Below are 136,519 nucleotides of genomic sequence, written 5' to 3' on the forward strand. Positions count from 1 at the left end.
CCACCTCTGAGAACAAAATCTGGATCATATATTTATAGGTAGACAGCTGATCTAGCAAAATGTGAGCAGAAAACCTGGGGTTCCCTGTCACTGTGAGTTTAATGACACAAGAAGTAAAATTGTGTCAAAACATTCAAATGCCACATTTCTCTCTCTCTCTCTCTCTCTCTCTCTCTCTCTCTCTCTCTCTCTCTCACTCACTTTCTAGCAAGCATCAGTTGTCATAATCCCAGTATTCTGAAAAATGTATAATTTTTCTTTATTCTCTCTCTTTTTCTGTATGTTACCGTCCTCTGAATGGTCTTCACCTGCTGCTCGTTCCTTACTCTCTCTCCCCCCATTTCTGGAAAAAAGGTAAGAGACAGAACTACTTTTCTCTCTCTCTCTCTCAGCTGGACTATGAGCAAAGAGATGAAAAGAAGACAAAACAGGAACAACTGACAAACACACACACACACACACACACACACACTAATACATTAGTCAGTGTGCTCCTGTATAACAAATGCATTCAGTTAATAAACACTAGCTCTTGTGCATCAAGTCATAGAGGTGACAATGTGGACATTTTTCGGTTATTCACATTATAGATTTGATTTTATATTTAAGAGGGTTTGTTAGGTGATTAGTATTCAGTACGTAATCTGATGCTAGCACTTGCTATTTATAATGATTTATTAAGGCATATAAAGTAAATTCTGTGTATTACTTGTTCCAGGTGTTGATTTTTTTCATTGATAATATTAATAAAGTAATATTATAGATGTACACATTGTGTTTAGAGAGGTTGTAGACCTCTGTTCCTGTTTCTAGCAATTTCAATAAGGCTGCTCTGCCCTCTTGTGGCACAAAAAAGGCACAATTTTATTTGGTAGCTTCAATACCTGTACAGTAATTTTTTTAATTATTAATTAATTTATTTCTTTATTATTAGTTTATTATTGGTTATTTTATTTTTTTGTCTTGGTAAAGCTAACAGTATATTGAAGATTTCTTTACATTGTTCAAACTGTAAATCATTGTTATCAGTGCTTATCCTGTAAGTTGGTGCTGTTGAGGTGATACTGTCTTTTTGTGATTTAATGAAGGATAGGTCTTAATTCATTGACTTAATTTATGAGAAAAAGAGCTGTGATCTGAGACCAAGGATGTTTAAAACATATGTCCGTGTTTCCTGAAATGTGCTATTTCCTTCTGACCAAACCTAACTGAATTAAATTAGGTGAATCAATTGAAGTATTTTCGTACAGCAGGTGGATAATGTTGACATATTTTTGCTGTTTTGGATTACCTAAGGGGGGGGGGGGGGGTGATGAGGTCACGCCCCTCGCTGCCGTTGTATGCTTAGCTGAACCCATGTGTGCTTATAGGTCCTTTACACTTTTATTTGCTACACATGGGAAAACATGAGAATTTCTTTTTTAATTCATCCAAGAACCTACATTTACGTTTCAGCATAGGTGCTCGAGCTGAGGGTGGGTACATGAGCATTGCCTGACGTAAACAAGGAGTACTGACGTGCAGACTGACCAATTAAATGTTTACAGAGGTTATATCGACCAATAACGGTTGCTCTACAGTCAGGCCGTCCAATCAGAAGATTTTAGGCTACTTCACCACGCCCACCTTCTCACTCAAGCGAACCAATCGGAGTAGGGGAGGGCGGGACTAGTTTGTGAACGAAACACTTCTCGAAATTCTATGTAAGCTCTAGAAAAACAAAATCCCGGACGTTTGTGAAATTCCGCCCGGACATTTTTTTAAGTCTAAACAAGAGGACATGTCCGGGTAAAAGAGGACGTCTCGTCACCCTACCTAAGGTGGAAACGTCTCCAAATTCGGGACTCCATCGTAGAAAGTGCTACAAAACCAAACAACTCGGGTTACAAATAGTTTCTGTGGTGATTCAAAATGCGAATAAAATCTTACAAGTTCAACTTCAGCCATGTACCAACAACCTTAACGAACGCAGACCTTCTGAACAAAACACAGAAAAGAGCGTTTCCCCACAATCGTAGACGTCCCCTTTAATATAAATGCCAAATAGGGCTGAGTCCACAGCTAAATGTGAATTGAATTATCACAAGTGCCCAACAGAGGGCGGTCTGGGCCATAAAATATATTTCAATTCTCCTCACCAGTGATGCTGACACTTTCTAACTCAGTCTCACTGATCAAATGGCTTCACTGTCATATCTTGAGTGATGAACTGCACATGAACATAACTAGAATTAATGAATTGTTTTTGTCAAATCACCAGAATCCTTCATCTTCCATCATAACTGTATAACCTGTGATGAACATAATTGCTTTCTGTTTAAAAGGCCAGTTTAGAGCCATAAATCATTGCTCTTCACTGTGAATAGGGTGTTGCTTCAAGTATGACATTACTATGGATCAAACTAAAGGATTGCATCACCATTAAACTACTGGGAAAAAAGAGATCCTCCTTTCGTTAGCCATAATAATGTTTTCCGGCTGCTGAATATTAAAGGCAGGTTTTCCTAAAATGAAAAAGGCAAGTACGTGAAAGGACATGGTAGGGGCTTCCAATAAATGTGTCAGTGATTAGAAGCATTAATATATGAAAAATGTTTCCAGTAAATTCACCAATGTGTTGAAGTACAGAGTTCATGATACTCTTGCAGTGATTAAAGGCAAAGTTTAGATGTTATGCATCGAGCATTGTTACAAAGAATGAGAATAATTTAGAAACTTTGGAAACTCAAAATTTTGGGAGTGATTTAGACACACGTCTAATCTCAAGCCAACAATTTGCACTCTGTCGTATTTGTCATTGCTCTGAAGGCATTAATGAGAAAGTTATGAGTTTGTTGCTCCTTCAGCTTCAGGACAAAGACTGATGACTTTCAACCAGTGAAATAAAGTATCAGCAATGAGGAGATGTTGCCATGGAAACAAGTATCTGTTAGTACAGTAGTGAAGACGGATGGCATCAATTTAGAGCAAGTTTGCTGCTTATAAAAACTGCCTCCACATTTTTTCATAAAGCTGCTGGGTTCTGCACAAGCCAAGAGCAAGACTGAAGATATTATCTTATCACTGCAATGTGGTGGCAGACTCTTCAGGCCATATGTCCATATGTTTCATAAGCTCTTTATAGAGACAGGGTGAATAAACAGGCATTTAGTTTTCTCTTCCAATTAAGTTTTGTTTGTTTTCTGTCCTTTATATTGGGATTGATACCTTTTGTCTGTGCCTCAATTTCACACAAAGTGCTGTAAGAACGTGAGCACACACAATCTTTATATAATCCCCAAACAAATTCTGATCTGGAGCAGTTGCATATGAGCTTACTTTCACTATGTCTGTGTCAAGCATCAGCTAGAGAGATATAAAGCCCTAACAGTCATTGGACAGTGGAGCAGTGGAAGTGTGTTCTCTGGGCTGTTGGAGCTCCATCCAATACCTTTGGGAGGAGTTTGGGTGGAGCTTGTGATCCAAAACTAATTATCCAGCATCAGCACCTTACCTTACTGATGTTCTTGTCGCTGAATGCCATCCAGTTCTCACAGAAATGTGCCAACATTTGATGTAAAGAATTCTCAGAAGATTACAGCACCAAAGAGGAACAGATTCTTGATTAATACATTTATTTCAGAAGAAGTGCTAGATGTTTAATGCTAAATAATGCAGTTGTTTTATCGCTAACTAGTCTCACAATTTAGCAATTTTGACACATCTAAAGATAAAGATAAAATGAATGGGACTGGAACTGCTCTGCCATTTTGACATTAATTGAATTAACTCATTAATTTCAACATGTTTTATGTGAATGAAAATGAGCAAGAGCAATATATTCGTAGAAATACAGCTGGAACTTGCTTGTAAAATTTCTTATATTTGCAGAAAAACAACAAAAAATATTATTATAAAATTCATATTATTTGAAATTTATATAATTATTAGAAATTGAGTAATAATGTAAAAGGCCTGGTTATGGCCTGATGTCTGTGGGGGGGAGTGGGTCTGTCACAGAATGTATTCAGTAATTGTCTGAGAAATGAGAGAGAGATAGAGAGAGAGAGAGAGAGTGTGTGTGTGTGTGTGTGTGTGTGTGTGTGTGTATGCACTTACGTGGGTGTGATGCTGAAATGCTGGGTATAGATAGCTCAGTGATCTGATGAGTCACTCATTATGTGGATTTGTCTAATAAGGTCTTTTCTCACCCACACTGATGCACCAGAATGAAGAGAGTTGAAGGCAATGTGTGGAGGAAAAAACACCTTGAAATGAAATACAAGATTCAGCCCTTTATTCTCTTTAGTTTAAAGTGAGGAGATTTAATGATTCAAGGCAGTTTATAGAAAAAAGACAAAGAAATCATTTTGAAGCAGTATATTTTATAGAAGAAAACTAAAAACAGTTAAACGCAACTCTGTAACATTAAAGTTGTTCTAGGCTTTGCTGGTCAGGCTCTATGAAGCGCTTTGATTTGACATTGAATAATTATTAATACATTAATTTATTTATTCATTGTCTGTAACTGCTTATCCAATTCAGGGTTGTCGTGGGTCTGGACCCTGAATCATTGGGCACAAGGCAGAAACACCCCCCTGGTGGGGGCGCCTGTCCTTCACAGGGCCACACACATACACACTCACACCTATGGACACATTTGAGTCGCCAATCCACCTACCAACGTGTGTTTTTGGACTGGGACCCACGCAGACACTGGGAGAACACACCAAACTCCTCACAGACAGTCACCTGGAGCGGGATTTGACCCCCAGGTCTCTGGAGCTGTGTAACTGCCAAATATGGTTTTCCAAAAGTAGCTCAGTGTTAACACCATTATGACTGGCTGAAAAATGTGCTGCTAGCTCTGTAATTTTGGGTGATTTTGGGTGTCACAAGCCCTTCTTGCCCTGGACACCAGTGGTCCTCATTCCCAGATCACTGAAGGGTTCAGCTGGCAATAACTGAGCTCACTTGCACCTCAACAAGCCCCTTTTAAAGCTTCTTCCTTTCTGCACTCTGTATGGTATTGTTAGTGATGTAGTTCCAGACTCTTCTGTTGACCATTTGACACTGGTTTCTTGAGGTTTTTTGTGGTTATTCTTCTTTCCTTCTTCTGATTTTAGGATGAATGCTTTTTGACCGTTGACCCTTTTTCTGACCTATTGACTAAGATATGTTTGTGAAGCTCAGGCCTGTTTCTTCATGCTAGGTTATAGACAGTCATATTGGGTATCATCATTACTCCATAAATCAATAACATTACACAGGCTGTCTTTACCTTAGCGTGATTACTTTTCCTCTGAAGCCATTTCACCTCTTTATCTCTTTTAACGTGATATATGAAAGCTGGGACATGAGATTTCTTTATGCTACATGTAATCAGTGTAGGATTAATCACGTCACTCCACATGGGTTAAAGTTTCCCAGATGGCAGACAAATTTAGGCATAATCTGCTCCACTTTTGGTACTTCTGGCGCAGTTTTGGCACCGGCAAGCGTTGTGTGATCTGGACGTGAGCCGACTCTCATGAGCCCGGCTTGACTTGGGTTATGGCACATGTTGTGTGGGCCAAATGTCGTGAGCTGGACTTGACTGGGGTTATTGCACGTGTTGTGTGGGCTAGATGTTGGCCAATGTCACTTTGATTCACAGCACAACTGACATGTGGCCCGTATGAGGTGGACCTGAGTTGATTCAGTCAGGCGTATGTTTTCACAAGCACTATTCAAAATGGTTCTGGATGCAGCACTGCCTTTGAGGCAGAAAGAAAGTAATTGGTTACTAGCTAACCTGCGGGGATTAATGTGAATGATTAAAACGGATTGGTCTGAGATTTTAAAATACCCAGTACAGCTCTGCCTAGGCAGTGCCATCATAAAAGTGCAAAACAGGTCATAAAAAACTGCAGATGTGGACCACATTTGGGACAAACATTCATTGCTATCTGTGTCAATTGTAATCATATGCGACTTCATTAGCGTCTTGCTGTGGGTTACAAAAAATACATCAATACATTGATTTTTTACCATCGTGGGCTGTTTCTACTGTAACTTATAAATTCAGACTAGCTATATAATAAGGTCTCAAAATTTATCACATTTCTGCTTTAACAACTTTTATCTGCTTTTCTTTTTCATTCTTCTGTAACTCCTCCTGACTCACAGCAGGTGAGAGAGAGGGTGTGGGTGAGGAACTGGCAGAAATGTGTTGAGTTGTTTAGACTGTTTTTTGTTTAATTTCTGATCTTACTTTCAGGTTCAAACACTCACACACACACACACACACACACACACACACACACACTCTCCAGGGCTTCTCCTGAGTCACAGCAGGAGACAGTGAAGCATGTATCTGCTTCCTTTACAATGCTCACACTGATTTTACTCCCTCACAATGTCAGCTAATATAATACTGTCTTTTATTTCATTATTCACTGCGGCACACTTCAGTGTAAATGCATCAACTTTGTTATCAAATTTGCTTCACGGCTTTTTGTCTATAAAATATTCAAGTAGAGCCTTTGTGTACTCTATCTATCTATCTATCTATCTATCTATCTATCTGTCTATCTGTCTGTCTGTCTGTCTGTCTGTCTGTCTGTCTGACAAATGTTTGTAGACATCTGCTCAAAATACTTTCTTTCAAAGAAAAGTATTAAAGGGTACTCGTGAACTTTGCCTTTAATGAGGAGTTTGTTTTCCCTTGAGGGAGTAAGCTGATGTTTTAGGAAAGTTTTACACTGGGTATTGGAAAAGAACAATGGGAGTTTGATGCTAATCACTTATATAAACTGTAGATAGCTTCGTACAAGGTGGATTCCTCTCTTGTGCCAAGTTATTGCAGCTAGACTTGTGACACACCACAACCTTGAGCAGGAAAATATGGTCATAGAAAATGGATGGATATTGATATTGAATGATTTTTCTCATGCTCTGTCTTTCATGCACACTCTTTCTCTCTCTCTCTCTCTCTCTCTCTCTCTCTCTCTCTCTCTCTCTCTCTCTCTCTCTCTCTCTGATCTGTTAGTTTCTTTGCCATGGGCAGACAGCAGGAACACTTGAGGAGTCTGAGGCTAATTTTAAATTTCAATGTGTGTGATGCTCATAAGGGAATTACTAGAGTCTGTGTGTGTGTTCATGGGTGTGTGTATGTGTTTGTATGTGTGTGTGTATGTGTATTTGTGTGTGTGTGTGTGTGTGTGTGCACTGCCTAAAATACTAAAATGATATGAACTTCAGCTCCAGAGCTTTGTTCATCTAATTCTCCTTGACTTTGTTTTTCACGTTGTTTGTGTGTGAGTATGTGTTTTGTGTGTGATGTCCCCTGGGTGTGTGTGTCCGGCTGTTGTCCTGTATCTTACGTTTGAGCTTCTTTTGAACTGTGACTGGAGCTTCATAAGTATTCACAGCACAGAGACGCTCCACAGCAGTGTTATTACATACACATTCACAAGATATATGTGTAAACAACAACACTGTTCTCCAACCAACATGCCTTTTGATTTTAAATTAGTTTTCTGTTGTTTATATAATGTACTATGAATATGGTAACTATAAAAAAAATCTTGGAAAATTTTACTGCCACTGGAGATTAGATCATATTCTTCTTATTCATCTTATTCAACCACTTGTAAGAATCACATCTTCTGCTTTTTTTCATTGAACGTCCTGTTTACACTGTGTGCCATAGAAATAAATGCTTGTTCAGAATTAAGAATGAAAATGTAACCCAGACTTACAACATTAGTGAGATCAGTTACTGATGTTTGATGACTACTTATGCACTCCAACTGCATCCCACTTCTACATCCCAAAGTGTTGGATGGAGCTCCAATCCAGAGAACAGAGGGCTTTATAATCTTCTAATCCAAAAATGGCTTGGTGCATGGTGACCTTTGCAGCTGCTTGAGAGCATCTTATTCTATTAATCAGTGTTTTTATTTAGATTATTCAAAGTGTGTGTGTGTGTGTGTGTGTGTGTGTGTGTGTTTGTGTTTGTGTGTGTATGTGTGAGCGCAATGTTCAACCATTTCTCTTATCTCATGCCATAGTAACAGCACTCCACTCCACCATTTCCCACCTGGAACTGCAGGGGCTCTATGCCTGGCTACTCTTCATGGATTTTAGCTCTGTATTCAATACCATACTTCTGGAAAAACTGACTCTGAAATTAATGGACATTGGACATCTGCTACTGGATTAGAGGCTTCTTATCAAATCGTGTTCAGAGAGTTAGATTTGGCCCACAACTCTCCACAGCCTCAGCCTTAACACCGGCTCTCCACAAGGCTGTGTGTTGAGCCCACTGCTCTACACCCTGTACACGTATGATTGTGTCAGTAGCCACCCAGACAATGTCATAATCAAGTTTGCGGATGACACCACCATGGTTGGGCTTATCTCTGATGGAGTTGAAACGGCAAACAAGGGGGAGGTTAAAAGGTTGTTGAGTTGGTGTGCAGACAACAACTTTGCTCTTAACACCTCCAAGACCAAATAACTGACTGTAGATTTCAGGAGGTCGAAGTTGGATCTGCAACAAATCTATATTAATGGGGAGTGTGTAAAGTGGGTACTCAGCTTTAAGTTCCTGGGAGTGCATATGGATGTAGACCTCCAGTGGAGCTCTAACAACTCTGCTGTGGTGAAGAATGTTCAGCAGTGTCTACACTTCCTGAGGATCCTCAGGAAGCTCAACCTGAATAAGGAATGGCTGACTATCTTTGGCCATTGCTCTGTGGAGCGTGTACTGACTTATTGCATCTCTGTGTGGTTTTCAGCAGCACTGCAGCACACAAAAAAGGCCATACAGAGGGTCATCAACACCGCCCAGAAAATCATTGGTCACCCTCTCCCTTCCCTGGAGGAACTTTATACTAGCCCCTGTCTCTGGAGGGCACATGAGAGACAGCACACACCCAGGACACCTGCTTCCCTCTGGCAGACGTTACAAATTAAAATAAGGACAAACAGACTGAGAGACAGTTTTTACAGCAGGGCCATAGCTCTGTTAAATACAAACATGTAACACTCTGATGTGTATATAGTCTGTATCTTCTCTTTTTCCCTGCTTATTTATTTAGATTTATTATTTATATTTGTGTACAGAGAGTATTTTAATTCCGATGTGCAAGTGTACAAGTACAATGTGCAATAACAATAAAGCATTAATTCTGTCACATCTTGGCACTTTCTTGTTTGTTTTCCCCTTCCATGTGGCTCTGTCTGTTTGTTGTTATTCCTATCTCCGCCCTCGTTCCACACTAGCTCCACCTTGTTTCCGCTTCCTCGTCATTTTCCCTCATTATCTGTGTCAGGTGTCTCTTGTTTGTTCACATATATAAGTTCCGGTGTTGTCACTTCCCGTGATCGGTCATTTGTGTTGTGTTTGTGTTGTTGTTTTGCTCTGTTCTAGTCAAGTCGCGTCGTTTCCTTCTGTTTCCTTCCTTCTCCCTGTAAAGCCGTGCCGTAGTCATTCATACTCATTTGTGTTTGTGTTGTGTTATTGTAGTCTGCGTTTCTCTAGCTTGTTTCTCGTTTCTCGTTCCTCGTTCGGTCTCTTGCTTGTCTCTTGCTCTATTCCTATGTTTCTAAGTAGTGTTATTTCGTGTTTCTCGTCAAGTTCGTTTGTTGTGTTATCTATATATTAAACTATCTGTGTTGTAGCGAGTGTGTCCGCCTCCGTAATTCCACTTTTCACGTCCCCGTGACACATTCGTTCATTCATTCATTCATTCATTCATTCATTACATACGCAGGTGTTCAGCTGTTCAAACCCAGTTTGTGTAATCTCCATAGAAAAGCATTGGCCAATAGATTGGGGTGCTCTGGAACAGCTGCACATATTTCTAAAGTCACCATGCCCAAGACGGTTGGAACCGCGTTCTTGACACAACATACAAACAGAGGAGGTCCTTCGTATCAGAAGATTGAAGAATTGGCTTATTATGGAATTCATTATTATCACATCCTTGTCCCTGAGTATATTCTCGAGAGAACAGATTGTCCCAGACAACAGCATAAGTGCTGGATATATGAGAAAAGAGGCTTCTGAGAGTATTTTAAAACTAATCACTGCTCTCTAACATGCTGGGGTGATTTTGTTATAGAGAGAGCTGTTATGACACTTGATTTACAGCTTACAGCTTATTTTCCAGACCATTGATGGTTTCAGGGCTGTAATGTGCTGGTCATTTACCTACTAAATGACACAGCAGCCTCTTGATATTTTCTCTTTATGGCAAAATTACAGCAATATAAGTGGTTTGAATGTAGCTATTATATGTCACTTGATTATGTGAGTGTGCATGTGTGTGTGTGTGGGTGTGTTCTCCAGGATGATTAAAACAAATGAACCATTTCTGTTTTTGTGTGCTCTCCAGAAGAAAAAAGCCTAGTGCACCAGAGTCTATTGGTGTGGGGCTTTGTGCACCTTTAGCCCATGCTTGATCCCATGAGTTCTGAGCTTAGACTTTTGTACAACTCCAGAGGGTCCCATTTCACTTCATTCATTCATTCATTCATTATCTGTAAGCGCTTATCCAGTTCAGGGTTGCGGTGAGTCCAGAGCCTACCTGGAATCATTGGGCGCAAGGCGGGAATACACACTGGAGGGGGCGCAAGTCCTTCACAGGGCAACACAGACACACACACATTCACTGACACACTCACACCTATGGACACTTTTGATTCGCCAATCCACCTACCAACGTGTGTTTTTGGACTGTGGGAGGAAACCGGAGCACCCACGCGGACACGGAGAATATACCAACTCCTCACAGACAGTCACCCGGAGCGGGAATCCAACACACAACCTCCAGGCCCCTGCAGCGTGTGTGACTGCGACACTACCTGCTGCGCCAACGTGCCGCCCTCCATTTCACTTCACATTTTCCATAAAGATTAAACAAACGGTTTGAGCACAACTGAACCTCTTTGTCTATAGTGAATAAACTTTAAAAGAGTTAAAAATCACTCAGGTGTGCAACGGTGGCACATCAGGTAGTGTCGTGGGTTTGAACCCTGCTCTGTGTAACTCTTTGTGATGAGTTTGTATTCTCCATCTTGCGTGGGTTTCCTCTGGGTGCTCCAGTTTCCTCATATAGTCCATAAACACATATTGGTAGGTGGACTGGCTACTCAGAAAAGTGTCTTTAGGAGTATGTGTGTGAATGTGTGAGTATGTGTTGCCCTGCACCCCATCCAGGGTTTGTTCCTGCCTTGCGGCCAGCGATTCCAGGCCGGCCACACAGGGACCCTGAACTGTTTGAGCGGTTACAGACAATAAATGAATGAAATCACTGAATACAAAAAAAGTCTCCAAAAGCTTTTAAACATGTATAGGATATATTCAATTTGAACCTAGTGTGGATATGTTCTTGTGACCATAGATTATATAGTGCAAAAAAAAAAAAAAGAAAAAAGAATTGGCAACAATAACAAGTTATGCCATACAATATCTGAATCATTTAAACAGTCATTTATTAATTCAGTTCCTTTGTGTGTTTCTGGTTCTGTAGCATTTGCCTGAACTAAAGGGTTTTTAAGGGTACACAATTATACAGATTTATATAAAACTACAAAAGTCTATCAATCAAATAGTAAAACAATGCACAACGTATTATTAACAACATATTTACTATTTATTAGCAAGAATATTTACTCAATTGGTAAATTATTGATCATATAAGGGATTGACTGATTCTGGTTTTTGGGAGACATGTTTTGGAATGGCTTCAGAGTGCATAGCTGCACATAATGCATAGCTTATGTGGACAAAGCTACAGTAAGGTGGATGTAGAATGTGTTTTGCAGATGAAATGTAGCCACATATAGCACAATCACACAAATACACACATTTACACACACATATACACTGTATATACACCAAACCTCTCATATATTCTCTACAATGAAATTCATACATGTGCATGAGTTGTTGATGGTGCTGATATGGTATGCACGGTATGGAAATGCATTGTCTCTGAAGCACACTCTGTGCACAGCTGCAGTGAGGGTGAACTCTAACCCTAAGTAGTAGATTTATTCTTTCCTTATGTTTTTGCAGAATTTGGAAAAAAGATTTGAAGTAAATTCCATAACAAATATCATATGTAATATTAAATCTATATGCATGATTGCAAAGTGAATGTGCTTTGTATATGTAGCTTTGCTAGTACAGACCACGCTCAGAAGTCTTTGGGGAGGAGTTCAGTTTGGCTTATGGTTGCGTATGAAGCCGTGCCCCCAGTTTAATAGATCAATACAAGAAAAGGGTGGAGACAGGGTGGAGGTAAGTTGTAACAGGCTCTGGACTCCTTGGACTGCAATTGCTGTGAGGATTTGATGGCATTAAATCATGATTACACTAGTGATGTTAGGTATTGTTCTGCAATGTACTAGATAAAGGAAAGTACAAGAAAAGTGTTGCATTATAGACTTTTCTGAAGCAGCTGCCCATGAACCTAAAGTGGGGAGCCATGGCCATGACTCTGGATCAAAGACACAATCATCACATTGGATGACTGGTGTGATTTATACCCCTGTAGGCCACATTTAGTGATGAGTACTGTGACCATAAGCTCATGTGGAGTTCAAGAGTGTTTTTTATGTTGGTGATAACTTTTCAAATGAGATTATACAAACTGAATGATAGTGTTTGGTACAGAAATTGTACTTTTTTGGGAAAGCGATGTTTTCACATTCAAAGTGGTGCAAACTGAATGTTTTAATGTGTTATTTAATGTGTTAATCTTCCTCCATGTCCTAGTTGCTTTGTGGATCAATTACAGCACCATGTTGTCAGTTCTAATGACGAACTCTTATCTGCTTTTGACAACCCCCCTCTCTTTCCCTCTCTCTACAGAGGGTACAGTGCCCTGTGTTTCTTTTTAATCTCACTACTCTGTCACCAGCTTTTTAAAATGCAAATGCTCACACTCAGGCAGTTGGTGTAATGTGGCTCTGTTCCAAAAGACGCTTGTTAGACCTTGAAGATTTGGACATGTGAAAGTATGCCCCTGCTCAGAAGAGCAGTTTGTTGTGTGCTTTTTATTATTAGGTTTAATAAGTGTTGGTTTTAAGCAACAAAAGTCATGTACTATTGCACAACAAGATATTTACACTGCTGCTTTGTCAAATTGATTCATATTATTCTGTTTGGTCTGACATACAGTGTAAAACGCTAATAATTACTTAAAACAAATACAGAGTGAAGTGTATATACAGTTCACAACCTTAAGCATTTGAGCGATTTAGTTTTTTCTACCTCGGGATTTTCTTTTTGAGTTTCGTACATAAGTTTACAATTGATATTAACATTTTAGTATCTCTGAAATTAAAAGAGAACTCAGAACTCAGGCACACATTTATTAGAACAGCAACGCACAGCATGCTGGGATTGCACTGCCGCTGCTCCCCAGCCAATCAGCTTGAAGGGCTATTGTGGCCTGCAGCCAGTCATTGTGCACAGCTGCTGCATCTCACACACACACACACCCTGTGTCCAGATGGTCCCCCAGAGTCCCAGCATACTGACCTACTCTAGCCTCATACACACCTAATCAAACATACAAGTCCACATGTTTGTTTTCATGTACTGTTGGGCAAGTACACTTTATCCAATAGCCTAACCCTACACATTACCGTTAACCTACTACTAACTTTAAACTATACTTAAAATGTCTAGACCATGCCTTAACCTAACTTTTACATGTCTACACTTTAAAATACAAAGGTTGAGACTTTCAAGTTCTAAGCATTGCCCACCCACTCCCACCCCCTTATTTGTGGATCACAATTTCGATCCCCAGTGAAGGCAAAACCATTGGAGCTAGCACAGGCGTTTCTTAGCTGATGTGACAGATCTGGACTGCTTGCATTCGCTTCTGACATATTAAGCTGTTTAGTGGCATTGAGTGAGCGGCCGTTCAAAAAAAATGTGTTGGCCTCACCTCTTTCAGAGGAAGCACATGTTGCCCCCACCCTCCTGAGGCTGGTAACACTGTGTGTGATTGACTGAAATAAAAATAAAAAATATTGCAAAACTGCGTATGTTTTAATGTTCTGGTTGGGTTCAGGCTTCGTATCTTTTCTTAATTCAAGCACTGTATGTACATTGTATGTTCAAATGTATCCAGGCATCCTTTCTAATGAGTAAAACGAGCTATATTTGCACCCATTGCTGACACACAGTTTGAATAATGCCAGTATAAAAAAGCATTGATTAATGGAAGTACAGAAGTACTTCATAATGATATAAACGCAACACACACATACACACACACACACACACACACCTGTACAAAAATTGTTGACAGTTGTTTTGTGTGTTAATGAGAGGCGTGTTTTAATACAACAGATGCTTATGTCCTGTCTTGCAGGAGTGTGTGTGTGTGTGTGTATATGTGTTTGTGTATTAAGGCTTTTTTCAGGTTGTTCTCAGACCCCATCTGCCGTGTTTCTTTCTCCTGGCACAAATTTAAGAAAAAGAAAGTGTGAGGATTTAACAGTCTAGCACATTTTATTCCCCTTTTTTTATCTTCTTTACAGTCTTTTTTTTCTCACATTATTATGAGACTTCATAATTTCTTCTTGTCTTCTTGCATGTCTAATGGTGCAATACTTTTCCCATTAAAGTCTGGTTCCATACACACAGCACAGAGCTAATTGGAGCAACAGGAAACTTATTTGCTATTTTAAGCAGCTCTCTGAAACACAATCTCATTTAAGCAACAAAAGTTAATGTGCACTGGGGAAAACACTGACTCTGAACATATTCTGTAGGAAAAAAGGACCTTTAGGAAGAATTGGTTCCACAAAAAAAAAAAAGTAGACTTATCATTGAATTAAATTCTTGAATAATTAAGGCTCCACCCATGAAAATATTCTTCCTTAGCTACTGTAACTAGGTTGGACAAGCTTTAAAAATGCTGCAGCAAATTAAAGAACACACCTTTTTGTCAGGTAGGTGGCACGGTGGTGCAGCAGGTAGTGTCGCAGTCACACAGCTCCAGGGACCTGGAGGTTGTGGGTTCTATTCCCGCTCTGGGTGACTGTCAGTGTGGAGTTGGTGTGTTCTCCCCGTGTCCGCGTGGGTTTCCTCCGGGTGCTCCGGTTTCCTCCCACAGCCCAAAAACACAAGTGGATTGGTGACTCAAAAAAGTGAGTGTGAGTGAATCTGTTTGTCTGTGTTGCCCTGTGAAGGACTGGCGCCCCCTCCAGGGTGTATTCCTGCCTTGTGCCCAGTGATTCCAGGTAGGCTCTGGACCCACCACGACCCTGAACTGGATAAGTGTTTACAGATAAGGAATGAACTTTTTGTCAGAAGGACTGGCGCCCCCTCCAGGGTGTTTTCCTGCCTTGTGCCCAGTGATTCCAGGTAGGCTCTGGACCCACCACGACCCTGAACTGGATAAGTGCTTACAGATAAGGAATGAACTTTTTGTCAGAGAAAAATTTACATTTAAAGTGTGTTGCTTGTTTTGTTTGACCAGCTCTAGAGTTCCTTAGGAATGACAAATTGCTGGTCTTTCCTTTGAGGAGCAAAGCTTGAGGCACACTGATTTAGAGCAGAGCATAAGAAACGACCGATCACAGAGACATTTTTTTTATTCAATAACGTCTACCAAATGGACTCTGGGTACCTTGTTCTGGGCAGATTTGATTACCTATTCCAGCAGTGAGTGTTTGTATCCTGAGAAAAGCTGTGCAGTGTAGTGGAGGGAAATGGAAAAAGAGAAGCAGCCAGATAAAACTGAAAACAGCTCTTCTTTATTAAACAGAGGAACATCTTGATCAGGGCTTTTTCCCATTTTATTAACAACCCCAGAGCCATAGAGGAAGAACAAAGTCAGCAATGACATCACCAGTCTTCAAAACAATAAGCCACACATAACAGTGTCTAAAACCAACCTTTAACCCTTACATGTTGCAGATATAAGAAAATGTGTGAAAAGAAAGATTTTAAACTTTTCCTCTACATCACATCTGTATCTAATTAGATTGTCTAGATTGTTTTAAATTATTATTTCAATTGCATTCCTTGGTTTTGTAAATACTATTGTTTGGCTTTCTTTATAATTTTGACATATATTTGGTGTGTGTGTGTGTGTGTGTGTGTGTGTGCTCCTTCCAAATAGATTACAAAAATGATATAGATCAACATTGGTAGCTGTCTTTTAATTGTGTAGATTAAAATAATAAATGTTCTGTAATATGTGCACGTCTTTACACGCTTTTTAATACTACATTAGAAAACAGGCTCATATTTTGATGGTGGGCCGCTGTCACATGTCCTTCGTTTATATCTGACACAGAACACTTCAAATCATCAGCCTGTACTTAAGCAGGTGACGAGGGCAAACAGAAAACACGCGTGATTGGTCAGTCTGGGGAAGGGGGGCGGAGAAAAGAGAGAGAGAGAGAGAGAGAGAGAGAGAGAGAACATTTATGTATGTTAAAGAAAATGTGGAGCTTATGTTGTAACAGTGACAGAGGGCGCATGTGCGTGAGAAGGGAAATTGAAATAGAAACAGTAAAATAATAGAAAGGGGAGAGAGCTTGAGAGGAGTGTGATAGAAGGGGGGAGAGAGTCAAATACACGAACTGTATTTGTGTGTGTGTGAGGGAGAGAGAGAGAGAGAGAGAGAGAGAGAGTTTGACAAGGAGAGAAGAGAGAGGGAGAAAGATAGAGCTGGTCTGCCAGCATCGGGTGCGCGTGCAGTTCGGTGAACATTATCATGGCGCGCACATGCTGCCACCAGTCTTTCATAGCAACGTGGAATAAACGCAGATGAAAACAACAAGAAGAAGCTTTTCGGTCTTTGAATATCGTCGCTCGATTTCTCCGTTCTTCTTCTTCTCTCTCTCTCTCTCTCTCTCTCTCTCTCTCTCTCTCTCTCTCTGAGTCGGGAGCAGTGCACAAACAGGATTTAATCTCCCGTCTCCTGCAACCTAAAAAGGCCCGGTATTTTTTGTATGCTTTTATTGTTGTGCGTAAAGCACGAGCACTTTTCTTGGAGGAGAAAGCATGATTTTTGCCGACATGAGCACCGGGGGCAGCTCCCCGAAAATGCACCCGCCCAACGGCACGCGCTTTTACACCTTCCAGGCGAGTGATGCTTCATTTGTATGTCGTGGTTTCAGACTTTGGATTTGGGGGTGTACTGCTGCTTAATATCTGCATGAAGTGTGGGACAGTGAACTAGTGACTGTAATATTATGTATGTATCTCAGATACTGATGATGATGATGATGCTATATCTGAATCTGTGATTGATTATTTTCTGCAATGAGTGTGTGTCATTGATGTGTAACTGGAACTTTGCTTTGCATTAATAAGTCTGCATTGCCTGAGCAGGTACTGTCATTTCAGCAGTAGTCATACTGAGTTTTCCCCCCACAAGCCACACATTTTACCCACGTTGTTTTGTGCTTTGGCAAATCATAGTGCAGGAATTTGATCTCTCTGCTCCAGTCACAGTACAGAAAGATGATTGCCACTAACCAATCACAGCCAGGTGCAAAAGGCTTGTTACTACTGGCCAGTTATCCAATCGCAGCCAGCAATAGAAAGTGTGTTGCTATCAACCAATCCAAGGGCAAAGTCTTGTTAATTCTAGCCAATCACAAAGCAAGATGTAGGCTATTGATTGCCTATAACAGGGCAGGATGCAGTTTACTGATAACCAGTCAAAACCTGGGGCAGAATCCTTGCTACTACTCTCTGACTCAAGTGCAGAAACCTTATTCTAGTCAGTCACAGAGCAGAAGAGTGGAATATTACCCACCAATCTCAGTACAGGAGACTGGATATAGCCAGTCCCAGTGTAGGAGTCGAGATACTGTTAACCCGTCCTAGTGCAGGAGAGGGAACACATTGCTAACCAATACCAGAAAAGGAGGCAGAATGTTACTAATCAGTCCCAGAGCAGGAGACACACCATTACTGTCAAATTAGTTAGTTATTACTACACAACTAAAAATACCTGATCAATATATTGATCTTTATTGATCAGCTAAATGGTTGGACAAAATACTAACATTTATATCCTAGCACTTACAGATTGTTGTATATTATGAAAGCAGTATATTATATGGTGAATCATTAGTAAATCACATATTTTTATGAAAGATCTGATCACAATGCTCAAAGAATTAAGTAAAGAAAGTTCTGTGATAGATTAAAGGCTTCATTTACATATGGCAACCTTCGGGCAATGCTGGTGTCTTAGTAATTATTAACAAGCAATCTACTGGCCTGATCAGATTTGATTGATTTGTTGGATCAGAATGGTTAGATCTGGGTCTGTACTTTATGGAACAAAGGGTAAAAATATATTGTTCAGAACATGTTTACATTAGAGCTACCTGTACCACCTTCATCTAGTGAAGCCCAAATCATCTAAGGCCAACAAAAGCTCTTCGATTATTAATTTAGCCGCACACAGTAGATCTATTGATTTGATCTAAACTGCTCTGTCCCCTAGACGCATGCAGGGGAATGAATCCGGTGCCATTGGATATTGATCTGTATCTCAGAAGACCTGGAAAACTAAGACATTTTAATCGGTAGAAAATAAAGCTGCAGTTGAGCTGCTCCAACCAATGTACCTTTTCCAGTTAATTCTGGGATCGTGCTGCCTTAGGACTGGTGCTGCACTAGTTTTAGACCTGATTTGCCAGATTCCGCCACCTGGATGGGCAGGTGTACTGGCTGATGATTTTGGACTGGACTGTTGTTTTTTTTGGATCAGTTTGTATCAACAGAGTAAATTAAAATTGAATTACGCCTTATGAATGAGTGATGAAGTCTTACCGATTATTTATCGTTCATGATGTGACGTTTACCGGATAAAAACTGTTAATCAGGATTTTGGTTCCCTTTGTTGCATTTACAGTCTCTTCTCTAATGGAAAGGCAGTATGTGCAGGAGAGAGGTTTTGAGGATCTGATGATATTGAACCACATAATTTAAATAATGTTTATGTGATGTACATTAGTGATGTTCCTGATCATAAATGTATTGTATTGAGCTTCATTGCTCCATAGAACACAGGTTCGTTGCTTCACAACCCAGTGTTTGGGGATTTTATACCCCTCTAACCCACATGTGGCATTGAGTATGGTGACCTTAAGCTCATGTGAAGTTTTTCCAGAACGCCATTTTTTCTGTGGGAATTGTTTAAAAAATAATAATAAAAATTCATTTCTATACATAGTGGGTCAGATAGGAATTTGAAAAGCAAAATGGAACTGTATGTGTTTATATAAACTTGTGTGTGTGTGTGTGTAAAAGCCGATATGCCTATTTCAGCATGTGACATGAATGAGAAAGTGACACGAATGGACAGTCACCCAAAATCCTGCTCTTCATTCCGAACAGTGAACAAAATCTATTTCACACGTTCCAGTCACATCCAAAACAATCTTAAAACGATCTGAGCCCACAGTGACTCAGCTGAATAAACCCAAACACTCTCATACCTCCACTGTTTCTTCTCTCTGCTCTTTTTCAGAAGGCTTTAATACAAATCAGCATGTTGTCATTGTCAGAATGAAAAACTGAATTACATGGAATAGGATCTTTGTATATTAGTGGATTCCATATCCTTTTAGGCAGGTGATTTCTACCTAAAGAGCTACCAGTTTGCTTATCAGGCAGCTTGTCTCAGTTTTCCTTGTTTTTCTAAATGTATTTGATCAGCCAAAGACATGTTTGGTGTTGGACATTTGTTGTCTGTAAGCAGTTTTAAGGCAGGCTGTGGAAGTATGCTTTAACCTTGTTTATTGATGTAGTTTTCGCTCAGCTTTGATGATATCCCACTAATAATGGTCTATGGTAAATCTAAAAGAATATGCTGTATGTCACCTGCAGATTTTAGTTTAAGCTGAAGGTGAAGGTGAGTTGAGAAGGTGTGTGTGTTTGCCTGTGTTTAGGCAGTGAGGCTATTGCTGTTCTGTACCCTTAGCATTCCTCCATGTTTGGGCAATCAGTCCCACAGTCAATATTAGAGCTGGCGTAGCACAAGCTGTGCTTACCCCTTGCCAGCAGCAAGCAAATGAAAAAAAAACACACAACATTTTTTATTGTATACTGTATATGTATAAAAAATTGTGGACATTCCTTATAATCAGTGATAATGCTCAACATTTATGGGTGGACATGTTGTGTATAGTCTCCTTTAGAAAAGAATACAACAAAGTGGGATGCTTTGAAGCAGCTTGACATGAGCCAAATGTACCAACATTCCAAGGGGTATAAAGGTTTACACCTGTGCTCTCTTGAGTGATGAATATTCCAATATTATGTGAAGCCTTCTCAGAAGAATAGAGGCTGATACTGCCACTGTCATAAATTCCAGTCTTACAAAATATTTGGGAGTCAGTTGCAGGTTTATTCAAGAGACAAAAACCAAGTTGAAGAGGAGTCAAAAAACCATGAAGACCATCCGAGAAAAAACAACCATAATCCTAAGGGTAAACCGAGGAAATCCAAAGGAATAAACCAAGTCCAAAGCCAAAAAACCAGAAAAAGCTTATACAAAGACTAATGCTCAGAATTGCCAATATAGTTGAAACAATACTTCGCGACCTGTGGAACAAAACAGTGAGCTTAAATGTTCTACCACTGATTTGGCTAATTAGAGATACGTGAGGAATCTAAGCTAGAACTCAGGTGAGTGTGACCTCTGGTTGTTTGGAGGAGAAACTGCTTGGGCTGATGTGACAGCCACAAAGAGGAAAGATATTCCTGCTTAATTTAAAGTATAAACATGGCATAGGTGTCTACTATATTTTGCCACATAATGTATGAAAGAACTTTAAAAGAACTGTTATATTTAGTGATTGATCACAGATCTACAGTGGCCAAGGAGATTATTATGGAACCTTTGTCTAGGTCTGTTCTAATGAAACACATTAAGATGACTGCCTGAAAGAAACAATCAGTTTTTGATATGTCAGATAAAGGACTAGGGCATATGGTTACAATTACTACAGATGTTTACTGATACTTTGGACACTTTTCTCATTCCATGGATTGAAAATAGGATTGGTGATGAAGTCTTTTTAAAGGATGATAATGCATCTTGCCACAGAGCAGAATGAGTGTTAACGCTTTTCTTAAGAAAAGGGATATCAATTCAGTAACTTGACAATTGAACAGTCTGCATCTCAGTCCAATTAAACATTTCTGTTGGAAATTGGTTCATGACACATCTCAATCCAAAGCTGATTTTTCACTGCTATTTGAGAAATAGCTTCCAGTCAAATTGAAACTGCTCAACGTAGTTTTTAACTAGTGAAGGCCATGTCTAAAAGGGGACATAATGGTAACACTGGTCTTACTGAGACACCTGGAAAACACGCTGATTAAAATACCACAAGGTTAAAACAACATAGCATCGTTTTCCCCCTGTCTAAAGAGTCGTGTTCAGAAAGGCCAGTTTGTTTCTTTTCCTTTAAATGAGAATGAGCCACAGCTGACTTCGGCATGAGCGCACAGCAGTGAGGAGAGAGGACCAGCTCTGTTTTGCCATTTTCACTTGATTATCTGCTTCTCATCTTCTTTCTTTTTCTTGTTTTCACTATATTTTTGTTTTCACTAAATTTTATTGCTTTTAGTGTTAATGCCTTAGTGCATGCAATTAATCTGGAAAATTTAATGCATTATAATTTTTTAACGAACATGAATTTTGCCAAATTTGGACAACATTTCCTCCCAATATTCACTCATTTTTACAGAGCCCAGTACCATTCTACACATTTGTTTAATCTCCCTTCCAAAAAAACTAGGAAATACTAGCATTTTGACCTGTGATTAATCATGATTAATTACAGAATGTTGTTGTGGTTAACACTTTTCTATTTTTGAATTGATTGACACCACTAATATTTATTTGTTTTTCAGAAAAACAGGTTGTTAAGCTATTAAACACAAATAATTTTGAGTCACAGATGTAATTTATTTGTTTTCTATGAAGAAAAGACATGGTTGAACATCTTCCACAATTTTTTCTAGGTGTTGTAATATTCCAAAATTCTTTCTGGGTCTGTTCTAATGATTTCTTGGATTTCTCTCTGTAACTCTGCACTACAGGCAGTAGGACCATTTATTTTTAAAAAATTACAAATGTATTTAGTACTTTTACAAAGGGAGGGAAACATCCCACATTGCTAAAATAGCCCAAAACCTCTAGTTTAACCTGAAAAAAACAAGTTGCAGTGATAGTCTAAACACCAAATACATATGCTCCAAAAACAGCATATATTATCTTTTTCTTATAATATTTATTCTCCACACACCCCATTCCTTCAGTGTTCAATCCTGTGGTTTAATTTGTGCACTAGGATAGGGTTACAAGCTTATGCAAACCTGCAACCAAACACACACACACACACAGACAGTCATCTCATCACTTTGTAGCAACATAATACACCACTGTTTGAACTATCTGTTCTCTGAAGAGTTCTTCCAGTGTGTGTGTGTGTGGGTGTGTGTGTTTGAGAGAGAGAGAGAGATGGAGAGAGAGATGGGGAGAGAGAGAGAGAGAGAAAGAGTGGGGGGTATATAATGCTGTACAATATGAACAAAGGCCAAAAAAGCCCTGTCACTTACCCGCCTCCACATAGACATCACAACGACAGTTGTATTATGTTCATTAGGCAAATTAGGCAACAATAAAAAGAGATAATGTCCATTACTCATTACAGGGAGTGTTCCCATCAAATTATTCTTTTATAATCGTGTAGCTTATTTCATCACTGAGGCATTTTTACCCACTGTGGGCTGAAGTACCTGCCACGTTTCCATCGGAAATGGTAGAAATATGGTTAATTTAAAGTAAACCAGTACTTGTGATGCAACAGTGAAGAATTATTCATAGATTAATTTCATAGATTCATAAGAAACAGTATAATAAAGCAATAAGCCATGAGAAGCTGTGCGTTATTGCGATTTTATCATGGGGAAGGTTGGTTTGAGCACAACACGAAGTGGAGGCTAACTAGCATTAGCTTAACCGAGCACTGTACTGTCACCTGATTTCACTCTGTTCTTGAATAACTGAATAAAACAGTGACAGTGACAATGTAAACTCTGGTAGCTAAGCAGTCTAACATGAAAGTTAGAAACCAAATGAAACACCCACTTAATGATTAGAACTGCTATTTATATTAATCTGGAATTTAATTAATCAGGACACACAATTCATCCGCTGTTAACCCACACAATATATCAAAGTTTTCCATTAAAAGGGAATTCAGATGTTGTGAGGTGGTCATATAGTGTGTGTATAGTGTATTTTACAATGGCTTTTAACATGGCTCAACCAATCAGATTTTAGGACCGGAACTATTATGATTTTACCTCTTTACAAAATGTTTTATTATCATCACATTTGGTGACGAGGTGAAATGGGACACTGGAGCAGCTGTGCAGGACTAACGTCTCCATGCTCTGTGTTTGGCACTTTTAGGATAAGTTCAAATTGGGTTTGTAACCTAAAAATAATCATTCATTGGAACCTGACCTCACTAAGTTTATGTGGCTTAATGCAATAAAATCCTCACAGGAATGTGTGGTTTTCCAGTTGTTAATTCTATAAAGTTTTCTCAGAATATTACAGACTGTTACTGCGCTGAAACAATATTAGACTAAATTACTTTAGCACTGTAGCTGAAAACAGTAGTGACCATATCTTAGCCTTCATTTTGTCATTGTTTAAAGATGTGCATATTTTCAGGAAAGATGGATACTTTTGATGTTGCTATGGTTTTTTGTGTTTTTAAAGGGCATCTTTTCCATTGCCTTTTAAAAAGCAAGTTTAATGCTGATTAGCGCTAGTTCAGCACAGAAAACACCCTGATTCAGACACACACACACTACTCAGTTCACACATTCACACTGGAGGGTTTCAGTCTTTGTGCGTGTATGTGTGTGTGGGTGATGATGATGATGATGATTTAGCCACTGACAGTCTGCCCAGTGATAGACTGCATTATTTAACAGAGAGAGAGAGAAAGAGAGAGAGAGAGAGAGAACAATACAAAGAGACAAACAGATAGTGGTATGGTCAGGTTTGAAAATGCAGTCAGTGGGGACCATTTCGTTATTTTTCTGCTCCTTTCATGATTTTTTGAGATTTCTGAGGTTTATTACAGTTACAATGACAAAGTTATTACCCTGGACATCACACATGCTTTTTTGATGATTTTTGCTGCTCAGGCATTTCGTCATTTCGATTGATCAGTGATTGGACCAACACTTAGAGCAGGAGTTCCCAACTCCCAATGGTCCTGGAGGACCACTGTCCAGCATTGTTTAGTGAATTTTCTGCTCACACACATACACACCTGATTCAGCTCATCTGTTTTAGCTTGTTTAGTGGGTTTGTTTTAGAAGGGTGTGTGTTTGTGGCCACAACCCCTTGGGACTGGATTTGTCCACCACTGACTTATTGTTACACCAGTCAATGATGTATTTACTACCATTATTAACACTGTTTTTTTATTAGTTTAGTTTAGAATGTTCACCCTTTTGGAGTGATTTAAGGGAACATTGGGCTGGAAATTAGCAGTGTTTTTTTGTTAATAAGATGTTTAGATTTTGAGATGAGAAAGAGAGAGAGAGTGCAAGGAGAGAGTATGTGAACTGCTTTTTAGCATGGGCTCTCATGCTGTACAGAGTCACACGCAAACACACATACACACTTGTGGACTAATTCTTCACATAAACTATAGTTCAGCTGAAATAAAATATTAAACAAGCTTTCCTCCTACCCAAAATATAGTTGATCAGCCTCAACATGTTTTGTGTCTGAAGTTCATTATTTATACACTGGTGCTATAAGTTAATTGCAGCTAAATGCAATGAAGGGACGCTTATAGTAGGGAACTTTTTTGCTGTCTTCATTTTGATGATGGAGTGAACACTGAATAATTCTGAGATGAGCAGGAGTGGTGTTTGTGACTCATTTGTGAACGTTGAAATTGTCCAAAATCTTCACCTTACTTATATTTAACTGTAACTGCCATCAAACCCTCACAGAAATTTTCAAATATCTAGTCTACTGCCTTAAAAAAGTAACAACTCCCTATTAATACCCTTGTATTGTAAAAAACAAAAAATGTCAGCCAAGCAGGTGTCTACATGTCAGGGGAAAATTACAGCTGTAGTATGTGGCAGTATGACAAGAATACTCGTATTCTGTTCTTATTCTTTAGCCCTGATTTTAACAGTAACCTATACCACCAAAATATGTGATCATTTCCGTTATTCATATGATTTTCATACAGTCCCATTCCTAAAGTTCTCCTCTTAAAATATAAAATCAAACTCAGTCTGCTCAGTGCAACACTGTCCAACATGTTTGGCCTATTTTCTGTGTGCACATGTAATGTGTGTGATGTTTAGGTGCATGTGTGTGTGTTTTTAATCAGGCTTCATGCATTAAACTCTTGGTGGGGCAGATGGCGACGAGTTTTGACCCACTTTGATGGATTCTACTCCGATTAAAGGGATGAGAGAGATTTCCAAAGCAAGGGAAACCTCTGTGTGTGTGCATGTGTGTGTGTGTGTGCGGCGGTTTATGTCAGCACTACGATGCTAAAGTTGTGTACAAAGTCTACCTGTATTTCATACTTTCTTTTGCTGAGGTGTAAAAATAACAGTCTGTTTTGGTGTTGACCGTAGAAACTAATTTAATAGCATTATATCATCTAATTTACTGTCCATGTCCACCAAGAACTATAAAAGTATAAAATATTTTACTATGGAATACTGATGACTAAATACATTTTAATTATTTTGGTCAGCTTGGCCATTTTTTCTGTATTTCAGTCTGCTGTATCCATACTGTGTACCAGTGTATTAACAGTATTGTTGGGGCGCTGCATTGATTTTAAAAATGTTGTGATTATGCATAAATCCAAATAATCTGGTGTGTTTATAAATATTCTTTTTTGTGTTTAAGAAAGATGCCATTATGTAGGTGCTCTGTACTGTATTAGAGAGTGTATCCGTATGTACAATAAGCAGATGAATCTCCAGAGAAGCACAAAAGCAAAGATGCATGACATTCATCATGAGAAGGTGGAGAGAGAAACTCTGACAGTGAGAGTAGTGCTGCACGATGTATCGATGGCTGATATATTATTTGCAGAGACTTTTTTAGTTATTGTTATCGGTCTGATATTGGAATTTTAGCCGATATTACCATTGATAACCCAGCACACTTTTTGACTCCTTTAAATACACAGCAACGTGTGCCGGTCATTTTTCACAGATTCAGCAGAGAACCGTCTCTGAGATTAAGTTTCTGTGTGGTGAAAATGAATTTAAAAGATCAGCGATGCTCGGTACATGCGCACAGATATCGGTGTAAACAAACACGCACAGCAGGTTAAACGACAGAAAGATACTCTCAACCGCCACAGTGCAGGAACCTTTCATATATGAAGCACATGAAAATAGTAATTCAGCGTCTGAATTTATTACTGAAATACAATTATAAACTAGTACAAACACTCGCTCAAACACTCTCTCTCCCTCATTCTATGCCACTTATGTTGCTCTCTCCCTCTCCCGCCAAAACAAACCCAGTGCTGCACTAATTAACGCCCCTCTAGAAACCATTAATGCGGAACCTGCAGTAAATGTTTGGTAAAAGTACAAATGAACTACAACTAATACATTTAAAAGATATAATTAAAAAGTACAGAATTGTACAAATACTGAAGAAAAGGCTTGTCCTATGACAACCCACAACAAAAAAATAATTTGTTTTGCTTTAATACAATGTGAATTGCTTTAATTACAAAAACATAAAATTATTGGTTATTAATATGCAGAGAGAAAACATAAGGATTCCATTTGCTGAAGGGTGTGGTTCTCTCTCTCTCTCTCTCTCTCTCTCTCTCTCTCTCTCTCTCTCTCTCTCTCTTTCATATCACATGTTATTACCCTTCCATGGCTCTTTGCTTTAATCCTTCCTGTCCTTGGTTGGACGTCATTTCATTTTCACAAACAGAACAAACACATTTTCTTGCCCTGTTTCAGCCATGTGACACAGTAAAGATTCACATTTAAAAGGCGAACAGTATGAAGTACATGCCACAGTTCATGGCCTGTAACAGTCTTTATAGGACAAAGCTCAGACAAAATATTTAGCCTAAAGTGTTTGTTTGACAAACAGACAAACAGAACTGATGTTCTTTAGTTTTAAACTAGAGTCTTTGTCATATTACACGTAAAAAAAAACATTGAAACTTTTTGCCTTTAACTTTTTGACTTAAATTTAATTTTAATAATAAATCAAAAGAACAATATTCTGTTTAATGTACTGTTAGCTTATTATAGATTTGTTTAAAAATTACACAATTGTAAAACATGGACAATGTTGTCTGTCATTATTGTCTAATGCTAAAATTAAAGATCCACCATCACACTATACATGAAAATTTAATTACTTCCACTGGTTTGATGTCTCCTGCCTGTTATTTTTTATTATTTTTTTATGTTTTATCACAGATATTTTGGTGCACTTGGCCATTTGTGCCTCAGCACTCCTCTCCCCAAGGTATTTGTCCAGTGTGTGAATTATGCAGACGCAGTAAAACTCTGCTTTGATCCATCTCCCCATTTTACAAGATGTCCATCGGAGAGTAGCAGCTCATAAAGTGCTGCGAACCAGCTGCTTTTATTTCGCTGTTAAATCAGTGCTCTGTCAGAGTGAGGCCTGTACACATGCCATGAGAGAGAATTTTGTTTGTCAGCACTCAGCAGCCTCTAAGGGGTTAATACCAGGTCAGCAAAGGTTTCATTACCAACAGTTCAGCTCTACTTCTGCCCAGGCCCCTTCCATGCCTCTTACATGTATTAAAGCTCTGGTGCTCCGAGTCCGCCAAGTGAGGTAGCAATAAGCTCAAAAAAGCGTTTTTACTGCATTGTGACATGGAAAATTGCACATATCCAAACGTTTGCTGTCACATATAATAAATGAGTTCTGCTTCTTTAAGGGGCACTTACTTTGGACACAGGCTTTCAATTCTGGTTTTCTTGCCCCCTCGATCTGAGTCTTTTAATATTGAGTATCTGCCAATGCAGAGTCCCGATCTGATACTTACATTTTCCTAGAGAGTACTGCGACACATTGCACACTTAAAGTACATTATAGTTATTAAAATCAGCTCAATGTATATACTTGACAATGAATATCTCGCATTAAGAAATTGCCTGCATCCAAGCTGCTTTTTTTTTAATATATCAAAGTAATAAATGGTGTCCTCACAAATAGCACAAATGAAATTATCTAATTTTATTTTTATGTATAAATAATTACTTTGATTCTAAATGTCAGCTTTATTATCATCACAGATACAGCACCCTCCAAAATTATTGGCACCCCTAGTTAAAATGTTAAAAGCCTTGAAAAAATGTTTATTTTTTATTGCAAAAGCATAATCTCACTCTGAAAAAATATATAGAAAAAAGCAACCTACAACTCATGTGAAAAAAACAAAAAACAAAAGAAAAATCCTGACTAAGAAAAATTTTTATTTCCCATAAATTACCTGTTCCACAATTATTGGCACCCTTAACAATTTATTGGAAAAAATGTATTTTAACCATTTATGTCATTTCTACTGTAGTGTATAAAGTGAATAAAAGTATCTAGGAACCTTTAATTAGTAATTCATCACTTCCTTTTTCCTTTGGGTATAAATATGGCATCAGAAAGCTCATAAGCGTAAATGGGTGGAGTTTGCCAAGCAGTACTGGGATTTTAACTGGGACCGAGGATGTGTACGCAGAAAAACACCTCATGCCCACTGTTAAGTATGGGGACGGATCTGTGATGCTGTGGGCCTGTTTCCCCTCCAAAGGACCTGGGAAACTTGTAAGGATATGTGGGATCATGAACTCTGAAATATCAAGAAATTTTGAATCAGAATCTGGTGGCCTCCGCCCGAAAGCTGAAGATGGGTCATCATTGGGTCTTTCAGCAAGATAATGATCCTAAACATGTGGCCAAATCTACTCAAAAATGGTTCACAAGGCACAAAATCAAGCTCCTCTCATGGCCATCTCCATCCCCAAACCTCAACCCAATAGGAAACCTGTGGGGAGAGCTGAAGAGGAGAGTGCATAGGAGAAGACCCAGGACTCTGGATGATTTAGAGAGGTTGTGCAAAGAGAAATGGTCGAAGATCCCTCTTTCTGTATTCTCCCATCTTGTGAAGAGTTATAGGAGAAGATTAAGTGTTGTCTTGTTGGCAAAAGGAGGTTGTACAAAGTACTAACACCAGAGGTGCCAGTAATTGTGGCACACATGATTTCATTTAAAAGATTTATTTCTTACTGTTTGATTTTTTTTAACCAGGGGTGCCAATAATTATGGAGGGTGTTGTATCTGCCCCACCTCTGGCTGTAGGAGCGCAGCGTGTCTCAATCAAATGATTGTCTTGACAGTCTCACTTCAAAAATACGGGATAAAACTGTGGCATATGGGTCCAAAACCCAACACGGCATTTAGTGTCCAAATACAGGACAGTTGGTGACTCTACTCATGTCCCCTCATGCTCCAGCTCTGAATCCAACTTGCAGGAATGTGCATTTGTGTGGAACAGCCCACCTAGAGGAAACAGAGGATCGGACTTAAGATTAAGCCCAATTAAGCCGATACAGATCATTAAGCGTCTTTGGGTTACTGAAAAGCGCTTTAAAAATTCCATTTATTATTATTATTAAAATAATGCCGTGATCAGCCTCGAAATCGATCTTTGAGATTGGATCAGGATATCCCTAGTCTATTGTAAAGCTTTTCCAGAAACATAAGGGCAAAGTGGGATCAAATTTCCTACTAATTTAAGACTAGTAGGGGATTAGTAGGGGTCAACAATCTTGTAGTCATACTGTATGGTGTGTTACATGCAGTTTTAACCACAACAATGTTTGGACTTATCTAATTATTTTCCATTTTCCAATAACCAAATTTTCCAATTTAAAATAAATAATAATCAAATAAATAATTTTTAAAAAGATGTCTGAAATATGTAATATCAATAATATTAGTATAATATTTTTATTGGGCGGCACGGTGGTGCAGCATGTAGTGTCGCAGTCACACAGCTCCTGGGACCTGGAGGTTGTAGGTTTAAGTGCCTCTCCAGGTGACTGTGAGGAGTTTGGTGTTCTCCCTGTGTCCCTGGGTTTCCTCTGCGTGCTCCGGTTCACTCCCACGTTCCAAAAACATACTTTGGTAGGTGGATTGGCGACTCAAAAGTGTCCATAGGTGTGAGTCTGTGTCACCCTGTGAAGGACTGGCGCCCCCTTCAGGGTGTTTTCCAGCCTTGCGCCCAGTGATTCTGGGTAGGCTCCAGACCCACCTCGACCCTGAACTAGATAAACGGTTACAGACCGTGAATGAATAATATTGTTATTAAACTCCAGCAGTACTGATGTGTCTGATCCATTTGTACCAATGCAGCACACATGAACACACCACTATCAAGGCATTCTTGGCTTGGTGGCACACAAAGTAGCCACAAAGCAATGCTGATGGACTAATGTCTGTAATTGTAGAACAGCAAAGTGCTCCTTTAGGATCAATGGGGATGAGAACATTCACAGTAAATGTAGAAACAAGGAGGCGGTCAAAATGTTATGGCTGAATCTGAGATAAAAATTTGCTGCTGTCTCACCATTTTGCTGAAGGCGATCTCATCTAATATTGAGCCTAAATGACTTCTGCTCTGTATTAATTGATTATATTGCACATAGTGAAACATGAACTTCATTATGTTGAATTTGTACCCTTCAGCTGTTCTTGTGTAAAAGGTCTAGTGATAGACATATCCGTGTGTGATGGGAATGCAAATGGAAGTGTCTGGAAAAGCTCACAGTTAATAGAATCACTTCAGGATGACCTGACATTCAGCCAAACGACTCTGCACAAATCAATAAAAGTCTGGCTCTCAAGCTGCTTTAAATGCCTCTGCTGCCCTCGGACCATTTCTGATCCTAATGTTACATCAGCTGAACGGAGTGGAGCTCGAAAATACTCATCAAGCAATGACTTGCAATAGGAATGCATTGTTTTAATGGTTTTGTGTAATGTACAGCTGCAAGTGATAATTATTTCTATAAAGAATACCACATTTTTTTGTTGATAATTTAATTAATCTGTCTTTGGTAATTCCTTTTAGGGAAAATACTACATCCAATGATTTCTAGTTTAATTTTCCAGTGTAAAATAGTCATATCATCTCTAACACATCCAGTACTGTTTAAAGTGTCCAGTGGTTAATTCAAGTAAAACAACAGAAGCTGTATTGCTTTATACACCTTACAACCCTTGAACACACTACATGTTGATACATTTTGTAGGATTTTCCTTTTTCATTTTTGTCAAAGTTGTTTATTAGCAAGGGCGGCACGGTGGCGCAGCTGGTAGTGTCGCAGTCACAAAGCTCCAGGGACCTGGAGGTTGTGGGTTCGATTCCCGCTCCGGGTGACTGTCTGTGAGAAGTTGGTGTGTTCTCCCCGTGTCCGCGTAGGTTTCCTCCGGGTGCTCCGGTTTCCTCCCACAGTCCAAAAACACACGCTGCAGGTGGATTGGCGACTCAAAAGTGTGTGAGTGAATGTGTGTGTTGCCCTGTGAAGGACTGGCGCCTGATGATTCCAGGTAGGCTCTGGACCCCCCGCGACCCTAAATTGGATAAGCGGTTATGGATGGATGGATGTTTATTAGCACTATACTGTAGATTGTGTTGCAGCCACAAACATCTACAAATTAAATTTTATTTAGCAGCTATTGTAGCCTTTGGGGAAAATTAAGGAATTCTGTAAATTAGAATGTAACCTTATGCACTGTGTCTAAATACAGCACTAGAAAACAGCAGTTATGCAAATATAATAAGATAATGAGCAGCCTTGCTCTAATGGTTAGAGGACTGGGCTTGGTACCGGAAGGTTGCCGGTTTGATTCCCTGGACTGGCAGGAACATCCATGGCTGAAGTGCCCTTGAGCAAATTATTGAACCCCCAAATGGTCCACGGGTGCCCAGCAATATCTACAAATAAAATTTACATTTATTTTAACTTAAATTCTGTGTGTGTTCACAGCCCTTTGTGCACTAGTGTGTGTGTGTGTGTGTGTGTGTGTGTGTGTGTGTGTGTGTGTTCGCTGCCACAGATGGGGTAAATGCGGAAGGCGCATTTCGCTGTATGTTGTACAATGACAGATAATTGCACATTATTATTACATTATTATAAATACATAGACCAGCATTACGCCTTTGAAAATGTATAATATATGTGGAAGATGTCAAAAGAGAATTTGACCAGTGCTGCTCAGCACTAGTTGCTGATGCTTTAGGGCACTGGGGATGCTAAATCTGGGCCCTCTGCAGCCAGAAGCAATTAACATGGAGAAAGATTGGATTAACACTCTTTAGAGAGTTAATCTCTTCTTTACATATACTTCATGGCATTCCTGTTTCACCCTTGTATTTTACGACAAAGTTGAAATTATCACTCGAATGGAACTGGAATCCATGGTTCCGTCTCATCTCTAGGGATATGGCTATCTTGTCTGTGCAGCTCTGAGCACGTCAGATTCACAAATATGTTTGCGTATATATATATATATATATATATATATATATATATATATATATATATATATATATATATATATATATATATATATATCAATTAATATAGAGCAGAAGTCATTTGATCGCCTTCAGCTAAATTTATTCTCTCACTGATACTTGGAAAAGTGAGAGCACAATGTGTCATATATGAGACTCATAGCAAAAGATTAAAGCAGATATAGTTAATTACATATATTTGTAATAAATTAATATCCATGAAAAAAACAAACAATATAATTGTGAGAAAATGTTCTACATGTGTATAACTCTCTTTTCATACATTCACATATTGATTTCTAAATGTGCACACTTTGCCCATGGCTTCAAGTTTTCTGATATGAGTGCGTAAATGTGTTTTGCACTACACTGAACGATCACTGGATTAGGAACACCTAACATATATATAACTTATTTATCCATTTAATCAGTTCCACTGACAGTTCCACATACAGAAGCACTCTGTAGTTGTAAAATTACAGACTGTAGTCCAACTGTTTCTCTGCATACTCTGCATTACTTATCCCCATTTGGCCCTGTTCTTCAAAGGCCGAGGCCCTCACAGGACTACCACAGAGCCGGTATGATTTGGGTACCGCACTTTTCTCAGTGCTGCAGTGACAGGGTGGTGGTTTATTAGTGTGTGTTGCACTGGTACGAGTGGACCAGACACAGCAGTGCTGTTCGAGTTTGACCCAGGGTGGCAAGCAGCCATCCCACGCACCCAAGGAGCAGTCAGAGGGTAGATACTTTGCTCAAGGAGACCTCAGCCATGGATTGAGGGAGGAGGACAGCACTGTTTTGTCACACTCATGATGGTTGTGTGGATTGAAAAAGCTACCTTCCAGTCCTAAACCCGCTTAACATTTTGTATCATTTGACATACGATGTTAAATGCTGCATTTTAGCTAGTCTACATCATAATACAGATTGAGCTATTTTTATATTGTGCAAGATTGGTTATAGAAAAATTAGTTTTTGTTGTTATTTAAAAAAAAAAAAAAATATATATATATATATATATATATATATATATATATATATATATATATATATATATATATATATAGTAAATGATTAAATAATGTTAGCTCTCTGTCTCTGGATACCAGACCAGTTTGCTAGTTAACTATGGGTAGCTTGGCTATTATCACTAGGTGACAATCTGTCTTAGCGGCATGTTCACACTTTAATGCACCCCACACTTCTTTCAGCAAGTGAGCTCCCGATGCACATGTCTAAAGTGGATACAAAGGTACAGACAGAAGAGGGAATGACACTGAGAGCTGGAATTATAAACATCACAAAGAGGGTTCCTCTGTGCAAGTGTGAAATGGCGTTCTAGTTTTTCCCTGCTGGGGCTTGGTTTGACACCAATCTCTGTGTAAAGACAGAGTGGAACTGGCAGTGTCTGTCCTGACTGGCAGCAGTCATGATATCCTGGATCATTTTGAATCTTGGTGGAGAGAGAACATGCTTTAGAGATTGAGGCTGGAATTGTAGAATTGGAATTGAACTGTAGAATATAACATAGTTCTGCCAAGTCCAAGTTTGAATTTGGCACGAAAATGCTTTCTATTTTCTGATTTCCAAACATTATGTTTGTACATTCATTGTATAGCAAGTAGCAATAAAATTGTATCTAGGCTGCTGTTCACAGTAAAAGCAGACTTTAAATAATTTATTCTAATTGACAAAATCTGTGACTCACAAGGAATCCAAAACTATGTCTATTTTTTATTTCTACTGGAGCAAACATGTTAATACCTTATAATGTGTAATGTGTTTACCTATTATAACCTAAAATGGTTGTATAGTCAGGTTTAATAGCATACTGTAACATCTGTTCATAAGGAGATTGTAAAAGTTACATTGCATTGTAAAAAGGTTCTGCTCTACAGTGTTCTTATGGACAGATTATATTATAATGTTATGGAACCTGAATATATGAGGCCTTATACTCTTCGCATATAGTGTTATACACATTATTATAAAATGATTAAAACTATTATACAAGCTGTTACTGGGGTCTATAAGATAATGTTTCCCTGTAACACATTATGAAGTTTATGAACACAGAATTAATAAAATGTGATACATTTTTCCCCTTTTGTGAGAAGTGCACACAACCATAAAGACCAAACTTCAGTGTGAAGGTGATATTGTAATGAGTGCGGACAGCAGTGCAAACGTGATGGGACAAATCCATTAGCTGCTCTGTTGAGCTTAGGTAAAGCTTGTGTACTAATTACACTTCTCACTGGTTAACATGGTTGAACAGGAATCGAGATGAGGGCAAGCGGACTGCAGCCAATTATTTATGCCAGATTACTTAGCTACTTTTTTGCTCACAGAGGCCTTCGGTTCTTCGGTTCACAAATTTGAATCAGAATTTTCTGTACTCGCTAATCAGAGCTCAGCCATCATGGTTATAGACATGGTTAATAGTCTAAAAATATGTAATGTATGAATAGCTAGGATGTGGTATTCATTCATATGGGGCCATTCTCACCCTATCTAAACAGTCCAGATCTAAAGTGCTTCAGTGCTGTCACAGCTCCAGGGTTCTGTGACAAGTTTGGTGTGTTCACTTCTGTCAATGTGCTGCTCTTGATATTGATCAAAAATTATGAAATTTGTTACTGTAAAATAAGTCGTAAGGGATTTGTATTGACACAAACATGAGGTTATCTATATCAAAAAGCACTATGAAGAGTGCTACTATGAGCACAGCACAGTACAGTTTTATTCATCATATTGTAATCAGGTCTTTAATGTTAGGAAATTTTGTATGTAAACCAGGAATTTTACATTTAAACTCATTCCAAGTTTTATTAAACATGATTCAAAATATCATTTCATACACAAAAAGTATTCTCCCAGTAGTCTTTCATCAAAATATGTGAAATATTTTGCTGCATATAAAATGATTTTTTTGGAGTGGATGTGAGGTAAATAACTTGAATAAAGATGTTTCATGTATCCTTGTGAACACTGGCAGTGCAGTGTTATTGAACACAGTTTAAGATTTGTTTCAGTTCAGTGCAATTTCTTTCATCAGATTATATTTAGAGGCATTATCATATTCCCATTGTATTTTGTCTGTCTACTGAAACTTCAAGTTATCATGCTATGCTAGCCTTGCTCACTGCTGTCTCCCCAGTGAGTTTTTCCCACCTAGGTCTGTCCTACAAGTTTCCGTTTTCCTAGTTTTTTTGTATTCTTCATCCCCAGAGATGGCTTCTTTCTGTCTTGAGATTTGTGGCTCTGACCTAGAAATAATATTTGTAATGCTGTTAGATTGTGTAATTTTGCACCAATTTCCCCGGCCCCAAAATAAACCCACACTCAGATAAACAAACCGTCAAATCCTGAGGCCAGAAATTATTACAAGAGGGATTTGTCTACTGCATGCTTTATTATTATTTATGAGAGCAGGAGTAGTGCCAGTTTGGCTAGTAATGTTGCCGCTAGCCACATGCTAACCTCCGCTACCAAGGCAACCCGTGTATTGCATTTGGTTTCCATAGAGAACAGATGCCTTCACATTTATATGTGGCCTCTGTATGTATTCTGTTTGGAATACAGCTGTGAATCCTATAATGTTTATACAGAGCTTAAATATGTAAAAATAGATCTGCATATGAAATCATCTTTTTTTTTAAGTGTATTTTCTTGTTTGTAAAAGGTTGTCATTTAGTTGATGTAACAAGATTTTACTCCAGGTGCTCTGCTTATGAAATATCACAGTGCATCACTTCTGCTGTTCTAAGAACATAAAAACACACTACACTCCCTGTTCAAACCTGCTCATCCAGCATTTCATTCAAATTGGTGGAGATCAATTGTTCCAGAATGCGCAGTTCCACTGGTCCTCATTTCAGGGCATTCCACTGGCCTCTTTCTACCTTTCTAGCTCAGTCCTGGCACTTGGCATGATGACATTAGGGTCATATGCTTCTGCCCCAGTGCTTTCCCAAGTTATGTTTGGATTCTGAATGGAAGTAAATTTGTAAAAATATATAAAATGTAGTCCATAGGGCCCTAAATGTAATTAAATGGACTGTCCAAATATATTTGTGCTTTTATTAAGTTTATTTGTATATATATATAAAAAAACATCACCTGGAATAAAATATATATATATATATATATATATATATATATTATTCCAGGTGATGTTTTTTTATATATTTATTGGATCATTCCTTAAATATACTGCTAAGGTCAGCTAAATCTCTATGTAAATATGGTATTTTGGTATGACAGATATCTCCCAGTTATGACAAATATTGAAATAATTACATGCATATTATAGGTTCAGGGTTACCCCTTAAAGTAGGGTGATCAGATGTCCTGTTTTACCCAGACATGTCCTCTTTTTTAGACTTAAAATAAAATGTCCAGGCAGAATTTCACAAACGTCCGGGATTTTGTTTTTCTAGAGCTTATATGGAACTTCGAGAAGCGTTTCGTTCACAAACTAGTCCCGCCCTCCCCTACTCCGTTTGGTTCGCTTGAGTGAGGGGCGTGGTGAAGTAGCCTAAAATCTTCTGATTGGACGGTCTGACTGTAGAGCTACCGTTATTGGTCGATAACCTTCTCTGTAAACATTTAATTGGTCAGTCTGCACGTTAGTAGACGTGTCCTCTTTTTCACCATCTCAGATCTGGTCATCCTACTTAAAAGTGCATTGTGTAAGATTTAGGGGATATATTACCAATAGTTTATATCAATGTAAATGTATAGTATATCGATTGTAAATATGAATTGCTTAGAATGAGCCCTTCATATCTATATAGGAATATGTCTTCCTAACAGTGGCCACAGTGTTGCGCAGCAATGTTCCTACAGTAGCCCAGAACAGGCAAACAAAACACTGGATCTAGAATATACCTGTTGTGTTTTGATGCAGCATCTTAGAGAGGGAGTTGCTTCCAAAATAAACAAAGAAATAAATGTAGACAACGTGGAGCAGCTAACCATGAGCCTAATGTCATCATGCTCAGTGCCTTGTGTGTGCAAGAGGTGTAAAACACCTACTCCTTTTGAAGCAAAGGTGTAACATTTAACATTAAACACTCTTTGTGCCAGAAGAAACATGAGGCTAGAAGGTGTCTGCATACTTTAGTTAGTCCTGTGTGTTCTAGCAGGTGTATAAATCAGTCATTTAGCACTAAACATGCAGCACTATTAATGTGGCTCGTGACTGCTTTTGTTCTACATTCTATACTTTCCAGTGTGTGTGTGTGTGTGTGTGTGTGTGTGTGTTCTCCCTGTGTCTGCATGGGTTTCCTCCATGTGCTCCGGTTTCCTCCCACAAAAAGACATGTTGATAGGTGGATTGGCTACTGAAAAGTGTCAGTAGTGTGAGTTAATGTGTGAGTGCGTGTCAGTCAGTAAAGGGCTTGTGCCCCCTCCAGGGTGTGTTCCCGCCTTGCGCCCAATGATTCCGGGTAGACTCCTGTGTGTGTGTGTGTGTGTGTGTGTGTGTGTGTGTGTGTATGAGAGAGAGAGAGAGAGAGAGAGAGAGAGAAAGTATATGTGTGTGTGTGTGTGTGTTTGTGGATTTGGGGTGGTTAATTTTCTTGTACTCTTCGTTTCTTGAAGCGATCTGCATTATTCATCAGCAAATTTTCTGTGCTCAGAAATGTGTGGAAAGCACAGTTCTGGAATGGATTGCAGCACTGAACTCACAGGAGAAAAGCTTGGTTTTATTCATTTATTTATTTATTTTTAATTTTCTCCCGAGCTCTGTGTGCAGACAGAATAAGGGCATGTTACAACTGCTGTTTAATACAATGCTTTTTTGGATGTTCAGCCTGGTGCAGTTAAAATGAAATCTTAGAGCCCACGTTGTGAACACTTGTCATTGGAGGAGAGAAGAGAAATGGGAAATTAATTTTGCAAAGACAGATAGATGTAGAAAGAGAGAGGGAAAGGGAGAGATGAGGAAGACTGTAGAAAATAGGTACATTTGGCTGGAAATGACAGACAAGGAGAGAGTGAGTGGGACAGTATCTATATCTGTCCATCTCTAAGGAATCTATAGCACAGTGAGAGAGAGACTGAGAAACAGGGAGAGCATGAAAAAAGAGAGAGAGAGAACCGAGGTACAGTTAGAGAGTGAAAGGAGGGAGATAGGAAGGAGAAATATGAAAAATAGGGAGAGGGAGTCAGTGAATGGTTTGGTAATTACTGGGAGCTTGGGAGCATTCAACTGTATATAAATACTGTCTGTTCTCCTTAGAGAGTGAAACACAAACCACCTTTTCTTTATCTTTCTCCTTTCTATTTTATGGTGTCATTTTTAATGGCAATTATGCTTCACAATGAGGACCGCTTCATCTAAAAATAAAAGAAAGAAATAATAATAATAATAATAATATTTACAAAAAATGTTTATTGTCTCATTCTGAATTTTGGATATTTGAAAGAGAATAACAGTGTTTGAAGAGATATCTGTTGGAGATATATTCTTTCATGAAGAATAATTTTTGAAGAAGCTGATGGAGGATGTTTTTTTGAAATGATGATGATGTGTTGAAGAATATTATGTTTGATTAAGAATGGTGGTGTTTAGTGGATGAATGGTGATGTTTCTTTAAAACTGATTTGCTTTGTGAAAAATATTGTGTTGGAGAATTATGCTGACGTTAATTGTGATTGTCGAACATTGTGTTCGCTGGTGATATTATGTTCAAAAAATGGGAAGTATTTGTTTGATATGAGTTGAATTCACCCTGTGTTTTGCTGCTGTTGTGTTTTGAATGCATTTTTGTGAGTTGCATTTAAAATGTATTTGAATGCATTTTAAAGGGACACTATGTAGTATGTCTACCTTAAAACAGCTTCTAAATGACTGTAGTGTGCAGTAATAGGGAGAATACAGTCTCTGTTGCGGCTACACTGGGTCCTCTTCTGGTTTACTGCACTAAGCAACTTCAGAATTACGGGGCAGAGGATCTCGCGAGAAATGGCACATGGCTCACAGGTGGTTGGTTGCCTAGCTACAAGAAGAATCTAAATTGGTATTCCTGGTACGGACATTATATGACAGAGAAAGCAAGGAGAGATAGAGAATGAGCGGCAGTACAAGAGCTAATACTGGACTGAATTTACACAGTAGAGTGAACTGAAACAGACCTGAGGACACAAGTTGGAGCAGTAAGCATTTGTTGCCCTTTTTCATGTGTTGTGGTGCTAGTTAGTGATAGTTTTGTTGACGAAAGTGTGATAATCAGTTTTTGAGAGTTACTGAGCATTGAGTCAGGATTTGCAGCTTCTAACTTTAGCTGGATTAGCTCACTTTTTCACTTTAGACATTGATTTTGGTAATAAGTGCTTTTCGCTGGTTGCTATGTGAAATAAATGACTGAAGTTACACTTTGAGTTGGTAGAACCCAAGCTTTATTGAAGACAGGGTTATAATCCAGTTTTGAGAGTTACTGATGAACGAGGGTGAGTGCTAGCGCCTGCTAACTTTAGCCAGTTTTTAGCATTGGACATCGATTCTGGAAATAAGTGCTTTACTGTTGTTTGCTGTGGTTTTAATAGCTAGTGTACCACCAATGTAACACCTTATGGTTGTAATAACAGGGTCCAGTGTGTATTATGAGCGATATATGAGTTTTATCATTTAGTCAATATTATTTTCATTACACACATTCCCCCAGCTCAAAATCAGCTGGAGCCCCAGAGCCATTCGCTACATTTGTAAACATCACTCGGTAAGTGAGTGCGAGAGAGGGAGAGAGAGAGATATGTGTGTTTGTCTGTGACAGAGAGAGAGAGAGACAGGGAGAATGTGTGCAAGAGCCGGACCCCGGTCGTATTTAAGTGAGTGAGCGAGGGGGAGAGATTTGTGTGACAGTTGATTTCACCACAGTACTGTAAACGTGAATTACACTCAGCAGCATGTAGTGGCTGCTCAGGTGACAAAAAAGCCACTTCTTAGATTTGTATTCGTTTAAAGATTTTTATTATGTTTAATTAGTTTTTATTGTTCAGTTGTCTGTTGCTACATGTGGATTAAAAAAAATTTAAATACTAGCTTAAAAAAATACAATAAAATTGACAACAATGCTAAAGAAGATGTGACAAAGCTGTAACACAAAACACTGTTCTGTATTGTTTGATGAAGAAGCTCAGAATAATCCAATAGCATGGAGATTTTCCCAGCACTGCTCAATATTTCATATCATCTTTGATTGATTTGTAATCAAGCCTTCTTGTGTGACATTCACATGTTCAAATCCATCTGGTTCTTCACTGAAGTTTCTTTTATAATAGAGTTTTAATTAATGATTTTTTTTTGTAAAAGTTTATTTGAAAAAGAGTCAGTGTCTGGCTCAAGAAAACATAAGAAATGAAATGCTGAAAGCAGTGAGAATGAAGAAAACACCATTGCAAGAATAAGCCAGAATTATTGTGAGGAGAATTATAAAGTATAATTAACACTATCAGATTATATAGGTTCAGAATTCATATTATAAAGACAGTTTATGACTAGAACAGATATATTCTCCATTACTGGTGATAACTAATGCCAAACTGTGCACAGCAGGCTCTCACTAACTTTAGTCTATGCTTACGCCAGTGCATCAAAGCAAAAACCTCTCCATTTCCCTCCATTTTTGGAGGGAAATTTAACAATGCAGCTCCTACAGATGGTATGGTATCAATACGAAATAAACCTAATCTGATTTAGGCCTCAAATTCAAAATGAGTGAATATTTAAACAAAAAACAAAGTTTATCTGTTTAAACACTAAATATCTTGTCTTTGTAGTGTATTCAATTGAATATAGGTTGAAAAGGATTTGCGAATCATCGTATTCTGCTTTTACTTATGTTTACACAATGTCCCAACTTCATTGGAACTGGGGTTGTACAATTACAATTATTCTCTTACTTTTATTACTTCACTATTGAAATATTACCACATTTTCTCATATATTTTATACTCCAAATACAATTACATTAATCGCTAAATATTGACTTATTTCTAGAAATAATATAACAATATTATTGAAATAACATAACTTTATTTTAAAAAATGTGCTGTCTAAATATTTTCATTTCTTACTTTAAATCTAATATTACTTTTTTCCAGCACCCGACACTATTGTTAATTTCAACATTTATATGTTTTTTATGTAACTCATATATTCATGTTTTTTTCTTCAGTTTGCATGCTTATAGTGATGTCTTTTTTTTGTTTGTTTGTTTGTTTGTTTTTTGCTTCCTTTTGCTTGTGATACCTGCTGCAGATGGGATAGTTACTGCTCTGCTGTTCCAGGATGACGGCTTTAAGAAAGGTCTTTTGTGTTTGTCTCTAACATTCCTAAACACACACCTGAAAAAATAACTGGTGGGCTCTGTTTGAGGTCAGGGGATGGTCTTCAGGATATATATATATATATATATATATATATATATATATATATATATATATATATATATATATAATTTTTTTTCCTTTTCATGAGTGCTTATGCAGTTAGTACATTAGTACATGCTATATCTAAATTAATTTAATCTGTTTAATTGTGACTTTTATATTGGTGCCTATCTGTTTGCTTGCTGTGACAGGTACTTAAAATATACACATTTTTGTGTTTGGTAAATACTTTCTATATAATATTCTTTACTTATTAATTAAACTCAGTATCAGCAGTGAGAAGTTGCATTATAATTAGAGAAGTAATGATTAAGTAACAGAAATGGCTATTTTGCATCAGCATAAAACTTGCTAAAAGGCATAATACTGCCACTGTAGTTAACCATACACTTGCCTCGAAGAGGTAAATATTCTCTTATAGACTTATTATATGATTATGTGGTTTCTGGCACTGTATGTCACACATATACACACATCTGTCTATACCCATGAACATAAAGTACTGTTGCATCACATGAAAACTATAGTAGTTGCTTCCTGAAACCTGAATTGTACAGGCGTTTGTTCATAATTAAACATATCAACATTTTGTATCAACATAGAGTGGTGTAAGGAAAGTGTGGAATAATTTATCCATGCCATTTGCTCAGTACTAATTTTTGTGAATGGACTTCAATACTTTGGTTGCTATATTAGCCTGGGGTAAATTGCCTAAATATTTAAGTTTGATTTTTGGCCAATGTATACAGTAACTAGTTCATGTGAAAGCATTCAGGGTGTAATTACCCCTAGTTTGCTTCTGGCTAGAGGCTTGCTGTCCTCTCAGTCCCTGCTTTATAATGCCTGTGTGCATGCAAAGCAAAGCTATCTTTCAGATTCTCCAAATTGAAAAAATAATAATTTCAGTAATACTGAAATAAAAAAAGCCCTTGGACCATGAAAAGAACACATTTAGGAATATGACAGGTTAATTGTTAGTTAATTTATCTGTATTAAAATTGGTTCTCCCTCAGAATTATGTCTATCAGAACCTCTTCTTATTGCTATTGTACTTTTGCAATAATGGCCCTGATTTTGTAAAAGTTTATCAAATTGACTCTCAGGGCTCCTAAAACACAGCCAAATTTTGGACCTCTTCAGGTGAATAGGCAAAATAAGAATAATTGCAGTATATGTTGTTGTGAACCAGTACTGATGAAAATGAAAATGTTATTATATGACTTTGTGATTGTCATTGGCCCTATGCTAGAGATTGTGTACATCATTGAGTGAGTGTGGTTTATTTCTTTTCTGTTGTGTACAGTTTCTATTATTTACTATCATCTTTACAACAGAATTGAGTCTTTAATCAACTTGAGCCCACCAGTAATTTTCAGCTCACAGAAGTCCCTGACATTTTGTTGCAAAACATACCGTAAACACTTTTCCAGGTTCTGTAAATTTCTATAAGTTTTCATATATGAGACTGTTATGAATATACATCACTTCATCTATCTTATCTATGTTTGTGTTTTTTGTGAATGTCCATATGTTTCGATGTATGCATTTCTTCACACCCCACACAGTTCTTATAATGTACTAAGTAGTGTCAGGAAGGAAGCATTCTGCCACAAACTAACTGTTATTTTGCTGTTTCTGTTTAGCTTTAAATCTCTAACAAATTTGAGTGAAAATGGTGGAGAGTGATGTTGTTTCAGTGAATCTCTAGTCTCTGGGGTGTGGCCCAGTCTTGAATTTCTGAGTTAAAGTTGAGTCTTGAGGTTATGGGAAAAGAGTCTGAGTTGAGCGCGAGAAAGAGTTGATGCTTGAGTCTCTGAAGTGTTTAAATCATGGATATAATCTCCATTTTATGAGTCTGACACAAGCTTTGAGGCTCCACATCGTGAACCTAAGTTTTGAGTGTGTGACTCCTGAGTTGGAGTCAAATTTGTAGTCTGTGAATTTCTGACGTACGAGTCTAAGACAAGACTCACGTTATTAGACTGCTATTCTGAGTTACTGAGGCCTCAGTCCATGTCCTGGTTTGAGTCTCGTTGAAGTAATTAATGTTTTGATCATGAGCCTAAGTCGAGTCATGAGGGTCAAGCCTTGGGTTCCATGTTAACGTTAATGATTAATTCATTCACTCTTTGTAAACGTTCAGGGTAACGCTGGGTCCGGAGCCTACAAGGAAACACTGTCCGGAATACACCCTGGACAGGACGCCAGTCCATCACACACTCAAACCTATGGACACTTTGAGTAGCCAATGCACCTACCAACATGTGTTTTTGGAGCATGGGAGAAAACCGGAGCACCTGGAGGAAACCCACGCGGACACAAGGAGAACACACCACACTCCTCACAGGCAGTCACCCGGAGCAGGGCTCAAACTCACAACTCTGTGGTGCTCTGTGACAGTGACACTACCTGTTGCGACACTGTGCCCCCTTTAATGTTAATGATGTTAAAGATAAAGAATTTAATATAATGACACTTCATGATCATGGTCTTATTATGGTTTATTCTTGATATTTATTTATCCCACACTGCTAAGCTTGCTTGTTACGTGAAAGGCATATAAAATTTTATATTGCAAATCATCTCCCTCACACTTGGGGGCCAGAGCCTCAGAGTATCAGGAGAGTTTTCCCCAGGGAACACCAATCAGTGTCTGCTTCCTCTCCAATTGTGATACATTATCATACACACACATACACACACACACACACACTCAAACACATAAACACATGCTGCAGTAGTGGTGGTATGAAAAATGAGTCTAAATTTGATTGGAATAAATGAATATGATTACCATAATTGTGTAATGTGAGTTAGACGTTTGCTGGAGACTCACTTGGTTAAGCAGAGGCTTCATGAAGTTGCTGTCAACATAAGAGTTCATTGCTGTCATATCAAAACCTTACTCTTTCAGAACTGTTTGAAAATTATCGCTTTACCCTGTTGTACATTGTTTTTCCGAGTCCTGTAGGGAGTTACCTGATCTGACATTTGCTGGTATGATGTTACTTGTATCCTCCTGCATGTTAACATCCAAAAGCAAAGAAAAAACAGGCTTCAAATTTGAACTGTTAGTATTTCCAAATGAACTTTCACATCACAGTGGGCTGCTGATTCACTGAGTGTGTGTGTTTTGAAGTGTTTGAATATATACATGCATGATTGTGTGTTTGTTTGTCACTGATTCTTGCTTAACAGACGTACATTAAATGTTAATAATGCTCCTTTTTCTTCAAGAATTTACCATTTTTGGATTTTATTCCAAAAGCAATGGCCTCTTTTCCACTGCACGGCCAAGCGCTTCTGAGCACGCAAGGTAACTGTTCTGGTGGCTTTTCCACATGGTTCAACACGGGACACTTACAAACGGAGCTAAACCCGGTTTTCTCAGCACAGTTACCTACCATACCATACTCAGGGCCACAGCACCATTCTGTGGGAGGGCTTAAATTACATAGGGTTCTGCTGATTGGCTATTTGCTGCTCAAACACAAAGTTAGTTTTCAGTGCAACATTTTTACAGTTTAGTCTATTTTTTAAATGTGTACTTTATGATGTATTAGTGGCCACATATTCTGCAAGAGTCCTCTGTTAAGCACCTTCTTTTTGCCGTCTTTGTTAGATATTTGTGGAGAGCAATCTGTGCTGTTTTGCACACAAAAAAATAAGTAAGAAGAATCCTAAAAACTCATAGTTCTTAATTTATTTAGCATGCTAACTCACATAATTATAATGAGACACAGTGCACTTTCTGCTCCTCAATTAGCAATGGAAAAAGAAACTAACCAGGCTAACAGGTCTTAATCGGCGCGGAGGCGGTATGGAACGGCTTTAAGAAACATTTGGCCCTGCAGTGGAAAAGAGGCCAATGCAACATTTCTTCTGAAATGAGGGTTATTCATTTTTGTCTTTGTCTCAGCTCTTCTGAGAAAAGATTTTGGAATATTAATGTGAGGATTACTCAGGTGTTGATGTTGTATGATTAAATCTGGATCATGAACACCACTCCAACATGTATTTGGGGGAGCTTGATCACTCCAGAAATATATAGCTTAGTCCTGAGTAATACCATATTCTGAATGGAGAGTCTCCATTGAAAATGCCAGGATTAATTGGGGAAACTTAGCCAAAGATATATTATGCATGGGACATATTATTAAGAAGAATGAAACAGCAGAAACACCTTTATTGATCCCCTTATGGATATTTCTTCTTTGCGTTTGACCAATCCAGGGTAGTGAACACACAAACACACATTAGTGAGCAATTCTTCACAAACACTAGGGGCGGTGAACACACACACTGCTGGAGCAGGGGGCTGCCAACCACCTTGGCACCTGGGGTGCAATTTGGGGGTTAGGTGTCTTGCTCAAGCGCACTTCAGCCGTGAATGAAAATTTCCTTGCCATTCCACGGAATTGAACCGGTGACACTCCAGCCTCAGGCTTGCTTCTCTGACCTCAAGGCCACGGCTGCCCTGCATTGTATTTGTATTATTACAAATCGGTAAAAATACCAAACATATGCATGACCTAGTGTCCTGACGTTGAATTTAAACAAGCCTGTGTGGGTGTGTGTGTCTTTATACCATCGATTGATCATGTTTTTCTGACTCAAATCAATCATGCCCAAAGGAGTAAACAAGGCAGTGGCCTCTACATCTGTTCACCAATACAGAGACTATAGTTAGAGTTCAAATCAATTTATTTTTTTTTTGGTATAATGGCAATACCATATAACGCAGTACTTAAAAATGTGGATGGTATTTCAAAATGAGGGCGGTATTTATGATGTACGTGTGGTGGGTCAAATTTCTGTTCTGTATCTTTACGAACACAGCTAAAAAGTTCATTTATGTGCCTTTAAGAGAGAAACAGGGAGGGGGTGCTGTGGGGGCTCACTGACAGCTGATGTCACACTCAGAAAACAGGTGGAGAAAAACACAAGCCCAGTAGCCCACCATGGTTTTGTGATTAGCGCTGAGTTTGGGTTAAAAGAGAGAGGAAGAAAGCTGAATATAAACAAAAAAACACTCAGAAAACCCCTTCATCGTCTTTGTGCTCACAGGTAATGAGGCTTTGCCCTCTGAATATGTTTGTTTTGAACCTCAGTTCCCTGGAAAATCATCTGCTGTTGTGTGCTAAACCACAAGAACCTATTAGCAAGCCAACAATGCTCCTTAACAGTGTAGGGTAGGGTGACCAGATCTGATATGGGGAAAAAGAGCACAGGCCTGGGGTGGGGGGGGGGGGGGGGGGTGCTGCAGGTAATGAGCTCTAGACCCTTGTTGCCGTTGTATGCTTACTTTTAGGTCCTTTACAGCTTTATTTGCTACACAACACGTAGGAATTTCTTTTTTAATTCATCCGAGAACTTACATTTATGTTTCGGCATAGCTGCTCGAGATGAGGGTAGGTACCTCAGCTTTGCCTGACGTAAACAAGGACTATTGACGTGCAGACTGACCAATTAATTGTTTACAGAGAAGGTTATCAACCAATAACGGTAGCTCTACTGTCAGACCGTGCAATCCAAAGATACTTCGCCACGCCCCCTTCTCACTCATGCGAACCAATCGGAGTAGTGGAGGGTGGGACTAGTTTGTGAACGAAACGCTTCTCGAAGTTCTTTGTAAGCTCTAGAAAAACAAAATCCCGGACGGTTGTGAAATTCCGCCTGGACATTTTTTTAAGTCTATAAAAAAGGACATGTCCGGGTAAAAGAGGACGTCTGGTCACCCTAGTGTAGAGTCTTCCTTGTTTCACTTATTTTTGAACTTTTCTGTTCCTCCAGCACCAGTTACTGAAATTTGCTCTCTCAGAAACTGGATTTTATCATCAACACGTAATACCGTATACTGTGATTATATTTTGAGATGATATGACTTATGAAAAATGTGGATACCGCACATCCCTACTACTTAGGCACATGTGCAGCTGCTTTAGAGTGTCCCATACTGCTGATTAAACTGCTTTTCAATGGAGATTATGCAACCTTTGCTGTTCCTTAAAATTAAATCACTTAGAATAAATCATGCTAATGGGAGCTATGTCATCTGTCCAGGTTTTTTTTGTTTTTTTGTTCTTGTTTGTTGTGATATGTTTCTATTGTTTATTTATTTGTTATTTTGTGCAAGACGTATTATCCATGTGAATCAAAAACAACCAATAAGCTTCATTAGCCTCAGAATGTCAAGAGCTCTTTCATCTGTCTGAATAATTAATGCGTCTTTCTTAATCCTGACGTGAGAGCCACACTTCTGCTCACTTTGAAGTTTTTTTTTTTGTCTGGTTCATTTTGATTTAAGCATCAGAAAAGAAAGTGAAGAGGAAAAAAGACAAGAATATGATACTGTATGTGGGTGGCTAATAAAACCAGTCTCCATGGAAACAAACAATTTTAATGCTTGAAGTAATGAGTTTGGAGGTGTGTATTCAGTTTTGCACCAAGGATTGACATATACGCTGGGTGTGAGAAAAATATCACATCCTGGTCTAACTTTCCGGTATTAGGATTGTAATTTAAGTTGTGTTTGTTTTTGTTTTTTTTTTTGTTTTTTTATAAATTAAGCGTATTATTTTGACCAAAACAGGCCTAAGGCATGGACACAATGTAGAGAAACAGACTGCTAGTTACTCGTGGTTGTGATGTCACAACATGTGGAACTAAGCACATGTGTTGCTTCAGATTGATTTGAATAATTTTAGGTTCTCAAGTTTCATATTATTAATATCATTTTTGTTTTGAGGTTAAATTCTCCCACATAAAATATAAAAAGCTAAAACCTTGTTTAACATATATCAAATTAAATTTAGCTGATTTTTAATTAGACAATAATTTAACATTTCCTTTGCAGTGAACAAACTTAAATATGCCACTGTTATGTCAATTTTCAGCACAATTTTAACATATTGTCATACAACACATAACATTTACAAATGTTAAATAAACATAGATCACTCACAGCTGCTCTCATCAACAAACATCAAATAAACAAACATTTCTCACTACAGACCTTAAACGGTATTGTTGCAAGTTATCTCAGTAAGCATTTTTTTCTGCCCTAATTTATTATGTATATTTTAGTTTTGGAAAGAGCAAAACCATTTCTTTTCAACTCTTAGATCTGATTCTTTAGGACAGAAAAAGTACAGAGGATATATCAGAATTGAAGATGTCGTGGAAATGATATGAAGTTTTTACATACTGTTTTCTGTATGTGTGCTGTTGTGAATATGACATCCTGTAAATCCTTTAAGGCACAGTGGAATATGTCACATGGGTCACTATGGCAACAAAGCATGTGGTATGCAGGATGTATGGGATTTTCAGGTCTCCTTGGCGATGCTGTTACCCCTTTGTCGATACAGGTCGATGAAGTGCAGAAGAAAAAATGTCTCAAGGCCAAAATGAAGCTGTGGCACAATGTGAAGTAGCAAAAATGTCACATGGTCAGTGAAGGAGCTCTGTTCATCTCCAGACAACCGTCTATTGACACCACAAATATAATTCCATTGTGATGATTCTATGTCAATTCCTTTATTTTTCATTTAAATAGCAATTATTAAAAGCTTCAGGCCTAAGGAGAAAGAAAAATTTGATTCATAATTCTATTTTGCACTTTCACACTATTTTACACTATTTTTGTTTTATTATTATTATTATTATTATTTAATAATTTTTTTTTAGATACAGTTACTTTCTATTTCCACTCACTGCTAATTTAAGAGTGGTAAAGCCTCCAAATATATTCCATCAAGATAGGCCCTACTCATGTCTGGTTTTCAGTTTTGCCTTTTCTGAGAGTTTTAAGTGGATCTTAGTGAAAACATTTTTTTTTTTTTTGTCTTGTGGAAAGCATATCTCAGTGAAATAAGACATTTAAATAAATCTTTGCTGACTCACACTTAAATCCATTTAGCTGTTCATATATTTGTGGAAGCACAATTAAAAATAATGAATGATTAATTTTAAAAACTACCCTAAAATGTATGTCCTCTGGGTCAAAATCATAGGACACTCAAATGGATTTAGGAGTTAATGAAACATGAATTGAGCCAGTGGAGTTATTACTGATACTCAGAGGTGTTCCGAATGAAGCTAAGAGTGTACTTTGGGCTGTTGCTGGTATATGAAGAATTGACTGTTTTTATTGTACAATTTGTTTTAAGCCGTGCTTGTGGAGTTAACGTGCATTTGTTAAAGTAAATTCCTCCTTCTGAGCTTTTTCCCAAAGCTTATCATTCAGGCTTGATTTGATTAGCATAAACACACCTTTTCATTTGCAGGGTGATGTGGTTAATTCACAGGATAAAACATTGCAGAGGAGATTAAGAGGAAAAGTAATGGTGCTATTAGAAATATTCCATTAGGCTTTTCTTAATGGGTTTTTAGGAACTGCCTAATGTGTTTATAGGGACTCAAACCCTTTTATCCTCACCAATGAGGCTACACTGCTCACTAAGCTTTTCAGAGTTCATATGGTTTTATTTATTGACGTGACGCTCTCCAAAGTTTCATGTGTGTGAGGTTTCAAAGGAAAAGTGTCACAAAGTGATAACGGGTGTAGCCAAGAATAAAGCATCTAAAAGTATAGTCAGAGATTTGATGGAGAATATGGAATAATAACAGCACAGCCTTAACATGGCAGGAACTTTTGGAAATAATCATCAAAAAATATTATTCTCGTAGCATTGACTGTTTAATGGGATCTGGGGCATTTGTGACCACATCATATTTATTCAGACGTACAGCGTGGATGATAGCAATTTGACTTTCAGAGATACAAACATAGACTATTCCTGACCTGGCTGCCAAGAGAGGATTGGCTGTGTGGTAACATCAGGGCAGGTGAGGTCAAGACAGAGATGCTCTTCTTCACTTAAATTTTCACAAATGTTTCAGCCAGTACATCCCAACATTTAAAACATTTTCAGAATCTATGAGTTTAAAAAAATCATGGAGCGGGGCACACAGCCACCAGTGCTGCTAAACATGTAATGGCATGTCACCACCTGAGAGACCGTGGGTAACACCCTGCCCCCACACACACCCATATTCCCACAACCCCAAAAAAAACCCATGTTCCAACCATCCCTCAAAACCAACGCTCTTACCCCCTGTGGACTGACCCAAACCCTATTAATGGATCAATATCAAAATTGTTATTTGTTGTGGGGTTTTTTTGTGTGTATCTTGTCTTATGGCATGTTTAATTTTTTAAATATTTAAATAATTTTTTCAAAACATTCTGTTGTTATGAACATGTGACTGCTCATTCAGCCTACATCAGCTCAACATCATGTTTGTTCAAACACTGAACATGTTTCTGGAAAAAGCTTTTTTTATTGACCTGTTCTTTAAATCTGAGTCAAAATATCTCTTCAAAAGTAGCTTTGCTAGGTCTGACGTATTTATTTCCTGCCAGGATTCACATAATGATACAGCTATTACACTGAATGCATTAGATATTTTGTACTAAACCATTTTAAACACGGCCACCCCCATGTGTTCGACCCACCTAACCTTTTCTTTGTTTCTGTTCTCTCTGGTCTGTGTACTGTACTCTTTATGAATGATTCATGTGGATTCCCTGAGAGAGAAATAGCTGAAGACGGAAAGATGACCCACTTCCTTTTGTCTTCTCAGCTTTTCAATGTAAAGCGGTGGAATGAGTGATCTCACTCACTTCTTTTTATGTAATGCTATATTGCATTTTGTTTGTGTGTGTGAGTGTGTATGCGTGTTTTTATAGTTTCACAGTTTTTATATTATCCTTAGAAATCAAATACAATGTTCTGGATCCGCTGCAAATGGGCTCAGTCTCAGACTAGTGGGATATAAAGCCCAAAGCAGTGTATTGTGGCGCAGTGGAAATGGTGTCCTTGGAGTAATGGAGCTCTATCTAGTATCTCTGAGAATAGTGGCAGTGCTGATCTAATCAGCCTGCATCACTAATGTTTATGTGGCTGAAGTCCATTAGTTCCTTACAGAAAAGTCACCACATCAGTGTAAGACTGTAAATTCTTTCCATAAGAGCCATGGCAGATTAAAAACTAATTCCTTTCAAATATCTTTCAGTTAACAAAATATTGAAAGCACTATCTACAGTTTGACCCCAAAGTATAGAGGAATGTATGCTCATAAGTCTTTACTATTCATGTGTTTGTAAAAGTAACATGGAGTTATTTTGCAAGTGTGCCATATTGAATATTTCTGTATTTGGTTTATTTGTATATAAAGCTGTGAATGACACTATAGTCTACATTTAACCGATATCCATGTGAGATAAAGTGTCATAATATATATTATTCTATAAGAGAATGTTCTAAAGAACATATAGTTGTGCATATAACATGTGGTTAGAATGGTGCTGATCCTCCCGCTAATGTTAAATTATTACTGGCTTGCTGTATTAACCTTGGGTGGCACTGTGGCATCACTGTCACACAGCTCCAGGGTCCTGTCCAGGTAACTGTCTGTGAGGAGTGTGGGTTTCCCCCGGGTGCTCGGTTTCCTCCCATGGTCCAAAAACCAAACAGGTTGGTAGGTGGATTGGCGACTCAGTGTCCATAAGTGTGAAAATTGTATAAGGGGTGAACTGTATTTATTTTTGCCAAATATCTAAAGAAATCTTTCACAATCTCTCTGTTTTTAAGATTTCTGTGTGATGCTGATTTACACTTTAATTTGGTTGTGCTTTGATACATATGTTCCTTTGTGGAAGTCATCAGAAGTTTTTATTTCTCTGTATAATCCAAGAGTTAAAAGCAGTAATGAATTTTGTTTGATTTGATAGAAGTTCTGCAAATGGCCATTGACCCCAAAGAGATATTTCCAACGCATTCAAAATGCAGTTAAAATGTGTTATCATTGTGCTCTGTGTGTGTGTGTGAGAGAGAGAGAGAGAGAGAGTGAGAGAGAGAGAGTGAGAGAGAGAGAGAATAAGAAAGAGAGAGAGGCAGTTGATGGTTCAGTGAACATCTGTTCCTTGGAGCATAACTTTACAGTCCCGTTGTCATCAATATACAGTTGGAGCTCAATTTAAGCTATAGTTTAAAAAACAATTAGCACTGATGCTAACGGACAAATTCAGCAATCAGTTACAAGTAGTGGGTTGGGGTGTAGCTTCATGTTCTGATCTTAAGACCTTTAAATAAATGCCAGAGATGAAGAGACTTTACAGTAATGCAATCTGAACAGAGCTGCAGGCTCTCTCTCTCTCTCTCTCTCTCTCTCTCACTCACTCTCTCTCTCTCACTCTCTCTCTCTCTCTCTCTCTCTCTCTCTCTCTCTCTCTCTCTCCTTGTGTGTGTTTAAGTGTGTATGTTGTATTTTAGTATCACACTCGCTGTCAATGCCAAAGCAACAAAGAACAAACAAATTAATCTGGATCTGATTTAAGACTGCAGCACTTTTTTTTAAATAACTGTAATAACTCTCAGCAGCAGAGCCCTGTCCGCACTGACCTTTACACACTCTCTGAACGTGTCTGCTTTATTTGGCTTTGAAACAAAAACATCACGTATATTTTCAGACAGAGGAGTAGGCCAGTTGCGTGATTTTTTTTTTAGCCAAATAAATAATTACGATTAGCAGTTGTATTGTCTGTTTAAGTTCACTGAATGACAAATAGAAGACTGAGGTAGGAATATTGTGGTATATTAGCTGTGTCATTTCTTATGGTCACACTTGGCGTTCCTTCCAGTCTCTTTCTCTACATTCCTCCTGCTTTGCTTTAGTCCTGTTCCTGTCATTTCTCCCTCTCCTGTGTTTGTTTCATGTGCTTCCCCTGTTTGTTTATTCTAGTATTGTGCTTACCTTCATCAAGTCCTCATGTTCCATTACCCAATCCACTGTCACGTGTGTCTCTTGCTTTCTTCCCAGATGTCCGTGTTTCCTCTGTGGTATTTAAGCTGGCTTCTCCTGTGTTTCCTTTGTCGGTAATTACTCATGGTAGTGGTGCTTCTATGTGGATGTTTGTATCTGTTCTAGTTCATTCCTATATCTCAGTGTCTGACCTGTGCTTTTCTATCAGTTCTCAGTTTGCCTTTAGTTCACGTTTAGTTTTTGTTCATTAAAGCCACCCTCATAAGCCTCAGCACTCCTCCACTTCACTGTTCAAATAAACATTACTCACTACAGCCTTCTTAAGGTGAGTTTAACACCTATTAAGCAAGGCTTACTCATGGCTGCCTTTCTAAATGTGATGTTAACAGACATCTAATAAAAAAATACATTACTCTCCACTGCTTCATGTAGACATTAAATAGCACAATAATTGATGTCAGCTTTAATACGTGCAGTTAGACAATTATGTAATAATTGAGATGAATCCAAAGAGCCAAGTGTAGCCTCTTACTGTGAGCCCACTAGTAGTCGGCATATCTGCGGTGTTTACATCAACAGGCACAAATATATTTTCTCCTGGGCAAAATCTGTGAATAGCGAAAATCTGGCACGTGCACATTCACACAGAGTGAAGTAAATCACAATAGAATCAGAGTACTGTGTGTGCTTTAACTGTGAGGCACAAAACTTTTTGTTTTCATGTTCCTGTGCTGCCCTGGAGGTTGTGGATTCCCGCTCCGGGTGACTGTCTGTGAGGAGTTGGTGTGTTCTCCCTGTGTCTGCGTGGGTTTCCTCCGGGTGACTGTCTGTGAGGAGTTGGTGTGTTCTCCCTGTGTCTGCGTGGGTTTCCTCCGGGTGACTGTCTGTGAGGAGTTGGTGTGTTCTCCCTGTGTCTGCGTGGGTTTCCTCTGGGTGACTGTCTGTGAGGAGTTGGTGTGTTCTCCCTGTGTCTGCGTGGGTTTCCTCCGGGTGACTGTCTGTGCGGAGTTGGTGTGTTCTCCCTGTGTCTGCGTGGGTTTCCTCCGGGTGACTGTCTGTGAGGAGTTGGTGTGCTCTTATTCATTCATTCATTGTCTGTGACCACCTATCCAGTTCAGGGTTGTGGTACCAAGATAATAATCTTTACTAAATACTCTATTAAATTGTCTTGAGTATTTTAGAATACATACGAATGATGCTCAGCACATGCCGCTTTGATGATAATCCTTCACATACTTCATTACTCCCTTAATAATGTGCATAAAGCTCATCAATGTTTACTAACTCGCAGAGTTAAAAATGTTTTTGAAGAGGGGGTTTTTGGTGTCTATGTTATTATTTCTAGTTATTTCTTCACTGTTTGTTGTTTGATTTATCCGATAAACCCCTCTGAATTATGTAAATGCAGATTTTAGACACAGATGAGCACAGGGTCATTAATGCTGTGACACCTGCATTTCTCTCTCTTTTTTTCCATCTTTATTCATCACTACAAACAGCTCCCTGACCCTCAAGGGTCTAATCAACTTCCACCAGCCCTTTGTCCTGCAGCATTCACTGGACTCCAAAACATTTATTCATGAATTAAGAACATATATTAAACTCCCAGAACACTCAACACTCTGGTTATATTTTTTAAATTATTTTTGACATTTAATACAAATGGAGAAATTATATCTTCTATTGTAATCTATTAACATGTTACTAGAGGTTGGTTTAGACTATCATTTCCTTCTGTAGTGTATATGATCATTTTTTACTTTACAAGTTTTCTCACCTTGAGAGATCACCATCCTCTTTGTGAGTTTCTATTGAAAACGTTTTTGTACATCCCAGCTTTTGTCCTACACTTTTATATGTGAAAGTTACTAAATTGCTATTTTTTGTTTCAGCAAAAACACTTCCATATGTCTCTATCTTTTAAAAGTAACATTTTATTCCAAATTGAAGTGTAATAAACTCAATGACATGAGTGACTGCTGGAGAAGCTCTGTGAGAGATGGATATAGTGAGAAAGGTCAAACAATTGCCCTCAAATTGCTTAGAAAAGTGTTAATTGCATTTTTGAAATGATAGAGATGTTAAGGGAGTATGTAGAGGTGAACACTGTTTTCACTTATTTTCACCTAGAAAATTAACAAAACATGAATTTGGATCAAATTTTCACATTCAGCTCTGTATGCTTTGGTGCTAAATGTGAAAAGGCTAATTTTAGACACTAGATAAAGAACACAGGTGAATTGTGGCAGCTGCAGTCATGTGAAAAATTTACACCCCATGAATATCTTTGTCTTTTTTTTACCATTTTTAAACATATGGACATATGAGCTTCATTTAAACAGTATTGAGAGATGGAGCTTATATAACGAGACAAATAAAACTGAAGAAATTACTTACAAACACAAGTTTAAAAAAATTGCCCAAAATATTCCAGTAAATTCACAAGGAATGGCTCAAAAGTAAGAAATGGGGAGTTCTGGAATGGCCAAATCAGAGCCTGGATCTTAATCCTACTGAGATGCTATGGGTGATCTGTGAATTCAAGAAACCCCTCAAATATCACACAGCTGAACAAATTCTCCATGGAGGAATGGGGAAAACCACCTCCCAGTCGATGTCAGAGACTGGTAGATGGTTACAGGAAACATCTAACTGAGGTTATTTCAGCCAAAGGGGGAAATACTAGCTATTAGGGAATAGGGCATTTTCCTCACAAGAAATGTTCAAACAACGAAGCTTAAATGTTTATATGTTTAAATATGTTCAAAAAGACAAAGATTAATATGGAGTGTCTTAACTTTTTCACATGAGTGTATATTAATGTGTGTGTGTGTGTGTGTGTGTACAGAGAGAAGTTATCTTGAGTATTAGTGGTTAACAGAGAAATTTCAAGATGTTTTAAGAGTTAAATTCAATTGACACTCATCTCTGATAGGCTCCTTCTATGGGAGCTCTTGAACACTGTTCATCGAGCTCACCAGGACAAACAAAGCACTTGTGTGTGTGTGTGTGTGTGTGTGTGTGTGTGTGTGTGTGTGTGTGTGTGTGTGTGTACGTGCATGATCACACTTCAGTAAACATGCTTGGTTTTTATCAGAGATGTGGATCAAAATTTGACCAAATCAGCACACAGTTACTGCTGCCTGTAATCAAACCACCTCTATGTGCTCACAATACATGCCAATTTATGTGGACACCTGCTCATCCCACATTTATTGTATAATTAATGTAATATAATGGATTTTTGATGATGTTTTCTACCTAAAGACCTTGTGTGACCTTTGGTGATGTCTTCCACCTAAAGGCATAGACATAGGTATATGTTGCAGCATTTCTGTGCTGTGAGGGTTTGAAGGCATTCAGCCACAGAGTGGGTACTGAGGTACAACAAACAAATGCTCTTAAAATTTCAAAATGGGTTCCCAGGGGCTTTGTGTTTTTTGTATAATTCTAACAGAAATAGGACCAATCTCTCCTCAAAAATGACCAAAATTTGCTCCTCAGACCTCTGTGAGAACGGTGAGGGTGTGGTCCAATATTCTAATGACAATGCGTGATTCAGAGCTCTCTATCGGTGGAGAACAGAATGTTGTTTACGTTACCATGGCAACACACAGCCTTTGGGAAAAAACAGTCACCGGGTTTTTACTATGAACTGCGGTTGTCATTTTACACAAAATAACATTACACAATAAAATAGCACATTTGGGTAGAATTGGCATTATACAGCCGTTCAAGTACGAATCTATGGACGTCTTTTGTCTCTATATGTGTCTGTGGTGTGGTTTTGTGTATTTATTTATATACATGTTAACATAACTGTACAAACTGGAAACCTTCTAGAGTGTCTCCAAATGTGTGCTTTCTACCGCTGCTACTCTGCTATACTGCTGACCGAGTGTGGCTTTTATCCCGGCTGCTACTTCACTGTACACACCAGCTCAGTGTGGCTGCTATCGCCACTGACTGTACTGCTGACCAAGTGTGTCTGCCTTGCCTGCTCTTACTCTGCTTTGTACACCGGCCAAATGCGGCTGATATCTCAGCTGATGCGCGGTTAAACACGCCGACCGAGTGTTGCTGCTATCTCTGCTGTACTCAGACTTAATCAGTTCAGGCTCGTTCTGTATTGTTATGTGTTCTGTTTGTTCTGTATATGTCTTTCACTCCCTCCCCATAGCTTGGTGAATAGCTGGATAGCTAACTCTTTTACTAATGCCAACTCCTTTTACTCTTTTTACTAACCACTTTTACTAATGGCTCCTAAGCTTTAGCTTACAAGTCTTTTCCACTCAGGGAGGCTATGGTAGCCTTGTGACATAAGCATTACCCACTTTTAGGACTGCCCATTCTACATTGAGAGGAGAGCAGTACTGGCCATATTTGAGGAGAGATTTATCATATTTCTATTTTGTGTTTTTTATTTAAACTTTGTTGAATGTTTATGTTTGTTGAACATAACACCCAAGTTTAGAATTATGCAAAAAATCCACAAATTTTACAACATTTCAAAATGCGTTCCAAGGGGCTTTAACATGAACATTTATTCAGATTTTTATTCTGTGGGAGCACAACTGATCTAAAGATAAACCTGCAGTAATCCAGTATATCATGTGTTTAACGGATGATTACATTTAGATTGAGCAGTTGAAAGCTGCAGTAAAATTCTTAGTAAAAAAAACTTCAGTAAGCTTATTTTTTCTGTCCACACACCTTTAAAAACACTCCAGCCAAAGGTCATAGGTCAACTAAATCACACACACACACACACACACACACACACACACTGGCCTTACATATGCAAAACCTGTGGATTTAAACCTGCTTGTTATTATTACTGAAAGGAATGCTGTTAAAAAATAAATTATTATTATTATTATTAAAAGTAGTAGAAGTATATACAAGCTCAAAACACAAAAGCATTCTCTCATAGTTACACTATTATGAAGTTATACAAGCTTCATAGGACACTGTTAAAATTAAAATTAAACAACAAAGAACACAACTCAGTTTATATCATAAGACTTACATTTATTAAAAATAAATATATATATATATATATATATATATATATATATATATATATATATATATATATATATATATATATCACAGTCTATAAATTAAACAGCATCTATTAAAACAATATTCCATACCTACTATGAACTATTTAGTCTCTGCTATGATTGATCTATTTGGAATTACTATCAATTCATCTATTATGAATTAGTTTGTTTTAGTATAAATTATTCAGTATCAACAGTAAATGATTCAGTATATACTCCAAGTTATATCTTTTTTGCTATTTTTTCTCCTTGTTTTTCTGTGAGTGTTTCCTGTCCAGTGGATGTAAAGGCCAGCTGTTGAGATGTTCTTCCACTCATAGATGACCTTCTTGAATATTTAAAGCTGAGGAAATGAGATGTGCTGAGTCTCCATCCTCCTTCATGCTTCACTCTTCCGTGTGTGCGTGTGTGTGTGTGAGAGAGAGAGAGAGAGAGACAGAGAGTGAATTCTGCAGTGACACCTGAGCATATACTGCCAATCAAAACCTTGTTTTCCTGGATGTTTCAAAAGATGATGTTTCTTTTGTTCATTTGCAATTTCTGAGTATATTAATACCTAAATTTTCAAAAGATAATAAAGTCAATGTCAATGCCTGTTTTAAAGTAAAAAACAATAAAACAAATAATGAGTACAAAAACAATAAGAGACAATATTAAATAATAAAAAATAAACAGGTTTAAGTTAAAAATTACAAATGAAAGTGAAAACACCAAGCGAAAATAAGCAATGGATTAAAAGTGGGTCTTTCAACTTGATTTAAAACAATATCAAACATATGGATACCTTTACCAATGGCTAGAGAAACACAAATTATGTATTTGTGTTAGATATGACGAACTATGGTGCTCATTTACATTTTGTGGAAATCAGTGGAATTCTCCTTTAACACCAGATGGTTTGAGATAAATGTGCGCTGATATAGTTGTGTGCTTTGCACAGTGCTCTTGAACTTATTTACATTAACCACTGAGATCTATGACAAAACACATGACACACCCTTCTGACTACCTTATTGACTACATTTGAAATTAATTTTCTTGATTAGCTGTTTCTTTTAAAAAGCCTTGCATGCTTATGTCATTGCATGAGCACATCCTATATCTTTGATGGTGCTCCAGTCCCATGAGATCAGCTGTAAATAACCTTTAGCTGCAGTGGTTAAAGATTTAACAGATGCAGCAGGACTGACTTTGATAGCATGTTCATATGACATACATATTTTTACTGCAGTTTACAATTAAAATAGAAACATGTTTTTTTATGATGCAGAATGCTTGTCTAGAAGTTTGTAGACCCCTGTTCGTACAACAGTTTTCTTGAAACTTGCGTTTTTAATTAGTGAGCTTATCTACTGATGTTGGATGATCAGTTCTGAATCACAAACACCACTCCAGCTCATCCCAATGGTATTGGATTGTGTTTTCAAGTTCTTTGTAACCCATAAATCCATGCTTGGGACTGAATAAGCTGTGCAGCAGGTCTTAGCACATTCTTTTGGTCAGTGCTTTCTAAGGAAATGAACAGAAAGCACCAAAAAAATGTGTCTAAATAATTTTGGACATATTGCTTGTGTTGAGAAATTAACAGTTCTATGTTTATGTTTTGCAGTATGTTCTTGCAGTGGATTACATGACTATTGCACCAATTGGAGAGAACTGTGTTCATCTGTGAAGTGTTTAGATTTGAAGTCTGGAAAATTCATTCTGAAATTGTATTATTTACACGGCTTCCTTTTTTCCTTTTTCCGTTCTCTTGTTGTTCAATAATTGTGTCTGGCACAGGAGCATTTCTGGGGTTGTTACATTCTGTGACCACTATAACAGAAATCCCACTTTCCTGATGTATAGCTAGACACGGTGCTGTTTTTTTTTTTTTTTCCTATCTTCTAGTACTTCATTAAATGATAGTTTTGACAGAATGGTTGCTAGGAGTTGGTGTGTTCTCCCCGTGTCCGCGTGGGTTTCCGCCGGGTGCTCTGGTTTCCTCCAACGGTCCAAAAACACACGTTGGTAGGTGGATTGGCGACTCAAAAAAAAGTGTCCGTAGGTGTAAGTGTGTAAGTGTATGTGTGTTGCCCTGTGAAGGACTGGCGCCCCCTCCAGGGTGTATTCCCACCTTGCGCACAGTGATTCCAGGTAGGCTCTGGACACACCGCGACCCTGAACTGGATAAGGGTTACAGATAATGAATGAATGAAAGAATGAATGGTTGCTGTTGTCCTAAAATATTTAGCTGGTGCATCACTCTCAACCTAGCTGAGTGGTCTTTAACGTTTATACATTGCAGTGTTTAGTGGATCTGTGTTTTGTTATTTCTGATAAATGCCCAAGGAATGTACATTGAGATTAGTGGACATAATTAATTGATAACTTAATATATTTCACTTTCCTTTAATGAGGAACAATTCAGATTGACCTGACTTACCTTTTGAAAAGTTTTGTGATTTCAGTACAGTGTGTGTTTATATGGATGTATCATTCAACCCTAGAGCAAGGGCCTCTCTCAGTAAATGTCTCTCTAAGGCCCTTTAGCAAACCTTCACAAAATCCGTCACAATCCCCTCTTAAAACATCTCTGAAGACAGGGCCCCGACCCACGCAGCTCAGCATCAGATGCTATTTCTTCTGAGGCGTTTTAGTGTTTAGCCCATTGTATTTCTTCTGTACTTGAGTTTATGATACACAGGAGGCAACATTTGTCACTGGGCTTCAACTCTGCAGCAGTGAAACTGTCTCAGTGATGTACTATGACAGAAAATGTAGTTTTTGTATCTGACAGATGCTTTGAAATTGAAAATTTTTGACTGACATATTTGGGAGAGCCATTAGACAACTTTTGACACAATGTGCGGAAAGGGATCAGTTACTACCTCTCTCTCTCTGTCTATATATATAGCTTTCACTTTTTAAATAAAAAGTGTTATTCCCCTGTAGTCCATCTTGGCAGTGAGCATGATGGCCTTAAGCTCAGGGCCATAGCTATGGCTTTGATGACTAGATGGATTACATTTTACTGTCTTTACCTGCTATGACCTTTCCTTTGCCTTTACAATCGAAGACAAAAATAACACCCAACTGTTGTACGTCCACTCACACAGAGGTTTATTGGTTGTATTTTTTTTAGTTCAGTTGGAGGAACATGTTGTAATTACACTCTCACACTTCCAGCACTCTCACCTCCATCCTAATCAACACATTTCAATTAACACTCTGACTGGCGCCTGCAGAGCGTCGTATAATTCTGGACATTTGATTTTTTATTTAGCCTTTAATTTTACCAAGGAATGTTGGAATTTCAGGTTCATGGTAAATGCTCTACTTAATGTTTATTTTCACATCATAGAAAAGCAAGTTGTGTTAGGTGGCAATCTTAAGTTACCATTTTATTTTTCAGCATAAGGTCATGATGCCCAGTGACATCTTGTGGGCTAGAGAAGTATAAAGCCTAAACGCTGGGCTGTGGGCAGAGGAGCTGTATTACCTAAAGTGATGGTGCTCCATCCAACATCCATAACTGATCTCACTGATGCTGTTAAAGCCACCATCAGATCCTGACAGATGTGTTCTTACATCTAATGTAAACTCTTTCCAGAAGCTGTTACTGCAGGAAAGGGGGAACTCCCAGATAATACCCTTCATTACAGTAGAAATGTTGATTAGATGTTCATAAACGTATGGCCATATAATATATGTGTCAGTACAGGATTAGATACGGTGCGGTATAGAGGTTTGTAGATGCAGAGACTTTTGGCTTTGTTTTAAAGTGAAGTTTCTTGGCACTGGAGCTTGGGTCTATTCTTATCTTTACTCTGTGACCTAAGAACCACTTTTAGAATGTGTTATACAATTCCCCAAAGCCCAAAACTTTCCTCTTGTTGCTTTAGCACATAAATACAGGATATTTTACAGCAGCAAATCAGAGGGTGAAAAACTTCAACGACATACAGCAATAATAAGAAAATTGATAATGTCTTTTGCCATTTTGACTAATAAACTTTCCCTTTCTTATGTCTTTATCACTATGATTGTGTCAGTGTTAAGCTTCAGACAGAACACATCTTAGGAACATTTTCAATATCTGAATTTAGGGAATTATTGAACTATAATCCATTGCAACTGCAGCTTTTTGGAAATCCTAGATTTTTTCCACACTGTTCCAACTCCAGCCATTTTATTTTGTTTTACCATTTAAAGGAGCAGTCACTTATACTGCCAGAACATAGTAAGCAGTGTTTATGAATGTGAGTATTTATTATTTTATACTTTTTTTCTATAAAGTGTAACTCACATTAAAACCTTTGAAGGTATATTTACAGTGTGTATCCTCAGTGAACAGAAAAGTACCTGTAAAGAACCCTTTTTCAGAGAGAGATACAGGCACCATGGAGATGAAGCTGCTAATAAGCTGTAGACTGCAGGAGGGAGAAGTCAATAAAAGCAGTAAGGTCCTCCTACACACTAATGAAACATCCACTATCATTCCTCCTGAGAACACAGGCACTGCCACTGAGAGCTTGCGTGATGCTTGCATCTTTGACTTTTGACCTGCAGTGAAATTACAGCTAGAATGCTTGTGAATCCTGTAGTTCACTGCTGGAGACTCACAGATGGGGTGTGGTTGTGTGTGTGTGTGTGCATGTGCACATGACAGGAGCTGTGTTGCTGGAGAAAAACTAGCATCTTTAAGCAGCTTTAGAGTTTAAAAATACTCTTTATTATATTATTGTCTAATGTTGCAGCACAATGAGTAAGCCACAGTTTACATTTTATGCTTCTTGATTACATGAGTAGATTTTAGAATCAGAATCCCTTTATTTCACCAAGTATGTTGGACATACAAGGCATTTGTCTTGGTGAGTGCACACATGTATAACATGTAACATACAAAACAAGCCAGACAGGCCCAGAGACTACTAACAAGTATCAAACTAAGTGAATCCAGAATATAGAATAAATAAAGTGGGCAAAAAGTGTCATGTGCCAGTGGCTAAAGTGGATGAGTGATATTAGTACACATGCAGATGACAATATACTCATCTGACAATTGTTGTCCTATTTTATTGTTTGTCGAATGTTGTGTGTGAAAAAAGGCTGTTGTTAGTGAATATTATATGATGGTCCCTGGCTGGAGAATGTTGATATTTGCTGAAGAGTGGTGTTGTTTGTTGGAGAGTGACAGTGTTTACTTTGTGAATTATGGCGTTCGAAAGATAATATTTTTATTTCTTAATGAACAATGGTGTTTTTACTGAATTTTGATGTTTGTTGGAGAATGTGTAGATTTCGGGAGTCTCGAGCTCCAGGCCGCAGCACTCAGCATCTGATTATAAAACCATTCGTGAGTTGTTTGAGTGTTTCTTAGAGGAGGAGAAAACTATTTCATACCTCTAGTGCTTCATCATCTTTTCTCCAGACCTTTTATGGACTTTGGGCTTCAGGGAAGTCTCAGGTGCTAAGATCCCTGCTCAATTACTTTAGTATAATTAAGCTAGCCCAGCTAGTCTCAGATCAATTGCATTGTTATTGCAGAGCTCTATCTGTCACCATAAGCTTTACCTGCTCCCAGTCTTTCCTCTTGAGGGAAACTTTTCAACTTACAGCCAGAAGCATGTTTACCCACAGAGAGCCCAGTAGCGGTTCCTTATTGCATTTTATTCCTCTGCTGTATTAAATCCAAGCTCGGTCTCAACCTGTCACTCAAAAGTCTAGGGACACACACTTCTCTGCATGCTTGGCTTGGGTGAGTTGAACTCCATATTCATGGTTTGCACTTTGCTTTCCCAAGATATCTTTCATTTATTATCAGGAGCTGGCAGATTCAATTTTAATTCCACTACCAACTCCACCTTATTCTCTATATGCTTGCTTACCTGAACGGTTATTTTGGAGAAACTGTTAGATCAAGATGCATTGATAATGGGATAATGTTGGTTTATGTCCTTTTATGAATCAATCTCCCTGTGTTTTTTTTAAGATGATTATTTATTTATTGGTATGTCAGTTTGGTACCGTGTAGCATCGTGACCTTTAGAAGCTGGCACTGTATTTACATTTACCCTGCTGAATTACATGGCTATAGAGTATGTGTGGAGCTAATTGAACACTGCTGGAGTGTGTTGGTCCAGATTCACAAAGAAGTAAAACGCACAGTAAGGCCAATCTGTGTGCCCCAGGGCTGAGAGAGGAATACTCTGGATCATTGGGATCATTTTTTTGGCCAGACCTGCTGCTGTAATTGGCCTGACTATGACTCCATGGCATTTAGATCAGATTCTATCAATTACCCATCTGCTGAGAGGGCGAGCAGACTGTGTGTGTGTGTTTGTGTGTTGGGGACAGAAGAGAACAGACCATTTGTTTGTGTGTGTGTTTGTGTCCAGGCCGTAGTTGTGTGTTTTAGGGAGTATGTCTGTTTGTGTGTGTGTGTGTGTGTGTGTGTGTGTGTTGTTCTAGTTAGTGTTGTTGTTTTTTGGCAGGTGGCACTGAATAGTAAAAATTTTCCAACTGCAAAACTCTCACAGTGAATAAAATCCTTCTCTGCTCGGCTGGGTTGGACACTTTAGATTTTAACAGTGAGCACATTCTTTGAAACAGAAACTAGACTAAAGGAGGCTGGAGAACATTAATTTCAGAACAATTAAGTCTCAGAACATACCAGCATCAAACTTTAAGCATATCCCTAGGTCCCTTTCACAGAGCCACTAGAGATGATACCGTATCTACACTTTGATTGCACAAAAACACACAAACTGATTTTCAATGATTCTCAGTTAGGCGGGTTTTGAAAAATGTATTGGTACATGCAGATTTTTGCATAGAAACATATTTGAGTCAAACATATTTACACTTGACCAATGTGTTTATTGTACTTTGGAAAAGCAGAATATTTACATTGGATGGTGAATGTGAATTCTAGGAAGTAAGGTGATTCAGCATTATAAAAATATTTATGAATCAACATTTGCGCGGTGGTGCAGCAGGTAGTGTCACAGTCACACAGTTCTAGGGACCTGGAGGTTGTGGGTTCGAGTGCCGCTCTGGGTGACTGTCTGTGAGGAGTGTGGTGTGTTCTCCCTGTGTCCGTGTGGGTTTCCTCCGGGTGCTCCGGTTTCCTCCCACAGTCCAAAAACACACGTTGGTAGGTGGATTGGTGACTCAAATGTGTCCGTAGGTGTGAGTGTGTGTCGCCCTGAGAAGGACTGGCCCCACCGCGACCCTGAACTGGATTAGCGCTTACAGATAATGAATGTATTTGTTAACATTTTAATGAAGGTGTTTAATGAAGAATGAGGTTGGGTGTAGGAAAATGGTGGCTTGGTCTTCAGAATCAAATGTTTAAAATGTTATTTTTTCATTTGTGTATTTCTGCTGCATTTATAAGGTAGAATTTTCAAAAAGTGTTAAAACTTTTAAACTAAAAGGCTTCTCAATTCCATTATTAAAAAAAAGTCAGCAACTACAGTGCCACAGTGGCTGCTGACAGTTTCAGTGTGTGAAATACTGCATGCTGCTAATATAAGCACCGTAACTCAGTGTTAGCTTGATGATAAAACAGGTGTTTGTTTGTGCTGTGCAGGAGTTTGCAGCCTTGACAAAGGAGCTGAATGCCTGCAGAGAGCAGCTTCTGGAGAAAGAAGAGGAGATTTCAGAGCTGAAGGCAGAGAGGAACAACACCAGGGTGAGTATGTACTGTCAATAGCACGGATGGCACAGTGAATACATAACTTAATTATCTCCAGATTTTTGACCATTAAAAAAGTTGACCATTATAAAAATGACACTGCTCTCAGGTTTTATCACCATGGCTGTGTTTATCCAACTGCATTCTGTCTTTTGTGACACAACATAGTGCTTGTTTCTCAATGCTAAGTTTAGCCTGCTTGACTGTTTTTAATTAAGTTGATGCATTTTATAACTCTATTTTAATATCATTGTTTTCACATTGTTTTCTTATGCTCAGAGCATATATATTTATGTAAAACACTAGTTTTGTACATAAAGCATTTTCAAATGATAATTCTACTACTTCTTTTGACATATAAGGAATGTAGTTTTCCTTAATTTTATTTTAGCCATTCATAAATTCTTCATAAATTCTTTGTTGATACTCTGCTTTATGATTGGGCACATCACTGAAATTGGAGCTTTAACTTTTTTATTTTAGACTAAAATGATTCAAACAGAGAAGAGTGTGATAATTTTGTACATACAGATACATGCTAATGAATGTAGCACTATCCTTGATGCAGACAGAACGTAACTGGTTACAAGCCAACAGGATGAATGTGTTCGCCTGCTCTGACTGTCAGAAATGTCTCTGGAAGAATAGATGTGTAATATAACTTTCTTTTTTGTTACTGTAGATTTCTGTTTCGTAATTTGTTGAAAGTGCTCCAAATTCTCAGTATTTGGTTCTACTTCAATGGAAAAAAATGTAAATTTAATAATGTAAGCTGTAGAATGTTATAATTATCTGCTGACTCTGAGGCAGATTCTGAAGAAGTACATTCCTCCACATCTGAGTCATGATTGCTGCCTCTAGTAAAGCTCTGCTTCCTTTGAGGCAGAAGTTGAGGCAGAGGTTGAATAGCACATGATTGCTGCCTCTGAGGAAGCAGAGCATCATTTTATGTCATTATGTAGCTTCCTCAGAGTTACATTATCCTCAGTATTAAAAAAAATTACATTTCTAACAACCAATGAAACAGATCTAGATCAACATTTTCTTCCAAAGTCATTTCTGGCTGTCAGAGCAGGCAACCGCAAGTGTCTAGGCCGAGCTTTAGTGGTTTATGGTGTGGTTTTCCAAAGTCTCGACCCAATCACTGTTTTAACCAATCACATTCATTCCTCCCTGTTGGCTGGTAATCAATTACGTTCCTTCAGCCTCATATTTCTTCCAGAACTATTCACAAATGTGCTTGAAGGACACTTAACATTTTTCACAATATCTGAGAAGCCTGTCAAGAACTATCCAGACAATTTTTCCGTTTTAATCTCTGGAGAAAGAGACAGAGTTGTTAGATATTTGGCAGGAAGTGTCAGAAGAGTCCGAATTCAGGCTCGTTCATGTACATGCAGCCATACATTTTTCATATGTCTTCTATCTAAAAAATCATACATGGTTTTAAGTAGAGACTCAGAGATCAGAGCTAAATGGGGTGATGGGAATAAAATGGGGCACGGAGGGTGGGGGATTGTGGTGGTGGTGGGGGGGTGTCATAATCCAAGTATGAAAGGGGTATGGGTCAGGAAGGAAGAAGGGAATTGTGAAACGTGTGGAGGAGAAAGGTGAAAATGGGTCAGGAGAAAATAACAGGCAGACACTCTTCTGTAAAACAGTATAGCCAATAAAACAAAATGACAACATATGTTAGAAAACAGCAGAGACAGAATTTGAAAAGACATATAGTTTTCCTCAGAGGGATGAGAGATGATTCTCACATCATTTTCACCTCCAGCCCTTCAATGTTCCTCCAGAGCTCTGGTGATCCAGACAGCCAATGGAACACAGTGCCGTAACCTTTCTGTCACAATTCAATTAAGCACGGATTCCCACAACCTAGCTCAGTGAGGACACTGGGAAATTAAATATATGAGAGCTATATATTTATACAAAGCCCAAGATATCAAAGCTACAAAGCTGAGACACAAGGCTGTATTAAGACCAGAGCCAAATTTTCAGTAGCCCTTTGTTAATAAGCTCAAATTGTTTAACAGAGAACAGGTGAATAGTAAGTAAGAATGAAGTGAAAAGAAAGATAATCAGATGTAGTTTAAGTCAAATGTATCGAGTTTGCTTCTTTGGTTGTAGCTAGACAGGCAGAACTGATCACTGGAACTGACCTCCCCAACCTGGACAGTGTCTGTACCAGGTGACTGGATAAGCAATGACACAACACACCCTGATCACCTCTTCAATGTGCTGCCGTCTGGAAAATACGCAGTGCTAGCTGAACACGGAACAGACAGAGAAACAGCTTCTTTCCGAAGGCTGTGGCTTCCATAACAAATCACTGAGAGCACCATACCACATAGACTGTACATTCTGCATCAGACTTATTTATAGTCAGTGAGCACTCATTTTACACATGCAGGGTAATTTAACTTTCATTCAGACTAACACTTTTGTGTCTCAATGTAATGACTGAAATAATCAGTGTTATTTATTTAGTAATACTATACAGTTCTGTAATTTTGCTGCTCATGGTTCCTTCTGTAAATATGCACCTTATTTATAATGCATGTCTACTTTCAGCTGCTGTTTATATAAAATTGTAACTTGTACTGTAAATTTGAATCACCGCCCACCCCTCCTTTTATGTAAAACTGAAATTTACATTGAAAAAGTCTACCATGACTGCTTTACCTACCTGAACTCTGTGAGCCAAAATGTGACCATTTTTTGACAGTTGCACCTGAGTCTCCACTAGTATTCTCCTTCATTTTTGGAATTAAGAATAAACAGCTATGTGCAGAACAAAATTAGGTGTAAACAAACAATATTTATTCAAAAGACTATATATAAACAGTTTTATCATAATTAACTTTATCAAGGTTGACTTTGTTAATTTGCAGCATGCGTAATGAGCCTATAGGGCGGTCCGGTTCTGCTTGACTGTAATCTGCTATATTGCTGTTTTGCTGCTTGGGAAGCCTGTCCACTAAATTTCTTAATACTTCTGTATAATTACTTTAAACACTCTTTGCCAGACAGGCATCTCATAATCATAAAATTTGAGTTACTTTTTGAAAGTTGTAATTTTTTATACTCAATATGTTAATGACAGACATCAAACAAAAAGACAATACTCATCACTGCCTTTGAAGGCATTATTATGTAAGAAATATTTTCATCCCTTTTTGAGCTATTCATTTTCTCATAACAAACATGGCAACTTTATTAATTAATCACAAAAAAAACAGCATTGCCTTTGGTCTAAACCAGATATCTGTATGCTAATTTAAGCTGAATGTGATCAGCTGCCCATCAAAATGTTGCAGAAAAAAAAAAACCACATTAGTCTAAAGCCCTATATCTGTCTCAGGATCTACTTTTTCCAGGTTTTAGGTTGAGAAGAGCCTCTGGACCTTGTCTTCCTGGGCTTTTGAATTAGTAATCCTACTGGGTGCTCAGTAATGGCTTAGCTACAAGTCATACCCAACAGCTGTGATATTTGCATCCTCCATGTATTTCTCTGCACTAACCACTGATATACAGCTGCATATAGTCACATTAGATCATACAATGTGTGCATGTAATTTAACCATGTAAACTGTTTAACCATGTTAAAGATGTCTTCATTTGCTGGTAAATAATCAAAAAACATCCATATAATCTACAAAAAACATTGCAAACAGTAGCAATGATTATATACAACTGATTTTTAAACATTTTTTGAACATTTTTAATTTGTCTGCATGGCAAAAATATGCGTGCGCGTATATATGCGCACTTGCGTGTGTGCACTAATATAAACAAACATTGACAATGACCAAATCACACCAATATATGCCTAATACTAGACTATAATGAATACTATCCAACGCTCAAAGAACAAAATAATCAGTGAAAATGTAACACCATTATTTTCATTCATTGTCTGTAACTGCTTATTATCGGTCACTATCGCTCAGGAGCCTGCTCAGAATCACTGGGCACAAGGCAGAAACACACTCTGGACAGGATGCCAGTCCATCATAACGGCATCATAATTGGCAACAAATATTAAGGTGTAACATCAAACATAGCACAGTGAAAGTATAAATATATTATTTGTTTAAATATATAAAAGAAAATAATCAAACGACATCATGCCATTGTCTTAAATAAATCTAATAGGTTTTGTTTATGGCACGTTTTATTTTTCCTGTTGTTGAAATTTGTAGCATAATGTTTGGTCAACAGGGTGAGCAGTGCACACCTCCAGTTCACTGTACTAGCACAGCATAACTAAACATGTATACAGTATGTCCACACATTTGAGAATACCGAAGATATCCAATTCAAATTCAGTTATGGACATCAGGAAGTCGGCGCAAAAGCACTTGTGTATTCAGCTCTTCTATGAGATAGTGAAACTGTCTGTGCTTCCTATTTTTCCCAAATTAAATGCACATGGTTCAGTATATCTTTTTTTTGTAGGCTGCCAAAGGAGAATAAGGGCAATGTTTATTTTCCCAGAGGTAAGGCAAGAAGCTAACCCAAGCAGATACATCGGACCAAATTCCTTTATCTTCTGGCTAACAAAATGGGATGATTTGGAGCAATTGCACATGAGCGTAATGTCATAGTATTCAGTGAATTAATACAGGCTAGAGGGTTATAAAGCTCCCCAGCAATGGAAATATGCATATTTCTAAGGAAGAGAAAAGGAGAGACAGCTGTTTGCCAAGTGTTTGGTTAGTGCAGAGAATGTCAAGTGTGCTAGTGAATATTCATTTTCCAATGCAAAATTCAAGATTGAAGCTTACTTATTTTCAAAATGCAGCGGAAATCTTGCTCATTCAGCTGTAAATAAATCATGCATAGAAATGATAAATAGGCAATGAACATTACAGTCATTGAAGAACACATTAAAGTATAATACAGTACTATAATATTGAACAGTGTTAGCCACTGTAAGCATTGCAGTGGATACATACGTCAGAAACAACACTTATTTGTGTCAAACTATGAGTATGTACTGCATCTACTTTTATGTTATTCATGGCCTCTGCTAGGAAACTGGCTTAAAGCTTTTTTTATATTTGGCAATGGACATGGTGACCTTAGGCTCATATACAGCTGCAACACATTTTGTTTCATGCTTTTCTATAGAGATTATTTACACTAAATGAATACATCTGAAATTGTATGGGTGTGTGTGTCCAAAATGGCTCCACCTTAAATTAGAAGAGTTTATTTATTATAAGGAGTATGTACAAACCTTGGACATAAATTGTTCCTGTATTTTCCCTGTCCTAGGGGCTGTGGGGCGAGACTGATTTGGTGTGCTGTCTCATTCTCAGCAGAAACCACATTACCCTAATCTCCTTTGTGCCAGATCCAGGGGTTTCAATTTGTTGTGAGTGCTTTATTGTTTAGAGTTTCGTAATAGATTTGGTCACGGCTAATGTGGTTATATTGAACATATTTTCCTCTCAGAATGAGACAAATGTAAAAGGACTGGGTGTAAAGCACCTCATTCGTTTTCATTCATTTGTCTTTAATGAGGTTTGATAGAAAGTCTGTCCTTGAGAATGATACCTAAAACACCTCCTGATGCATTTGCAGAGTTCACAGTTTGCTGGTTTTAAAATGACCTGCTTGAATATTAATATTTAGGGAATACGTATATTACGCCACTGCCATAAGAGATCTTTGTAACCTCATCTTAATTTTTCAAATTTTATATACCATTTGACAACAAAGGCTGCCCTTTACGTTTTTGAACATCTTGTAATAAACGGACCAAAGGAAATCCACTGTCCAAAATGATTTTAAAATCTAAAGTTGTGTGTGCACCTGCTCGTCAATTTCTTCTGACATGAAGGGTAACATCTGGGAGTTGCGTTTCTTTTGAACTACAAAACAGCCTCTGCTATGGAACGACTTTAGACTAGATGTCAGAACATTGCAATGAGAATATGTTGGAATGAGAGAACTTGTGAAGTCAGGTACTGTTGTTGGATGATTTGCTCTGGGTAACAAACGTATTGTAAATGCATTCTAAACGTATTGGATGGTGTTCCAATCCTCCACAGCCTGAGGCTGGGAGGCCTTATACCCCTATAACCCACATGTGACAAAGCATCACCTTTCTCCATAGAGATTATACAAACAACGTTTATGATTCACTGTCAGCAGTGAGCAAAAATTAAAGTAGCTGATGCTTTCTTTTATAAATAGAAAGAAAGAAAAACATTATCAGGAGGGAGACAGATGAAGAAAAAGGGAGAGCTCAACAGAGAGACTGATGGTAAGAAAAGTAGAGGGAAAGAAAGAGGAGGTTATCCAGAGAGAGATCATTTGACACTGCTATACTGTCAATGATTAAAGGTTCATGGGATATATAAAAAGATAGAGATACGAAAAGTGTAGAAATGAGTAAGAACACATTAACAGTGGTTATACTGATGAGTATGTTACAAGTGTAACATTTTTGTACTGTGCATGTGTGTTTTTTAGTTACTGCTGGAGCACCTGGAGTGTTTGGTGTCGAGACATGAGCGTTCACTGAGGATGACGGTGGTGAAACGACAGGCCCAGTCTCCCTCAGGAGTGTCTAGTGAGGTTGAGGTCCTCAAAGCCCTCAAATCTCTTTTTGAACACCACAAAGCACTGGATGAAAAGGTGAGTTTAAGCTATGGATAATATAGTCACTGATTTACATTTAGAGGAATTGCTTCTAAATAAATAAATAATACACTGGTGCACTACCTAATTTTGACATTTTATTTGTTTACTTGAAAAGACAATACATAGTAATCTACATAATTATTTAATTATGTTAATGTACCGGATTAATCAAATGGCTAATTAAGTTGACTTTTCTTGTTGTTTTTATTCTTATTTTTCCCTCCTACAGTTTTGAATGTACAACAACACGATTTTACACTGAGAAAACTTGATGGCATTCAGCCACATAAACATTAAGGTGGTTATTTATTGATACTGGACAATAATTTCTGGATCACAAACACCACTGTAACCTAGAGGCATTACATGAAGCTCCATCCCTTCAGAGAACACAGTTCCAGTGCCCCACAGTCAAGTGCCAGGGGAATTTATACCAATCCAGTTAACACTTGGCTGTGAGCATGGTGAGCTTAGGCTCATGTGCAGCTGTTTCTAAGCATCACAGTATTCAATGTGAACTATGTACTCAGTTTAATGTGTTTCTTGGCAGTGGGCGAACCTTAAAACAGCTGAAGGTCCCCATTATAAAGAGCGTTCTCAAACATCTGGACAAACAGTGTATTGGACAATGTCTTGGTGCAAGGCTGTTTGCCTCTCTCTGCTGCCTGTTTGCTGTGGGCTGTAGATAGATTGATAACTGCAGCTCCTCTGTGGCTATAACTCCAGCAGTAATCCATTCTACAGCAGTCGACAGATACAGCCATTCACCAGGTGCAAATAAAAACCCTGTGATTCATAGCAGGAAGAGAGAAAGAGAGAGAGAGAGATATTCAAAGTTCAAGCTCATTTGTTGAGGGACACAAAGGGTCAGTGAAGATAAAATTAATCAAAGAATATAAATACAGAACAATGAAGGGAGGGGAAATGGGAAAAACAGACAAAAATGGCAAGGTCACATGAGTAGAGAGAGTGACACTGTTTGAAATGGCTCCCTATTCACTATTCTCCATATTACTCATTATACAGTGTGCTATTATAGGGAACGGAATTCAGGAGGGTAGTGAACGATTTTGAACACTAACTCATTCAGGTTTTTACCAATGCAGTGCATTATGGGTATCTGCTATCCACTAGTGTCAGTTAGTGTGCATGAGTTGTACACTAACTGTTGCGGTGCATTATGGTATTATTGAGTGCACTGAAAATTCTGCACTAGGTTTTCGGACATTCATACAAAATGGCGGAACCCAAAAATGGTGCACTATACAGTGAATAGGGTGCTGTTTCAGACATGCAGAGAGAGAGAGAGAGAGAGTCTAGAAGTCTAGTATAGAAGAGGAAAGATGAAGTGAATAGAGAAAAGAAAATAGAGAGAGATGTATAAGAGACAGAGAAAGAGATGTAGAAAGTGTTACAGAATGAGCAAAAATAAGAGGGAGGTGAAAGGATCTGTCCCTGTTCTCTTGTGTTTGTCTTGTTTTCTCCTTGTCCTGTAGTGCCATTTGCTTTGCTTTCCTCCCCCTCTTGTGTCTGCAGCCACGCCCCCTTCCTTGTGTCATGTGATTCTCTTATCTTTGTGTTCATGTAGCCATACTCCTTTCCTTGTGTGTCATGTGACTCTCACAGGTGTTCCCATTATTTCCTGTTTGAAACATCATGATGTTGCTAGGATACAGTCAGCTGAATGCCGTGAGGTGTAATAAACAACACATACTTTTTTAAACGGTTTATAACTGAAATAAGATGTTAAGAAAGAAAATGAAACTAATTTTAATATTAATACCATTCCTTATACATATGTATGAAGAGGAGGCAGCAATGCAAAGATATGCACACCAAAGGAAGTCTGAGATTTGCATCAATTCGCTCTTTAGCTCCTCATCCCAAAGTAACTAGGCTTATTATGTTGTTATTACTTGTTTTTACTTATTATTGTTATTATTAATATTAATAATAATAATACATTATTTGAAATATATATGTTAAAAGAACATTATTTTAAGATTATTGTAATCTTTAAACCCATAATTACTTATATTCCATTAAGTCTTTTTCAAGGGACATTTAAGAATATGAAGAATGCTCCAGTTGACCGTGCTGACACACAGGATTATGGGAACTCTAAGGCAGCAAAGGATCCCTCTATGCTGCCTTCAGAAATTGGCCAAACATAGGAACATTAGTAGGCAGTGTTTTCTATGCACATTCGATTCAGACACAGCTACCTCCCTCCCTTAGAATACTGCCTCAGTAGACGGTGTTCCAGACGTTTCAGACACAGCCTGTTGTTTGTTGGTTTGTGAGTTTAGGTTGTTGTCTCTGTATCCAGTTTGTGTCTGATTTAGTCTGATTTCAGTCTTTGTCTCTAGGTACTCCTTGGTTTCAGTCCAGTGTTTGTCTCTTTGTTTATCTTGTAGTATTTATTTCTCAGTTTGTCTGTCTCTGTTCAGTGTGCTTATCCTGTTTTATGTCTGTGTTTAGTTATTCTGTCTATGTTAATCCCTTGGTCCAATCTTCTGTCCAAGTCTTTGTGATATAAATTAGGTTTATCTAACTCCCTGTGGTGTGTTTCTTATTCAGCTCTGTTTCCTGTCTCTTCTCTGTTTCTTGGTTTAGTCAATATCTCTTGTCTAGTCTTGTTATACAGTGTCTGTTTGATTGCTTATTGCGGTTTATTTGATTCTTTATTGCTATTCTCTTGTTCAGTAAACATGAATCTTTGCAGACATATCCATGTTCTGTACTTATTTCTGTACACCAAACCATGACAGAAGAGATAAAGGGTGATTGGGAAAAAAGAAAAAGACAGAAGAGAGAGAGAAAGAAAGAGAGATACAAAGATGGAATGATAGGAGTGTGATTTTCATCAAAGCACTGTTTCTTCCATCTTGATGCTGACAATCTCCTCGTCCTCAGAGGAACAGGCGTCTTCATCCACACACAGCCCATATCAGGAATACAGAAATATTTTGTACACCCATTGTGGATGTAGACATTCAGTTCAACCGTGGTCTGTATTATCTACACAAAAAATATCATAAAATGAAATGGGGTGGTCAGGAGCACCTGCATATAAGTTTCAACAAGCCGAAAGCAAAGTGGAGGCTGGAAAAGTATAAAGCCTCTCAGCATTAGGCTGTGAAACAGTGAAATTATGGTGCTCCATTTAAAAATTTGGGATGATTGCAGCGGCATTTGTGATCCACTAATAATCTATACAATCATACACTAATCATCCAACATACTCTTGTGATTTAATGCAACTGTCACAGGCATGTTCCAACAGTTGGGGTAAAGAATTTCCAGAAGAGTAGACACTGTTACATTAACAGAGGGGAACAAACTCTCTTTTAATACATTTCAGCATTTCAAAAAATGGATGAGCAGGTGTATAAACCTTAAGATAGTTAATGTTTGAATGCTGATTATGCTATCCTAAGGGTTTAGGATAAGATTGCAAATAATTTTTACAGTTTAATAGCTTCATAGTATCTAGTTGAAAAAAAAAGTCCCCTCTTGAGCCTCATATTTTTCAGTTATAATCATTTTTTACCTTGTGTTTGTAACTTGAATGTATTTTTCATGTCCAGGTCAGAGAAAGGTTAAGAGTTTCACTGGAACGAGTCTCTGCTTTGGAGGAGGAGCTAACTGTTGCCAATCAGGAGGTAAGAACACAAGAAATGATGAGATTTTGTTGCTCTACATACTACATTACTGGGAGCCCTTACTGATTTCTCGCTTGATGCCAGCTAGCCGTTTACAGACATTACTGGGAGTACATTTGTTGTGATTATTGTCATTATCATATAACTAAGACTGAGAGAGAGAAAGAGGGAAAAAGATGGAATGAAGAAAGAATGGGGAAGAAAGAGCAGCGAAGAAATAAGGAGAGCAAGACAAAGGGAAACAGAGCTGTGAGTGAAGGTCACACTCTCTGTGGCTGGTGTGTAAGTTGGTGGTGGTGTGTGACAGAGTGTTAAAACGAGGTGTCAATCACAGTCTGCTGAACTGCATACAACCTCACGGGGTTTTTATATATTATTTATTATTTTATGCTGAAAGTCTGTATAGGATATTTGGCATTTCACTGCTTTAATTATAGAGCTCTTTAGAGGCCTCTACCTCTCCACCCAGTTTCACTGCTACAGGAATGCAGTCTATGACCCCGTCTAATGATCTGAACTTACTGCATATCTGACCACTGTGATCATCATTTTTTTTCCTTAAAGAAATCATCTTTATTTACATGTTTAGTTGATTGTAGACTGCGAACTGATAATAATAAATAGGTACATTAACTAATTAGGTAAATTTTGTTCCGTGTAAGAAAGTGTGTTCTTCTCTCAGTCACTTCCGGCTACAAGCAGGATCATACACTCATGCACACACACACACACATACACATGCACATATGCCTGCCTGTGCTGCTTTGATGCGGTGAAATGAACAAGATCAAAGCGAGACACGCTTTACCTTGGATGGAGCTTCTTTTCAAATGTGTTAGAGAGCATCAGGAGGTGTGTGGACGTTTGATCTCTGAACCAGAATGAATTACCCACAATCCCCTCTCCCAGTCCTCAGAAGCAGAAATCCTCTTAATTGTAGTCTCATTAAAGGAATGCATCAAAATAAAACACAAATTGCCCACCATCCTAACTCCTTGTTTTTGCTTTTGCTGTTATCCCCATTCTTACTCTTATTTTTCTTGACAATTGTTACCGCATCATTTTGGCCTAAATCATACACCTATTTTTTCTGTGTTTATTTTACTCCACTATACGTACCTTTTGACCTTAAGGGAACACTAGGTCAGATTTGTTTTTTGTCTCCTCTGGCTCCCCCAGCATAATTCCCTTTTACAGCACTGTACTGAAATAAATGTAGAGGAGGAGGGTGGTTTCCAACCCGTCTCCAAAAGTTACTTAGAGCTGTTTCTGTAGTGCTGAACCCGGAGTAGCAACGACAGAGACATTATTCTCCATAGTACAGCTCAGTGGAGCATCACATTGATTTTGAAGTTGCACTGATTATGAACTTTAATGTAAAAATATTACCTAGTGTTCCTTTAAGCTCTATTTAGACTTGTTTATGGTGACTTTACCTGGTATAAAACCAGAAGTTATCTAAATCCTGTCTGAAATGACATGTTTTCAAATAATTTGTCAATTATAGGTTTGTTGGTAGTGTGTTAATTGAGATTTGATAAATGAGATTGCTTAATGTCAACTAGCCATTTACAGACATCCTCAGATAAAATTACATTACTCTTTCTTACCTCACCTTTCTAGACCCACTATTGATACTCAACTTATTCACTGTTTTTTTTTTTTTTCAACCCCATTGTTCTTAACCCATCATTTGTACTTTCCAACATTTGTACCTCATCTTTCTTCCAACTTGATGATCCCAGTGATCCCTCTCCCCCTTTCATTCCTACCACACCATGCCACCTTTTTAAAAGGAGCCTACTTTACTTATCTGTTCTTACCTATATACACCCTCAGCTTGCACTCACACTTATTTTTCTGTTCATCATACTTCTTCCCTCATCCTCTACTCCTCCTTTTTCTGGAGTTCTTCCTGAGCTCAACATGAAGCCGAATAATCCTTCCCTGCCCTTTAGCCTGGAGTGAGGATACAGCAGTGTGTGCATTTATGTTGTATTTTTTCTTTTTTTTTTTTTTTTGTTTTGTTTTGGTAATAAAGCAAATAGTAACATTGGGTTAATTTTTCTTGGGATTTTCATCATGCCTATTTCATTTAGCTTCCCTGAGTTAGGGCACTTTAAAACTCAAGGTTAAGTGGTAATTGTAAGAAATGGTAACAATTTAGAAAGGTACATTCATTTCAGATACTTAACACAGAAGTAACCCTTACTAAATGAAAAAGTAATGTCACAATTAGTCATTAATAATGATAACAAAGAAGAACTAACATCGATTGGCATTCTTTTAGGATTTTATAAAATGCTAAAATATTGCTAGTTCATGTTTCTATCATTACTTAATGATTAATTGTGACTTTACATAATTATTTAGTAATGCTGTAATTACTGCCTTATTGCTTACGTACTAATAAAGTCTTAACTACTCTTATTTAATGTACTCTTATTTAAAAGTGTTACCTATGAAACACTATAGTGGTCCAGTTAGAACAAGATCTGAATTGTTGGATTTGCTTCTTTAGATGAATGTTTAGGAATTCTCTAGAAGATTCCTTAAACCCTTTAAAAATATTTTTGTGCTTATGAGACCTCTTTTCCCTAACAAGCTCATTTCTGCTCCATTACTCTGTTTCATCATCCAATACTGCCATAAACTGTGACTCATGTATTCCTGTGTGTGTGTGTGTGTGTGAGAGAGAGGTGTGTATGTGTGTATATCTGGATGATGATGAGGATGGTGCATGGTGTGGAGCTCATGCAGAAACACACACTGAACATTTACTGATTTCATCACGATCTTCCCCCCTGCCAAATGTCAATCATGCTGTTGCTGAAAATATCTCAGCCACTCTGTGTTAGTGTGTGTGTGTGTGTGTTTGTGTGTTTGTATGTCTGTCTGTCTGTCTGTGTGTGTGTGTGTGTGCATGTGTGTGCATGTGTGCATGTGTGCGTGTGTGTGTGTGTGTGTGTGTGTGTGTGTGTGTGTGTCTGCATGTGCTGCCTGGGCCGATGAGGTTCACTGCTGTCCATCTGTCTCCGACTGAACTGTATTTAACCTCAGAAAACATAACTGATATTTTTAGTGACCAGTAAAGTGGCCAGTGGAAAAACTGACAGTAATGGTGGCAAAAATTATATTTATACGAATATTCTAGAAACTTTTTTTGTTTTGTGCTTAAATTTTAAGGACACTTAATAGCAAACTATATTTAGTTAAAATGCATAATAAAGGCTCTCACTATATTTTTACATTTACATTTTAATTACATTTTAATAACCACATAAAGAGCCATAGAAAGATTTCTGGAGCCATGGTAAATATTTTTAAATAAGAGCAGGATACTAAAACCACTGTAAGAATTCTAGATGGACAGCAAGGTTCTAGAATGAGTGTTTAACCTGAAGACATACAGGAAAGCTTTTAGAAAGAATTTAACAGTAAGTTCAGAATTATTATGTGCCCATGTATTTTTCAATGCATATGTCATTTTGTCCTTTTATTATTTAGCACAGCTGCTCTAAATTAATCCCTAATTTGTCCTGACTTAGTGTTATATATATTACATAACCTCCCATGCTGTTTTAGCAAGCCATGTGAAGTCTGTTTACACACAGCAATTGTTGGTGTTCACAATTGTTAAAACAAAACTTGAAAATGGGCAAAAGAGAGTTCTTACAGCAGAAGAAAATAAGAGGATTATAAAAGCATTGTCTGACAACACTAGACTCCTCAACATTAGAAATATCCAGGACAATTCAAAATGATAATCGCACAGTAAAGAAGATTCTGCAGAGTAGTAATGGTTAGAATAAATATGTAGAATGCAAGAAAACCTAAAGATTGGGATCTCAATTGAATCCAAAAGCCTGCATAAACACCCATGTCCAACAAGAAAATGGATTGAAGTCTGTGGATTGGGAGAAATAAATAAATAAATCATTTATTTCGGAGAAATGAAGAAGGCCCCCAATTAACAAAAAACATAGGATCAAATGGGCTAAAAAAAAATACATAAAGACTAACTTCTCATCATCATTGCTCCTTTTTGTGTACAAGATGGAATGAAATTGAAGAGAGGTACTACAACTTTTTGGAGCAACAGCTTTTGCAAGGGTGGAAGAGTCATGGTACAAGTGTAAGGAAAACCCTCATGTTTATGCCGGCTTTTTCACCTCACATAAATCCTGTTGAACTTTACGGGTGATACTGAGGCAGCAGGTTTCTTCAGGTGGTCCAGAAATGGGTATAAGAATGTATGCAGAGAAACAGGTGGACTACATTCTATAATTTTAGAACTTCAAAAGGCTCCTGTATGGTCAGTGGAGCTGACAAAATGGAAAATGAATGTAGATGTTTGACCTGGCCCAAACCTGAAAAAACACTGCTATTATATGGAGGTATTTTGAAATATTAAAAATATATATTTTCCATTTACACTGCACCCATCTTCATTATGTTTGAATTATTTTGACATTGTACTCTACAAAAAGCATTTAATGTTAGAAGACATAACTTACAGGGATTTCTACTCAAATATTTACAGAAGCCAAGGTCTTACAAAAATGTCCAAAACCACTGTAATCCTTAGAATGGTTTTGGTTTCTGTCAGAGTTTAGTAGGAAAAAAGTGACAGAGGATAGTTGTGTTCTCAGCAGAAGACACTCAGTGGGAAATTCATTTTCTGATTAAAGCTAATTAATCAACATTTTGCAGTGTTCTGGAAAATTGACAGAAAAATCCACTAGCTTTTAATGTGACATTCTCTCTCTCTCTCGCTCTCTCTCTGATGGTGATTTATGGAGTTTGTTCTGGTAGAAGCTGGATTATTATTATTATTCTGGTGCCACTCAGTCTGTTTAAGGCAAGGCAAGGCAAGTTTAACTTCGAGTTTGATATGAAGCTTGGAGGAAAAGCACATTCCATTCACACCAACTGGTGCGAAACGTATATAAAAATTTTTGACTGGGCCAATTGCAAGTCAACAATGTTTAAGCCAATAGTCCTTTAAGGAAAAACAGCAGGAAACCATAGAACAGGGTTTTTCAAACGTTTTTCAAGTGATCCACTTTTTGTACATTGATGTACATCACAACACAGGAAACACAAACTCTGAACGTTTACTACACTATTATAAATGAAATACAACTGATATTGGCACAACTATTAACAATATTCTGAATTAGCGTGAATCTAGGGTTGGCCAATTAATTGATCACTATATCAATTATTTTTATTCTGTTATGTGTCCACAAAATAATTGTTCATTAATTTTAATCATGGTAAAATGTACAATTAATTGTGATATTGATTTGCGCTCATATCGTCCAGCACTAGGTGAATCCTATTTCTCCGTTTTGCCTAGGGGTGAGGGGTCTCATTTCTTTTTGGGAAATGAACACACAAAAGTCAATATTTTCCTCTTTAAAACACTAATTATGGTTGTATTGTCTTTTTTTTGATGAAATCTTTATGTATCATTACCATTTTCTTCATAACAAACATAAAACATCACTAGTAGTAAGTTTCGAGTTCTACCTTATGTGGTGAATCAATTACAATCTAGTGCCAGATGTTATTGCAGTTTCATGACAAAGTAGACTCACGAGTGGGTGATAATATGCAGTTACTGAACACAATGAAAGCGTATGATGCCTTACATTTACTTAAGTCCTCTGTTATTGCTGCAGACTTGTGCACAGCTGGTAGCATGGGAATGAAGCACTGATCTTTTTTATTTGTCGTCCTGTTTTGTAGGTGAAGATTTCAAGGATAACACTCGAAAACAAAGAGTAGGAATGGGATTCACATTTAGAGTTAGAATAGAAGCAGCTGGTCTAGCTACAAAGTGTAGGTTGCGGCATAATGTAAAGCTTGCATAAGGTGGCTTTCGTGTACATGTTAATTTTGTGTTTATGTGCCTGTTAAAGTTATTTAATTATAATTATTTTTCCCTGTGACCAATTTTTTGGCTTGTGACCAATCTAAGGGTCAAGACCCAGGATTTGATAACCTGCCATACAATATACCGCTCAAGTAAAATGTAAATAAACTGTTGTTTTGTAATTGTATACTGTGATTACAAATGTGTAAATGAATACTCAAAGGGCAGAAATGGTCTTTAATTCACATTTGTGAAATTTGAAGTTTCACCACATTGAACTTTCACAGGGAAAAGTACAAAATTTTATAGGAAATACAACTTTTTTAGCTTGTGTCTTCAGCTACTCAGATATTTCAAATATTAAAGGAGTCCAGGAAACCCACAAGTGTCTGTATTGAGTTTTACTTGCCCTGGGCTCAGATTGGCTGAGATATCACTCTTGTTTTTCTGCAGATGATCTAAAGGCAAGAACACACATATTTCTCAAAAACTCTATAGGAACCTTCTCAGTTTTTATGCTGTGAATAACATAAGTTTTCTTGAGAATATTATGAGAATCAACAAGCAAAATTTAGAGCGTGTGTATGTGTGTGTATATATATGTATATATGTCTCCAGTTTAAATAGAAATAATATATCACATACTCTAATTATAGTTGTAGCATAGCTGTTGGCCTCAAGGCTGTTCCTGCAGAGCTGCAGGTGAATAAGTCTTCAGTAAAACACTTTAATTACTGTAATCACCCCAAACAACTGCAGCTTAAGCTGTTCTCGGCCTTAGAGTGAAGGGAAAAGCCCAGCACTCTGCTCAAACTGAGGGCAGGTATTTCACTGTTCTGGAATTAAATTGGTTAATAAATATGGGCCTTAGGCTTCATTTTATTGTTATTTTCTATATATTCTATTAAAAGCTTTAAACTACTTATTTGCCCAATATTTAGGTGAGTTATACCTTAAATACTCTAAAACACACTAGGCACTGAGCACCTGTGTTTAAAAAAGTATTGGAAAACACATTAATATAAGATTTATTTTCAAATTCTGATGTACAGACTTTGTTCAGGAAACAAATAATTAATAAATGTTTTAAACATAGCTCCTCTGTATTTTCTTCATGCTTTTTTCCTTTAACTTTTCTACATGCTCAATTTCCCTTCCTTTCTTCTCATCTTTTTAATTTATCTTTTCATCTCCACAAAGATTGTTGCCTTAAGGGAACAGAATGCACACCTTCAGAGGAAGGTTGCATCAGGAGACGGAGCTGAGGACCTGCTGGAGGGAACTGACCAAAAAGTCCATGGCAAGGTATAAACATACTTCAGCATCTAACAAATATCACCATTTTCAAATACTCCACCATTCTCCATCAAATACCTACCCATCTGTAGCAAACTACTGTTCTCCATAAAACGCCATCTTTCTCCAACAAACACTGACATTTCTCCACACACGCCACTGGTGGAGAAAGAGAGAAGAGTTTATCAAGAGAACCTGTTTAACAGGGAAGGAAAGGAGTACAAAAGAAATTATTCCATTTACATGAGCGTGTACTCTCTGCCAAGCAGGGGCTAAAATAGGATTCACCCAATATTTCTTCTGAAATGAATGATATTAATTTAGTTTATTGATTTGTGCTGCTGTACCAGCTGCTGGGAAAGCTTTACACTTAATTTTGGAACATTTCTGTGAGGATTTCATTATATTCAGCTCCATAAACATCTGTGAGGTCAGATACTGGTATTGAGTAATTAGTTCTGTATCACAAAATCCAATACAACTCATTCAAGAAGTACTGGATGGAGCCCCCTCACTCTAGAGAACTTCATCCTCTGGGGCTTTATACCATTTAGTTAATACCCTTGGCATTGGGCATGGTTAACTTAGGCTTATGTGCAGCTGCTCAGAGCATCCCATTTATTTCATGAATTTATATGGAGATTATATGCGTATACAACACTGAACAGATTAAAGTGATTACAGAAAGTGAATGAATGAATGTATGTGTTCACAGATGAAGATCTGAATTCACAAATTCACAATACAACATTTTGGATGCATAGCATACTTTCATAGCACAAAACATGCTGAGGAGTTAAGTTACATTGAGGAGGTAGAGCAGAATGGTGAGTGAAGTTGGGAGAAGGCAAGGGAGGGGAGAGAGAAGCAAAGGGAGAGATCAGCAGTTTATGCAGTGTACACAGATGTGCATCTGCCCTCACACTCCCACTCCTAACACACTCCAAAAGTAAACCTAGAAAACACAGGGAAGAGGAAGACTGACTTCTTGTCTCTGCTCTTACCTTTAAATACATTTTCATGTTCATATTCATAGTCAACGTATTCACATGAATACTGGTCTTAATTATTACAGATGTACATTAATAGTTTGGACAAAGTTGACTTTTCACAATTTAATCATTGTTCAACCAACACCACAACCCTCTGCAAAGTAACGTCATTCACCTACAAACATCATCATTCTCCACCAATCACCAATCATTCATCAAAGTGGTGCACTACCAAACTCCATTTTACTCTTTTATTCCAGAAATAAAAACACCAACTGTCTTCAGTAATACACCAAAGTTCTCCACAAACACCATCACTGTCTAACAAACATCATCATTCCAACATCCTTATTTATCCCAAACAAGCAACATCATTCACCAGAATCCTCTTTATACCAGAAAACGTACAGTCAATCTTCAGCAAACCCCACACTTCTGCACCAAAAACAAACCCCGTCATTCTCTGCCAAACACTACAGATACTCAGGATTTTAAAGCGAGGTTTAAACTCTGAAGAGCTATTCTTAGCTGCCTGTCTCTGAGCTGTGAATCTCTAATTTTAGTGCTGTGTTGATGTGCTGAAGTTGTGCCTGTGATGGTGTGAAGAACAGTTCTGCAGCTGGCACCATTCTGTTAAAAACTGCAGTACCATAAGTATTTGAATATGCATCGTGATCTGATGAGCATAAATGAATGTAATAATTAATAAGTGATAGGTAGTTCAAGGAGTTGTAAGTCACTTCTAACACTAAAAATCATCAAAAACATATGACATTTTATTTAAAAACAGTTAATTTTCAGTTCAGCAGGTGCCCCTCACAGGGCTGTATGGACGTAATTAACTGTCAAACAGCTTTTGAAATAAAAGAACAGTTTGAATATGATAAATTGAACCAAACCTTCCTGAATCACAAAAGGTGATTACATTTTTATTTGTGCAATTTCACTAATTTGTACTTTCAAACTGAAAAGTTCATTTGAATCGTCTCCACCTTCATCCCTTTGGAAGTTACTTAAATGAAAAAAATTTCAGTGATCCAAATTAAATCCCAAAACCTTCAGTTAAAAAAACATATTTATTTGTCAGTGAACATTATTTCAGTCCACATACATTCAGTTAGAAAATTCACTCAGTAAAATTCAACCTTATACATATGTGAACCCAGCGGAAGAGCAACAGAGCACAGAGTGCTTTCTCTTCTCAGTGAGGCTCTGGCCAAACAAATGTGTTCCCTCTGGGTCCCTCTGACTATGATGATGGTTGTTTTTTGCTTTTTTACACGTTTTTCTGTGTGTGTTTATGTACAGCGCCTTTCTAATGGTTCTCTGGAGTCGGGAGATGAGGCTGGGCAGGTGGTGGAGTTGCAGGAGTTGCTGGAGAAGCAGAACTTTGAGCTGGCTCAGATGAAGGATAGAATGTCCTCTCTCTCCTCCAGAGTGTGTGAAGTTGAACAGGAGCTGGAGACGGCCAGAAAAGACCTCATCAAGAGTGAGGAAATGAACAGCAAATACCAGAGAGACATTAAAGAGGTCAGGGGCTCTATCAACTGTCCTTTTATTTACTCATATGAAAATATCTACAAACGCATTTGCAGAATAATATGAGACACTAGGTAAAATATAAATAAATGTTACTAATTTGGGAGAAAAGCTGTTTTCTATACATTTACAAAAACAAAGTTAAAAGGGACATATGAAAGGGTTTCAGAGCCTGTTTAATAAAATAAGTAGACTCTATTTACTCCAAATGCCAGAGAGACAAGGAGTGAGGAGCAGAAGGTTTTTATTGATTTTTATTTGTTTTCTTTCTTCTCCAGTCTCATTTTTGCCATATTTAATTAGTATTAATTTATCCATGTCCAATATATTTGTTTTGCTCTGTTTAAACTGGTCTTTGGCGCTCTCACATAAATGCAGGCTTTTCCAGAAGATTTTTCTTTGGAGGTCAGATATAAGATCATTCAGGATTAAAAACTTGGAGAAAAAAAAACTCTTAACTGCCACACAGAAGCTAACTGTCACCATCAGATAAACAGTATTTAAAAGACATATATTTGAAAAAGAGTTGAAAAAAAAACAAAAACAAAAGTAGAAGGATCCTAGCCTGTCCTGACATACTGTCCTGAGGCCTGTCCTGATGTTATTAATCATAAACATATCAAATATATAAGATCATGAAATGATAATAATAACATTAAAAATGAAGATCACTGTTAACATTAACATAACAATGAGAATAGTAACTATGGTGATAAGAATTATAATAATGATTGCACATGTTTATAATGAGAGTGGGAATGATGATAAGGAAGAGGACTCTGTGTGTGTGTGTGTGTGTGTGTGTGTGTGTGTATAGGCTATGTGTCAGAAAGAAGACATGGAGGAGAGGATTGTCACTCTGGAAAAACGTTACCTCAGTGCTCAGCGAGAGTCCACCTCACTGCACGATATCAGTGACAAACTGGAGAATGAATTGGCCAATAAAGAGGCTTTTCTCAGACAGGTCAGTACACTGGATGTCGACATTGTGTGTTTGTGTCTGTCTGTTGTTGGTCTGTGTGACTGTCTCTGTCTGTCTATAAAATAATTTACATTATTAAATGCAAAGGTAAATGTGTCAGTAAATACTTTGCGTGTAGGGAAAATAAACAAAAAAACTACTAAGAATAGCAAAAAAGCAAGTGAACTAACTGAACCTAAACAGTTGTTGAAAGAAACAGACCAGTCTAGAGAATAAATTGGCCTTTATTCGTGTTTGTAATTAAGCTTTATTTTAAGTTCTTTTGTGCAGTCACCCTTCCTCTCAAACATCACTCTACACATTGCTAGCCAAACCGGGCAGTTGTTAGCTAACATAAAGTTGGTGAACGTTTTTGGAACTCCAGTGGCATTGCATTCAGAGCAGTTTGAGAAGAAGCTATGAATAAATTGTCTAAGTCTGTAAATGTTAAAATGATGTTTATTCTGTTGTACCCTTAAGAAAATAGAGTCATGTTCTTTGGCATGTGTTTGAACCTCTCTTACTGACATCAAGTTTAAAATGAGCATAATCTTGTATTTTCTGTTTTCTTAGCTCCCTTGAAGGAATTTCATTTCTTGGTATTCTTGGTATAAACATAATTGATTTGATGGGTCAGAGTCACCGTGACACTTTCTTGTCCCTCGTTTAGACTCTTGTTCCTTGTTTGTTTACATCACATATGCTGCATTTGACTGATGCTCTTATAGGAATTTTCTCATTTGCCAAACAGTAAAGTAGGAAAGTATGTCTAAGGAAAAATAGATTAGGTCTACATTAGAAAAAAAAACGGTATAAGTGAAAGGATTTCCTCGTAAATTTTATGACTAAATGTTAATTAGATATTTCTGGGAGTGTGTGGATGATTTTGTACAGGGAACTGCTTCGGTTTATTTATTTATAAAAGATCAATCCCTTTTTTTTTGTTAAAATGTGTTGGTGTGTGACTGTGTGTGTGTGTGTGTATTTCAGATGGAGGAGAAGAACAGGCAGCTGCAGGAGAGACTGGAGTTGGCTGAGCAGAAGCTCCAGCAGACCATAAGGAAAGCAGAAACACTGCCAGAAGTGGAGGCTGAACTAGCTCAGAGAATAGCAGCGCTTACCAAGGTAATACTTACACAAACACATACACACACACACACACACACACACTGATAATGACAAACTTTAAACAGCTCAACACTGTTCAGCTCAGTGTACACTGAAATATATATACTGATGATAAAACGATGTTGAAGGACGTTTTTACACTTGCACTTTGTGGTCCAGATAAACTGAGCTCAGGTTTGTTTTAGCCCTTGCTTTGGTTCATTTGGGCGAATGTGAAAGAAGTAATCATGAACCAAAACAACCATACCGAGAGGAGATGGTCTTGGGTCAGTCCCAGACGAACCTAGGTGTGGATAATTTCTGATGAGAACGTGATCCAACCTTGATCGGACCCAGCTATCAGGTTTATACAGCAGTTCGGTGCTAAACAGCTCCCATAGCCAGGGCTGCTTTATGTACTGGATGCAGTAGAGCAGGTAAACAGAGAACTTATTAAAGTTTAGCAGCTAATCAGACAGATGTCCCCTCTTTCAATTGTTGAACCAAGCCCTAGGGCCTTCCTTAAAGTGAGCACTTTGATAGTGTTGTCAGTGTGAGCCAAACACACTCGTGCCCTTCAGGTGAAATCATCACTGCAGCTTAAATTCAAAACACAGCAGCTTAAAGCCAAACTGGATTTAAACATAAATATGTATAAAGTTGTTGAGATAATTTATAATAATATCTTAATGTTTGGAGGCTGTGACACAAACTATTCCATTTCTGTTCTTTTACAAAAAATCATCACGTCTCTCGTTATAATCTTCACCATCACACTGGACACATCTGTTAATGCTTTTCTGACAATCTAACTAAAGCTTTTCTCTTTAACTTTACACAGAATCTTCATATTATTAAAAACACTCAGTCAGGTCTGACCAATTGGCAGTAAGATTTTCACTTGGCTTGCAGTGACACATTTTGGTGCGCTTGGATGTTTCCCATATTCCCAAGGGGAAAATGCTCCAAGATTACAAACTACTTAACGGATTAGCAGCTTAGATAGGTGAGCTAACAGGCTAAAAACCACAGCACAGACCTTGTTCCAGCTAACTGAGGCTTCAATCACACATTTAAAGTCTCACCTGGGCACAAATTAGATTCAATATGATTAGTTTTTTTTTGAGTGATTTTGTCTGTTTTAAGCTTTGTTCAGCTGGATATTACCTGAAATTGGCACTAAACTGACAACTATGGTGGGCTTGTGTTTTTCCCCCACCAGTTTTCGGAGCATGACACCACCAGTCAGAGAGCTCTGAGAGCGCTTCCTACCTGTGGCTCTCTTAAATGCATATAAATGCACATGACACGGACACAGAACAGAAATTTGACACCGAAACTTCATAATCTTAAAAAACGGTCCTTATTTTGAGATAGCATCCACATTCTTAAATACCGCATTACTGTTGTACCACCTAACTATAACTTCATCTTTATGTCATTTCTGATAGATTTGTACATATAGATTCAGATACACTTTTATCTACTTTGGTTGTTTTAAGTCACAAAAGCCTTAAGACATTCAGCAGTGGTATGTTGCAGCAATATGGTGCATCTCTGTTGGTGTCTCTTTTTTTTTGTGTGTGTGTGCATGAATGGGTCTGTATCCTACAGGCAGAAGAAAGACATGGCAGTATTGAAGAGAGAATGCGACAGTTAGAAGGGCAGCTGGAGGAGAAGAACCAGGAACTTCTGAGAGTGTGTATCACCACCAGCACTATTTTCCGGTTTCTCAGTCATATTCACTACTTACTGTTAGAGACATAACAGAAGATATCATTGTAACTGTCCCCTTAAATTGCAGTCTAATTGACCTTAACACCTTTTATTGGTATTAAATAATTAATATTTTTTAATATGATTTTATTGTTTATGAACATATATGTGTGTTTGTGTGTGTGTGTTGCTACAGGCTCGTCAGAGAGAAAAGATGAATGAAGAGCACAATAAACGCCTGTCAGACACAGTGGACCGCCTGCTCACAGAATCTAACGAGAGACTCCAGCTCCATCTGAAAGAGAGGATGGCAGCTCTGGAAGACAAGGTTCGTCTTTAAACTGCTCCATTTTGATATCGTGCTAGTCCTGGTTTGACTTCTACATGGCCAACATTTCTAAACACACTGCCATCTAAAATTTTCTCTTGAAATGTATTAATTAGAAGTTTGTTCCACATTGCAGAAGAGAGTATACTCTTCTGTTAAGGATATACACTAGGGTTTGGAACATTGTCGTTAGGTAGTTGGTTCTAGATCACAAACACCACCTTTTGCAAGTGTTTTTGGTAGTGCTTCATCACTACAGTACATTTGGGACGAGTTTACTTGCTGTTAATGAGCCAAAACTAACTATCCAGTGTCATTAATGTCAATGCTAAATGCCATCTAATACTCATCCCAGAAAAGCAGAGGTTGTTACTGCAGAGAATTGGGACAAACTACCAAATTAATATTTTTCATATCAGAAGAAATGTTGTATGAGCAGTTATTCACAAATGTAAGTTCATCAGAAAAGCTGCTGCAATATGTTGTTTATGTTAATTTCTGGAAAAGTTGTTATATCATGCAATGCAAAGGTGTCTTATTTTTTATTATTAGTTATTGTAATAACAATTGTAATAACCCTTTTCTAAATAATTATTTAATGATGCACTAATAAATTAAGCAAGGTTACTGCATGCCTTTCTTTCTCTTTCTTGCAGAACATTTTAATACAAGACTCAGAAAACTACAGGAAACAGCTGGAAGACTCCATACATGAAAAGGTAACTGATTTATTGTTCTATTCATACATTTTCTCTTAGATTGGTTTATTCAAGAAAACAGAATAAAGCTGGAAATGACAGGACAAAACTTTTATATCTACATTTAGAATCAATTATTTATTTATAATATTTATGTATAATTTAACAATTAAAATGTAATATAAAATCCTTTCTAATTTATTATTGGATATTAGGTTTTGTCACATAAACTGAGTTGTGTTAAAATTTCTCATTAGGTTGAAAGTAATTATAAATTACTCTCTAGCTCAGCAACATTAGCTAGGAAAGAAGATGTTTGTGGGTGGAGACTGGACCAGAGTTTAAAGGTACTGAGTTTGTATGCATTCAAATGTTTGCAGGGACAGTTGGCAGAGGAGATTGAGAAGTTGAGGACAGAGCTGGATCAGTTCCGGCTGAGGGCGGGATCACTGACAGAGCCAACACTATCACGGTGAAAAAGATACTCAGTATATCCAGAGGTTTTTTGTATAATCCACATTGTATAATCACTATAGAAGAACATGAAATTAAATAGAACACATTAAATTACAGACACATGAGCCTAAGGTGACTCCGTGCTGTGTGGGCTAGAAAGATAAGATATGAAATCCCCAACTTCCGAGCAGTGGAATTATGTTCTTTGAACTAATGGAGCTCCATCCACTACCTTTGGGATGAGCTGGAGTGCAGAACTTATTATCAAAAAAATCAGTTCCTGTGGCTGAATGGCATCAAACCTTACAGCTATGTTTCAACTCCAAGAATAGGGGCTGTTACAGTAGTAAAGGGTAACAAACTCCTTCTTAAAATGTCTTATTTTAGGAACGTATTGAATAATATTTAGGGTCATAATTGTCCCAGCTGTGTCATGACCACATAAATGGCATTAGGTTTGGTGAAATGGGAAAATAATCTTTAAAGTTTGGTCAAATTGACAGAATTACCTGCTGGTGTAAATAGAGAATGATTCCTGCTTCTTTCTCACCAAAACGATCACATTCACTGCTAAATTTTTTACATGGTGACTCTCACTTTTTCAGTAGATAATTGTATAATGGTATCTATAAGATTATATATTAAATTTGTTGTGTGTATGTTTATTCTAGGTCTCACCTGGATGCATCCACAGAGTTACGATACTCTCTAGGATCTCTGGCTGAGACTCAGTCTGATCACTATCGCTCAGCTAAAGTTATCCGGAGACCACGGAGAGGACGGCTGGGACTCCGAAGAGATGAGCAGAAGGTCTCTCAACACACACACCATAGAAATTACTCTCCATGCGCTCTGTATACTCCATTCCATACACTTTACATGTCTCTCAACATGGCATCCCCTTCCTAAGTAGCATGCCAGTTATAGCCCAAATGGTATCATTTATAAGACCAGCAGTTAAAAAGTCTTGTACAGTTTATAAAGTATTTTTCAGGTCCTTATTAATTATAAGTTCTTAAAGAAACCACCAACATAAATTTCAGGTATGCATTTATAAAGCAAATTTAATACAGTATTCATAGGAAGTGTAATGATATTGTTTATGTTGACCATATTTCTTGTTTAATGGCAGAAATAATATGATATTCCTCCTTGTAAAATGCTCATCTAGGCGAAGTCTCTGGGAGAACACGAGTGGAGATCTCAGCAGCTTGGAGTTTTGGGAGCTCATCCATTTGAGAGTGATACAGAAATGTCAGACATTGATGATGATGACAGAGAAACTCTGTTCAGTTCCATGGACCTGCTTTCTCCTGGGGGTCACTCAGATGCCCAGACCCTTGCCATGATGTTGCAGGAACAACTTGACGCCATCAACAAAGAAATACGGTGAGTTTAATGGGTAACTACTACCATGTGCTAAAATTTTGTACTTCAGTTTCAGAAAAGAGGACACGAGAATGAGAATATCCTCTTCAGACAACACCCATTTTGCTGAAATAAATATTAATTAATTCATTCATTGTCTGTAACCACTTATCCAGTTCAGGGTCGCGGTGGGTCCGGAGCCTACCCGGAATCAATGAGCGCCAGGTGGAAACACACCCTGGAGGCAGTGCCAGACCTTCACAAGGCTGAAATAAATATACTGGTGAAAAATAATACCATGCAAAAATATAGCATTTTTTATTCACTAAAACTATTTGCAGTAAAAGATTTGTGATTGTTCCCGGTACAGGATGTGTCCACATATTTAAAAAAATATATAATTTGTTCAGTGGTGCCCAATCTTTTCCTCACAATTGTACGTTGGCCTTTAAACCTTTGGGGACTCCAAATTTTCAAACTGTTTTCAATGCATATTATCATGTTATCTTGGTCTTTTTTTGATAATCAACAATATTAAAGCTCAGTCTGGTTCATTTTAGAAGAAAAACTCAGCCACACTGTGTAAATATTACTGAGAGTCAAAAGAAAAAGGCCACAATCATTTTTGCTATTTGTTGTTATGTCACTCAAACCTTTGCACCAAAAGAATTGCAGTGTTTTGTAAATACAAAATTTGAATTTGGTGCCTGAAATACTCTTCAAAGAGTGTGGATGGGGCAAAATAAGAGTGAAGATTTAATTGAAACTTCATTTTACATTGTTTTGAAATATTACACTTTAAGAAGATGAATATAAAGGAGCATTCACCAAAGGCTCAGTCATTGCAAACAAAAAATGGCTGTGGCTCATTATGCCAAGATTTTGAAGTATTTGTTGTCATCCAGTTCCAACCGTTCATCTTCCAGTGCAAGACTGCAGTGCTACTCCTTATATCGTGAAAAGATTCAGGGAGTCGGGAAATCTCTGCAAAAACTGTGGCTGAATATGCGTGACCATCAAGCCTGTGCAGTGCTGTTGGAGGAACCATCATGCTACTATTCTGATGAGCATACTCCACTGGGCTTGGCACTTTGTAAAATCAATTTTACTTAACACAGTTCGCCACTGTCTAAAGAAACGCAACTATATATATATATTGTGTTTGTGTGTGTGTCTTTATGTATATCTGTGTTTTCAGGCTGATTCAAGAGGAGAAGGAGTCCACAGAGCTGAGAGCTGAGGAGATAGAGAACCGAGTGGCGAGTGTAAGTCTGGAGGGACTGAATCTGGCTCGAGCTCACCACCCCACAGCCTCAATCACGGCATCGGCCACTGCCTCCTCCCTGGCATCTTCCTCCCCTCCCAGTGGACACTCCACCCCCAAACTAACTCCCCGCAGCCCTGCTCGCGACATGGAGCGTATGGGAGTCATGACCCTGGTACACAAACACCTACACGTACATTAATATACACTACAACTTTACAGGGATCTTTTCTTATTTAACTAAAAATTACCATTTACCAGAAAGCAAGATGTCTGCAAACAGTGAAGTATTTTGATGTAAAGGTAAATAAATACATAGTAATCTTTGAATTTTTAAATTACTTTCTCTGTTTTCACAGCCGAGTGACCTGAGGAAGCACAGGAGAAAGGTACATCAGCTTCATACTAGCATTAAATACTTTGTACAGCTTTATTACATACTGCACTGCCAGAGAGAGATGGATAAAAATAAATGTGTGTGTGGTTTGCTGTATTTTGCATAGGTCTCTAGTTGTTTATGACAATGTTTGACAATCTATGGCTGTCTATGAATGAGAATGACCATATATAATGGTGTATTACTGTTTATGACTTGTATATGCATGTGTGTGATTTTAGATTGCTGCTGTAGATGAGGATGGCCGTGAGGACAAGGCCACAATAAAGTGTGAAACCTCTCCTCCTCCAACGCCTCGCCAAGTTCGCATGACACACACACTCCCAGCATCCTCTCACAATGACGCTCGGTGAGTGCATTTTAAAACTGTTAGACACATAAAATAATTATTGAATATAGCTAATCCATCACTCTGCTATTTATGGAGTTGTTTGTGTAGAACTGAATATCTGTATACGCAATATGCAGAAGTACATGATTTCACTCATTGTAAAGAGTGGATGAGTGAACCAATAGAAATGATCCAGCACTGCTTGGGATAGAATAATTTAAAAAAATTTACATTCATTAAATCAACAACTTCCTTCTGCTCCGAGTTTGGAAAGAAACATTTCTAGTTTTAACTGGCACCCTATCCAGAGTGTGTTCCTGCCTTGCACCCCATGATTCAATCAGGCAGTTACAGTAAAATACAGTAAAATGAATGAATGAATGAATGTTTCTAGCTTTTCATTCTGAATGTATCCATACTCTTGTGTGTGTGTGTGTACAGTCTGGCTGCTACATTGGAGACTGAAGCCAGTGCTCTGAGCAGTGTCGCTAGCAGCCAGGACTCTCTTCACAAACAACCGAAGAAAAAAGGAATAAAATCATCTATTGGGCGTCTGTTTGGGAAGAAAGAGAAAGGTCGACTGGGACAGCTGGGGAAGGAGATGATGGGACCAGGACAAGGTACTGCATGCTTTCAAATAGATTCCTCTCTTTATAGAAATGTAAATGAAGTGTATTTTTCTAATTTTTTCTTTCTGCATCCGTGATCTACAAAAAGTTCTTGAAAAATGAACACATATTTCAATATATTTGACATTTTCATTCATTTTCATTCGATTGATTGTCATTTAATAGACTTGTATGATTTTACTTTCAGAATTTTTTAATAGCCTGTTGCACCCTCAAAAATATTCCTAAACTTGAATAATAAACAGAATAAAATATACAAAGAGCACTGCTGTTTATCCATTTTAAATTTAAAATAATAGATATATTAGAACAAGAATTATTTTTAATCTGTTAAATAATTACATGAATGAAGTAAAATCAATTGCAAGAAAATGTTTTTATGGAGCTTTTTCATTTGTTGCTGTTTGTTAATTTTATTTATTTGTTTAGTAGCTGTGTATTAACTGATAATTCTCCTCACCTGATTAGGAAATATTTCTGATCCAGAGTTGCTGGGTCAGGACATGGCAGTGGGCAAACTGGGCACTCAGGCTGAAAAAGACAGAAGACTGAAGAAGAAGTGAGTGATAAACACTACAAAAACACCAACCACTACAATGCTGATATCCTGATACATAAAGATCAGGAAAGTATGTGTGATACCTGATGTTAACTTTTTTTAAAACCTGAGCCATGAAAAATTAAAAGCAATATAATAAAATAAAGTGGAATAAGTACATGGTGAATAGAATACATTGTACATTGTGCAAATAAAACTGACTGTGCCATAGAAATTTCCAAATTACTATATGGAAGAAAATATAATGATAAAACCTGCACATGCATTAAACAAATCTGTGCAGTAGACACAAGATATGAATTATTGCACATTTACATAAAGATGCACATTTACAAATAAATTACAGTGTAATACACATTACACAGTGAATGGAATAGGTCTGTTGTGCAGACATTTAAACATAATTTGCATATTACAATACTGTAATTGTAATACAATAACTGTAAATGATGTGCTTAAAATTGTAAAATAATTAAATTTGCTTAAATAAGCAATAAACGTAACAATAGTAATCTAATTATGACTAATTGACTAAATTTAAGATGTCAAGAGACTGCAATCGCAATGCATTAAATGTTATACCTACTGTATAAAATCATATTCCAAAATTGTATCATATGCAAAAATTATGTATTATAGTACATAATGACATACAAACCCCATTTCCAGAAAAGTCAGCACATGTTTTAGAAATGCAACAGACAAATGCAGCAACAAAGAAAATAAGACATTTTGGGACAGAGTCATGTTTTCCACAGGATCACACCACTTTGTCTTTTAATTATTTGGGCATTGAAAATACTAATTGTTGTACGAGTGGAAATGTACAAGACTGCTACTCAGCAGTCTGTGGCCACCATTGTCTGATTTTTCATTTCATCAACACTGAAATTCTTTGCAGTTTGCACTGAAAAATGTTCAGTTTGTACAGGTTGACAATTCTCTCACAAATTCTACAATAAAATGATGAGCGACAAGCTATTTTTTCCTGCCAAGCCTGAGCATGTGGTGAATGCCCATTTTATGTCTTATATTCACCTATAGTGTAATGCTTCACAAAGGTGACATGACTATACTGTAAACTTTTCACTCTATTTTGATTCTGTCCTAACTTTTTTTGGAGTGAATTTTAGATAGCAGACTCTTAAGTTATTTATGTTTAAAAAAACACAATCACATTGGTCAATGAAAGTTTTGGAAAATTTTTGTTCTGTCAAATAATATAAAAATTAAGAGAATTAACAGATGGATTAATGTGTTTATTGCATTTCACAAAATGTCCCGACTTCTCTGGAAATGGGTTTTATACAATGCTGTTGAGTTATAACGTACAATAACACATTATTGGTGACAAAGTAAATAACAGCATTCCAGTATTAATACATATTGCACAATTATTAATCCTTATAAATTCATAATAGATATAATAGATATTAGTTCAATTAAAAGCAGATCTGTTACAGCTCTTTCTTTGCATGATTAAAATTATAAGATAGTTTTAATTCTTATCTACTGATGTGTGAAACTGCATAAATGAGACTAGGAGTGTGTTGTTCTCTCCACAGCAGCAGGACTGAGTGCTTGTTGCTTCTTGAGCTGCTGTGTGGATGCATATGTAGCATGTTTACAGATGTTTCCTGATGTTTCCTGCCTGATCAACTACTTTCTGTTCACTATGTGTGCGTGTTTGTGCCAAAATGAGCTAAATGACTTGCTTTATTTTTACTTTGTTATGTTTTAATGTGCCATATGTTGTTGGAAGGCCTGTCCTCATTCTACCATTGCATTTTCACAGATTTTTTGCATGCTGTATGATCAGAACTATTGCCATGTATCTAAAGGGTTTATGAATAATTCAACTAGGCAAAAACAAAAACAATAGATTTGCACCCAAGTGCCTTTATCTATGCAGGGTTTTTAAAGTAATGAATAGAATAGTGCACGCTAGTGAATAAGGCATAAACAACAGCTTTAACCGAATGTACTGTACATACAGTATGCGCAATAACAAGCATTTAATTTTTGTCTCCCATCACTTTCTTTTTATCTCTCTCTCTCTTGCTCTCTTTCTCTCTCTCGCTTTCTCTCTCTATCTATTTATCTATCTATCTATCTAACTATCTATCTCTATCTCTCCTCATCTGATTCTGTATCAGCGGGTAAGTTTGGTTTGTGTTGCTAAGACTTGCTGCATTTTCCACATAATTTTGTTCATGTATGTATGTATGTGTGTGTGTGTGTGTGTGTCTATATGTGCTCTGTGGTTATGTGTCTATTTCTGAAGGGTTTAGACATGTTTCTATCTCTCCATCAGCCGCCCACTCAAACCTGAACCCATACCCAAACCCTGCCGCCTTCTCTTTCACTCCACTGCTTATGATGTGATTCTTCCCTTCTGCAGTTTGCATCTCTGCCTGGAAAAGAGAAAGAGTTTTGTGTGTGCCTTCAAAACAAGCCTGTTCTTGAACTGCTCTGTTGAGGCTTTTCTCCTGCTGTGTGTGTGTGTGTGTGTGTGTGTGTGTGTGTGTGTGTGTGTGTGTGTGTTAGGGCTGCAATGATTAGCCACAGCTCTGATGCAAGATAATACACTTAAGGAAGTTTGGGGAGGCAATATAACATTAAATTTAAACTACAGTGCCCTTTATTAAACTAAATGTCTGATTCTGTGATCTTAAAGTTAATTTGTTTTCTGTATAAGTTTAAAAATACTACTAGGTTAGGGTTTGGACCTTAATATATTTACAGTACTGTGAAGAAGTCTTAGGCACCTAATATATATATATATATACTTCTATAAAGTATTAAGTGTGAGTGAGTTTGAAGAGTAATGTTTTGTTCAGATTCTCCTTGATCACATGAATTTGTTAAATCAACAGCACACATTATTTAAAATCATTATTTATTAACCAGTAAAACTAGGTATTGGACGATAACCTCAAATTTGCTAGTATGGACCAAGGCCGTAGAGGCTGAAACAGGGAGGTGAACTCAGAAATCTTTGGGGAGGAGTTCAGGGTGGCTTATGAATGCATATGAAGCCGAACCCCCAGTTGGATAAATGAATATGAGAAAAGAGTGGAGACGGGGTGGAGGTCGGAGCAAGTTTTTTAAAACAGGAGGCTCGGTGGGTTTGATAATGGCCGGACATGGCTTCGAATGTGGGGATCAGCAGGAATGACCCAGAGCGAGCTGACGTAGTGAAGCAGTCGAATCGAGATTTGTCTTCTGAACTAAATGAAGCAAGTTTGTCTGACACGGAAATGACGTGAATTTGCGTGTTATATATAGGGCTGAGAGGAGGAGTTTGGGTGTGTTCCTACTCCCAAAATTATGTTATTGCATAACTTCAGTAATACAGACTCCTCGAGGAGAGATTTGGAAAAAGTTAAACCAACACATTCTCACTCAGAATCTGGTATAAATTGTAAAAATAAGCATTTCAAAGGTCAGACCTGTAAATTACTTCCAAGATGTATCTGTTTGGTGGCACAGTGGTGCAGCAGGTAGTGTTGCAGTCACACAGTTCCAGGGACCTGGAGGTTGTGGGTTTGAGTCCCACTCCGGGTGACTGTCTGTGAGGAGTTTGGTGTGTTAGGTGTGAGTGTGTGAGTGAACGTGTGAGTGCGAAGGACTGGTGGCCCCTCCAGGGTATGTTCCCGCCTTGTGCAGTGATTCCAGGTAGGCTCCGGACCCACCACGAACTTGAACTGGATAAGCGGTTACAGACAATGAATGAGGATGAATGAATGTATCTGTTTCATATATCTGTATATAGATAGATAAACAGATAATATATATATTAACTGAGGTAACATCACTAAAAAAAAGACTGTTGGTGTGACATTTTTAATTTATTTTGAAATTTATCTTAATAGCTAGCATGCAATGTCTCAAAAATCTAGTAACAACAAATGTAAATCTATTTTATGTTCCAACTTTTCAAGAAAACTGGATTTACAAAACATAGCTACCCAACAAATTTGATGTTTGCTGTTGAAAACTCTGCTCCTCATTGCCACGTGTTCTAACAGGTAAGAACAGTGGTGTGCAATTTTTTTTTAAATCTTTGTAGGTCAACCAGTTTTAATTATGAGGGCACTGTTATCACAACAAGTGAGAGGAAACTAAATTTAAATAGATTTATTTTAGTGAGAAATAGTGATAAATACAATGACAACTAAAGAAAGCATTTTTTATTATATTATTAGTTGCAGCCTGCAAGTGTGTGTGTGTGTGTGTGTGTGTGTGTGTGTGTGTGTGTGTGTGTGTGTGTGTGTGTATGTAATTGTCAGTGTTTTGTGATCTGTATTTCAATAACCAGGTCCCATCTCTGGTTATGGATTGTCAACTTTAAGGATTTTCTTTTCTTTCTTTGTTGATTTGTTTACTGTTCATAACTGAGTTTCTCCCTCTTCAGCGTCAGTATGTTCAGAGGATGTCAGTCATACATTACACAGTCAACCTGAACATATCACATCAAGATGTAAAGATAAGGACTGCATCACTGCTCTTGAATACACAGAAGAGCTGAATTAGAACAATTACTTAAAGATGAGATAATGCTAATCCTGGAGAGTCATGGCACTGCACGTTTTGTGTTTTTCTACTCTAGATTTTCAACAATTACATTTTGTAATTGTAATCATTTTAGGAGGAAAAGGTTTATTGCTTCATTGCTTCATTATTTTGATCATGCTGATGTCTCAAAGGAAGGTCAAACCAAACACCAAACTTAGAACTTAACCATGGATGAGCTTGTGTTTATTTACATTTTTCTTTAAAGTACAGGCAAAATGTTATACTAAGCTAAAACATCTAAATAAACCTGAAACTAAAAGAAACAAATATACAAACTTATGCATAATTTACTAAGAGTAATAGCACAGTTTAGTCATTTAGCTCACAATATTCTTCTATTTCCTCATTTTGTAGCATAATATTGCTAACTAGCTCTGAATAATTTCTCTGAATCATTGCTAAATTTTAAACTACACCAGCATGGAAGCATTTTTTATTGTCAGATTTCCTATCTTGTTCCTGATGCCAAGCTTGCAGGGGGTTGTAAAATGAGAATTTATAATATGCACATTTCATAACTGCTGTTTTAAAAGAACATTTTTAACAGAAGTCATTTTACCACCATAAAGTTCTAAACAATATTAATAATTAATAACAATTTATGAAGATGCAGATTTATTATTTTTACATTTTGTTCTTTACACTGCTCAAAATAGTCTTGATTTGTAGTCTCTACATGAATCAGTTTATGTTTATATTAATAATGTTAATAGAGAATCTACCAAATCCAGGCCACTAAAAAACATAATAAACTGCAGTGCTATGACTACCCTAAATTCTTTTGAACCTACCACAAAGAATTTTTTGCAGAAACCAGTAGTTTTTCCAGTAGATTGTCCTTACACTAACAACAGTGTCATTTATAGTGGCTTTGATCAAATTAAAATTCAAACCTGGCAGTAAATCTGGACCAGAATCTGCAGATACCCAACATCTTTATTTCTGCTACCTACAGCTTCTGATAAAAAGCAAAATTAGCTAAGAATGTATTCAAGTGTCCTTACTTTGCACTGAACATGTGTTCCTGCATTATTAATCCATCCTCTGAGGGAGGAACATCCAGCACACTTATCACTGTCCACATAACACTTACTGTATTTCTGTAATACACTCCAATCTGACAGCTAGTTAAGGTACAAATACTAATATGACTAACAGTTCATGGAATAATAAGCAATAACACAAATAAGCAGCTCATTTAATCAGCAATGTATCGCTTAACAGCTTCTTTCCTGCCTTCCTATACTGCTATATTACCTCTTAGTCATTGATGCCAACTTATATCAAGTCAATATATCGAATATTTCTCATGGTGAGATTTTTGTAATAATATTCATCCAAATTTAAGATGCATGTTGTTATTTCTAAGTGATTCTATTTTGAATCAGTGTCTTATTTTTTTTGACAGATAAGTAGCTTTTAGCAAGTAGCAAATAGAACAAGATGCTTCAGCAAAGTCAGTCTTTTAATAATCTTACTTTATATATGTAAGGGGAATATTAGCTACATAAATTTGATCTAACATTATTTTTTGCAGTGTAGCACCTAGTTGTTAGTCATTCTAGTATTTCTACCTAAACAAACTTCTTACAGTATATACATATATCAACACTGTTGTTTGTTCATTAGCCAAGTGCCTGCAGATATCTGCATCTTTGCCATTTTCACTTTTGACCCATGTTGTGCTAAATCTTGGGCAGAATAATTAGATTCTGAGGGTGGTGTTTCCTCAGCTTTAGCAAACATAGACCTTATGAGGGCAATAATGGGATATTAAGGTCCATTTTCAATAATTACTGGGCTTTCTTTCTGCAAAATATCCAGTCTCTCAGGCGCCTGTGGTGTCTGCATTTGGAAATTCTAGAGATGTTCCCTCAGGAGCTGTGTATTTCTACCACATGACAACATTTATCAGACTTTATTAGAGTGCCCTTCTCTCATGGTGCTATAAACTGGAATAAATGCACTAAGATTAAAACTGTGCTGTGGATCAGGCAGAATGTGATTATACATTTGCTGCATCTGTAGCACATTTAGATTGGGCTGAAGAAACCCAGCGTATTCCTTTAAAACCTATTCATAGTCTCTGTTAATTTATTCTTTCTCTCCATGCTCTGTTGAACTGTCTGTAGAACAGCAACTGACACAGCACTATAAAAACTTGGATGTTCACCAAGTCAGTATACATCAGCCAGATAGAGAGAGAGTGTGTGTCAGAGAGAAAGATGTGAAAAATGAGCCTGTATAGCATTACCAAAAGATACTGGATTTTGTAAGATAGCTGTGTTTTCTTCATGCTCTCCTGAGCATTCTGTATTCAGAGTAGAGCCAGAAGAGGCAGGGGATCATGGGACGTGTTATCATTAAAACACCAAGAGGAGTGAAAAAAAATAGAGAGGAATAAATGCTAAGACGTAAGATGTGTTCGTTCTTATCACACACTGAATGCACATAAAAGAAAAGGAAGGGAAATACTGGCTGCTCAGAGAGATAAAGTATTTCTTTCTCCTGTCTGTCTCCATCTCTCTCTCTCGCTCTCTCTCTCTCTCTCTCTCTCTCTTTCTCTTTCTCTGTCTCTATCTCTGTCTCTGTCCAGTTAATCTCTGGCAAATGCTCACTGAATCTGCCTTCTTTTTTACTCTCTCTCTCTCTCTCTCTCTCTCTCTCTCTCTCTTTTTCTTTCTCTCTTTCTTTCTCTCTAGGCATGAATTATTAGAAGAGGCAAGGAGGAAAGGTTTGCCATTTGCTCAGTGGGATGGTCCTACAGTTGTAGCTTGGCTGGAGGTAAGTAAAGACCTCATCTCACATCAAGACTGGAATCATAACAATTGTAGTTTTTGGGTCTGTGGGAGTGATATATATTTTTACTAAAACATCAGTAGTGATGAAAATGGTTTTAGTTAAATGTGTTTAAAATAAACCTGAGGCCTCTTTTGATATACTGAACTTTTTGTATAACACTATACTTGCATGTTATGTGAAGCGTTCAGCAAATAAAAAGCAGACATGTAATAAAATATTCCTCAAAAGTCACTGAAATGCTCTCATCAGACCTCTCTAAAAACTGTGGGCGTGGTCCCAGCATTGTAATGAACATGTGTAACAGCCCTGGTAAACAAAAATGTTATGGCCTTAAGACAGAGAAGCTGTTTTTTTTTTTTTTTTACCTTTCTACGATAAACTGCATTTGTGTTTTCACATATCTTTAATGTTTACTGAGGTTTTGATCTCTCCAATGGAGTTACCAGCCAATTATAGATAGGCAGCATGGCGAACACAGGAAGAAGAAGGTTTACTCTGCGTGAGGCTCAGAACAAGTGCTGGGTTTACTCTGCGTGAGATTCGGAATGGCTGGGCTTGAGTACAAGATTGTTCAGAGAGAGGGATGAGCCATGTAAGCTTTGTTTAATTGTACGGTAAAGCTTGCGTAAGCTTTACCCATTATAGGACCACGCATTCTACAGCGAGAGGAGATCAATACTGGTGAAATACAGCAAACATTTATTAGACTTTGGGAAGATATTCATAAGCAATTATTGGTGCATTTAAATTTAAAGCGGGCCCTGAGGAGTCAGAAGAACTTAATTAGTAAGAAAACTAAAAACCTTTAGCTTCCCAAGTAATTTATTTCTACATAAATTGTGGTTGTGTAATTAAAGAACTCTAACAATGGTTTGGGTTCACCATGAATCACCACCAGAGTTACAACTTGGCCCTGGACAATTTAGGCTGAATCAGACTCTGGTCACTTTATTAAAAACTGCTTAAGATCTATTAACTTTAAGTTTAATGGTAACACCAAATGGTGCATCAGCAGGTGAGCTGCGGTCACTAACTGTACACCATCAAGGGTGAGGAGTTTCTAATAAAGTGGCCAGAGAATGTCCAGAACTGATTCCACTGAGACGGCATGATTTTATGAACTGACGGATCTAAGAAACATTAGGTCGACCAATCAAAGCTCCGTTGTCATGGCAGTCTAGATAATTGTTGGCAATACAGCTAATCTGGCTCATGACAAAATCAAGAACTTAAACAAGAAGAGAAATTATACTGTCTCTGGAAATTACATAAAAGTAAAACACTTTTCTAAATAGGGAGGATAAATGTACAGGATATGTGAACCAGAAAAGTTCACTCTCTAAAAGTGTATAAGAGTCAGCATCACATATCTGAACTTCTGTCCTTGGCATTAATGAAACAGCAGATTTTGTGACCCTTCTGAATTAATTTTCCATAAACATATATAACAATTTTAATTTGCTGAGTCAGTTGTAGCAGATTTAACCGTGTGAAAACTGAGAAATGCCAGCCAGGCACATTTTCACTGTATTTTAATAATGAACATGTGTCAGAGCTGAGGTCAATGTGTGCTGCATTATCACATCAGCAGCAGCAGAGAGATGTGTGTACATCAGCATATCACTTTACTTCTGTTACACACACACACACACACACACACACATTAACCTGCTCTTTGAACCATCCACACTAATCAATTCTCTATTATAGCACTAATGAGGTTATAATTCGTGAGATCAATTTAATAACATTCTCATCATTTTCTAAATCACATTTAAATTAACATTAACACTTATAGCATTTAGCTGACTCTTATCCAGACATCCAGACTTACATAAGTGTTTTGATGTCAACTGTCTGTTTATTGTTGTTAATACTAATACACTCTATGTCCAGGAATGGTTGGGCACTTGCTTATTCAGTGTTTCTTCTGAAATGAAGAATGAGACCCCTTAAAATTATTATTGCAGAGATGTTTTGTGCATACACAGTTTGTATAACGTTCATAGAAAAGTATTCAAATTAAAAAATGCACCCCTGGACTAAGGCCACCATGCCCAGTTCCAAATATGAACCAGAGGGCAATGAAGCCCAAGGAGCTTTGGACTGTGGTGCAGTGGAACTGTATTCTCAGGAGTGATGGAGATGTGTGGTTGATACGCTTGATTCATAACTAATCATCCAATCATCAGTACCTGACCTCAATGGTCTTATAGCTGAACTCATTCTAATCCGCACAGCAATGTTCTAACAGCTGGTAAAAAGCCCTCCTGATAGATTAAAGACTATTACTCCAGCAAATAAGGAACAAACTACTCAGAATTGCTCTTAGATTCATGTAAATAATGTTGCTGTCCAAAGAATATCATGTATCTCCAAAGTAGTACATTTATAGGAAAAGAAATATACCTTCTTCATTTTCAATGGAAGTCAATGTAAAGAGATTATATTCAAGTAATTTTGGAGCATTTCTATTGGTTCATCATAAATATCACACAATGTGGCAGCTGCTGTGTTAAAAATTTCTTTGTAGAGTGACAATAAATATCTACATTAAAATGGTACATGACATTTTTGTTGCCCTTTGTAGATATTAAACTCATAAGAACTTAATCAGGTGTTAAGCCCACAATGGACAAATGTGCAAATTACAAATAAGACAAACTGCTCTGTGAAAAAGTTCATTTTCCAACAAAATTAATGGCATAATGGCAGAGCAGTTTGTCTTATTTTCTAATTTCTTTCATTTTGCAGTGACTCCATCTAGTGGTAGCAGTTTCATAGCAAGAAATGATTTCATTTGCTTTATCATTGCCAATGATTACACTCTTTTTCCCAGTCTGTTTTCCCAGTCCCTGGATATGTAAGGAATCTGCTCTTTAAACATTCTGAGTTGTTTAGTTTTCTCATACGCCCAAATCAAATAGCTAAACGAATGTTACTGATTTTCTTTTGGGGAGAAATAAAGGCTGGTGTTTAGTTTGTTGAAAATACTGACATTAAAATAGTGATATTGGTCAAACAAAATGTGATTAGGTGTTTACTGCAAATTGTTGAGCTTTAGATGTCTGATGTGTCACCATGTGTGTGTTGTGTTTGTAGCTGTGGTTGGGAATGCCAGCGTGGTACGTCGCAGCATGTCGAGCGAATGTGAAAAGTGGAGCGATCATGTCAGCGCTATCAGACACTGAGATCCAGAGAGAGATTGGAATCAGTAACCCTCTGCACCGCCTCAAACTCAGACTCGCCATCCAAGAAATGGTCTCTTTAACTAGCCCCTCAGCCCCACCCACAACCAGAACTGTGAGTAAACATACACAAACCGAACACGCGTACACACACACACACACACACACACACACATATACTCTCTTTATAAACACTGTCATTATATACATTATATACAATTGGTTTATGCCTCATTGTGTTGTCAGAGTCATGCCCATGGAAGGAAATCCAAGTGTGACACCAGTGTGAAACCAATGTGCTTTTTTACCAATGAAAAATATATATTATTGCACCCTGAAGTAAGCTTAAATTTTTTTCAAGCTTATATTTTTGTTGCTGGATTCTCTGGTCAACATGACATTAATTTTCCTACCTGACAGAATCAAAATGCCTTCTGTGTGCTTATTTATTAATACGACAACTTTGGTCAGGCACGTATCCTTTATATATTTTATTTGTACTATGAAGAAATTTGAGCACATAGCTCCACTTTAAAACTACGTAAGAAAACTTCAGACACTGTAGATGTCTTGGCAGACTGTGTGCCAATTCGATTTCTCACAGTTACTTTTAAGACATTATTTAAACTAATAACATTCCCAACTGTTTTCTGTGAAGCTTTAACTCATGTGTTGTATGTGGATTACTAACCACTTTAACAGTGCATGTTGCAGATAGCCTTCATTTCAACCTTCTGGCTTTACAACGTTTAACATCTGTCTTTAAAAAAAAGTGTGTAACATAAGTAACATATTGTCAGTGTGCGTGTAATAGGAATGAGCATTATGATGATTTAATGTTTCAATCAGTGCAAACACTTCCATCACAGTACCCTTTTCTGATTATAACAAATGTAGTTACAAACATACTGTGTGATTGGCTAAATATCATTCTACTAATAGAAATATCTTACAATAAAGCAACTTCAATTTATTCACATGTAACCTAGCAACAATCAACCATTAAAATCAAATCAAAATTAAGAGATACAGCAATGTTTATAGTTGATAAAGTATATCTTTTCTAAGCAAGCCTCCTCACAGTATGAATATATGAATCGATGTAGTGTGATTGGCTAAAATGCTTTATGTCACATTATATACCCTGGTTGCCTTTTGTCAAAACATAGTTAAATAAGCCAAAAACCAACAAGAGGGAATTAATCCTCAAATAATCCTCTAAAAACAGACAGATATTAGTTAATGGATCTTCTCAACCTTTAGCATGCCTTCTTGTGTGTTATTTATATTAGTAACAAGTAGCAGATTGGATGGTAGCCCAATATAACATTACTCTCTGTAACACATTCTCTTGGATAAAAACATGTTCTCATAGCTTTCCAAAGACTAACTTCAGAAAATGGAAATCTCTTGCTATTTTGCCATATAGACATATAGAGTTCTATCTGGGTTCTGTTTGCGAGAACGTGTGGGGCTTAAAGCTCATTATCTGACCATGATGCTGTAACACTATTGGCTTACAGTGGTGCTGCTCTTCTTCTTTAACACTGCTTGCCCTTCCCACTGGATGACTGCTCTCTCTGGGCTCCACCCACATAGCCCTCAGGCAACGTGTGGGTGACCCATGAGGAGATGGAGACGCTCGCAGCCCCTTCTAAAACGGTCAGTTTCCCCTTGTACATAATTTCTTTTTCTGTCCATCCCTCTTACTTTTTTAATCACATTCCTCCTTTCCTCCCATTTGTCTGTTTCTGTATCGACTTACATTCAGCTGCTGAAATACACACATGCTTGTCCTTTCTGTTTTGTCCTTTTGCATTTTGATTTTTTAATTTTTTGAAGTTATTTAGCCCAAAAAAAAAAAAAAAAAAAAAAAAAAAAAAAATATATATATATATATATATATATATATTAGTCTTGAAACTAAGTTATTAATCACTTAAACCTGAAACACATTAATTTTGAGATTCTTCTATACCACTTGACAACATAGACGGACAAAACGATATATAGAAATGTAGACAATAAAATACTTTTTCTCTTCTTTCCACTATTGTGTCTTTGGGATTCTTTTATTGTGCTAGCTTTGTTGCTATGTTAGCATTGTCCAGACTTTGACAAGGCTTAAAACACAACTTGTTCCAGAGATATAATTAGCAGTAGAATTTAATACATCTTCAATCTACACAACTACAAATTTACATACAGTACTGTGCAGAAGTCTTAGGCACCTAAGATAATTATATATATTTAAACTAAAGCCTTTTCAGTAAGTGTGGTGCTTGTATAAAATTATATATAATCATAGTAAATGCAAAAAAATAATAATATAAAAAATAACAAATATATAATTTGTTTCTTTAAAGTGGTAGGTGTGAGTGAGTTTGAAGAGTGATGTTTTGTTCAGATTCTCCTTGATCGCATGAATTTGTTAAATCAACAGCACACATTATTTAAAATCATTATTTATTAACCAGTAAAACTAGGTATTGGATGATAACCTCAAATAATATGGACTCCACGAGAAGAGATTTGGATAAAGTTAAACCAACACATTCTCACACAGAATATCACACTCACTGGAATAATGTTATTTGGTTTCATTCTAATGATGGACATCATTTGTTGTTTGTTTGTTTGTTTTTAAGCTCAGATAAGTAGATTTTTAAATCTCATAACCTCATGTGCCTAAAATTTTACAGAGTAAAACACAGTACAGTAGGTCATTGCATAAGGAATTATTTTATTATTTATTTATTTATTTAGTATTGAGGATTTAAAAAGGAATGTGCTTTATTATAAATCTGTCACATCTACAAACCTGTTCCTAGAAAATGTGTTTTGGTTTTGTTTCTGTGAAATGGAATAATAACAAAATTCTGGTTTGTTAATTCCCTTGAACTTTTAATACAAAAGATTTTTTTATTTTTCACTGACAAGTTTATGTGTATTTTATAAATTGAAACAATTTATTTTTAATTAATGCATGCAACACACTGAAAAAAACTGTCATGGGGTAAAATAAGTGTGAAATAATTTGCCAAAGGATTAGTCTTTGCAAGCACAGATGAGTCATGACTTAAAAATGTGTTCCAAAATACAAATTGAATATTTCTCAGTGCAAGATTGGTAAGAATTTAAGTCTTTCACTATCTGAAGTACATTATATTATGAAAAGATTCAGGAAATCCAGAGAAATCTCAGTTTAAAATTTAGTCTATAAAGCCTTATAAATTCAACATATCTAGCCAAACGCATCCTGTGGGCAGTGTCTTGTGTCCACCAATGAAGGATCAGAGGACGGCCAACACAAACTGTGCAGTAACAGATGAGCTGCTGTCTCTGACTTTACATCTACAAGGTGGACCAATGATATAGGCGTGTCTATAGAGTGGACACAGTGTTGAAAAACTCCAGCAGCGCTGCTGTGTCTAATCCACTCTGCTGTATCTGATTCACCAGCACAAAACACATTAACGCTCCAACACCATGTCAGTGTCACTGCATCACTGAGAATGATCCGCCATACGTCAGCGCTGTCCAATTAAAAACATGTATCTCCCAAAATAGTAACTTTACACGAGAAGGAAAAAACTGGCATTGCAAATGAAAAATATCTTTCAATGGAAGTCAATGTAAAACTATTTTATTCCAAGTTATTTAGGAGCAAGGGGTGGCGCAGCAGGTAGTGTCGCAGTCACACAGCTCCAGGCACCTTGAGGTTGTGGGTTAAAGTCTGGCTTCAGGTGACTGTGAGGAGTTTTACAGCTGTATTGCAGCTTCATCAACAGAGAGGGTGTGTGTTTGACTGGCATGCCTGCAGTCCAGATCTGTCTTTTCTGGTTCACAGGAGGGAAATCAGGCAATATTGACCATAGACTGTTGAGCTGTTGAAGACATGTATCAAGCAAGGATGGGCTTGCAAAACTTGCAAAACTACAACAGTTTACAACAGTTATAACAGTTAGAGCAATTATCCTCAGTTCCCAAATACTAAAAAGTTTAAGTAAAAACCAAAGTGATCTAACACATCTTTTTTCAGTGTGTTGTAGATATCAAATTGTAATGTCTATGTTTACAAAACGGGGCGGCACGGTGGCGCAGCAGGTAGTGTCACAGTCACACAGCTCCAGGGACCTGGAGGTTGTGGATTCATTTCCAGCTCTGGGTGACTGTCTGTGAGGAGTTGGTCTGTTCTCCCTGTGTCCGCGTGGGTCTCCTCCGGGTGCTCCGGTTTCCTCCCACAGTCCAAAAACACACGTTGGTAGGTGGATTGGCGAATCAAAAGTGTCCGTAGGTGTGTGTGTGTGTGTGTTGCCCTGTGAAGGACTGGCACCCCCTCCAGGGTGTAGTCCCGCCTTGCGCCCAGTGATTCCAGGTAGGCTCTGGACCCACCACGACCCTGAACTGGATAAATGGTTACAGATAATGAATGAATTAATGAATGAATGAATGTTTACAAAACACAGTTTGGTCAGGGAAATATTGGAAATCGTTTCTTTGTGCTTTTGTCATTTATATTAAGCTTTGAAAGAATAAACAGGTTCTTGTTTTTGTTGGATTTATAAAAAATAAATCACAAATTTTCTGAAAATGGAGTTTGAAATTCATTTTAACGTGAATTAAATTATGTATTTTAATCAGTGTGTAAAATAAGATATTGTGTGCTGCTTTATACTCTAACGCTGCCATTTTTTGTCCACTTTAATGCTGACAGAAATCTGATTCAGAAGAGGGAAGCTGGTCTCAGGTAAGAAAAAAGTGCAAGTGTTGATATTGTTTTCTCAGAACCACAGTATTACATTTAAAACTGAAGAGCAGTAGATAGTCAGATGTACGTGTACATTATCGCGGTAGATAAAAGCATCTGTTTTTTATAGCGTATACTGTAAGACTTATTTCAGTCAGCTGGAGGTTTCAAGGGAGCTGGAGGTTTTTATTTCACAAAATAAAAAACAGAAGTAGAGATAAATGGTTTAGTTGTGAAAGTGCCCATATGAATATGTTTGTGATAGACCCTGGCATATGGAGATATGAATCATGAATGGATTGGTAACGAGTGGCTGCCCAGTCTAGGACTACCTCAGTATCGCAGCTACTTTATGGAGTGTCTGGTGGATGCTCGAATGCTGGATCACCTGACCAAGAAGGACCTCAGAGTGCACCTGAAAATGGTGGACAGCTTTCACAGGTAGCATTCAAAACACCAGAAACGTAGAATTATATACTTGTGTATGTGTGTGTAAAAAAAAAAATATTTATATATATATATATATATATATAAAAAAGCTGTTTTATATTAGAAGTTAAGAAGAAATCAAAAGATCTCAGTGTCATTTTATTAAAAGTCCTGAAGTTTTTTTTTTTGTCTTTGAATACAGCTACATTAAGCTGCACCCATTTTGGGCGCAATCATAAAAATGATTGAAACTAATTGGGACACTTGTGAATACTCATGAGCCTGTGGTCACTTATTTTAAGCGTTAGAGGGTATAAAGCCCCAGCAAAATGGGCTTTGTAGCACTGGAACTTGGAGTGCAGAATTAATCATCCAACATCAGAACATGACCTCACTAATGCTTTAGTGGCTAAATGTCATCAATTCCCCACATTAATGTTCCAAAATTGCTCTGAAGCTTTAGAGGAATGATAGATGTGCTCAGTCTTTTGGGGATTATAGTGTCGTCCACTGAAGTATATATGTGTGAAGCTGTGGGTTAACTGATGGTTGTGTGTTTTTTAACAGAACGAGTCTACAGTATGGGATTATGTGTCTGAAGAAGCTAAACTACGATCGCAAAGAGCTGGAGAGACGACGAGAGAGCAGCCAGCATGAGATGAGAGGTGTGTGTGTGTGTGTGTGTGTGTGTGTGTGTGTGTGTGTGTGTGTGAATATGTAGGTTTATGCTTTTATCAGTGGTCCTCAAAATGACATAATGACATGAGGTGGTGTTCAAATAAGGTCAGTTTTCTAAAAGAGCAGGATGATTACCTCTTGGTACAGAATTTAACTTTAGGGTTAGGTTTAGATGTCTTTACTAATTCCCTACAACAATTCAGAAGTCTAGGAACTTTCATAACTTTTTATGTCATTAGAATAACTCATTGTTTTATGAAACATAATTTGTGTTATCTGTCTTTATCTGGTATCTATTTGAAACATTTAGCTACAAACCTTGCTAACAGATTAACTCATCAAATGTCTTGCATCCTTACTATGTAATGTATTTGGGTTCAAGTAGCTGTATTACTGTAGTAGTCAATTCCACCAGAAAAACAGTGTAATAAAGTGTTGTGTAGGAATGCACTGAAATATCAAAAATGGGTTATTGCAGTGTTTCATTCATTTGTACCACTTTTTCAACAGTGGATAAATTAAAAAATCTACATGTATTTTAGATTACTAAACAGCTATTTAAAAATATTTATTGAACACAACTATTTAACATCCCAGCAGACAAACCAGCAAAGCACAATATGATTAAAATGAGCAAAAAAGAACCCGCCACGCACCCAATTAAAGTTAATGTAAAATATGTGAATATGACGTAATATATTAATAAAACAAAAAAATATGATCGTACTAAAGCTGTGTACCTTACTGTAACACTTGTAAACAGGACAGATTTGTTCTGTTCTTTACTCTTTCTCGCGTTACATTTGCGTCAAATGCTTGAAACTGAATAAAACCTGGGAAACTTCAACTTGTTCTGGTGTGACTCGCTGTCGAAAAATAGCAAGTTAAAGTGGGTATTACCCTGAAACAGCTGCAGCTAGCCATGAAGCTAAAGAGTAAGGGGGGGGGGGGGGGGGGCACGAATACTGACGTGCAGACTGACCAATTAAATGTTTACAGAGAAGGTTATCGACCAATAACGGTAGCTCTACAGTCAGACCGTCCAATCAGAAGATTTTAGGCTACTTCACCACGCCCCCTTCTCACTCAAGCGAACCAAACGGAGTAGGGGAGGGCGGGACTAGTTTGTGAACGAACCGCTTCTCGAAGTTCTATGTAAGCTCTAGAAAAACAATATCCCGGACGTTTGTGAAATTCCGGCCGGACATTTTTTTAAGTCTAAAAAAGAGGACATGTCCGGGTAAAAGAGGACGTCTGGTCACCCTATTATTATTCTGTATAAATTATTCTGTATTTTCAATCATTTCCAACCTAATAATTGTGGTTCCCGGTGCAACCCTAGGGGTTTTTATACGTGTCTATAAAATGCAACACAGATTGTTTGAATGAAGCGCTATAGAGTGGGCCGCCATATTTAAAACAGAACTGATACATTCTCGGTTTGTATGTGTGTGTGTCTATGTGTGTGTGTGTGTGTGTGTGTGCTTGCTTGCATGTGTGTTTCTGTGTATAGATGTGCTGGTGTGGAGCAATGAACGTGTGATTCGTTGGGTTCAGAGCATTGGCCTCCGTGATTATGCCAACATCCTGTTGGAGAGTGGAGTTCATGGAGCACTCATTGCCCTCGATGACAACTTTGACTATAGCAGCTTGGCGTTATTATTGCAGATTCCTAACCAAAATACTCAGGTAAACAGACACACATAGACACAGAAGCCTGGCAAATTTCCACAGAATCAAGGATGCAGTTTCAAGAATTCATTTTCAAGGCCACATTTCCTAGGATGTCTTCTTAAGGACATTTTTTCAAGGATGTTTATTGTATATGCAACTTCACAAACAAACCTTAAACCATGTATTCATTGTTTGTTGTTTCTGGATCTTCTGATTTAAATCCCTAAACACTCCTAGGTGTATTACTTATGTGTATATTACTCTTTCTATAAACTCAGGTCTAACTCATAAACACAAATGCAGATAAACATATAAAATACTAAATCCCTATTTTTTTAGACAATCAGTAGGTATTAAGGATAAGCAATAGGTAAATTTTCATGTCTGCTTTAAATACCCAGACCCTTTCCCCCTGTAGGCCCGTCAGATCCTGGAGAGAGAGTATAACAACCTGCTTGCCCTGGGAACGGAGAGACGTCTTGATGAGGTTTGTGTTTTTGTCCTCACAGAAATGATCCAGCATGTGGTATAAATAATTTTCTAAGCCATAGAAGCTGTTATTGCAAAAAAACTGGGAGAAAAATCTGCTAATACCCATCTTTCAGAAAAATGCTTTGGCAATAAAGAGTACCCAGTTAACTCTGATAACCATCCAGATGATTTGTGTTGTTGTGAGTGAAGGGCTACACCTCTCCTCCTTTAAACGTGTATATCTCCAGCCAGTATACAAAGAAACAGAACAGCATGTTAGTTTTGTTGAAAATACCTCAAAAATACTTTATCAATATAAATAAATATTTATTGGTAGATTTATGATTTGGTCAGAATAGTTAATCAATATTAAATCAGTTCTGGGTACTGAGATATATAGTGTGTATGTTTGTTTGTGTGTGTGTGTGTGTGTGTGTGCAATGATAATCAGGAATTTCGAGGACCTTCATGGAGAAGGCAGTTTCCTCCTCGGGACATTCATGGGATCAGTATGATGCCTGGATCTGCAGAGACTCTGCCAGCAGGATTTCGCCTTACAGCCACATCAGCACACTCTCGAAGATTGCCACCAGATGGTAATACACACATACACACACACACACACACCTGTCAGTTAAAGGCTTTACTGGACACACCTGCAAATCTACAGTGGGCCCAAAAACATTTACATCTTACATTTCAATTCATATAAAGAAAAACTATGTAATAATTTTACCTTGAAATTACAGCTACAGGAGCATTGTGATGCTCCACTGACCTGTAAAAGGAAAATAGGTCAATAGGTCATTACTACTCCAGGCTCAGCACTGCAGAAACTGAACTGTGTAACTTTTGGAGGAGGGTAGCAATGAGAGGTGAAGTGCAGAAGCTCTAATTTTTTAAGTTCTCTTATGTCTCCCACCTCATGTATATATTTTACTCAAGTTAAACTCCTATTTGCACTCTGACATAAATGTGGGTGTAATTGAAGGTACTTAGATGAGGGGGCAGTATAATCATAGTCTCCCTTTCTGATTCTGAAGGGCAGGAAAAATCAGAAAGGCTTGTTTAATCATATGGTTTATGACTTGAAAACTGAATTATGTTATTTGAGTTTGTAGGTTGCAAGGCACTTTAGATCCCCAAATTAATTTGAAATTACACACAAAAAGTGGGTTTTCATACAATTTCCCCTTTTCTGTAACTTTTGCACTGTTTAATTTGGACCCAAACATCTGAACCAGAAGTTAGCCTCAGAGTTTTCCTAACTTTTTTGTTATTGTTATGGTGGGAGCTTACTGGTTTTGTCCTACACAGAATGCTGGAGACAACTGACATATTTGTACATATTGATTTTTTTAGAGATGTTCTTTTGCCATTTAAAATACATTCTTGGGCATAACAGTAATACATACAGAGAAGTTTATTATTAAAAATATTTTAATGGTTTAAATGAAGAAATTAAGCATACTTTAAAATAAATACCACTCATCTATAAGTTTAGAGGTATAATAAAATGAATACCATATGATGTGATATATTTTTAATTATGGCACCAGTTTTAATTGGGTCCACTGTCAAGCGCAGTATGCACTGAGGGCTGACTGTGTTTCTGTTGTTTTCTCTGGACTGCTGCTGGGTAGTTCTGTATGAAGTGACGGATGACAGTCCAGACGACATGTTTCTGGACTGGTTTCAAGGTCAGAAATAACACATCCCTCAGAACAGTTTGGTGTTTCTGAAACCCCCAAAACCACAGCCTCCCCCCAAACCTTATTTCATTGTTCTCAGTCCAACTGTAAAATCAAGCACTTGGACAAATATTGGTGTTTCAGCAAATAGTAAAATCCAACTCGTAAGCTACATGTAATAATATGCCAGTAATTTAAGTAAGTTCAGGACATATGAACCTTATGTATGATTTAATTAGGTTTTAAAATGTTTATTGGGTAATGTGTCATTTTAATATAAAATTCAAAGTGTCTCCCTTTTGTTATTTTAACGTAACTGTTGTGTAGTATTAAAAATGACAATTTTCACTTTATTCAACCAAAGTTGATAATACTTCCTAAAGTTGAGTAATTTCTAAAGGTCAAGTAAGAAAATTGTATTCAGCACTGCATTCTTTACATGTTCCATTAAAGAAAAAGCACGGCAAAAGCATGTGCACTGATTGTTCTGTTCCTCGGCATAATATTGTATCCAAAAAATGTCTGCGTTTTGGTTTAGATGATTTAAAGGTGATTTAGATTATTTTGATGTTAGTGATCGTGAATGTAGTGTATCAGTACTTACTTTTTAAGGTATGTTTTAAATAAAATATCAGTTGATATTATTTATGCTGTGCAATAGTTGCCATACAATGACAAAAGAGGTGAAGTGTTATGTATTTTTGCCAATACTTTGTCTCAGTTGTTGAATATAACTGTTAAATTAAGTTAATTACTGTATTATACTTTCAGATATTAAGTGGATATTAAGATGTGGTAAAAAGAGACAGCTTTAAGATTAAATGAAGATAGTTTTGCTTATAACATGAACATTTGTTAAACTAGTTTTTGTTAATTGGAAAGAAAATATTTTATACAAATGCAGACACCAGTAAGCTTGATTTTTTTTATTTTGAGTGAGTTGATAGGGGGAAAAAACCTTAAAGACTGTTCTCTCAGCTAAAACCAGATGTCTCCAAAACTGCTTTTCTAAAGAAAACTAACTACAGTTTAGTTCAATCAGAGCTTATAAGCTATGTATTAGTGAGTAATCTTTTTCACCACTTTCACTTTACATTTTGTTATTTAGTTACTAGCCATACTTTATACTCAGAGCTTTATTTAGTGCCTACCTTTGTACTCCTACTCAGTTTGTTTTGTTATATTGTATATATACTGGAGACATTATTTTACTCTAATAACAATATTTTTAGGTAAGCTGTTGGAACTAAACTGTGAAAACGTTTTAAATGAGAATTTCTCAGCCAGAAAGCCTACACACTTGTCTTGGCTTATCTGGGTAACTGATAACCTTAATTTATTAACACCCCCCACCCCTGCTTTCTTGAAAGATATTTTGGAGATATATAACTGATCTAAATGTGTTTTGTTATGTATGTGGTGTGACATAAATGCCCCCCTCCCACTGAATTAAAAGAGAATTCTGGTTAAAATCTGCTATTATTCAGTTTGTATTTAAAGGAATATTTTGTATAAAAAATAGCGAGGCAGAATAGTAGCTAAACGCCTTCCACTTAAGCATTTTAACAAAGCTATTTCTTTAACATTCAAATAGCAGGAAACATTATAGGGCATATACACTGCATATAACAAAGTTTGGGGACCTCTTGACTTCTGTTGGAAGCATGGGATAGAGGGGAATAAAGCCTCACAGTAATGGGCTGTGAAGCACTGGAACTGCATTCTCTGTAGTGACAGAGAACTCAACTTCGGAGTGCAGAACTAATCATCTCACATGAGTACCTGACCTCCTCAGCAATTTTGAAATATCTTATCTGAAGCCTTCCTAGAAAAGCAGACTCCATATTTATGCCCTTTATTCCAAAAGAGGGCTTTGAGTGTCTCCAAACTCATCCGTGTAGTTAATTTGAATTGACATGTATTGCTTTCTTCTAAATCTGCTTAATCTTTAATACAGTTAGTTAATAAAAACTGGCAAAGAAAACTGATCATGTCAAAATATTTTGAGAACCTGTGTACCCAAACTTGTGACAGTCAGTGTAAATGAGTCATGATTTGACCAGTGTTCCCCTTTAATGTCTGACCAAAGTGTCACTGGACTCTCCCCTGTTTGGACAGTAGTGTCCAGCAGAAGGTTTCTGGATTCTTGGTGAAGAATCGCATCTCTCTGCTTTCTCTCTGGTTCTGTGACTCTCATTAACCATGTCCTTGTGGAAGTGTGAGGACTCTTAACCTGTGTATGTGTGTGTGAAATTGTAATGAGATTAAGAGAAAATAATGGTGATTTATGATGATAAATATTGTTTTTATTTATGTATTGAAAAATTATTTAGAATCTATTAATAAACACAAATGTTTAGTCATTTAATGAGCATAGGACAAAATCAGAATGTTGAGCTGATTTTGGATGTTTTATTTTGTATTTTAAGCATGTGTTATTTAACACACACCACACAGCAAATACACACATATATATATATATATATATATATATATATTAGGGCTGGACAATAATTCAGTGTATATATCACAATATAAACTGTTTCAATAACAATGATATGATTTTAAAACACACTTTAAATATTTCAGTATTTAATTTAAGCTCATTACAGGACGCTGTCGTCAGTTCAGCACAAATTTATAATTTAGCTTAAAAATATTACTGTTGACAAAGCCAGTAGGTGTATGTTTGATGGTGATGTCATGTTTATTATTTGTTTATGGAAGTTTTTCAGTTGATTCTATACTGTTTACATTGATATCGGAATTATATTGTATCAACCAAAATTAAGAACTATATTGTTATATACATTTTGGCCATGTCGTTCAGCCCTAATTTATATATATATATATATATTTCTGTGATGGTGGTGTGTTATTGTGTGCTGTGCTGATAAAAGTGGATCAAACACAGCAGAGCTTCTGAAGTTGTTTTAACACGTCAGTGTCCCTGCAGTCAAAAATACCAACCAAACACATCCAGCCTAAAGGACCTGCTAGGAGAAGTTTACATATATGAGAAACTATTGCCATCCCTGATCAAATGGCACAAGGAGGGGTTCTAAGTGTGTGTGTGTGTGTGTGTCAGCAGTTGGGCCGTCAGCAGTGCAGCGGTTGGACAGTTCCACTGTGAGGACCTACTCCTGCTGAGAGAGGAATGATACACACTCTACATTGTGAGCATTCAATCTTTTCTCTCTCTCACACACACACACACTCACACACACACACAAATCTGTACATTTAATAATTGGTGTGTTATGTGTAAAAGAAGCAAACATCAGACACCACCCGTTTCATGTTGGGAAACTGTGAATTTATTTATTTTGTTTAAATCCTATAACTAGCTGTTTTTTTATTGCAGACGTATTTTCTAGAAGAGTCTTACCGTAATTTTGAGGGAAAGGTCCATGGGCCTGAGGAGAATTCTGCTGAGTCACACTGCCAAGAGAACAAACGTAACTCCAAAGGGGAGAGGGGGGAAGAAAGTGCAGGGTTTCTGCCAATGACCCCCCTCAGCCCCTACGTCTGCGTACACAATGCCAAGGCCACAAAAGCAGCACCTCGTCCAGGTGCTAACCCTCTCCTGCCCTTTCTATCTTTTACACAACCCTCGCTCTTCTACAGGTGCAGGTTTAGCTGTAAATGAGTATAAATACATCATTTTTATATATCTATAAACATGTCTGTATAAAAAGTATGAGAAAAGAATAATAATTATAATAATGAGAACATATTCAGACTTTGTGCAGAATTTGTCCCTTAATGTCATGGCTCTGTTTCTCACCTCTGGTTAAGACAAGCTACAAGGGTTTAGTATTTTCTACCTTCTCTAGCATAACAGATTTGACTAATATTAGTATAATTAATATAATTGATCTCATGTTAGAGGAGGGAAAACACAAAACCTGTGCAAAGCAAAGGCAACCCAGGACTGAGGTGGAGAACCACTGCTTTATACAGTGCTACTCTTCAAACTGAGAGAGGAATACATGCTGTTTTTTGTTTTCATTTTTTATTTTCCTACCATTGGATAATAGTGTCGATGTCCCTCATGCTCTGCTGGTTCCGGGAGAATATTCATCAGGATTATGGATACACACCATAGTGTATCCACTATATTCCTTCCAAAATAAGACTAGCTGTGACTGAAATGAATACATATGCCCATGTTTGAATTGAACTATTTAACTGTGGGGAAAGCTACTGTGTGAACTAGCAAATTAAATTAGACATTTTCTAATCATCCTACTGTATCAGAATTTACCTGCTACATGAACATTTATAAAGGAATATTTATTGCTGGAGAGGATCAGTTTTTTTTATCACTACCGGTGTGGGCGCAACTTCTAAAATTCAGGAAATGCGCAGCAGAAAACAAGTATACTATTTCACTAAGGCCTTGGCTTTTAACTGTACAGAGACCATTCAGAACAATGCTATCCAAAGCAGGCACTGCTCCCTAACATAACTGTGTTCTGCAGTTAGTGTTCTCCTTCAAGCGTGTTGAGCAGCTGTCCGAACAGTGTCGTGGCTTAATGCCTCTGTCTATTGCTTATTAATGAGAGGCTTAAAGAGCACTTGGTAATAGATTCAGCTGATGTGATACTCTACAGTATTTGTTTTTTTTTACCATTTTGTTTTGACCCCACATTTTGATAATATTGCAAAGTAATTTTAAAGCCCTCAGAATCAACCTAGTTTTAGTTTTCCCTGTTCTCTTGTGGAGAGGACCGGGGTTTCTGTAAACGTTGCCTTATGAAGATAGCAGTTATAAAATTTCAAACAGTGATTCATTCCAGTCACAGCCAGCATGGCAGAAAATGTTAGAATATCTTTGATGTCCTTATGACATCATAAACACAACTCTTACTGATGCTGCATTCTGAATACTTTGGGTGCAGGCCTTGTCTCTGGAAAGGGTTAAATACTCAAATCTGATGCTGCTAGAAACTGGGTGTTTTTTTTTCTAAACCTGGTGAACTGTATCACTCACCCATATCAGTACTATAAGAAATGTACAGGTTCCAGATGGGTTCTAATGGCTCTTCATTTGGCACTATATAGTGGGCTTGTCTCAATACTCAATGGGCTTTGTCTCAATACCTGGAGGGCCATATCATAACTGCTTGCTCCCTACTCCCTAGAAAGCTGAAAAATTTTATCAAAACATTAGCCCTCTCCCAGTTCTTGCTTTAAGTCCCTCTTTTAAATGTCCACTTTTGTGACATCATTAAGGATGAACAAAAGTGCCTAAAGAGTCAGAAGCATTAGAATAAAAAAAAAAAAAAAGACTTTGGACAAATTCGACCCATGCTACCTTTAATACTATCATTTTTTAAGGAAAAATAATTGTTTTATTTTAAATTATATGTGTACAATAATTTTTTTATTTTATTTTTTCTAACCAAGTGGGACATTAATAATAGTAGAGTACCGAATGAGACTGTTGCTTGCTGTTTGCATTCAAAGCATAGCGTGACAATAATCAAAAGACTATGACCCCTCCTTAACCTGTCTTTCAATATAAATATTGTTACTTTATTAAAATAATGTGTGCAAACTGAAATTAAACATAAAAAAGCCTTTGGGGCTCTGGGGAGAAATATTGTTGAAAAACCCTGATGTGCACAGCTTAAGTATAGAGACAAAGCCAGTGATTTATGCCGATTGGTTTGTGCCAAATGGAGTCATTCTGGACTCACTTCATTACTCTACAAACACCCTGCAAGTGTTTAATCCAAAAAGAATGAATAAATAAACACATACATCTCTGCTAATCAGCCCATACCCTGGCCTTGTCCCAGTAAGAGCCACAACCCCGTTTCAACACCAGAGAAGAAATAACTACAAGACAGGCTTAGCTCCTAGTAAACGTAGAGTATATTTCAATTTCTTGAAGTCCAGACTAAACTTTTAAAAAAAGACTAAACCTGTTGCTTGCTGTGACTTATTTTGGTGTAAAACTGTACTGAACTTTTTTCTGTAGAAGTTGCAGCAGTAACCTCTTGTACAGACCTCCTCTTCCTGTCTTTGAGTTATTTCTGCCACAGAGCGGATCTTTGCAGAGTTTATACATTCTTGTTTTGCACGTGCGGAGAATCATTTTATTTTGTGTCCGTTTATTTTATTTTTTTTTATTACTGACTGTATTTTTGGTCAAAACTATGTGGTGATCAAAGAAATTTTCATTGTCAATAAAATGTTATGTCAAACATTTTGCTTTCAAAATATCAGCTCATTTCAGAAACGCATCTCTGGAACACTAGAGTACATACACTCCACTACACCACATACATACACATTCCCACAAAACTCAGCATTAAACATCCAGTGTTCAACTGAATACAAAAACAGCAGAAGTACAATATTACTATAAATTATAGCTGAGGTTAGCATTTGATTCAGTGAGTTTTTATTCATTTTTTGTTTAGGATGCAGCATTTACATTCTGTCACACTATACTGCATCATTTAAGGTGGACCTAATAATAATAATCATCATCATCATTATTTAAGGTGGACCTGCAAATTCAATGTTCTAACCAGGCTCCATACAGTAAGTAAGTTCTTGGTCTCTTGGTTCTCATTGTGAGATTATATTTGTCTCTAGGAGACTACAGTCGATAATGTTGGTTTGCATTTAGGAAAGATATTTACTTAAACTGATGTGAAAACATTAGTCGATTTTTACATTGTGTCCAAAAAAACTGCATCTATAATCGACCATTTTGAATGAGAACTTCAGACCGTAAGAAATGCTATGCTGACACATGAAGAAATCACACCGCTGTACTGTTACTCATTAGCTGTATATAATAATACTGTATATTGATAACATTAGCAAAACACAGAAAAAGCAAATGTTTCTGCTTATCACTGACTAAATTCAGTCTGGACATATCTGATGATTGCTGGTGATTTCTGGTAAAGATTGTGCTTGATTTAGACAGTGGTGTCTAAGTCTAGAAATTAAAAATCCTTCCCAGAATGTTTATTCAGTACAACTGAGTTTTAGGGCCACAGCAATGAAAAAAAATAATAATAAGATTCTGAGAATAAAGTCAGAATTATATGGAAGCCTGCTTCCACCACATAAAATAATTTTTAAAAAGGCACCAATTTTTTTTTTCGTTAATATGCAAGTTCATTCATTCATTATCTGTAAGCGCTTATCCAGTTCAGGGTCACGGTGGGTCCAGAGCCTACCTGGAATCATTGGGCGCAAGGCAGGAATACACCCTGGAGGGGGCGGCCAGTCCTTCACAGGGCAACACGCACACTCACATAAGGACACTTTTTGAGTCACCATGTGTTTTTGGACTGCGGGGGAAACCCACGCAAACACAGGGAGAACACACCAACTCCTCACAGACAGTCACCCAGAACCTCGAACCTACAACCTTCAGGTCCCTGGAGCTGTGACACTACCTGCTGCGCCACCGTGCCACCCTAATATGCAAATTGCTATCTCAATATATGAGATACTAAAGTGTTTATACTAAATATAAAGAGACAGTATCTCATTATTTTAGATAAGTCAATATATTGATAGTATACATTTTCAATATATTAACTTAGTATCTCAAACTAATAAGACAGTACCTTGCAATATCAAAACATATTGAGATAGCAAATTGCATATATATAATGAAATGCCTTTTATGTATTATTTTATGTGGCGGAAACAGGCTTCCATAGAATTCCGAGAAGAATCTGTGAATAATTCGCTGCACATATAATGGGGCAGAAACAACCACAGTGTAATTGTGGAAAGCAGTGTGTCATACTATGTTATAGATTCCAGGAATAAACACTCAGTTCTCTTCCACATCAGCACCAGACTGTGATTAGTTTTTAAACCCTGAATCAGTGCACAAACCCGCTTATTCAGAAGAGGCATGTAGTTTCACAGGAAACAATTAATGATAATGAAAATGCTAGATCTAGAGCGAGTGAAACTCCGGCGTGCCCACGAGGCTCCATCTCGTTACGGCTCAGACTCATAATAAACTAAAGCCTTACGTATCGCAGTCAGGGGCTGCACTGACGGGGTTTAGTCGTCATGTCGTGTGAATGCGTTTAGTAAATAATTCTGTTCACTTCACTGACTGCTTCTTTCACAACTCACTCGTGGCGCACAGACCGTAAGTCTGTCTGTCTACATATTACAGAAAATAATAACCCAAACACTGTTTCTATAAATATTCCAACTATATTCTCTGAATTATAGGGACCTTTTTTACTCAATTATTCTGTGATTTTTCTCTGAATTATTCTGAGATTATTCTCAGAATTCTGAATTTATTCTCAGAATCTTTCTTTTTTTCTTCTTTTTTCAATGCCGTGGCCCTAAAACTCTCGTACTCCAGTGCCCTGTCCTGAGCAGTTGGAATGTAATACTGGATTGGATTTTTACTTTTAATTTGGTCCCTGGATTTAGAACGCATTTTTTTGGTTTTGGAGAGTGACATTGCCTCCAGTTTTTGAATTTTATATTTTTTACTTTACTGTCCAGTTCCTCTCAGATTCTCTTTCACAGCTTTCTCCAGGTCCTTGAAAACAGCAGCATCTTCAATAGTGGGAGTGATCTGTAAACAATAGATAAAATATTAATAACTCAATAAATCACACATGGTGAAAACTAAAACTGCAAAGACAAAATATAAATTTAAGGATTTTGTTTGTTTGTGACATCAAAAATATGCCATATAATCAGGATGTCACTCTACGACAGTTTAAACCCAATTAACTTGCTTTGATGTGATATGAAAATCAGAACATATTTACATGTATCAGTTTTGGAACAGTAAAAACAGCTTGTTTTCCCCTATATGGGATAAAGAATGCTGGAAAAATGATGTCCTTGCTGAGTGTTCTTTCATAGAAAAGTTAAATATATCCATTGATTCCTCTTCACAGCCTTTTTTACTGATACCTAGTAAGATGAATCTACCACCAATTATGCGCTAAACTTATTTTAAACATTCATAATATTTACATGCAAAGATGCACTGAATGCACTGAATTGATTCTGATTTAGATGAAAACTGAGGTGTTTATATGTACATTCTACTCAGCAATGTGATTCAAACCTTTGGAGGAAACCGGAGCACCCAGAGGAAACCCACACGGACACAGGGAGAACACGCCAAACTCCTTACAGACAGTCACCCGGAGCGGGAATTGAACCCACAACCTCAAGGTCCCTGGAGCTGTGTGACTGCGCCACCGTGCCACCCTTTGTTTATACACATGCTACAAGTAATTCAATCCAAAATGGTGCACATGCATAGAGTAGCACTTAGTGCACACTTTACCATGACAACCAGCCTCTGCACTTGTCCAGGTGGAGTAAGAGGAGCAGTAGTGTGTTTTAAGTGGCTGAATTTGGTTCATTAATTGCTTTAAATTATTTTGGACTGAGCAAAATATGCTTTACATGCCCCTATTAAAGGGTTAAATCCTATATTTATTTTTATGGGATTACACATCTCATTCAGTCAGATGGAAACTATTCACAATGGCCTCAATCAAACTACTCTGTTCCGAAGGTTTATACAAGGACATATACTATACTGACTGAGCTAGGTGTTGGAGCTTTAACAGATTACCAGGCTGAACGTTTGCTCAACAAAGCATAAACTTTAAGTGTCTACACAGCAATTTAACTAATAATATATAGACAATTAACCAAATAATCATCAATAAATAATTTCTGTAATTTTCTGTAAGAAATTCTACCTTGTAAGGTTTGCCATTGACAAGTTTGGCAAGAGAAGAGCGAGGGATTTTTCCTGAGCGTGTTTTGGGTAGAGCTTGGACAAACAGAACTTTCCGGAAAGCAGCCACAGGTCCAACGTTATCTCTCACCAATTGGACCACCTCCTTTACCACTGCATCTTTATTCATCTGAGATACTGATACACAAACACACACACACACAGTCAAGAAAAATAACACATACAATTAAAATCCAATAACCTGAATATTCAGTCAATATACACTGAAGGATCACTGGATTAGGAACACCTTCCTTGTATCTACACGCATTGTCTATTCTTTCCACTGACCACACAGGAGCATTTTGTAGTTCTACTGTTTCTGACTGTAGGCCACCTGTTTCTCTGCATACTTTCTTATCCCCATTTCACCCTGCTCTTCAGGACCCCCAAAGAACCACCACAAAGCAGGTATGATTTGGGCATTGGATCATTCTCAGCGCTGCTCAGACGCGGTGGTGATGTGTTAGTGCATGTTGTGCTGATACGAGTGGATCAGACAGCAGTGCTGCTGGAATTTTTAAAGCCATCATTGTCTCTGCTGGACAGAATATATCCAGCCCATAGCGTCCTGTTCAGCGCAGAAAATGATCAAAGTGTTTGCAGACACCCCTTATCAGCGAGTTCACCTTTTTTAATGTTTCCATTGATTGCATAATTTCTACAGACAACAATTAACCAATAGCGTGGGGCACTCTGCACAGGTCAGCTCCACTACTAAAGCCAATCATGGTCTAGAGGGGTATAAATCCCCCCCAGCTGCAGAGCAAGGGAACTGCTGAGTGATTGAGCTCTATTGAACACCTTCTGAATGATTTCAGATCCAGAGCTAATTTTAAAACACCTGGCCCTAACTGCAATAAGGTTTATGTAGCTTAATTAGATCCTCACTGTTTTGTTCCAACATCTAATGTAAAGTCCTCCCAAAAGAGTAGAGACTGCAGAAACTAGGAACACTTCACCCTTCATTTCAGAGGAAATACTGAATGAGTACATCTCCACAACCTTTTGACCCATTCTTTTTCTCCATCTCTCTCTTACTCACCATTGCGGAGAACACAGAGGGCAAGTGGGACATGTCCTTTAAGTGAATCCTCCAACCCCACCACAGCACAGTCCACCACAGCAGAATGCAGCAACACACACTACACACAAACACACACATTTAATACCATAATTTATAATAGACCATTCTGTCTCTGTTTAAATCTTCTTTGTATCTCTCTAATTGTATATATGCGTCATTCTACCCTTTTACCCAGATTAGATTTATTAGGTATTATGTCTGAGATACAGTGTGCCAAAGGATCATAACAATATTATTAACAATGAAAAAACTAAAAATTATTATTAAAAAATAAGAAAATTATTAACACTACCGCTCTCCGTTTCCCTCACCTCTTCTAGAGCCCCAGATGATAGTCTGTGGCCAGCTACGTTGATGACATCATCAGAGCGTGACATGATATAAACAAATCCCTCTTCATCAACATAACCGGAATCCATGGTGTCATAATAACCCTGAAAAAGACAGTGAGAAAACAGAGAAACAGACAGATTATTACACATATAGAAATAGAGATAGAAAGGGTGAGTAGGAAGGCAGAGAGAAAGCAGAGGAGAGAAACAGAAAAGCGTTCATGGTCAAGTAGATTCTCTTCAGCCATACTCAATGTGTACAGTACACAGTGTGTGTGTGTCGTGGGGTGGCAACGTCCTGAATACTAATAATTTCTGAAGAAATGTCAGACACGCTGTTGTGAAATAACAGAGCCTTTTAGCTTCTTTGTGATTCCAGTTATTCCAAAGTCCAGTGCTAGGTGGCATAAAGCATTTTTCAAACAATTAATATTTAATCTAACCAGTTAAATCTCCAAACACACACACACACACACACCACATCATTTTCTCCACACACTCTGTTAGTTCCTCTGATATGTAGCAGTGCTCATTCAGCTGGATTAATCCAATCAGTTTAAGTGAATTAAACTAAAGCCAGGCTCTGTTTAAAACTGTTTAGATTGAATCAGACTTATTTAACCTCTGAGTGAACCAAATATTCTGTAAAAAAAAAAAAAAAGCTCATGAGAATACTTATCACACACTCACTGAACTGAATAAGAGTTAGAGCAGAGCATTGCCCCCTGTGACTCTTACTGAGAACAGAGAGGTGATGGCTGCTGATTTTAATGAAAATCCACATCATAAAACTACACATCACTTATTAGTTTGAGTGAAAACTGATTCTAAATATTAATAATAATATTACAATGTGGTTCAGTGTTCAGTCCAACCTCACAGCAGTCACTGCTGGAGAAAACGTGTGGGTGGACCCTAAAGACAGTGGTCATATCAATAACATACAGTAAACTTTATGAAGTAAAGTTCCTCAAACAGTCTTGGATTCTGCCAGAGAGAGAGAGCAGCACCAGGAGGGAGAGGTAGTCTGAGAGAGAGAAAGAAAGAAACAAACAAAGCCAGTTATAGCCGTAGTTTCTGATATAATAGAAAAAATGATGTCTGTTTGTTTGATAGACGTACTTTACCACAATATTTCCCATAGTTCTCGGCTCCACAGGCTGCATATCATCATCAATCACCTCCACTGTGGAAAAACAAACAAAATAACCTTTGTAGAACAGACTTTTCAGATGAGCTATAATTTGTAATGTACCCCAAAGTTTGTTTGTAATAAATTGGCAATTAAATGGATATATAAAGTGGGTGTTTCTAATAAAGTGACGAGAGAACGTATATGGATCAGTTAAACATGTCAGGTAGCTCTCACCGTTGTAGCCAGGCACAGGTTTTCCTGCAGTACCAGCAGGGGGCGCCAAAGAGTTTCCCAAACCCACACAGGTCGCAGTTATGGCTGAGCCGCTTTCTGAAAGACGCGCGCGCACACACACAAACAGCACAAACACACACACACACACACACACACACACACACACAAACAACACAAAGATACATATATGAATCATAAGAAGAATGTTTTAATTGCATTTGAAGTAGAAATAAACGCAGCTGGATATGTATCTAAGGTCACCATGTCCAGGGCCAAGAATGTACTAGAGGGGTATAAACACCCCCCTTTAGAGCAGTGGAATTGTGTTTCTGGTGATGTCACTGAACAATGTCGATTTTGCAGGTAGATTCTACGTTGCCACACACACACACACAAATGGAAACACTCTGGTTGCTGGGCAACGACAATGACATCAGCATCAACCCCCCACCTTCTCTGTGTAGCTTAAAATAGCAAACAGATTATTATCAGCTTTTAAAAAAACTGTCTCTGTGATTCATTCTGAGCCTTCGTGGAGAAATGTATAAGCAAACAGCATCTGTGCAGGTGACACGGCACATCCCCAGTGTACAGACACCTGGGTAATGGGAGTGTGTTCTTCTTTCCTGAAACAACCCTCCCTACTCTTATGACAAGGTGTTACATTCAGTAATGAATGTTAAAAAGATCTGATGGCAGCCACCAAAACATTAATGAAGTCAAGTGCTGATATTGGATTATTAGTTCTGGATTACAAACTCCACTCCCAGGTTATGGAGCATCCAATTCAATGTTGAGTATAAAGCTTGGAGTACACAACTGAACATCTGCTCACACCTTTGCTACACCTTACTGAAAAATAACGGGTGTCTAAAACATTTTGGACAAATTGTGTACATGTGTAGATGTCATGCCTTTTTCCAGTACATTTAAAATGAATGAACTAGCTGATTAAACAAATAAATATCTAAAATATTTACATGATACCTCTGGGTGCTCCGATTTCCTCCCACAGTCCAAAAACACACGTTGGTAGGTGGATTGGTGACTCAAAAGTGTCCGTAGGTGTGAGTGTGTGAGTGTCTGTGTGTGTGTGTGTGTGTTGCCCTGTGAAGGACTGGCGCCCCCTCCAGGGTTTATTCCCGCCTTGCGCCCAATGACTCCAGGTAGGCTCTGGACCCACCGCGACCCTGAACTGGATAAGCGCTTACAGATAATGAATGAATGAATGAATTTACATGATACATTGTGTGTGTGTGTGTGTGTGTGTGTCTGTGTGAGAAAGAGATGCAAGTAAACGTTAAACATGTTCTTTTTAACAGTTTAAAATAATGAAAGTGAAAATGATTTTTTTTGTCCTGAGGTGTCGATTTTTCCTGAAGAAATATAAACCCAACACAGACTCATTACAACACGTTTCATCAGTTTTTATTAATCACATCTTACTGACACAGCTCAACGGCTTCAACACTAAATACCTTTCTCCCTGTGTACAATCTCTTACTCCCATTTTCTCTCGGTTTCTCCCTGTCTTTTCTTTTAATTACTAATAGGGTGTTTTCACACATGTCATGTTTGGTCTGGACTTTCAGACTTTTCAGTTTGGTTTAAAAAAAAAAAAAACGACACATCAGAAAGTCCCTCAGACAACAGTCCTGACCAAAGACGTTGTCTCTGTCCAAATAAAACTGAACCAAGGTCCAGTTTGAAAACACTTTTTTGAATGGCTCAGACTTTCTGGACAATTACAGGAAGATGAAGTAATATATAAAAGAGAGGGATGGATGTGACCAGGCAACTTTCACACAGCTTTCATGGCTGTGAAACATGTAGTAAACTGTTAAAAAATGTAAATGTGTTACCAGCATCAGCAGTGAACAGTGAACATCATTTAATATAACACCTTTCAGTGTTTATATGTGTTTTAATGTTCAGAGTTGTACTCGTGAGGGAAAAATAACATTTAACAATGTGCAGTGTCCCACATCGACTGTGTCTCACTCACCAGTCTGCCACCAGTGGTCTAGAACTGGAACCCCAAAGCTCCTTTTTGCCCATTCTAATGTTTCTATATCACACCGTTCTCCAGCTACAAATAAGGACCTGAGACTGAGAGAGAGAGAGAGAGATGGACATAAACAGTAAGTAATTTCACATGTTAGAGAGAATCATAAAGAATAACAATCATTATTCTTTTAAAAAATGAGACAAACATCAAAAAGTGTTTTCATTTTCATTTTGAAGCTGTGCTTCCTCCCACTCTGACATTCAGAAGAACAGAGGATCAGGTGATTAATAGTGACCTGCGATTAAGGTTCAGTTTATAGTGATTATAAATCAAAATGGTAACAGAACAGAGGCTCTGGAGAAGGTCACATCTCTAAAATTACCTTTGAATAGCATTTTAACATATAACACAAACTTCAGTGCTCAAGTGTGTGTGTGTGTGTGTGTGTGTGAGATTTTGACTCTGGCTTTGACTTTGCTACTTCAGTCTAATACTGGAGCTACAATGTTAATGTAGCTAACAAATAATGTAGGGTAGGGTGACCAGACGTCCTTTTTTAGAATTAAAAAAATGTCCGGGCGAAATTTCACAAACGTCCGGGATTTTGTTTTTCTAGAGTTTACATAGAATTTCTAGAAGCGTTTCGTTCACAAACTAGTCCCGCCCTCCCCTACTCCGATTGGTTCGCTTGAGTGAAGGGGGCGTGGTGAAGTAGCCTAAAATCTTCTGATTGGACGGTCTGACTGTAGAGCTACCATTATTGGTCGATAACCTTCTCTGTAAACATTTAATTGGTCAGTCTGCACGTCAGTAGTCCTTGTTTACGTCAGGCAAAGCTCCTGTACCTACCCTCATCTCGAGCAGCTATGCCGAAACGTAAATGTAAGTTCTTGGGTGAATTAAAAAAGAAATTCCCATGTTTTGTGTAGCAAATAAAGGTGTAAAGGACCTAAAATGTTGCAATTTTCTACATTTCTGTTCTGTTTGTGCGCTGGAAAAAATTCCAGTGTTTCTGCACAACAGTGGCTTAGTCTGAAATGTCTCAGCTCATACCCCACCACTGTGATAATGTAATATATAAGCCACTATAGTCAAGTCTCATGATTTCTCTTTGACAAAAAGTAATTATATCTTTAATAAATTAGATATATTCATAATGGAAATATTAATAATGGTACACTCATGCTACAAGCACTCTTGTGTAATAAAACTGTCAAACTGACAGAAAAAAATATATTATTAAATTTAACACTACTGTAAACCAACAGCGGCAATTTAAAGAGGGAGCCTTACACTCTGCCAAAACCTCTTAACATTTACACTGGAGCTGGCTGGTGTGAAAGGGGACTTTGGTCTCATGATATTACAACAGTGCTAACTGCTTTAAAAGGAGCAGTCAGCCTTTTCACATTACGAAACAGCAGTTATACTGATACTGATGTGAGTACTGATACTTTCAGAGATTCTGTACCAAACAAACTTTAAACATGGGAGACCCAATCTATGAAGCATAAATCTGCACACTCAGAGACTACAGAGCAATTTGATTCTTCGTCCCAAGAGATTTGTACTTCATAGAAAAAAATAATAGTAATAAACTATACTTTTCATAAATACTTCGTGCTCATTTTTGTTGGTAAAAAATGATTACTCCTTTAACATCTTGAAGCTCAGTCTCTGTTGTGGAACACACATCTGAGTGGGGTCATGACCTTCTGTCCCCATTTAAATTTGACCTAAAAGCTGGAAATGACTGCCTTTAGGCGAGCATGCACTCTATTTTTGCTCTTTAGTGGTGTAGTCACGATCCACTCTTCTCCACCACTCTCTATTCTATCAGCTCTCCATTTCCTATTTGATTCCCTCCACTGTGGAATTACTGCAGAACATTATTGAAGGAGGCAGATTCTTTAGAATTACTTGAAGAACCTTAAAAGGATAAATAACTCTGCAAAGGAAAAAGTATTTGGTCTGCCAATAACACCAGCACTGATCAAAAAAAAAAGCCCAAAAACACGGCTAAGGATCAAGAATATTAATATGAATGCTAAAAGAGTAGAGCCTTAGATACGTAAACACAAATCATATGTAAACATGTATGTAAATAGGTACCTTACTCTAGGGACCTCCTTCATTTTTCTGAGGCCACAAAGTGCCCACAATAAACGGGCACGGAGAAACAGAAAGAATCAGATACAGGTCCAAAAATGTTAGAAAAAGAGGACGTTGGAAGAGAATTCCTGCAATCATCAGTCATTCGAAAGGAGACCCAGATGTGACAGGGACTGGGACACCATGCCTTTGATCCTATTAGTCACATGTTTCTCAAAGTTGATCATTGAGATTTGGGAGATCTTTTGATCTCTGATCCATGACTTCAAACCCGGAGACTCTAATCTTTGGCTGATCCCACATCCAACTCCTCCTCTGCTTGAATCTAAAGACTTTGAGTCAAGCCTCTCAATAATTCTCCACAGACGGAAGTTCGAATGTAACTATGAACATTGGCACAACAGATTGTTCTATTATTTTTCTACTATATGTTAACAGATCCAGATGTACTGGATCAAATTGTTGCTGCTGAATTCATATCTATGATGACTTAGGACTGGAATTGTGTTCTATGGAGTGATGAATGTTCATCCATTACCTTTTAGATTTACTGAAATGAAGATCCAAACTCTTCATCCAACATCAATACTATCTGTGGTTTTATGCAATCAAATCCACACACAAATCATCATCTACTGTAAAGCCTTGACAGAAGAGCAGAAACTGTTCCTACAGCCAAGAGGGAACAACTCCCAATTAATGCCCTACATGCTTTCTTTTTAAGGTGTGTGGGTTTTCTACATCCACCTTTAAAGCTTCTTTATTGACCCCTAGCAGCAAAAACACTATTTTTTCCTGGTGAAATTATATCTTTGAAGACCTTCAGGGGGCACAAAATAAAAGTCTTGCAACCATGCTAAATCATAATGACTTTTATTGTTAATTTTCAAAGGGAAATCATCTGCCTTGAGAGCGGAACTGAAATGTAATTTCCTCTTAGTTCTTGCTCTATTTTCTTTAATAAAACACACATTAACACGTGCAGCTAATGGCAATCACATCCTGAACACCCAGCACTTTCACTCATTTAATTATACTCTGTCTGTAACAATAATCATCTTAAAAGCCTCATTAAATAAGAAACATATTGGAGTTAGTCTTGTTTTAAAAGGCTCTGATTATAACTAGGTTTAGATTTAAAATAAAATAATTTTATTTCCTCTTTCCACATAATTTGCATATAATATATGATTATTCTGCATTAGAGTTTTATTGGTTCAGAGAGTTTAAGAATCTCAATGTTAAATAATACATTAATAAAGTTTGATCAGTGTATTAATATTTAAAAAAAAAATCAGAATGATGATGTTTATGAAAAAAGGTTATTTCTGTGGAGAATTATGGTATGTAAACATTTCTGTGTGTGTGTAAAATTTTGTGGGGTCGGGAGGTCATCGTTTCCATACATATGGTGTTAGCGGTGTTTACGTAAGTGTTTACCTGGTGTGTACTGTTGTCTGTGACTTCTCTGGGAGACTTGTTATCTTGTTTCTAGATGTATGATGTTCAGTGGTGTTTAGAAGTGATAATCCTAGTGTTTACCTTTTAAGTGCATATTGTTTTCCATGTGTTGCCAGGGGGTCTTGTTGTCTGATGGCTCTAATGGCGGTTGGAGCTGTAAACACTGCAGCTGTTCCATGTTCTGACATCACACGGAAAAACGCTCCAGGATCTGGAGTCCCAACTGGTTTCCCCTACAGTGACACACACACACACACACACACACATACACACATATACACATATACACATATACACATACACACATACACACATATACACATACACACATACACACATATACACATATACACACACACACACCATGTTTTTTAGAGCACAACAGAGTGATGGGGTCATGATCCTTATTAGCACAGGTTATTCTAAATTGTAATGTGTGAGAAGTAAATGTAGGTAATTACTATAATTATTAACACCTTAATTAATAATACTTTATTAATTAATACTATGTGCTATAATAAATTCAATCTGGAAAGAAACTAAAATGATTAAATTCAGAAAATGGTTTCCTCACTAGGATAAAAATATCTGAACACCTCATCATTCAACAAATCTTCTAAAATTGCCACAAGGACATTGAGGTCAGATCCTCTGGTTGAATAATTAATTCTGGATAACAAACTCCAACACTCCAGCTATCCCCATGTGTATGGGAAAAAGCTCCATTACTACAGAAAGCATAGTTCCATTGTTTTATGGTCCAGTGCAGGGGTCTTTTACACCCCTCTGGTTCTCTTGGCCTTAAGCAAAGTGAATGTTAGACATGCCCATTAGCTCATTGTATGTCTGCTCCAGTCTTTTAGAGATTACTCTTGTGGGAAATAAGGCTAAAAGAATATTTCCAATTTGAAGACAGAAAAAATGTTGTTGAGAAGGAGAGACAAAGGGAGGAAAGAGGGAAAAAAGAGGAAGGAGCCAGTAAGGAAGATAGACATTGAAAGGGAGGACACAGAAGGAGGGAGAGAGAGAGTGAGGAGAGAAAAAAGATAGCAAGAGATCTATCGTTTAATGAGAAGCCACTGGCAATTTCTCTGTAACAAAAGATGGAGCTGAGGCCAAATCACCTCCCACTAAGCGCAAACGATCTCATTTTTTCACGAGTTCTCCCCCCCCTTGGGACAAAGGACAGTAACACAGTCAGAGGGCTGGATTCTATCAGAACTGGAGAGTATTCAGCAACATTCATGCATCATGCAAAAGTCTTATTTGATTTGACAAAACACCTGTTGTGAACACATGTGTTCAACATTACAAACACAGTTTGAATCACCTCTAAAAAAGCCTTAATCAGCAGCACAAGGTCACCATGCTCGATGCCAAATGTGAGTATGAGGGGTAAAAGTGTTCTCTAGAGCTCCCATCTAATACGTCTGAATTGAGTCATAGTGGCGTCTGTGAACCAGAACTAACCAACCACTATCAGTACCTGAGCTCAGTAATGCAACTAAAACCTCCTCAGACCAACGTTTGACGAACTGGTCTAGCAGTAAAGAGCAACAAAGTCCTGTAAATACCCTTCACTTCCGAAGAAATGTGTCATTCTTTCATCTCTTCCTGTCACTGCATCCAGCACAAACTCCAATTCC

General features: G+C 37.5%; 2 protein-coding genes across 2 annotated transcripts in view; one reads left to right on the forward strand and one right to left on the reverse strand.

Annotated features, from left to right (window-relative positions):
• The first annotated feature begins 66,527 nt into the window (after positions 1 to 66,527).
• On the forward strand, positions 66,528 to 121,611 carry ppfia2 (PTPRF interacting protein alpha 2). The gene is made up of 30 exons (XM_066668558.1): positions 66,528 to 66,612; positions 73,105 to 73,269; positions 76,866 to 76,940; positions 84,022 to 84,126; positions 86,418 to 86,639; positions 87,466 to 87,612; positions 88,600 to 88,734; positions 90,331 to 90,414; positions 90,629 to 90,760; positions 91,417 to 91,479; positions 91,839 to 91,930; positions 92,586 to 92,724; positions 93,086 to 93,303; positions 94,481 to 94,721; positions 94,906 to 94,935; positions 95,165 to 95,292; positions 95,716 to 95,894; positions 96,372 to 96,462; positions 103,743 to 103,824; positions 106,945 to 107,145; positions 108,630 to 108,692; positions 111,748 to 111,780; positions 112,046 to 112,221; positions 112,777 to 112,874; positions 114,401 to 114,576; positions 114,980 to 115,048; positions 115,484 to 115,628; positions 116,676 to 116,732; positions 119,815 to 119,899; positions 120,088 to 121,611. The coding sequence occupies exons 2-29, from the start codon at positions 73,159 to 73,161 to the stop codon at positions 119,871 to 119,873; spliced, it is 3,351 nt and encodes a 1,116-aa protein (XP_066524655.1). The 5' UTR covers positions 66,528 to 66,612; positions 73,105 to 73,158; the 3' UTR covers positions 119,874 to 119,899; positions 120,088 to 121,611.
• A 728-nt stretch (positions 121,612 to 122,339) lies between these two features.
• Positions 122,340 to 136,519, reverse strand: part of acss3 (acyl-CoA synthetase short chain family member 3) — a 23,131-nt gene continuing 8,951 nt past the window's right edge. Inside the window, exons 8-16 of the mRNA XM_066668559.1 lie at positions 134,955 to 135,106; positions 131,298 to 131,401; positions 129,293 to 129,388; positions 129,046 to 129,109; positions 128,869 to 128,950; positions 127,903 to 128,025; positions 127,550 to 127,649; positions 126,467 to 126,642; positions 122,340 to 125,313 (exon numbers count right to left, since the gene is read on the reverse strand). Coding sequence (XP_066524656.1) covers positions 125,230 to 125,313; positions 126,467 to 126,642; positions 127,550 to 127,649; positions 127,903 to 128,025; positions 128,869 to 128,950; positions 129,046 to 129,109; positions 129,293 to 129,388; positions 131,298 to 131,401; positions 134,955 to 135,106 — 981 coding nt within the window. The 3' untranslated portion in view covers positions 122,340 to 125,229. The remainder of the gene's footprint in view (positions 125,314 to 126,466; positions 126,643 to 127,549; positions 127,650 to 127,902; positions 128,026 to 128,868; positions 128,951 to 129,045; positions 129,110 to 129,292; positions 129,389 to 131,297; positions 131,402 to 134,954; positions 135,107 to 136,519) is intronic.

Source organism: Hoplias malabaricus, chromosome 4 (genome assembly GCF_029633855.1).
Source record: "Hoplias malabaricus isolate fHopMal1 chromosome 4, fHopMal1.hap1, whole genome shotgun sequence".
In the NCBI taxonomy this organism is placed as follows: Eukaryota; Metazoa; Chordata; class Actinopteri; order Characiformes; family Erythrinidae; genus Hoplias; species Hoplias malabaricus.

What these genes read in the sequence shown, in the direction of transcription:
- ppfia2 (XM_066668558.1), top strand. Translation starts at nt 73,159, where the DNA reads ATGACGGTGGTGAAACGACAGGCCCAGTCTCCCTCAGGAGTGTCTAGT. An exon ending in ACCAAAAAGTCCATGGCAAG is followed by an intron (nt 84,127 to 86,417) that starts GTATAAACATAC and finishes GTTTATGTACAG; the next exon opens with CGCCTTTCTAATGGTTCTCT. An exon ending in CAGCCAGCATGAGATGAGAG is followed by an intron (nt 112,875 to 114,400) that starts GTGTGTGTGTGT and finishes TTCTGTGTATAG; the next exon opens with ATGTGCTGGTGTGGAGCAAT.